This window comes from Salmo trutta, chromosome 28, assembly GCF_901001165.1.
Source record: "Salmo trutta chromosome 28, fSalTru1.1, whole genome shotgun sequence".
Taxonomy (NCBI): Eukaryota; Metazoa; Chordata; class Actinopteri; order Salmoniformes; family Salmonidae; genus Salmo; species Salmo trutta.
In genome coordinates this window covers 19,502,295-19,630,805 of record NC_042984.1, presented here as the reverse complement: position 1 = coordinate 19,630,805, position 128,511 = coordinate 19,502,295, and the positions used below count along the sequence as shown (strand labels likewise).

General features: G+C 42.8%; 5 protein-coding genes, 1 long non-coding RNA gene and 1 pseudogene across 11 annotated transcripts in view; 6 read left to right on the top strand and 1 right to left on the bottom strand.

Annotated features, from left to right (window-relative positions):
* LOC115166484 (voltage-dependent L-type calcium channel subunit alpha-1D-like) overlaps positions 1-5,667 on the top strand; it is a 26,442-nt gene extending 20,775 nt beyond the window's left edge. Inside the window, exons 30-41 of the mRNA XM_029720378.1 lie at positions 72-231; positions 445-572; positions 832-928; positions 1,318-1,420; positions 1,527-1,628; positions 1,848-1,972; positions 2,059-2,169; positions 2,893-3,623; positions 3,736-4,010; positions 4,118-4,230; positions 4,360-4,737; positions 5,102-5,667. Of these exons, the coding sequence (XP_029576238.1) occupies positions 72-231; positions 445-572; positions 832-928; positions 1,318-1,420; positions 1,527-1,628; positions 1,848-1,972; positions 2,059-2,169; positions 2,893-3,623; positions 3,736-4,010; positions 4,118-4,230; positions 4,360-4,737; positions 5,102-5,308 (2,530 nt within the window). The 3' untranslated portion in view covers positions 5,309-5,667. The remainder of the gene's footprint in view (positions 1-71; positions 232-444; positions 573-831; positions 929-1,317; positions 1,421-1,526; positions 1,629-1,847; positions 1,973-2,058; positions 2,170-2,892; positions 3,624-3,735; positions 4,011-4,117; positions 4,231-4,359; positions 4,738-5,101) is intronic.
* A 7,815-nt stretch (positions 5,668-13,482) lies between these two features.
* Positions 13,483-25,261, top strand: LOC115165732 (synaptophysin-like). Of its 2 annotated transcripts, XM_029719049.1 has the most exons (8): positions 13,553-13,576; positions 15,151-15,216; positions 17,969-18,069; positions 21,227-21,351; positions 21,563-21,761; positions 23,572-23,763; positions 23,901-24,233; positions 24,402-25,261. In XM_029719049.1, the coding sequence occupies exons 4-7, from the start codon at positions 21,272-21,274 to the stop codon at positions 24,201-24,203; spliced, it is 774 nt and encodes a 257-aa protein (XP_029574909.1). In that variant the 5' UTR covers positions 13,553-13,576; positions 15,151-15,216; positions 17,969-18,069; positions 21,227-21,271; the 3' UTR covers positions 24,204-24,233; positions 24,402-25,261. The 2 variants fall into 2 exon arrangements, with proteins under 2 accessions (XP_029574908.1, XP_029574909.1); XM_029719048.1 differs by lacking the exon at positions 17,969-18,069 and having other exon boundaries at positions 13,483-13,576.
* A 6,815-nt stretch (positions 25,262-32,076) lies between these two features.
* Positions 32,077-41,311, top strand: plp2b (proteolipid protein 2b). The gene is made up of 5 exons (XM_029719047.1): positions 32,077-32,332; positions 39,602-39,757; positions 39,966-40,064; positions 40,231-40,327; positions 41,234-41,311. Exons 1-5 carry the CDS (start codon positions 32,237-32,239, stop codon positions 41,245-41,247), a joined length of 462 nt encoding a protein of 153 aa, XP_029574907.1. The 5' UTR covers positions 32,077-32,236; the 3' UTR covers positions 41,248-41,311.
* A 5,508-nt stretch (positions 41,312-46,819) lies between these two features.
* Positions 46,820-49,427, bottom strand: LOC115165729 (uncharacterized). The gene is made up of 2 exons (XR_003870231.1): positions 49,260-49,427; positions 46,820-46,840 (listed from the first exon to the last, which is right to left on the bottom strand). It is a non-coding gene; the product is annotated as an uncharacterized LOC115165729 (long non-coding RNA).
* Positions 49,428-49,539: 112 nt separating this feature from the next.
* Positions 49,540-91,169, top strand: LOC115165728 (prickle-like protein 1). 2 transcript variants are annotated; one of them, XM_029719046.1, is made up of 12 exons: positions 49,540-49,615; positions 49,722-49,806; positions 65,104-65,186; positions 81,938-82,121; positions 82,757-82,870; positions 83,126-83,263; positions 83,475-83,678; positions 86,398-86,584; positions 88,699-89,037; positions 89,296-89,604; positions 89,887-90,318; positions 90,409-91,169. In XM_029719046.1, the coding sequence occupies exons 2-12, from the start codon at positions 49,765-49,767 to the stop codon at positions 90,888-90,890; spliced, it is 2,514 nt and encodes an 837-aa protein (XP_029574906.1). In that variant the 5' UTR covers positions 49,540-49,615; positions 49,722-49,764; the 3' UTR covers positions 90,891-91,169. The 2 variants fall into 2 exon arrangements, with proteins under 2 accessions (XP_029574906.1, XP_029574905.1); XM_029719045.1 differs by having other exon boundaries at positions 49,573-49,806.
* Positions 91,170-93,729: 2,560 nt separating this feature from the next.
* Positions 93,730-100,815, top strand: LOC115165727 (protein FAM110B). Of its 4 annotated transcripts, none has more exons than XM_029719042.1 (3): positions 93,730-95,847; positions 96,152-96,205; positions 97,354-100,815. In XM_029719042.1, exon 3 carries the CDS (start codon positions 97,576-97,578, stop codon positions 98,809-98,811), a length of 1,236 nt encoding a protein of 411 aa, XP_029574902.1. In that variant the 5' UTR covers positions 93,730-95,847; positions 96,152-96,205; positions 97,354-97,575; the 3' UTR covers positions 98,812-100,815. The 4 variants fall into 4 exon arrangements, with proteins under 4 accessions (XP_029574902.1, XP_029574901.1, XP_029574903.1 ...); XM_029719041.1 differs by having other exon boundaries at positions 96,149-96,205; XM_029719043.1 differs by lacking the exon at positions 96,152-96,205.
* Positions 100,816-114,222: 13,407 nt separating this feature from the next.
* LOC115166483 (sodium-dependent lysophosphatidylcholine symporter 1-like) lies at positions 114,223-122,172 on the top strand (annotated as a pseudogene).
* Positions 122,173-128,511: the final 6,339 nt, after the last annotated feature.

Here is a 128,511-nt window from a genome sequence, read left to right as displayed (position 1 = left end):
TCCCATTCTCTCCTCTCCCTCCTGTGTCTTCGTTCCTTTCCTCAGTCCTAATGTGTGTGCTGTTCCTGTAGGTGTGCAACCGGAGAGCAGTGGCAGGAGATCATGTTGGCAGCGTTGCCAGGGAGACGCTGTGACCCTGAGTCCGACTTTGAGCCCGGGGAGGAGAGCATGTGCGGCAGCAACCTGGCCTACATCTACTTCATCAGCTTCTTCATGCTCTGCGCTTTCCTGGTGAGACGCCAAGGCAGGGAGAGAGAAAGGGAGGGAGGAGGTGGTGTCAGAGGAAGGAGGGGAAATCTGTATGTGAGAGGTCTCTGTTGCAAAAGAGAAGTTTATCTCAATGAGACCAACCTGTTTAAATAAGGGAAAAATATAGAAATGTTGACTGCAGCCATTCTGAAGCAGACCGGCTGTGATCAATACACTCTGTGTTCCTCTTCTCAGATCATTAACTTGTTCATTGCTGTCATCATGGACAACTTTGAGTACTTGACCAGGGATTGGACCGTACTGGGTACTCATCACCTGGACGAGTTCAAACGAGTCTGGTCGGATTATGACCCAGAGGCCACGTAAGAGACGACTCTGTATCTTTTTTTTATTTATTTAAAATAATGTATTTTAATGTAAATGGTCTTAACAACCCAATTAAAATAAAAAAGATACACATACACATTCTCTTAAAATTGAAAGGAAAGGAATCCCATTCATAATTTCTTATTTTTCTCTTCTCATCTATCCCTTTTCCCCATTTGGTCCTTTATTTTGTCCTCATTTCCAATGGCTCGTAGTGGAGCTGTGTACATTGTGCTTTTTTTTTCTGTGTTGCAGGGGTCGAATCAAACATATCGATGTGGTCACTATGCTGCGCAGGATCCAGCCACCCCTTGGTTTTGGCAAACTGTGCCCCCATCGTGTGGCCTGCAAGGTAGGGCACATCACATTTTAATGGTAAAAGTTGCATAAATGAAAAAGTATAATACACGTATTAGCTTGTATAATTGAATGTTTGATATTTGTCAGATAGTGTGCAGTGATAATGATATCCTAAAAATTATGTTTTTATTCATCAAAGTCAGACTCCCACTTAATATATCAAGACAGGCTACATGTCCTACAGTCTCTCTGTACCCATACAAGCCTGTCTAATCTATCAGATCAGTGGAATTTACTCCCTCAGTCTTGGCTGCCTTTCCTCCTCTTCCCCCTGCCAATCCAATTAAACCCTCCCTCTCTCCTCCTCCTCCACTTCCTCTCCCCTCCTCCCTTTCTACCGCTCTTCCTCTCTTCCTCTCATCTGCTTGCTTGTCCTGTCAGAGGCTGGTTGCTATGAACGTGCCGCTGCATAGCGATGGGACGGTCACCTTCAACGCTACCCTGTTTGCGCTGGTCAGAACCTCACTCAAGATCAAGACTGACGGTCAGTCAGCACACACACAGTGTATCATTCACACATCATGATTTAGTGCAGTGGTGCTTGCAGCCTTTACTCCTGTGTTTTTAAAGGTCTTGTGTCACTCCACTAGGGCCCGTTGACCAGGACAACGAGGAGCTCAGGGCCATCATTAAGAAGATATGGAAGCGCACTAAGCCCAAGCTCCTTGAAGAGGTCATTCCACCCCCTAGAGGTAAACCTCAGGAGGTGCCATTTTAGCCAACGAGACAGAGACGTATTACCGTATACTACCGTATAACCACACAGACCACTCTAATGGTAGTTTTAAAGTTACAGAAATACAGGTTTCTTTCTGTATCTCCCTAGGATATTTGTCTGTGTTTTTTTATCTTAGTCCTTCTCTATCACTTTCCCATTTGCCACTTCCCTTTGACGATTCTTCCTGACTTAGGGGAAGAGGTCACTTGTGGGAAGTTCTATGCCAGCTTCTTGATCCAGGACTATTTTAAGAAGTTCCGCAAGAGGAAGGAGCGGGAGAGGAAGAAGAAGGGAAAGGACAAGAAAGACTCTCTCCAGGTATACCAGTTACCTGTTTACACCTGTTGCTGTTTGGTGACGTGTGTTTGTGTATCACACTTTGTGTGTTTGTGTGTGTGTGGCAGGCAGGGCTACGGTCACTGCAGGCGCTGGCCCCAGAGTTGCATCTGGCCTTGGCAATGGAGGGAGAGGAGGAGGAGGGTATGGAGGGAGAGTTGGACGAAGAGTTTTTCAAAGTAAGTGTATCTCCTATTGACTGTCGTTAGTGTATCAAAACCGTATGTACTGACATTTTTTTATTTCACCTTAATTTAACCAGGTAGGCTAGTTGAGAACAAGTTCTCATTTACAACTGCGACCTGGCCAAGATAAAGCAAAGCAGTGCGACACAAACAACAACACAGAGTTATACATGGAATAAACAAACTTACAGTCAATAACACAATAGAAAAAAGTCTATATACAGTGTGTGCAAATTGCGTGAGGAGGTAAGGCAATAAATAGGCCATAGTAGCGAAGTAATTACAATTTAGCAAATTAACACTGGAGTGATAGATGTGCATATGATGATGTGCAAGTACAAATACTGGTGTGCAAAAGAGCAAAAAAGTTCATAAAAACAATATGGGGATGAGGTAGGTAGATTGGATGGGCTATTTACAGATGGGCTGGGTACAGCTGCAGCGATCGGTATGCTGCTCAGATAGCTGATGTTTAAAGTTAGTGAGGGAGATATAAGTCTCCAACTTCAGCAATTTTTGCAATTCGTTCCAGTCATTGGCAGCAGAGAACTGGAAGGAAAGGCAGCCAAAATGATTTGTCTTTTCTATTTTGACATTGATCAAATAAGCAAATATCACTTACAGTAGGTAAACATAATAAATGTTTCTATAGTATTTACAACAAGCAGCAGTTGACTGTATATTAAAGCTGATCTCTCTGTTTTCCCCTTCCTCCAGAATGAAAATGTTTTTGAAGATCCTGGCACCACTGCCACCAATACTTCATCCACCACTCCCATACCAGCTGACATGGAGGAGTCCACCACCACCGTTTTCATGGAGCCCTTCGTCGAGCCCACTATATTCAGCGACGTGGTCACAGAACAGCCATTAACAGCCAGTGAGAGATCAGAATCAGCTCTGTCATCCTTTGATGTGGTGATTGAACAGCCAACGAGATCTGAGGCCCTCCTTCCACCAGAAGAAGCACCAGCCCCATACCCACCCCACCGAGACCCAGCCGCATCACCACCAAAAGATCCATCCCCTCCCCAACCAGCACCAGCCCCACCTCCACCAAAGGCCCTATCCCCTCCCCAACCAGCACCAGCCCCACCCCCAACAAAGGCCCCATCCCCTCCCCAACCAGCACCAGCCCCACCCCCAACACAGGCCCCATCCCTTCCCCAACCAGCACCAGCCCCACCCCCACTACAGGCCCCATCCCCTCCCCAACCAGCACCAGCCCCACCCCCACCACAGGTTGCTTCTCCTCCACAAATGGTTGCCCAATCCCAACCTCAAATAGTGGTAGCCCCACCAGAACCAGAGGCAGCTCAAATAGTGTTAGAGGCAGCCGCTGCCCCACCTCAACCAGAGCCAGTGATGGAGGGAAGAGGAGGTGAAACTTACGCTGCACAGCAGGTGTACTACCAACAGTACCCAGTGGGCATGCTAACAAACGACAGGTAAGTGGAAAGGGGAGAGAGGCAGATCTAGGATAATGAAGCTTAGTTGAAGAGCGTGCGTGCGTGCGTGCGTGCGTGCGTGCGTGCATAAGTGTTCCCTTTCCCTTCACAGGTATGCGTATCAAGAGCAACCTGCAGCATCCCATATCCCGCCAGAGTACATGCAGAGTCATGCTCCTAACTTCACCAATGGGAGTGTTGCAGGAGTACCCTACGGCAATGGAAACGGCATGAATGGGAATGGCTACAATGGTGTTATGAATGGAGGTAGCATGAGTGGCTACAGCGGCAATGGTTACATAGGAAATGGCTACAATGGAAACGGCTACAATGGCAACGGATTGGAGCCGTATGTCCGGAGACGTGTTCTTCCTCCCACTCCTGCAGGTAATCATCACATGGTCTCAGTCTTTCTCCTCAACACCAGTAGAATCAGTAGAACTAGAAACACCCAGTGACCGTCTTAGTACATTTCCATGTATTTTCCCTTCCAGGTCGTAAGCCGCCCTCCTTTAACATCCAGTGTCTGCGGGCACAGCATAGCGAGGGTGACATCCCCATCCCTGGCACATATGAGAGTAACTCGCCCCCATGCAGATCCAGACTGGTGAGAAACACACACATGCAAAAGAATAGTCAACAAATGCTCACTGAATCAGAGAGACATTTTAATTTAATAATAGAAATCAAGATTTTAGTCATTTTCCTCTTGGCGTTGTCATCCGTCATCCTCCAGACCCTTGACTCCCGCCGCAGCAGTGTCTCCTCCATGTCCTCGGCCTCCTGGGCCAACAATGGAGGAGGACCTGCAGGGTCGATGCCAGGAGCAGGGATGTCAGCAACATCAGCAGCAGCCGCAAAGAGAGGGCGTCTGCTCTACGCCCCTCTGATGCTGGTGGATGAGGCCGGGGGCACCCAGCAGCTGTGGGGAGACAGGACCCAGGCCACTTCCAGCCTCCCTGCTGTTGCAACTAGGCCCAGTGGCTGGTACCCTGGAGCCCCAACACTCCCCATGCACACGCCCCAGAACAGGAGCTACACCAACGGCAGAGTGCCCTCCCAGATCAGCCAAAGACTCATAGAGAAGGGCAGTGCAAACAGCCTGGTGGAGTCGGTAAGTGATGAATAAAACAAAACGTCCAGCTAAAAGTCAGATAAAAATCCCAAGGCTACATATTGTTTACCGGTAGGCTATACCTTATCTGAGTGGAGGAGTCAAGCGCACTCCAAGTGTCAGTCATTTTTTGCTTTCCAAAAAAGTATATTTACCTAAGTCAGTGATTTACACCCCATGAAATGAGTCCCAAGCCTTCCCGAATCAGGATCTGTGGGAGAGTAAGAAGAGTAGAATGTTTAGGAATATTCAATAAACACTTGTATGCTGTAGGTTGTTGGGATATGGAAATATATATGGAGAGAGAGACTGATGGAGAAAGATTTGTGTTCAGTATTTCACTACTCTTCTTACTCTCCCACAGATCCTGATATCGGAAGGCTTGGGCCTCTATGCAAGAGACCCAAAGTTTGTGAACTTCGCCAAGCGGGAGATCGCTGACGCATGTAACATGACCATTGATGAGATGGAGAACGCAGCCACAGATCTGCTGACCCGTTCTACTGGACAGCCAATAGGACGCTTCGAGGAGGAGCTGGCAGACGAGATGAACTGTGTGATTTCCTACTGAGAAAGAGGAAACAGAGAGGGATGGGGAGGGAGGGAGAGTTGGAGGGCAATAAGATAGAGCCTTACCTCTTTGTCTCCATCAACATGGGGGGTAAGAATGCTGTCGCTAGCTATTGATCTTAGAAAACGGTCTACATCTCTTTGATCATGCTATTTTTCTTTTCCAGATCTTCTCAGTTAATTTGGCTTTGTTGAAAGCATCAGTGTGTCTTGAACAAGAGTCTGAAAGAACCATTGTGAATTAGACAGCATATACAGTACAGAGCCCAACTATTGAGGTTTGGCCTCAATACTCTTTACACGTTATTCTAATGTAAGAGTGCACTGTACTATAGCCTGTACTATATATATACAGCACTGTACTATAGCCTGTACTATATATATACAGCACTGTACTACAGCCTGTACTATATATATACAGCACTGTACTATAGCCTGTACTATATATATACAGCACTGTACTATAGCCTGTACTATATATATACAGCACTGTACTATAGCCTGTACTATATATATACAGCACTGTACTATAGCCTGTACTATATATATACAGCACTGTACTATAGCCTGTACTATATATATACAGCACTGTACTATAGCCTGTACTATATATATACAGCACTGTACTATAGCCTGTACTATATATATACAGCACTGTACTACAGCCTGTACTATATATATACAGCACTGTACTATAGCCTGTACTATATATATACAGCACTGTACTATAGCCTGTACTATATATATACAGCACTGTACTACAGCCTGTACTATATATATACAGCACTGTACTATAGCCTGTACTATATATATACAGCACTGTACTATAGCCTGTACTATATATATACAGCACTGTACTATAGCCTGTACTATATATATACAGCACTGTACTATAGCCTGTACTATATATATACAGCACTGTACTATAGCCTGTACTATATATATACAGCACTGTACTATAGCCTGTACTATATATACAGCACTGTACTACAGCCTGTACTATATATATACAGCACTGTACTATAGCCTGTACTATATATATACAGCACTGTACTACAGCCTGTACTATATATATACAGCACTGTACTATAGCCTGTACTATATATATACAGCACTGTACTACAGCCTGTACTATATATATACAGCACTGTACTATAGCCTGTACTATATATATACAGCACTGTACTACAGCCTGTACTATATATATACAGCACTGTACTATAGCCTGTACTATATATATACAGCACTGTACTACAGCCTGTACTATATATATACAGCACTGTACTATAGCCTGTACTATATATATACAGCACTGTACTATAGCCTGTACTATATATATACAGCACTGTACTATAGCCTGTACTATATATATACAGTACTGTACTATAGCCTGTACTATATATATACAGCACTGTACTATAGCCTGTACTATATATATACAGCACTGTACTACAGCCTGTACTATAGCCTGTACTATATATATACAGCACTGTACTATAGCCTGTACTATATATATACAGCACTGTACTATAGCCTGTACTATATATATACAGCACTGTACTATAGCCTGTGCTATATATATAAAGCACTGTACTATAGCCTGTACTATATATATACAGCACTGTACTATAGCCTGTACTATATATATACAGCACTGTACTATAGCCTGTACTATATATATACAGCACTGTACTATAGCCTGTACTATATATACAGCACTGTACTATAGCCTGTACTATATATACAGCACTGTACTATAGCCTGTACTATATATATATACAGCACTGTACTATAGCCTGTACTATATATATACAGCACTGTACTACAGCCTGTACTATATATATACAGCACTGTACTACAGCCTGTACTATATATATACAGCACTGTACTACAGCCTGTACTATATATATACAGCACTGTACTACAGCCTGTACTATATATATACAGCACTGTATTACAGCCTGTACTATATATATACAGCACTGTACTATAGCCTGTACTATATATATACAGCACTGTACTATAGCCTGTACTATATATATACAGCACTGTACTATAGCCTGTACTATATATATACAGCACTGTACTATAGCCTGTACTATATATATACAGCACTGTACTACAGCCTGTACTATATATATACAGCACTGTACTATAGCCTGTACTATATATATACAGCACTGTACTATAGCCTGTACTATAATCTGTACTATATATATACAGCACTGTACTATAGCCTGTACTATATATATACAGCACTGTACTATAGCCTGTACTATATATATACAGCACTGTACTATAGCCTGTACTATAGCCTGTACTATATATATACAGCACTGTACTATAGCCTGTACTATATATATACAGCACTGTACTATAGCCTGCCGAACATGATTGCAATTCGTATTCTACTCTGAAGTAGTTTATCGCTATTTTCAAAAGCAGCATTTTTGGATTGTATTTCCATTTTTGGTACTGTTCTAGAATTGCTGTCACTTATACACCCAAATCATACAATAACCCTGCTAGGGCCATAAAAACTCTTAAAAGCTTAAAAACTCATAAAAACTCTTAAAACATCTTAAAAGCTGGCATACATCAAATAAATAAAAAAGAAATACAGTACCTGTCTATAGTGCAAGTGAGCTCCAGTTGTAACCATAGATAATGACAATGGGTTTATGTGTGTCATGTCAGTTGCCCAGTGAAGCATTACCATAGCATTAACAGTAGACTTTTGAACCATGTCATGTCAAATGAAATCAACAGAAACCCCAAAGAAGATTCTCATTACAGTCATGTTAATAGTTCCTCTCTAGGTTCCTTCCTAGGTTCCTTCCTGGGTTCCTTCCTGGGTTCCTGCCTTTCTAGGGACTTTTTCCAAGCCACTGTCCTTCTACATCTGCATTGCTTGCTGTTTGGGGTTTTAGGCTGGGTTTCTGTATAGCACTTTGTGACAACTACTGATGTAAAAGGGGCTTTATAAAATACATTTGATTGATTGATTGATTTATCTCCCTCAGTGAGAAACTTTGAAATAGTATTTATGTACGTATATGGTTAACAGGAACGCAACTTGTAAATGTAATAATAACAATTGTTAGATTTATTTTGTGACTGCTAACACTTTGAACTGTCAGGTATTTGTGTGTACAGTAATAAAGTGTAATGACTTTTTCTCAAAGTTGTCATGTAGCTAGTTCATTTAGTAGCAGTAACAATAAGTCCAGAATTGAATAATGCAAATACTGGAGACATGGGCTTTTCATAAAGAACTGGCATAACTCTACATAATTATAGAGGGTGTAACATTTCATGATTTTAAGGAACATCATAAAAAATCATAAAAGAAACACATGAATTGCATAATGACTCATTAGTGCCTTAACAGATGGAGAACATCTGTGTTTCCTTGGCCCACTTAGTTCCACATTTAGAAACTCCTCTTTAATTACCATGACAACACTTGGCTTAGTGGCTGATTTTCAGGTGTTTTTGTTTTTCAGCAAAGAAGATAAATAAAGATGTATATGACTGGCCATATTTGACTGCGAAACATGGTAATGGTTAAAAAGGATACAGCTTTTGTCAAATTAACCTCCAAGGGATCGGTGTGTGTCCCCGCGGGATGGTTGAGCTAACGTGCGCTAATGTGATTAGCATGACGAACATTTCCCAGGATATTGACATGTTTTATATGGGCATAAAGATTAAATTATTGTTAATCTAACTGCACTGTTCAATTTACAGTAGCTATTACAGTGACAAAATACAACGTTATTGTTTGAGGAAAGTGCACAACAACAAAAAACGTATCACGGCACTTGGTTTGATAGATTCATCTCTGAAGGTTAATAATGTACTTACATTCAGTAATCTTGCTCTGATTTGTCATCCTGATGGTCCCAGAGATAAAATGTAGCATAGTTTTGTTTGATAAAATCAATTTTTATATTAAAATGTAGGAACTGGGTTCTACAGTTTGAACCCCTGCTTTGTCAGATCTTTTTAACATCAAAAGTTTTTGGGGCATTTTAGCTAACCCTAACCCTTTTCCTAACCTTAACCTAATTATCCTAACTTGCTACACTAAAAATTAGGGCTTCAACAAGGGTTCTTCTAAGATCCTCAAAGTTCCTTGAAGAACCTTAGGGTTTTTGTCACTGAAAAATGCCCCCAAAACATTCTTCCAAGAACCCCATAGGAGATGGGATTCAGTGAGGAACCTCTTTAGTTCTTTGAGGTTCTTGCAGGAACCTAACTGCCCAACTGAAATATTTTTATTTGAATTTGAGAGGACAGCAGGTGCAGACACCTTACTGAAAAATGTAAAGATGTCCTCAATTTAAGGTAAGGTTTCTCCCTTTATGATCTAAATTGATATTGTTTTATGATGATAGGCCTACCATCTATCTTTTCATATTTGTCCAAATGGCTGTGTTTTGACATTTTCTCTCTTTAAATTATTATTTTTTTTTAACAAAAAATGTACTCAATTCAATGGATATGAATCAACAACAGGTAAGAATATGTAAGATGTTAGAGGCTATAGCCGTATTGGCCGCAGATTACTGAACTGCTCACTTCTTTTTTTGTGTCTGCCTGCAGGTATACTGACGAGGAGGCCCACAAAGCTATGTGCAATTTCTATTGGTTTGTCTCATAATGTTTGCAGATCACCTACAATTCATTTGAATGAATGGTGTCTTTAAAACCTTATGACTCAGTCACAGCAGCCATCTTCCTCCTCCCTTACCTGTTCAACGAAGATCCCAGATGGCCTCTACATTATGGACAAGGTATGTGTATGAAAACCACTGTCAAAAGTGAACAGTTTTTTCATTCACATAATTTTTACCACAAAAAATAAGATATGAATACTGTTGTGTGCACGTTTTGTTAATTATATGTGTAATTATATATTTGTTTTATTCACAGACTTCACCCTCCTTCACCTGTTCAATCACCATGCACTGCTAAATCATTTTGGAAACAGGAGACAAAGGGCTGTGAGACATGAGTTTACATCTAGACACATGAAAAGTAAGAAGTATACGGAGGGTACGGGGCAATCGAGGACGGACAGCAGAGGGGCTAATGATTTTGGAGCAGGGGGGGAAAGGGCTCAGATTCTGGGGGTGTAGCCGCGGGGCTATAGCAGCGTGCCAGCGCATTTGGCTTAACATCCTTGGGTATCGGTCGGTGTTGTGGAAGCGAAGTGGCCCGGGCCTTACTGAACCCCTCCCGGATGTCCTGGTACTCCACGGGAATGGTGGAGAGGTCCGGGGCAATTTCCAAGTCCCCAGGAAGATGTCCCGGGGCAGGCAGAGCTGATTTCAGGCAATGAGTGTGGCAGAACAGGCTCCAGCCCACAATGGCACCAGTAGATCAGTCAATCGAGGGATTGTGTTGCTGGAGCCAAGAGAATCCCAATGCCACAGGAACCTACGGTGACTCAAATAGGAGGAATTGGATCGTCTCACTGTGGTTCCCCGACACTCGTAGGTTGATTGGGGTGGTATGGTGGGTGACCCGGCCTATAGAATGCCCGTCCAGCGCTCTAACATTCATAGGAAAGGAGAGGGGTTGAGTGGGGATGCGCAGCTCGAATGCCAGGGTAACGTCCATAAGACTCATATCAGCCCCCGAGTCGATGAGTATCTGGAGAGACTTGGACTGGTCACCCCACAGCAGGGTGGCATGGAGAAGGGGGGCGAGTAGGGGGAGAAGCTAAATTGTCCTTAGGACCCACCAGTGTACTCATTCCTACCAATGAGTTAGGTCTCTTGAAGGGACAGGTAGACACATAATGACCGGCAGTACTGCAATACAGACAACTCTGGGTGGTAAGTCTGCGTACGCATTCAGCTGTAGACAGTCTAGCCCTGCTGAGCTGCATTGGCTCGGGAAGAGGTAAATCGGCAGTCTTCAGAGGATTTTGGAGAAACTCGGGTAAGCTCGGATCCTCTCGGGGACATAGACACCGGGGACTTCCAGAGTCCATCAGATGCAAGATGGGATCCTTGAGTGAGCAATTGGGACCGCAATCAGACCTCTTCTCCCTCCTACGTTCCCGTAGCCATCCATCGATCTGGATGGTCAAAGCGATGAGTAAGTCGAGATCCGTCGGTAGTTCCAGGGCTGCAAGCTCGTCCTTTACTTCCTCCGATACTCTGTGCAGGAATGTGTCGAACAGCGCTTCCGGGTTCCAGGCACTCTCTGCTGCTAGCATGCGGAATTCCACCGCATAGTCTGCTACACCGAGGGAGTCCTGCCGAAGCTGGAGTAACCTCCGGGCAGCCTCTCTCCCAGACACCTCAGCCACAAACTTCTCACCTCTGCCACGAATACCTCCAGACTGATTGTTGCTCCCACACCACCATGGCCCAGGCGAGTGCCCTCACATCAGCGTAATGATATACGCTATCCTCGAGGGGAATGAAGAAGGTTGCAGCTTGAAAATGAGGGAGCACTGAGAAAGAATGGCCCGGCAGGTTCTGGAATCTCCATCGTAGCACTCCATGGGAGGTAAGCGGGGTTCCCGGGAAACCGGGGTGACGGCGCTTCTACCAGTCGGGTTACTGAGGGGCTGGGAGGTTACCGTCGTGGTAGACTGCCTAGTAGCCGACCCACGGATTTGCTCCGGTAATGCGTCCAAAGCTAGGTTGTGACTTTCGGCCACGGCCTAGAACGCTTCCATCAGACGGCAAAGGAACTCCTCGTGCCTTCCAATGGTGGCTCCTTGGGAGGAGATGGCGTTGCGGAGCTGGTCAAAGTCTGCTGATGGTGGGTCAATCATGGTCAGTTCGTACTTTAGCGTTTCAGGTAAGATCCAAGTGCAGACTGTGTTGAAGTAACAATGTTTATTACAGCAACAGAGGCAGGCAAATGACAGGTCAAGGCAGGCAGGGGTCGATAATCCAGAGTGGTGGGGCAAAGGTACAGGATGGCAGGCAGGGTCAGGTCAGGCAGAGGTCGGTAATCCAGAGTAGGGACAACAATACAGGACGGCAAGCAGGGTCAGGCAGAGTGGTCAGGCAGGCGGACTCAGAGTCCGGACAGGCAACGGTCAAAACCAGGAGGGCGAGAAAAAAAGAGACTGGGGAAAAGCACGAGCTGAGAAAACACTGGTTGACTTGACAAACAAGACGAACTTGCAACAGACAAACAGAAAACACAGGTATAAATACACAGGGGATAATGGGGAAGATGGGCGACACCTGGAGGGGGTGGAGACAATCACAAGGACAGATGAAACAGATCAGGGCGTGACAGCCAGAGGATATACTGTACCTATTGTACATGGGGCTGGGAGTGTACCTCATGTTTGGGTTTTATGTCTGCTTTACCACTAAAATCATAACTCACACTGCCAACTAAAATATTGTGTTATTGTTGTTATTTTATGCTGATTAATAATTAACCCCAAAAGGTTATTTGTGGAACCATTAATGGAGGTTCTTTGAAGAACTTATAGGGGTTCCCCCACCGTTTAAATTTGAATAACCCCTAAAGGATCCTCCAGGAACCTTTCCTTTTTACAATAATTATCATAAACCTCTGCATAAGTTTCCTTAAATTTGTACGAAAAGTCAAATCTCACATAAACTGTATCCCAACTAGTCAAAACCATTACCAGTCACCACCATCATGGTCAGCGTCCACTAGGCTACTGAAGCTCTTGTTTGATTTCTCACATCATGGGCCACGAGCAGCCTGAAAGGTGATAAAATATACTATATTATGATCACATATAATATAGTTATATAACAATATCAGGCTATTTTAGACCCGTGTTCTTTAGTAAGCTTAATTGTAATCAAACAGGCTTTACAGGCTTAAGAGCGTCAACCTGAAGCCCTGAAGCTCAGACTAGTCTTGGCAGTGCAACTCGATTGCCTTTCCAATATCATGTAGAAATGCAAAACCTGCCCAGTGCCCGACTCCCAACAAACGTAGTAAAAGACGTATGCCTGCATACAATGGTGTAGCCTCTCCGTTATCCCTTGTGGCAATCGCTGTAGTCTACTAGAATAAAGCAGCCATTTGATTGGCCAAGCCGTTGAAATCGTCATTACTGTATGTCCAATGATTTATCTGACGTCTCTACGCTCCAGATGCCCTAGACGAGTTCGTGACGTAATACAGCTATTCCCATCTCTTTATCCTCGTCCCCCCGTGGGCTGTTCCGGATGTAACGCCTCCCACCCGCCTACCGGCTGATCCTCTTATCGACAAGCAGGCGGCCAAGATGGATGTTGTGAACCAGGTAGGGCTCTGGGATGAAAATCACCAATACCAATGTTTTCATTTGATTTAGTTATCTGAAAATCCATAATTTGGCACGTCTACATAATGCGCACTTTGACGCGGTAGCGTTTTAGGGAAAAAAATAACAGGACATCATTATGGTAGGGGCCGCTGTAATTGTAAATCCGCGGACCGTTAGTTTGAAATATAGTGCTTTCAGTGGTCGACTCATGTGAACGAAAAGCGAGCACTGAGCTCAAAACACCGCAATACAGGCATGATAGATTACATGTGATTTAACCAATTTTACACCAGTAATAATTGATCAAATAATTTATCAAGACACCCTGCGCAACATAATTTCAACAGCATTTCAAATAACTCAGACAAATAGGCTTAACACATCCAGGGTATTAGTTGAGGTGAAAGCTATAGGCTATATGAAGATATATTCCGTTTGAATTGTGGACACAGAAATTGATTGTTGGAAAGCCTATTTATATTTTTGAATAACTGCTATTGAACTAATAGAATCGTTGACCGGATCTATTTAGAGGGGATTCTTTTTTCTCTCTTAGCCTATGTGGTGTGTGCTGAGTATATGCCCGACTAGAGGGTGAAGTATAGCAACAAAACAAGAGAAGATGCTAAACAAATGTCTAACTCGTGAAAGAGAAAAGAAACAGACAGATATGTTTTTTAAAGCTGATCTTGCAACAAATAGAAGAAGCAGAGAGTAAAAATCCAGAGGAAAAGCGACAGACCCTATTTCAGCCATATCGCAATATCAGACGACGTCCATCTCTTAGTCCTGTAGCGAGTTGTATTATAGGCCTATCAATTTACGAGGGGCGACAGACGGACTGGGAGTTAAAAGTGAGATATTGCGAGGTGAATCGATAGGCTAAAGACAGAATCGATAGGCTACAGGACACAGCTTATTTGGGGATGATCACAGACACACACCGCCTTCCTTTGCGACTGGTGTGTCGCTTTCAACCGCACATGAGAAGGCTTTACAAGTTATAGCCTAAACTATAGGGCTAGCTATATCTACTATAGGGCTAGCTATATCTACTATAGGGCTAGCTATATCTACTATAGGGCTAGCTATATCTACTATAGGGCTAGCTATATCTACTATAGGGCCAACTACTATCGAGGTGACTCGAGATTTTATTTCTGTATACATTTCTAGTAGAGTGCTTGCTGTCAAGCTTTGGCGACAGCGAAAACAGTGGGATAAGCAGCTTTGCTTCTATGCTGGCAAAGTCTCTCTCTCGCACCCCCCCCCCCCCCCCGTCTCCACTAACCGATGTCAGTGCTTTGTCACACGGCCTGTCGCGCCCCAAGTCAAATAGTCCAATTACTGTACTAGCGAACAAATGGGAGCATGAACAAATGGATCACCGCCTCCTCCACCGCTCCTGAAAGATACATTTAATTAACTGACAGGTGCGAACTGTGGAGTAACGACAGATAGGCTATGCTGACAATGCATGTAGGCCTACACAGTACACACTACAAACGTTCAAAAGATAATTCGCGACAAATTCATAAAGAAATGTTAATTGTTGATTTCTGTGTTGACAGTTGGTGGCCACCGGGCAGTTCACCATAATCAAACAGCCTTTGGGATTTATGAAAATCCTACAATGGGTAAGTTACTGTTTTCATACAATGTTTCATTATTTGGCTTGTGACTGAGTGTATGAAAGGCCATGGTGAGTGCGCGCCCGTATCCTTTCCGCGCGCATGAGTGGGTGTGGAAGACTCTATAGAATGTACTGGTATTGTATATTGCATGCGTAAAATCTAGATTACACATGAGTGTGATGATATTAACCAATACACTTAAAAGCTATAAATGACAGGACCATATATTATGCTATGGTTGGCCCTGTTTTGAGAATAGATTATGAATTTATAGTGACGTTGGGCCCTTGTACTGTGTCAGAACACGTCCTTCTGTCACACAGAGGTCACAAAGCTAGGTGAAGCTTTGTGCTCGTGACGACAAACAGGCAGCGCGAGGTGGCTGACACTGCCCATTCTCCCACTCGCTGCTTCCTCTCGGTTACCACCGGCAGGCAGGTCTCATGAAAACTCGACGTCGTTTCAGTGATACAATGTTACTGTAAATCGATCATGGTAATTGTGATAAATCTCTGTTCAAACTATCCAGGCCAACGTATTTATGTGTCCTCTCCTGTGAAGTTTGTTGTAGGCCTACCAGATCCACCAGATAATTAACTCACGTCACTTTAACCTTTCGCTCTGTAATCTAATCTGGAGTATTTTGTGAGCACCTCATGCATTTGGGTGGTTACTTCTTTATGTGTTGTGTAGTTGCCCCCTTCTTGGGCTAATAATTCTCGCACTTATTTATGAGTTGTGTAGTTGGTCCCTCCTAGGGCTAATCATTTTCGCTATAATTTCATGTTTTAGAAGTGGCACATAATGATTTAATAGGCCTACACTGAACTTAAACCTTGGTAGTAGTAGTAAGGGCCATTGACGTTGCTGCAACGTCGCCTGAAAAAGGCGCTGTCCACTTTCAAGGGTTCTGAAACGTCAAAATCGCGGGGGTCCAATTGATCGCTGTCCATGGTGCTGAATCTGAATCTCCGCTATTTGCTTGTTTATTTACCTTTAAAATTCTTCATGTCGCCTCAATGCTCTATTTGTTGTATTGTGCTGTAACATGACAATCGTTGATTGGCAATTCATGATGAATCTGTGATAAAGCATTCCACACATTCATGTCACAAAATGTACTTCATACATCCACATCATGGTTTCTGCATGCTTTATGTTTTCTTTTATTCGGTAACACTCGAGGTACAGTGTGACCCCTCTTCCAACTTGTTTTGTGCCAGGGGCAGGTATTCTTCTATGTAGATAGGCTCTCTCAATTGTACAAAGAGGAGTCTACATGGATGCATTTACACAGGAAGCCCAATTCTAATATTTGTTTCACTAAATAGTATTTTGGCCAATCAGATCAGCTATGAAAATAATCTGATGTGAAAAGATCTGATGTGATTGGTCAAAATACCAATTAGTGGCAAACATATCAGGAATCAGCTGCCTGTGTAAATGTAGCCTCTGACTCTCACTGAGTCCAGCATGATGATGTTCAGCAGAAATTATGAGCTGTAATAATTTGGACAAAATATGAATGTACTGTGTACTACGTATGTAACTTGTAATTAGGAACACCTCTCAGCCACATCATTACCACTTCTTTGTCATCTATTTGTCATCACACATTTGTGATCGCATCAGAACTAGCATACACATGCCCACTCATACACACACGATACATAGTCATTCCTCACCACTGACTCACCACTGACTCACCACTCTCACTCAACAGAACAAATCAATGTACAGTATGTGCTCATTGAGGAACTTCAAGTAATGAAATCTCTTCCTCCCATGTTCCATTTGGACTCACTTTGCTAGAATGCCATGATGATTGGCTGATTGAAAGAATAGGGTTCATTTATGAGAAGACACATAGACCTACATAAAAAAACAACATCAGGATTTAAATAAAAGATCCCTAAACAAATGTTCTACTCTAAATCACAGCAGGTAAGAGTAACACATGGTAGCAGAGACTGAGAGGACAGTTCTGACAGCATGACCTTGTCTGTAGTCCTTCCCCGGAGCGCTGCTATTGCTTGAACATCACATCGTTAGTTCTCTGGGTCACATGGTTAACAAACCTCCATGCCTGAAGCAGCACACAGGGAGGAGGCCAGAGCTCAGGAATCATAAGTCATAAAGGCCTGCATCTGCATGTTTCTACATCTGGGTCGAGGTGAGCCTAAAGGAGTTAATCCCCAGGCCTAAACAGATCCATATGTAACTCTAAATCAGCATTCAGCATTTATACATTCACATATCAATGCTCATCTTTTACTCCATTTACACATCCCTACTGACCTCTCATTCAGCATTCCTGCTCTCCCATATACACACATGTTTTTCTGTCAACGTGTGTATGTAGTGTACACACAGGAGGGACGCTGACAAAGACATTTTGGCTAACTATATTTGTTGCGATGTTTTAGAATCCAAGCCTTCTATGTTTTGGTTAACCACTGTGTCTACCATAACATCCTGCCCTGGTTTACGCTTGGGAACTAGGTTATTTTTGTCTTACCTTGGGATTTACAGTTAACTGCTCTGTTACAGTTTACATATTTGCTTTACTGATTCACTCAGTGCACTGTTGTGCTGTAAGAACAGTTTTCATACTGTGTGGTCAATACAGCAGAGATCTGTGATAATCTGGCCCAGAATTCTATAAGTGGTTCCTGGTGTTGTTGATCATCAAAGCTGCTGATTGTAGGATATGGTAAGGAGTTTACATGTTAAACCTTTGCAAACTCATTGCCAGGGCTCTCTGCCCACTCGTCTGCCCCTGGCTTAGAGGAGATGTGATTGGTTGAAGCTGTCACACTTCGGATTCCTGCCAAACTCAGAGACAGAAAGACGCTGGTGAGCATACATACAGTATTTACATTGTGATGGCTAGAATTGTGGTCCTACAACATCCATTTATGCTTGTGTATCAATCAATGTATTAAGTTCAGTTATTCATTTACTTGAGTTCATTTTGGAATAGCTGTGGTTTTCAGTCTTGTGGACTTGGCTATAAAATCGGTGATAAGCAGGTATTTATAAATGCAGCTGCTTCTAACTCAGTGTGTGTGTGTGTGTGTGTGTGTGCGCACTTGTGGGTTTGCTTTTATGTGTGTGTGCACTTGTGGGTTTGCTTTTATGTGTGTGTGTGTGTGTGTGTGTGTGTGTGTGTGTGTGTGTCTGCTTGAACAGGGGTAGTGTGTCAGTGGATTTATGTGAGACTGCAACATTTACCATGTTAGTGGGAACATAGAAATAGAATGAACAGAACGGGCGTCCCCATTCAAGTCAATGATGGCATAATGGGTGGACTGGCGACCATTGCGAGTGTACCTGTCACGTTCGTCGTAGGAAGGAGACCAAGGCGCAGCGTGCGTATCGCTCCACATCTTTTATTTTAATGTGAAACTTAGCAAAACAAACAAACTATAAACAAAACACAAACCGTGACGACAGAGGTGCAAGATGCACTAACCCAAAATAATCTCCCAAACACAGGTGGGAAAAACAACTACTTAAATATGATCCCCAATTAGAGACAACGATGACCAGCTGCCTCTAATTGGGGATCATTCAAAAACCCCAACATAGAAAAACAGAAACTAGAACCAAACAACAGAAATAAATAAACTAGATAAACCCCCCCAGTCACGCCCTGACCTACTCTACCATAGAAATAAGAGCTCTCTATGGTCAGGACGTGGCAGTACCCATAGGCTCAAAGCAGGAAGTAAGTGTACCCATCAATATGTGCTGTGATTTGTTGATTGAACTCAACTCACATGACAAAAAATTAATTACATTGCATGAGCCACATCAGTTACATCCTTTGAAAACATTACCATGGAAATTATTGCATCACAATACCAGGCAGCCATTGCGAGTATACCCATGAGTTTACCAGTCAAATTGGCAGGGTTAGAAGTTCCAAGCCCGTTCTATTCATTTTATTTCTACCCCCACCCACCCCCCTCTATGCTCATTGTATGTTGCCAATAGCATTACCATGGTATCTGACAATGTGTGTGAAGCCATGTATTTTCTCAACTAGCCAGCCTGTCTCCATTTGTCTTTCTTCAACATCTTCCCATACATTCCTTTGCCCTTACTCCAACCTTCCTTTTTTACCTCAACCTCTTGTTAGGGAGACCATGGTCATATACCTCAACCTCTTGTTAGGGAGACCATGGTCATATACCTCAACCTCTTGTTAGGGAGACCATAATCATATACCTCAACCTCTTGTTGAGGTAATCATATACCTCAACCTCTTGTTAGGGAGACCATAATCATATACCTCAACCTCTTGTTAGGGAGACCATAATCATATACCTCAACCTCTTGTTGAGGTAATCATATACCTCAACCTCTTGTTAGGGAGACCATAATCATATACCTCAACCTCTTGTTAGGGAGACCATAATCATATACCTCAACCTCTTGTTAGAGAGACCATAATCATATACCTCAACCTCTTGTTAGAGAGACCATAGTCATATACCTCAACCTCTTGCACTAAGAGCGTGTTAATGAATGTTGCAAATCAGTGAAAACAGACACAGCATCTTTATGAACCAGGAAAAGGATTATACTTTATTTTACTGTGCATGCCAGACTACCTAAGTGAGAGCTAAAATCTTACAAGAGGATCATTTGGCATACGTTGTGGACTATCCACGTTGGAGGGTGTGGGAGAGTTAACTAGCCTGGTGCCAGATCTGTATGTTCTTCAATTCATCTGACTATGACAACGACCGAACACGGCAAAGAGTAGTTAGCTAAAGCACAAACAGATTTGATTCTCCCATGTCAGAGAAGATTCCATGTTCTGTTTTGTTGTCCTCCTCCTTCCATCTTTCATGCATGCTTATATCAAATCTGTTGAGCTTTTCATTATCACCCTCCCCCCTCACATTCCTCCCCAATCATTATTAAAACCTGTTAATAAGGAGATGGGTTGGAGGTGGGCTGTGTTGGCGCGCTAAAGAGTAATGAGACAAGGGAGTAAGTGTGTTTGTGTATGTGTGTGTTTGCGTGTGTGTGTGTGAGTGTACCGTTGCACAAGCGCGAGCGTGCATGTGTGTGTGGGAGTGTGCGTGTGTGTGCGAGTGTGGGTGTGTCTGTCCGTGCGTGGGTGTGTGCGTGTGTGTGTGTCCGTGCGTGCGTGAGGGTGTGTGTATAATAGCCCTGTGCAGCGTCCTTTAGTGACAGATGGTGGAGGACCTCAGTCAGATTAATAGACAGATTTTCCATCCAATGGGATCTGGCCTGCAGGGAAGGGAGGGTGTGGTAAAAATAGGCTGACTGTATAACCTATGTCAGTGTGTGCGAGTGTGCATCTACATTCTTATGTGTACGACAGTAAGTTAGCGTTCAGGTACACAACGCTGGTTTACATTACTGTACACCCCCCTGTAGAACTGTAGTACCGAAGCCTGGGCCGTAGAGAATAATTTATTTAGTACAACAGATATATCAACCAAACATGTTATTTTACATTTCTTGTATTTTCTTTATACAAAAGCGCACAACTTTAGGTGTCGGAGTAACCATGGCAACAGGTGTTGCGCTGTAACCTGGCAATATAGCTGCATTGATTTGCAGTCTGTGTGGCTTTGTCAGCAGCCTGCAGTGGTTGGAGGAACACTGGAGTGCAGGAGACACAGCAGATGGTGAAACCACAGTGTTAGGTCTTTCAGCTACAGTATACCTTTATTGGGGTTTTCCATTACACTGCATGGGCTTTCCTTTGGTTCACATCAACACCTATTTCAGACCAAACTAGAGTTATGCCAATTCCTCGACAGAGCACAATCTTTGGGAAGAAATCATCCCAAAATAAAGGCCATTTAATAGATGTATTCTGCTTCTCCCTACATGTCTCTCTGTCTGGGTCATATTCCTTCCCCATTCCTTTGATCTCACTACTGTATTTTTCCCTCCCCTTCCCTTTCACTTCCCTTTTACTTCCACTTGCTGTCTGTAATTCTCCTCCTCCCTCTGTGTCTTTCAGATCTTTGCCATCTTTGCTTTCTCGACATGTGGCAGCTACTCTGGCATGTTCAAGATGAGTGTGGAGTGTAAAAACCGGTCAGAGAGTGACCTGGACATTGAGGTGGAGTTTGAGTATCCATTCAGGTCAGTATGCCTATTCAGTCACACGTAACCCCCTGAACCCGCACAAATATGGTCCGTCTGTAATTTCTACAGTACCACTGGGCTGTAAACATCAGTGGTGGAACATTAATCTGTAAACTATATTAACCCCGTTTGACATCTCTCTCCTTCTCCCCTTTTATCGCTGTCTCCCATCTTCTCTCTGTCTTTCTATGTCCCTTGTCCTTCCCAGGCTACATCAGGTGTACTTCGATGCCCCAACCTGTAAGGGGGGAAACCCTGAGCGTCTGTTCCTGATCGGAGACTACTCCTCCTCAGCTGGGTTCTTTGTCACCGTCGGTGTCTTCTCTTTCCTCTACTCCATGGCAGCCCTTTCTGTGTATGTTTTCATTCTGGAGAAATACCGTGAAGGCTGCAAGGGAGCCCAGATTGTGAGTTTGTCTTTTGCACTTCTTGTTTCTAGTAGGCTGACACTATTCCATACCATATTCCACTACCTCTACTACGATTACTAATATCATAGTAATGATGATGATGATGAGCATGAGATTGATTATGTTTCTGATGAGGACTTTGAGCTTGATCATGATGATGTTTCTGATAAGAACTTTGAAATTTCTGATGAGCATGTACAGTGCATTCGGAAAGTATTAAGACCCCTTGACTTTTTCCACATTTTGTTACGTAACAGCCTTGTTCTAAAATGTATATAAAAATTTAAAAAACTCAGCAATCTACACATAATACCCCATAATGACAAAGCAAAAACAGGTTAAGACATTTTTGCAAATTTATTACAAATAAAAAACCAAAATACCTTATTTACATAATGTAAGTATTCAGACCCTTTGCTATGAGACTCAAAATTGAGCTCCGGTGCATCCTGTTTCCATTGATCATCCTTGAGATGTTTCTACAACTTGATTGGAGTCCACCTGTGGTAAATTCAATTGATTGGACATGATTTGGAAAGGCACAAACCTGTCTATATAAAAGGTCCCACAGTTGACAATGGATGTCAGAGAAAAATCAAGCCATGAGGTTGAAGGAATTGTCCGTAGAGCTCCAAGACAGGATTGTGTCAAGGCACAGTACTGGCGAAGGGTACCAAAACATTTCTGAAGCATTGAATTTCCCTAAGAACACAGTGGCCTCCATCATTCTTAAATGAAAGAAGTTTGGTACCACCAAGACTTCCTAGAGCTGGCCGCCCGGCCAAACTGAGCAATCGGGGGAGAAGCGCCTTGGTCAGGGAGGTGACCAAGAACCCGATGGTCACTCTGACAGAGCTCTAGAGTTCCTCTGTGGAGATGGGAGAACCTTCCAGAAGGACAATCATCTCTGCAGCACTCCACCAATCAGGCCTTTATGGTGAGTGGCCAGACGGAAGCCACTCCTCAGTTAAAGGCACATGACATCCCGCTTGGAGCCAAAAGGCACCTAAATACTCTGACCATGAGAAACAATATTCTTTGGTCTGATGAAACCAAGATTGAACTCTTTGGCCTGAATGCCAAGTGTCACGTCTGGAGGAAACCTGGTACCATCCCTACGGTGAAGCATGGTGGTGGCAGCATCATGCTGTGGGGATATTTTTCAGCGGCAGGGACTGGGACACTAGTCAGGATCGAGGCAAAGATGAACGGAGCAAAGTACAGAAAGATCCTTGATGAAAACCTGCTCATGACCTTAGACTGGGGCAAAGATTCACCTTCCAACAGGACAATGACCCTAGCCAAGACAACACAGGAGTGGCTTCAGGACAAGTCTTTGAAGGTCCTTGAGTGGCCCAGCCAGACCCCGGACTTGAACCCGATCGACCATCTCTGGAGAGAACTGAAAATAGGTGTGCAGCAACGCGCCCCATCCAACCTGACAGAGCTTGAGAGGATCTGCAGAGAAGAATGGAAGAAACTCCCCAAATACAGGTGTGCCAAGCTTGTAGTGTCATACTCAAGAAGACTCGGGGCTGCAATCGCTGCCAAAGGTGATTCAACAAAGTACTGAATACTTCTGTAAATGTGATATTTTTATTTGTTTATAAATTAACAAAAATGTCTAAAACCCTGTTTTTGCTTTGTCATTATGGGGTATTGTGTGTAGATAGAGGAAGAAAACAACAATTTAATACATTTTAGAATAAGGCTGTAACCTAACAAAATGTGGTTAAAAGTCAAGAGGTTTGAATACTTTCCGAAGGTACTGTAATTTGCTAATGCTTTATAATGTGATTATCCTCAGGACTTCGTTGTGACCTGTGTGTTCACCTTCTTCTGGCTGGTGGCTTCTTCTGCCTGGGCTAAGGGTCTGTCGGATGTGAAGGCATCCACCGACCCAGACAAGGTCCTCTTACTGATCGAGGCCTGCGACGAACCGGAGAACCGCTGCCGTGAAGTCCATGACCCTGTCGTCTCTGGTCTCAACACATCTGTGGTACGGAATTCAATTGTAATGTTGTGATTTTTAAAAGGGCATGGACTGCTGAGGATATGACGGAACAATCCTGTACTACAAGATATGGACCCCCTTATTATTTTTCTTCTTCGTCTTTTTCTTCCATTCACCCCTAGGCATTTGGCTTCCTGAACCTGATCCTGTGGGGAGGGAACCTGTGGTTCGTGTTCAAGGAGACTGGCTGGCTGGCAGCTTTCGGAGGCACATACGCACCTTCCCAGGAGAAAGCGCCTGCCCCAGAGTCCTTCGGCCAGGACGGCTATGGGCAGGAGGGCTATGCACAGCAGGGGGATGCCTATACCGGCACCCAGGGAGGCTACCAGCCCGACTATGGCCAGGGCGGATACACCGAGGGAGGTGGAGACTATCAGCAGGGGGGATACGAACAGCAGCCCACCTCCTACGCCAATCAGATGTGAGCTGGTCCACCCTATGGCATCTGGAAGCTGGTGAGTGAAAGTGCATATGATGGAGCAATCCTGGGAATACTTAGAAATGACTGTGAGAAATACTGCATTACTCTTCCAAAGGGAAATACAGACTGTGGCTTTATGACATCTTCATAATCTTAAGGTATGCATTAGTTGTAATATTTCTCTCTTCTTCTCTCCCCCCAGGGGCCACCATGTGATTTAGGAGTGTGGTGCCTGACCACCACCCACAATTCCACACTCCTCTGTTTGTCTGTTTGTGCATCTGTGAGTTGACAAGAGGAGGGAGGGAGGCAGGGAGCGAGGAAGGTGGGCTCTTGGGAGGGGAAGTTAGCAACACCGTGTCCCTTGGGAGAGGGTTATTTTGTTGAGGGGAAAATGGATCCTTACTGTAACATGCTGTTTATTCTCGTGATGTATTTAACTGTAGAAGACAACAGGGGATTGATTGACAGTTTGATCACACAAGGACAAACTTGAATACAAAACCAAAACATGAACTTCAATCTTCTAAAGGAATAACACTTAAATGAAGGACAATAATGGTAGTAATATTTAACGTGGGAGAATGTATTTGTCTGTGCTATGTAAATATCAACATATTCATATAGAAATATATGTACACAGTTGAATAATTGTGCCCTCCATATTAGTTGTTATACAACAAATGTAGAGAACAGAGTTATTCAGTTGTATTTACCTTAGTTCTGTTTAGGAGCTCACATAGTTCAACCCTCGTCGTTTTTTAATATTTATGTTTTGTGTTTATTTTATTTCTCCATGCGTGTTTCTTTACATTTTCAGGTTATTCAGTTTCAGAATAGAGTTATATATTTTCTCATTGTGCTTTTTTATTTGTTCAACATTACTGAGTGAGTTTAACGGGATAGAGAAGATGTGATGGCAAAGGATGAAGACTGTCAGCGTGTGTAAAAGAGGCGAAGTCAGGTGCAGGAGAGTAGCGTGATGTAAACAGGCGCACTTTATTAAAGTTCCAAAACGAGAGCACAACATAAATCAAATGCGCTCAAAAACACGGAACATGACAAAAGTAAAGCGCATTAAAAAGACACCATTGCAACATGAATCAATTACACACAAAACATGATGGGAAACAGAGGGTTAAATACAAGTAGCTTAATTGGGGAAATGAAAACCAGGTGTGTATGGAAACAAGACAAGACAAATGGATAATAGAAAAATGGAGCCGCGATGGCTAGAAAGCCGGTGACGTCGATCTCTGAACGCCGCCCGAACAAGGAGAGGAGCCGACTTCGGAAGTCGTGACAAAAAAGAAAGCAAAAAGTATGACGAATTCAGAGAGAGAAGAGAAGAATGACAGAGGCGTTAGCAGTGATTTATGTATTCATTGTCTTTTATATTTTTCCACTGAAACATTACTCAAGGATTTAGCTATGTTTGTTCCAGAGAATCTCTTAAAAGCTGAAATGCAAAAAGGAGAAAATGCATCTAGGATAATGAAAAAGTAGTTTGCATGGTAAGAATTGGTATTCTGCTAATACTATGTTGTTCCTAAAAACTGCTGTATGTACTCTGCTATCAACACTTTTTTTAAAGATGATTTGAGGTTGTGAAGTCAACTGATGTTAAAGGGATCATTATTTTTAATGTAGTTTAGAACTTTGTCCAGAACCTTGTCATGTTTCGATAGACTATTTATCTAGTCTAGAGATGAGTCATAACACAGAGTTAGTAATCATGTTTATTCACAATTTATTTTGGTCATCTGATCAAAACGCATCCATATATTTACATAGAACTAAATCAGTATGGCACAATATGTGTCATTTTCAAGACCATATACAAGCCATTGAAAATAAGTATTTTTTACATATTAATATAGCCAACTGAGTTGTCCTGAACTGTATCTTGTTTCCATGTAAATAAAATAACCTGCACCCCCGGGGGGTGCAAGTGGCAAACAAGTGTTACAGTAATAGTATGTTTGGCTCATAAGGTCACAGCACAGTGCAGCTCTGCTATATTTTACACAAAGTACAGGGACTACACATGTTGCAATGGTCACTCTTTTCAAGGTCATGTAGATAGGCTTACCTGCCATACTGCCAATCCTCTCTTTGGATAGAAGAAAAACTGTATTGCCAAATGGAAACAGGACAGGGGTGTCTTGATCGATAGGTTTTGCTTCCACAGTTATCACAATGAAATTGTTTTTCATCCATGTTACTCCATTATGCAGTTTTGGATCCATACATTTTTTATCCGTTTTTTTTTTTACCAGTCGGTGTAGAGGCACCTCACTTTCTCTCCCTTCTCCTGTGTTTTTCTCTATATCGTTCCATCTCTCTCTTTCTTTTTCTCTCTCTCTTGTAGGTCTTATAAATATGCTCAATGAAATATGTATAGTCTGTCGTTAGTGGTGAATGATGTCTTGTGATACACTCTACGCCTTTGGTAGTTGTGTTTATTGTTTATGGTGTATTCTTATTACTATTTATGCTAATGACTATTACAATTCAGAGAAAAATATCCAAGATTCTCCAGAATTCTATTGTATTCTTATTTTATGGAATCCCTGTGAAACAAAATCAAATAAACTTGAAATTATTCTGTTGAAGGTTAAATGTCTTGTCTAATTCTCTAACCTTGTAGATCATATGCATTGTTCATGCTGTACTATTTACTGATTGATGTTCAGTAGCATGGGGAGGTCCCTGGGGGGTTCAATGTCTGAGGGTATAAGGTACGCCTACTACTAGGCTATGTCATGACGTTGGCCTGATGGGGAGGTTTATGACCCCCCATAAATACCTTTCCCCTTTTTCCTCTCTCTACTCTACCGATGTGACTATTGAAAATTCCTTTGTTAACATGGAGAGTCTGGCAACATCAAAAGGTGGGAAACTGAGCCATATTTCGGTAATCCAACCAGTTGAAAATATGCGTTGGTACTTAATGAATATGACGTCAAATCAGCGTGAGCTCTCTTTGAACGACAGGAACCTAACAAAATTAGCATCGAATCTCAACGTGAAGGTGACGACCTACACGCCGGAAGGATGAATTTTGACTATACCGGCCAGAATATAGCATGAGCATATAGCATGGCAACTTGGTATGAACTTTGAACTCTTATTCACTAAAGAAGTGATACCTCCTAGCCGTTGCGTTAGTGCAGCAACTGTAGATGTGGGCTAGGAGAGGACGGACAGAGTATCCGCCCTACCACACAACGACGGTACTACCAAGTACCCGTTCTACCACCAGACATTCTTCAAAGGACAACCCGGCCTTCCATCTACGACCAACCGATCGAAGCCCAGCTCAGAGTAAATATTTATTGCATTTTCCTTTTTCAAATGGGCGGTTATTTAGAATGCATAAGATTATGTATTTACGATAGAGTAGCTGCCTACGGCCCGATAGAGACACAAAATCCTTTTGTTCCTCAGTCTTCCCGCTCTTTCATTCAAAACCCAACTCCCTTTCTTTGTGTAACCAGCCGTCATATCTGTTCCGTCCGCTAGGGACGTTTTCCTTTATGACATAATTTGTAAACAATGTATGATCCATTCTGTGTAGATGTAATTCTGTGTGATTATTTAGGTATTTAGTAAATAAATAATTAAACCAAATGTTGTATTGCTGATTCAACTTGTTAGCCAGGGTTCGTGAAGATAACCAAGAATTCACAACTTTCAGATGAGACTAAATAAGGTGACAATTAAATATTGACTGCTATTGCGGTAAAAAATTACCAGGTCTTTAAGAGTTTATTCGGAAGATAACCTATAGAGGATACAATCCCGCTAAAGGGATTGGTTGGACAACAACCAGTGAGATAGCACGGCGCGAAATTCAAAAAAAGAATAATCTCAAAATTAAAATTCAAGTATTATACGGCATTTTAAAGATACTCTACTCGTTAATCCAATCACATTGTCCGATTTCAAAAAGGCTTTACGGTGAAAGCAAAACATTAGATTATTTTAGCATAGCACATTAGCAAAAAAAAAAGCAATTTTCCAAGCACGGATAGCCGTCACAAAACCAGATATACAGCTAAAATTAAGCACTAACCTTTGACAATCTTCATCAGATGACACTCCTAGGACATCATGTTAGACAATACATGCATTTTTTGTTCGATCAAGTTTATATTTATATCTAAAAACCCAATTTTTACATTGGCGCGTGACGTTCAGAAAATGTTTTCTCCCCATAACTGCGGTGAATAGGCACATACATTTACAGAAGAACTCATAAACGTTGACAAAATTTATAACGATTATTTAAAGAATTAGAGATAATCTACTCCTTTATGCAACCACTTTGTCAGATTTCAAAATAACTTTATGGAAAAAGCACATTGTTCAGTATTCTGAGTACAGAACTTAGCCTTCAATGCTAAGCTATACAGTTAGCCTACAACCACGACGTCGACAAATCTCTAAAAATATGTTCGAAATATTTACTTACCTTTGCTGATCTTCGGCGGAATGCACTCGGATGGGCACCCACTTCCACAAGAAATGTTCATTTGTTCTGCAAAGTCCATCATTTATGTCCAAATACGTCCGTTTTGTTGACCCATCCAGAACACTTTACAATGCCATGTGGCGTGGATGCAAATCCATAGACGAAATGTTAAAAGTTCCATTACCGTTTGTAGAAACACGTCAAACGATGTTTACAATCAATCCTTTAGGGTATTTTTAACGTAAAATTGCGATAATTTTACAACCGGGCAATAGGTATTCATCCCAGAATAAAAAACATTAAAAAAATAAAAAAAATAAATAAAAAACAACGACGTCACGTGCACACGCGTCATAAGACACCTGTCCTCAGACTGGCCAGTGATTGACTCAGCCATAATTTTCTGCCCGGTAACAGGTGACGAATGAAACCAGTTCCTAAAGATTGTTGAGAGCCAATGGAAGAGTTAGGAGGTGCAACGTAAATCCTATGTCACTGTAGTTTTTCAAGCGATTCAAAAGAAAAACTACATTTCTAATTTCCCCCACTTCCTGATTCAATTTTCTCAGGTTTTTTGCCTGCCATATGAGTTCTGTTATACTCACAGACACCCTTCAAACAGTTTTAGAAACTTCAGAGTGTTTTCTATCCAAATCTACTAATAGTATGCATATTCTATTTTCTGGGCCAGAGTAGTAACCTGTTTAAATTGGGTACGTTTTTCATCCGGCCGTGAAAATACTGCCCCCTAGCCCCAACAGGATAACAGCTCTATAAACATTCTTTGTTGTGCCCCGACTTTCTAGTTAATTACATTTACCTGATTAGCTTAATCATGTAATATTAATTACAGAGAAATGATTTTATAGAATAGCATGTCATATCAATTAATCCGGCATAGCCAAAGTCACGACAGCTTCATGGGCTGCGTTCAGACAGGCAGCCCAAATGTGATCTTTTTTCCACTAATTGGTATTTTGACCAATCACATCAGTTCGTTTCACATCAGAACTTTTTCAGAGCTAATCTGATTGGTCAAAAGATCAATTAGTGAAATAAAGATCAGAAGTGGGCTGCCTGTCTAAACGCAGCCATGGAGTGACACAACTTCTATTATTGGCACATGTAGTCCTGCTGCTGTGCCACATGATGGCATGATATCTCTGTTTTCCAGAATGCTACTATTGTAATGCATTGAATGCTTTTTCATTGTCAGGGTTTGTAAAATATTCAAAGCATTTTAATATGATTCAGAAAATCTTCAAATCATTTAAAGTGGCTGTGATTGATACATACATTTTTTTACTTTTAAATTAAAAGCATGGTTAAAACACTAATTTTGATCTCATGGATGGTCAGCCTTTGCCCCATCATTTGAGAGTGGTTACATTTCTCCAGCACCATCCTTTTTGTTTTTTTACCCCTTTTTCTCCCCAATTGGTAGTTACAGTCTTGTCCCATCGCTGCAATTCCCGTACGGACTCGGGAGAGGCAATGGTCGAGAGCCATGCGTCTTCTGAAACACGACCCCACCAAGCCACACTGCTTCTTGACACACTCCTCACTTAACCCGGAAGCCAGCCGCACCAATGTGTCGAAGGACACACCTAACGGCTGGCATCCAAAGTAAGCGTGGATGAGCCCAGCCCACCACAAGGAGTCGCTAGAGCGTGATGGGACAAGGACATCCCGGCCGGCTAAACCCTCCCTTAACCCGGACGACGCTGGACCAATTTTGCACAGCCTCATGGGTCTCCTGGTCGCGGCCGGCTGCAACACAGCCTGGGATCGAACCCGGGTCTGTAGTGACACCTCTAGCAATGCAGTGCCTTAGACCGCTGTGCCACTTGGGAGGTTCTCTCAGCACCATCCTTAAACTGATTGCCCAAAAAAGTGGCTGGGAAGTTGCTTTGTTATTGTTTGAACTCCAGATTACCCAGTGGTGTAATTGTGCCTGGAGAAGTGGGTATACTCTAATTTTGCACACACAAAAAAAATTCCAAGCTGGCGAAGGAAATGTGCCCTGTGTGAAAAATTCTGAGAAACAGTGACATATACTCTGAATGATCAATCCCATATTAGTTGTTCAGTTTAGATTTTTGAAGGTAGTTACCCTTTAATTCAAGTGTGCAGGCACCTACCACTATTATTTCATTAGCATTGTTTCTGTAGCACATGAGATATAGTTTGCAAAATAAATGGCCACTTGATTAATGCAAATAATAATAATGATATAATTCTGACCGGTAGGCATGGGCTACTTTGTAGCTAGTTAAGATTTAATAGAGAAGGTTTTTGGGAAAGCCTTTCCATCTAGCAGAAGACGGTTAGGCCTATCATTAGCATTGCTATATTTTCCCTGTTCCTCAATTGTTTGAAACCTGGACGTTTTACTCCATATTATGAGGCATGTCTTACGTTGCTTCAAAGTAGTCTATAGCCAAAAAAACATAGAAACGTGCAGGCAATTGTTTTTATAAAGACTTTCTCATATGCGTTCTGTACTATTGATTTTCTTTAAACGTCCTTTCCTTGGCTAGCAGCCAAATGCATTATCGTAATCATATTAGCAACCCAAGATAGTTGTTGTATCTTTAAATCCCTCTTTCTCACGGATATTTCCATCTCTGTCCATTAATTCGCCTACTGCCGTGTGCACATTGCTGTGCCTAAAATGTGAAGAAATAGTTTATCAACATTTTAAGAAAAACATTGTTCCATCAGCACTATTAATTGATAGAGCGTATACCTGCACTACACTACTTTGATAAGTATCAGTGAGGATTAAGTGAGTATGCGCAATGCCTATTGAAAAATAAGTGGGTATACCCTCCACTACACCACTGAGATTGCCCCTTTAATGCCCCTCTAATGAACAATAAATTAACAACACAATTCTGTTCTATTCTGCATAGAGCAAAGTAAATGAAACAACACATTTTACAAAAAGTTAACGTGTCATGCATGCATAGCCGTGGGCAGCTGTTCCGAATCGGTTTGCTCTAAAAACAACTGTTCACACCCCTCGGTGAGAATGCTGCGCACTAAGAAGTAGTTTCCCTTATGTCCCCAACAGCACCAAACTACCAGTAGGCAGTTCTAGTTACGTTGTCAAGAACATAGTCGACGGTGTTGCCAAAGCAAAGAGAGGCTTGTCACACAGGAACTGCATAGGATATGTCTAATGCTTTCCATTAGTTTCTGCCCACTGAACTTGAAAAAAAATATTGCTGATGGCTTTAATGTTAATGAACGATAAATAACTTCCATAAATTAATCACAGCAACAGTTATGAATCACAGCAACAGTTGGAGCAAACCCACCTCCGTTCCCCCACCACCACCTAAATCTCTAGAGAAAAGTTCAAGCCAACGCCCCGTTTGCCCGTCTTTACTCCCTCCTTCCAATTTTGTTCTTTAGTCCAGGAAGTTGCCATTACTCACCCATTCGAAGGACTCGCAAGTTGGAGAGAAGAAAAACCCCGAAGTTAGGAGGCAACAGCAGTCCGCTTTTTTCCTACTGAATGTAACTTGTGTCTTCGCTGGTAAATTATATTCGTTATGGCTGATACAGATGCCAGTGTCGCTGCGGGCTGCCTGGAGAAACTGAAGGGCTACGTGAAGACCCGAAAAGGAACTATTCTTGCTGCAGAAATAGTACGTTTGTTTCCATTTACTCTTAAAGCCTCACACAATGAGTAGACTACTGCTGCAACCTAAACTTACTGCTATTTAGGAGTTTCCAAACTATGAATGAAAGCTCTGTTGTAGAAATACAACATACTACTTTAGGTTTGCATTCATAACCTCACGTAGGCCTCTATTAAGCAATAAGTAAACCTACTACTTTACAAAATTGTATCTTACATCATAACTGAATAGGCTATGTGGGTGTAGTTCATTTACCTACAGCCATTTTTGCAATACAGATCTGTGAGTATTTCCATGATGGTATTCCAATGATTTGATCATAGCATGATAATGAATAGGGCCATTTTAAAATCGTTGACACAGTTGTCTGGACTTAGAGGAACTGGACCTAGAAGGAGAACCATGTGCTCTTGGAGGTAGGGGCTGGGTTTGTAGGCCAAGGGTTAAGAGCTTCCACCTGTCACTTCTAATGTGGTGTTGTGCGTGAAGCTCCCCTCATTTGGCACGCAACAGTCAAATGCTGACAGTTTAGGTTGAAAATCAGAGTGTACATAGGGTCACATACTACAGGATATACATAATAGTTATGACTATGTGTGAAAGTTAGTCATGGAAGGATGACAGACCTCTCCCTAAGATTGATAAGGAGTTGGCATGCCGAAGAAATTTTACACATTTACTACCTAGCTGTAAATGTGTAAAACTCCTTCTCTTTGACGTTGTGCCCATTAATGTAGCAAGGTTATTATGGTAAACTGAAATTAAAACGCAAACTAATTAAAAACATTTTTTAACTGAAATAAAAATAATTAACAAACCCATCTAAAACTATACTGAAATTATTATCTTTTATCCCAAAACGAACTAAAATAAAATAACCATCATGAATTATGTTCAGATAAATAAAAAAATCTAAACTGTAAAGGGATTTTCAATGGGAGTTTCAAGCTTTGGGGGGGGGTTTCATGCTACTGAATGTGGCTGTTAAAAAATGTGGTCAGGAGATGACGTTTCAAATAGGCCTACTTTATGCATCACTATCACCAGCTAACAGGGGAAAAAATGTCTAGGTAGCTAACTTGATTCTTACATGTACTACTACATGTAAAAAGCATTGGATTAGTATATGGGCTTTCCTTCCACCATATTTTTGCTCCTGTCTCGACAATATTCCTTTTAAATCCAGGGGGCCCCCTGGATCAATTTAACCGGAGTTGGAGATCCAAAACACGTTCTGCGAGTGTTTTTTCTTTACCTCTACTTTACCAATACATTTTCTGTTGTCTCCCTCCCTTCACATTTCTCACTGTCAATTAATAATAATAATTCTTCAAATTTTACTGGTGAAATGTCCATGCAGCATCTGCATACCAATCATTTAATTTCAATCAATTTCATGGGGCTATTCCAAACTTTAATCCTTCATTTAACCATTCGGAATTAATGTAGGAGGAGCCACATAAAGGAGTGGCAGCTGCAGCAGCAAACCAGGCTTTTGAAAACACCTATGAAATTTGACTTTTGGACCAACTTCGAAATTTGACTTTGGATAAATGTGGATAATCATCAGAATCTTAAGTCAAATTGGGATCTTGTTATTCACGCATGCTTTCTGTCCCTAATACTGAAATTAAAAATAAATAAAATAAACTAGCAAATCAGGTCTAAAACTAACTTAAACTAAACTGAATTTCAAATAAAAATAGAAACTAATAAGAATTGAAAAAAAATATGAAAACCTTGTTATGTAGACTAACAAGCTGACCAAACTGGACATGCACGTGCACCATTGTGCGCACATTGATTTTGTTCACCCACACCAGAAGCGATCAGGACACGCAGGTTGAAATATCAAAACAAACTCTGAACCAATTATATTAATTTGGGGACAGGTCAAAAAGCATTAAACATTTATGTCAATTTAGCTAGCTAGCTTGCAGTTGCTTGTTTATTTGTCCTGGTATATAAACATTGGGTTGTTATTTTACCTGAAATGCACAAGGTCCTCTACTTTGACAATTAATCCACAGATAAAACTGTAAACCGAATTTGTTTCTCGTCGTCTCTCCTCCTTCCTTCAGGCTTCTTTTTCTTCTTTGGACTTTATATGGCTTTTCTTCTTTGGATTTTATATGGCAGTTGGCAACCAACTTTACAGCATTACTACAACTGACCGGAATGGACCTAAGTTCATCTTTCAATCCCCCACGTGGGTATATGCTTCTAAAAACCCGATGGGAGAGGACGGACTTGCAGCACGTTGAGCGTCACAAATAGAACCAATTTCTATTTTAGCGACCTGGCCACGCATGAGCTCGCAATAATTGAATAACATGTATGTGTACATTTATTTTGCAGTGCTCGCACACGCGACTTGTCTGGTCTGGTAAGCATGTAACTGTGGCCAAATTCAAGTAAAGGTTTATTTAATCATCTTTCAGCAAACTGTAGCCTATGTCAGTCATACATGGACATTTGAAATCCAGCCTATATTTTTGTATTTAACCATTATTTAACTAGGCAAGTCAGTTAAGAACAAATTCTTATTTACAATGACAGCCTATCCTGGCCAAACCCTAACCCAGACAACGCTGGGCTAATTGTGAGCTGCCCTATGAGACTCCCAATCACTGCCGGTTGTGATACAGCCTGGAACCGAACCAGTGTCTGTTGCGCCACACAGGAGCCCATCAAATGTAGAACAAACACAACTGTTGAGCACAACCAGAGAGCGACAAAGTGGGTACATGGTTTGATGGAATGCACTGCAGATGACATCCAAAATTATGCACAGGCCAATCAAACTATGTTTTTATTTTCAACATTATGCTAAAGCCATCTGGATTGAGTTAACCAGGATGTATGTAAAGGCACTCCAGGAATAGACATGAATAACTTCAAGCAGGCCAAGTGTTTTTGTACACAGTAGACCCCTTTTAATGTGCTCTACATCCATGAGATGTATTGTAGGGTAGTAAGTATCCTTTGGGGGCTTTGTTACCCATGTCTAAGTGCATTGAAGAGGGCCATCCCACTACTCTGGTGGAGTTGCTGCATGCATACTGATTGCCTATCTTGTTGCTCAGTGTTCTCATTGCCCTAAGAAATCAGCACTGGTGAATCTCTCCATTTGTAAAGATAAGCACTATTGGGTATGGTGGGTGTTCTGTTCTAAAGGGGGTGGTAACTCAGAGCTTTCTCATAAAATGAAACAGAATAGAATAGAATTCTAGCGAGTTCTAGAATTTTAAGTTTCTTTCCAAAACACTATATCCACCAATTTTTCACATTTGTGTTTTTTCATTAGAAATGATTGCTTATGGGTGCATTCATGTGTGTGTAAAATATTACTGTTCTCAGATTTTTAATTCAAGGATTTTAGATATCCATTAAAATGGGTTTTGTTGCAAACACTATATATCCATTGTTTAGCTGGAATTTAATATTTCTATCCTGTATATTTGACTGTTATGTGGTTGTCTCACCTAGCGATCATAAAATGAATGGACTAACTGTCGCTATTTTACATACAGATCTCATATTACTGTATTAATTCATGAAAAAAAAGTGTTTCGTATTGATGTCACAAATGTATCATTTGTACAGTTCTTTACTAAAAAGGTCATTTGTTATTTGACTGTGTAAAACCTAGCAGTGCTACTTATTTCTCTGAGAGTGAGGCAGATATATTGCGCTTTGCAGCAAAACATGATAATTTGTCTCTCTGAAATGAAACCATCAAGTGATAGATTTAAACCAAATACATTTGTCATTGAACAACCCCATTCCATGATTAGGTGGTGAAAAAACACACCAATCTCTTTCATAAGTTATTAAAAAGTAAAAGATAATTTACCATTTCTGAAAATAGATACATTTTATATACAAAAATTTGAACACCCCTTCAAATTAGTGGATTCTGCTATTTCAGCCACACCCGTTGCTGACAGGTGTATAAAATCGAGCACACGGCCATGTAATCTCCATAGACAAACATTGGTGGTAGAATGGCCTTACTGAAGAGCTCAGTGACTTTCAACACGGCGCCGTCATAGGATGCCACCTTTCCAACAAGTCAGTTCGTCAAATTTCTTCCCTGCTAGAGCTGCCCCAGTCAACTGAAAGTGCTGTTATTGTCAAGTGCAAACGTCTAGTGCTGAAGCACGTAGCGCGTACAAATCTTCTGTCCTCGTTTGCAACACTCACTACCGAGTTCCAAACTGACTCTGGAAGCAACGTCAGCACAAGAACTGTTCGTTGGGAGCTTCATGAAATGCGTTTCCATGGCCGATCAGCCACACACAAGCCTAAGATCACCATGCTCAATGCAAAGCGTCGGCTGGAGTGGTGTAAAGCTCGCCGCCATTGGATTCTAGAGCAGTAGAAACTCGTTGTCTGGAGGGATGAATCACGCTTCACCATCTGGTAGTCAGACGGACGAATCTGGGTTTGACAAACATTTTTGGGATGAATTGGAATGCCGACTGCGAGCCAGGCCTAATCGTCCAACATCAGTACCCGACCTCACTACTGCTCTTGTGGCTGAATAAGTCCCCGCAGCAATGTTCCAACATCTAGTGGAAAGCCTTCCCAGAAGAGTGGAGGCTGTTATAGCAGCAAAGGGGGACCAACTCCATATTAATGCCCATGATTTAGGTATGAGATATTCGATGAGCAGGTGTCCATTTACTTTTGGTTGTGTATGTGTAGAGTTTATTCTAGCAAGGGGGTTCCTAGACTCAGATCCCGGAGATCAGTGTTTCACCACACGTTAAGAGTCAGTGCTTTGCAGAGGTAATGGAAATTCCAGAGGATGTGTGAGGTTGCTGCAGCCTGGGATAAAGAACGCAGGAATCGCTTAGCTTGCACAGGTCAGGTGGATGACCCCCCTTGTGGAACATCACAACAGCCCGGGAGAAAGTATGAAAGTCACAGGACGAGAGATGGTAGGTGTCTCAGACAGTTTACATACTATAGTTCATACAGACCAAAGAATACTCCAGCAGGGAGAGGAGGATCATGTGATGTGAGATACACAGGAAGACAACTCTTGCCATCATTAATCAGTCGGGAAATACTCATTTCCTCACCCAATGTTTCATAGTAACCCCATGTACTGTGAAGGATTGACACTATGGGCCTATGGAAGCCATACTCCAAAAGGGTGATTCCATGCCAGTATAGCCCTCAAAATATTTTTGGTTTCTCAGGTTGTTCTGCCAATTCTCACATAGAAACTTAATTGGGACGAAGAATGTTTGATATGCTTTTTACCTTTGTAGCGCAAACAATTAATTGGTTCATTGGTTTTGAACATGCTTCTGTGAAAGCTAGCTAATGTCAAAGTGAAACATAGTCAGTGGGACTCTCCCTGGATGATGAGCAATCGCTTCCATGTAAGCTGAGTGATGTAGGCATTGCAGTAGCTTGTTCTGTTCTTATTACTGTGCTTAGAAATAGTATTTTGCCTCTCATCCCGATACTATTCAGAGAAGCCAGTTCCATTGAAACATCAGTTGAACTTTTCCTGCCATTTCTTTGTGTGTGAGATTGTGTGTGTATAGTTACATCTCTCTGTGTTTTTGGTTGCCACTCTGTTCCTGTTTTTAGTTTGTTAATATATTGACTGTAATCACTGACAAAATGTTGGTCATTTTCCATAGTCAGCGTATGGAGGACTGAACAGATTCCATCTGGGTCTTCAGTCTGGTCAGAAATGGAGCAGTTTTTCCTGTGGTGTAACAGTGAGATGTCAACATCGCAGTCCCTTTTTTGTTGTGAAGGGCTTTTGGATAGTGGGTGTTTCTCTGTGTGACGGCCTCTTCATTAGCCGGTTCCCCTCAGAGCAGCTGGCTGAGGCCAGAATAGAATAGAGCCTCATTGTGTAGGCCCCTCGCCCCAGCCACCCCACAAGTGCACAGAGGCAGCTCGTGCCAGTCTCTGGAACACACGAAGCACTGATGTGTGCCGGGGGGGGGGGGGGGCGCAGGGCAGTTTATTGCATCATCTGTAGGCTACTACCACGCTTTTCACTGGGTTTGCCCTAACTTGGCTTACTGCTCTGTGGCAGTAAGCCAGTTCATATATATAACCAATATAATTATTTTATCCCTCAAATCAAAGAAAAAAAGGGTAGCTTTGCAATTGCAAGCGAAGTTGCAATATCTTCCCTGAACATCTAAGTCAGTAACATCTTTGTCATCCTCACAAAGGCTTTGTGATGTCAAGTGGCACCATGAAATGTGACCATTCTTTCAAAACCTGCCTGTGGTTGTATTTGAATATATCTACCCACCCAGAATCATAGCTCAACAGCAGCAACAATAGAGAGATTCAGTAAGGGCTGGTGTTGCTGCTACACTGTGGGCTGTCCAAGTTTATGTACTCTCCACACTGACCCTATTTCACTGGAATGGACTGAAGGGAATGCCAGCTGATTTTATTATTTTTTTTCTGATGGAAAAATGCATTCTTGACTTGGTACAGACCCCTCTGTAGATAAAATTAAAGCAACATGTTAAAGAAATGCATGCAAATGTTTAGGATAAAAAAGATCACTGGGGATCTTACTCAGTGTGATATAGGCTTCTAACCTGATTGGCTATGTTGGCTACTATGTTTTTTTTGTTGCATGTGTTTTGTGACAGCCTCGGTTGTTTGTGTACTTCATTGCGTCACCACAGGGTCTTTAACCCCGTATAGACTGTGGTTATTGTGTCCTGTTTGATGTGGGAGATGCTTGTGTTTGTTTGTGACATGGCAGTTATGGTGTCTGTCCATTTGACATTGCTGCCTTCTGGTCTCACTCAGCCTGGATCTTGGAGTAGAAGACTATCGTGGATAAAACATGGTCTTAAGTCAACTGTCATACCATGTTCATGTGGTGGAAATGACTCTGAGATGACTGTTCCTATCACTGCTGATCTGCTGTCTAGGATGAGTTTTAATCACATCATTCAACCTGAACTGCTAATTCAAAGGAAAGGGAAGAATCTGGAGCCAAATTGTTAGTTTGTTGTAAACTACAGCAAGACGTTCCCCAAGGATTCTGGGATACGTAGCAGTAATTTCCTAAAAAGGAAATGTTATGAATAACATCCCAAATTCAAGCAATTCGGCTACAGATTAATTGAGCATAAAAGCAATTTTTGCCCTACAGATTTGGCATTTTCTAAGTACCTTTATAAACATATATTACACTGAATATTGTCATGCAGGCTTTTTTTTCCTCTCCTCTTTCTCTCTCTAAATGAATTGTCTGTTCTTTTCTTTCAGCTCATCAGTTTTATCATCCTAATCTGCTATGCTGCATCATTGTATGGAGGTTATTCTGCAGTGGCCATCTGTGAGATGGTGTTCGCCATCATCTTCTTTGTCATCTTCATGATGGAAATGGACAAGTCCATCCAGGTGGTCAACTGGGTCTGGAGTGTGAGTACAGTATATATGTTTACACATACACACACCTAGACACACACACAAACACACACACATACCTAGAGAGACACACACACACACAGAAAGAGAAGCACACAGACACAAATTATAGATACATTCATAAAACCAGACAGTAACACAAGGACTTTCCAAGTGCCATTAGAAGGACAATCATTCACTAATGTTGGTCTCTTCCTCTCAGGATCTTATCCGTGCTGCTATTGGTGCAGCCCTGTACCTTATCACCTCTCTGATCTGTGTGATTGGTGGTGCCGGGGACGGCGCCCGTATTGCAGGAGGGGTGAGTCAAATGTCTAACCACCCTGAGATTTTGTAATAGAAACAATCTAGAGCATCTCAAACTGCCTACTTCTTCAGCTCTCCAATACTTCAGACCAATTAATCACTGAAAAGTAGAACTTGGTGCTTAGAATATGTTTATATTAACAGTTATTCCATTCCCTTAGGTGTTTGGCCTGCTGGCTGGGATCCTGTTTGCCTATGATGCCTACACCATCTTTCTGGTCATCAAGAGCACCAGGCAGCACACAGCAACGCCCACTGGTGGGTGATTTAGATAAGGTTGCAGCTTTGCTATGAACTGGGTCGTTCCACCAATTCGGTGCCTTTTAGAGAATTAATTTGGTAAAAAGAAAATAACATTTGATTTCACCTCATTTTAACATTTTGTCATAAAGAGCACATGTTCAACTTCATAAAAAACACATTTTCCCATCGCAAAAGGTTAAATAAATAAAAATGACTATAGTAAGTGCCAAATAAAGTAACAGGGGAGATTTCATCTTAAATCAGCCATAAATCCCCCTTTGACAGGGGAAATGGAAGCTTTTTGTGTGAAACAGGGATGAGCAATGCAAGCTTTACAAAAAAACAAAATGTTATAACATTTCTATCCTGTCTGTATATGGGTAACAGGGTGTATGTGTTGTGCTTGACCTGCTCAGTTTTCCACCACAAAAATACCAGAAAATTGACAAAAAGTTTAGAGTTAAGTTCACGTAACAGGGTTGACCTTAATATGAGGGACAGATGTAAATGAATCACTAATCACATTAAATAATCATCTTCAGAAATTACTTTGTCAAAGCAACAAAATAACTAGGGCTTTACAATGATGGTGGAAACTTGGAGAAATGTTGGGGTTAATTGGATTAAAATCTTCCTAAAAGTCACAGAGGGTGCCAGTCTGAACCACATTGCTGAATTTTGGCACTTTAGCAAGTCTTTATTCATATTGAAAATCTGATTTATTGAATTCTCCATGTGGTCTATATTAAAGGGCACTTAATTGAATCTAACGGGCATTTAAAATGCAATAATTGGTGCACAATCTTTACTTAAAATATCGAAGGGACTCAAGTCACTCATTTCATAGAACGACCCAACTACAGTTTTGACAGACATTTTCTCACCGAATTTGATTTGTTCTATTCTCTGCTTTGTTTACAGACGACAGAGTTTAAGCACTCAAAGCTATACCCCCCAAAAAAGAAAAAGGAAGTTTGTGCAGGAGGAGTCGACAATGAAGAGAGAAAGAAGTGCAGCAGGTTGGAAGGAAGTTTGATGCTCAAATGAAGAGATTAATAGCAGAAATGAACCAATGTTGGGGTCAGAAGAGATAAACATCTACCGTACATCTATAGCTTACCCAGAGGAGAATGTTACACTGCATTGAGATCTGCATATTCAAAAGAATTATGTCAATTCCAGGAGGGATTCCCTTGACAAGCGTTATTCCAGTCTCGGTGTACAATTCTACCATCTACCGAAAAGGGAAAGATGTAAATATTATGCAGCATAAGGAGGTGAAAAGCTTTGGTCAGTTTTCATACATCATTTGTTTTCTGATCTAATTAATTAATGTGTCAAAAGATGGCTGTTTGTATTACATCCACTACTAAAGGTTTGGTTTGTATTAGTAATGAGATTGTAGTATTACATCCATAGAGGTGCTCAGATTAATATAACATAATGTAACATCAGCTGTTTGCCTTTGCAGTTTTAGTACAAATTACTACAAACGGCATTCTTTCTGCGTCATCAACATTTCACCTCAGCGGCAAAGCCCTTTCAATATTCCCACTTTAATATATTATAATTGTGCTAGTCAAATTTAGCTGCCACTTAGTCAATGTTCTCCTTGTGACCAGTGATATCGATACCTACACTGAGTGTACAAAACATTAGCAACACCATCCTACTATTGAGTTGTACCCCCATTTGCCCTCAGAACAGCCTCAATTTGTCAGGGCATGGACTCTACAAGATGTCGAAAGCGTTCCACAGGGATGCTGGCCCCATGTTGACTCCAATGCTTCCCACAGTTGTGTCAAGTTGGCTGGATGTCCTTTGGGTGGTGGACCGTTCTTGATACACACGGCAAACTGTTGAGCATGAAAAGCCCAGCAGTGTTGCAGTTCTTGACACACTCAAACCAGTGGGCCTGGCATCTACTACCATACTCTGTTCAAAGGCACTTAAATATTTTGTCTTGCCCATTCACCCTCTGAATGGCACACACACAATCCATGTCTCAATTGTCTCCTCCCCTTCATCTATGCTCATTGAAGTGGATTTAACAATATGAATAAGGGATCATAGCTTTCACCTGGATTCACCTGGTCAGTCTGTCATGGAAAGAGGAGGAGTTCGTAATGTTTTGTACACTCAGTGCATAGTGCTATTTGTACAGTAATGCATACTATCAATAGAGCTCTACATCTCTCACACAGTGCCTTTAATACAGCATTTGTTGTAGCTTACCTGGAAACATTTGTAGTGCCTTCATTTTATGGGTTGTTATTTTGCCTCTCTTCTCGACTAGCACTGTTACTGACCACCATTCATTCTGCCCCCATAGTAAGGTTAGATGTTCCTTTGGCACCAAAGAACTTCTCGTTAGTAGGCTACTCTTGCCATAGGAAACACACATGTTTTCATCATCCTGGTTTTCACAAATCTAACTCAGGTTAAGTGTGTTTCTTACCTGTTTTTTTTGTGTATTTTTTTAACCAATGGTAAAGAAGATATTTTAATGACATTTTGTGTTGTACAAGAGAAATGTTACCTCAGTTAGTGCACCATTGTTAAGGGATTTAGACAGTCTGTATGCAGTTATAGAAAACTCTTAAATTGTTTATTTAGAATTAGCAGGTAATTAAATTAATTAGCAGAGAAGGTTATTTTATCAACTGTGTGGTTGACATTTCAGGAACCATATGTTATAATTTTAATATGCTTTAGTAAATGCTACCTTGCCTCCGAAATATAAAATTAATTTTGCAAGGTATAATTTGGCCTCAGTGTTTTATTTCTAACAGGATTTTTAATTTTTTGTTTCATCCTTTTTGTGTGTTTGAAACACTGCATTCACAATGCTTTGCACAATAAAAGCCATTTGTTTTACTCTAAATAATTATGAACCTCTCTAATAACTGTGCTATTACAAATTGTTATATACATAGTAGTTACTAGCCTGACGACTCACACTAAATTATTCTGATTCTCTGTCGTTTGCCACATACCTCCGGTGGTGTGGAGTAGCGTTTGGCCAGAGCAATGATTCTGGTTAGCCAGGCTAACAACTGTGTATACTGGTTTGTGACATGCACAAGTACAAGGACCTGAGGGCTATCTCTCAAGCTACCACAAGATGGAAGCAGCTGCCCTTTCAACATGACCAGGGTTCATTCTGTACTTCATTTTCTTCTTCACAAATGGGCCCAATAATAGCAATAAAATGGAATGCGGCAAAATACTATCCACAATTACTACTCATTGTTTTAATTTTGACTTGACGTAAATAACATATTTAGTATGATTTTCAGGAAACTAGATAAACAAATGCCCTTTCACTATCTTTGGTTGATCCTCCTTAGTAAACCCCATGACCCTTTGTAGGCCTTTTGTTAGACCATAAACAAATATATATCTCCTTTTGCTTTTCCCAAATTCTCCAACAACCCTTCAGCTGATCCAACAAGTACCCACACTGTGCTGGGAGTTCTACTGGCTTAAACCTCTTTGACCATTTGCATGCTGGCCAATATAATCTTTTTTTTTGTGCAATTTATCACCTATTCCTTCCTTAATACAAAAATGTTTGCTCATTGACGTCAAAAATGTACATTCATGTTGGACCATTTTTTGGAAAAAACACTTCAACAGAGATTTTAAATTACATTAGAATAAAGCCCACCACTAATACCTAGTCTCATCATAGTGAGAAAATATGCTAGAAATATGTGTCACAAGCTGGCAAAGTCTTAATCTGGGAAAATTCATGTTGGAATGGGGCCCCTACAGGAACTCCATATGTGTATAGTTGGCTCATGTAAATATATACTGTATATAGGCCTAACATTAACTCCTGTGAATAGTCACTTTTCCATGTAAAGATGCTGTACACTAGGTCAAAGTTGAAACAGAGATTGGATTGGTCAGGGGATGCGAATGGTATGTCTAGGGCCTAGTATCTGTTCCCAGCTAGAAGAAACCCCATGTTTTTAGATGATTCATTCATTTCACAGTATTGTAATCAGGTTACCTTTCTCTGTGGTTCACTCAAGAGGCATCATGCCCCTTAGGGGACACTTCTTTTTCTTTTACTAGCCACTCAGCAGTTTTATGAAGTTGGCTTTAGCTAGCCCAGATAGGTTCCCAATCTCCCAACCTCACAACTAGCTACCAAGAATACATTTCAGGCTATCAATCAAGTTAGAGTAGCTAGCTTCATAAAAACATTCAAATAGAACATTTATAATATACACCGCTCAAAAAAATAAAGGGAACACTTAAACAACACAATGTAACTCCAAGTCAATCACACTTCTGTGAAATCAAACTGTCCACTTAGGAAGCAACACTGATTGACAATACATTTCACATGCTGTTGTGCAAATGGAATAGACAACAGGTGGAAATTATAGGCAATTAGCAAGACACCCCCAATAAAGGAATGGTTCGGTAGGTGGTGACCACAGACCACTTCTCAGTTCTTATGCTTCCTGGCTGATGTTTTGGTCACTTTTGAATGCTGGCGGTGCTTTCACTCTAGTGGTAGCATGAGGCGGAGTCTACAACCCACACAAGTGGCTCAGGTAGTGCAGCTCATCCAGGATGGCACATCAATGCGAGCTGTGGCAAGAAGGTTTGCTGTGTCTGTCAGCATAGTGTCCAGAGCATGGAGGCGTACCAGGAGACAGGCCAGTACATCAGGAGACATGGAGGAGGCCATAGGAGGGCAACAACCCAGCAGCAGGACCGCTACCTCCGCCTTTGTGCAAGGAGGAGCAGGAGGAGCACTGCCAGAGCCCTGCAAAATGACCTCAAGAAGGCCACAAATGTGCATGTGTCTGCTCAAACGGTCAGAATCAAATCAAATTTATTTATATAGCCCTTCGTACATCAGCTGAAATCTCAAAGTGCTGTACAGAAACCCAGCCTAAAACCCCAAACAGCAAGCAATGCATGTGAAAGAAGCACGGTGGCTGGGAAAAACTCCCTAGGAAAAACTCCTGAGAAAGGCCAAAAACCTAGGAAGAAACCTAGAGAGGAACCAGGCTATGAGGGGTGGCCAGTCCTCTTCTGGCTGTGCCGGGTGGATATTATAACAGAACATGGTCAAGATGTTAAAATGTTCGTAAATGACCAGCATGGTCAAATAATAATAATCATAGTAATTGTCGAGGGTGCAACAAGCACGTCCGGTGAACAGGTCAGGGTTCCGTAGCCGCAGGCAGAACAGTTGAAACTGGAGCAGCAGCATGGCCAGGTGGACTGGGGACAGCAAGGAGTCATCATTCCAGGTAGTCCTGAGGCATGGTCCTAGGGCTCAGGTCCTCCGAGAGAAAGAAAGAAAGAAAGAGAGAAAGAGAGAGAGAATTAGAGAGAGCATATTTACATTCACACAGGACACCGGATAAGACAAGAGAATACCCCAGATGTAACAGACTGACCCTAGCCCCCCGACACAAACTACTGCAGCATAAATACTGGAGGCTGAGACAGGAGGGATCAGAAGACACTGTGGCCCCATCCGATGATACCCCCGGACAGGGCCAAACAGGCAGGATATAACCCCACCCACTTTGCCAAAGCACAGCCCCCACACCACTAGAGGGATATCTACAACCACCAACTTACCGTCCGAAGACAAGGCCGAGTATAGCCCACAATCAGACTCCATGAGGGTGGTATGAGGGCCCGACGTCCACAGGTGGGGGTTGTGCTTACAGCCCAACACCGTGCAGGACATTTGTCATTTGCCAGAGAACACCAAGATTGGCAAATTCGCCACTGGCGCCCTGTGCTCTTCACAGATGAAGCAGGTTCACACTGAGCACATGTGACAGACGTGACAGAGTCTGGAGACGCCGTGGAGAACGTTCTGCTGCCTGCAACATCCTCCAGCATGACCGGTTTGGCGGTGGGTCAGTCATGGTGTGGGGTGGCATTTCTTTGGGGGGCCGCACAGCCCTCCATGTGCTCGCCAGAGGTAGCCTGACTGCCATTAGGTACCGAGATGAGATCCTCAGACCCCGTGTGAGACCATTTGCTGGTGCGGTTGGCCCTGGGTTCCTCCTAATGCAAGACAATGCTAGACCTCATGTGGCTGGAGTGTGTCAGCAGTTCCTGCAAGAGGAAGGCATTGATGCTATGGACTGGCCCGCCCGTTCCCCAGACCTGAATCCAATTGAGCACATCTGGGACATCATGTCTCGCTCCATCCACCAACGCCACGTTGCACCACAGACTGTCCAGGAGTTGGCGGATGCTTTAGTCCAGGTCTGGGAGGAGATCCCTCAGGAGACCATCCGCCACCTCATCAGGAGCATGCCCAGGCGTTGTAGGGAGGTCATACAGGCACGTGGAGGCCACACACACTACTGAGCCTCATTTTGACTTGTTTTAAGGACATTACATCAAAGTTGGATCAGCCTGTAGTGTGGTTTTCCACTTTAATTTTGAGTGTGACTCCAAATCCAGACCTCCATGGGTTGATAAATTGGATTTCCATTGATTATTTTTGTGTGATTTTGTTGTCAGCACATTCAACTATGTAAAGAAAAAAGTATTTAATAAGATTATTTCATTCATTCAGATCTAGGATGTGTTATTTTAGTGTTCCCTTTATTTTTTTGAGCAGTATATATTTTCGAAGGCCGGGTTCCCCAGTTGAATACCCATGTTCTAAAGTCTTCCAACCTTGCCAGCAGGCATACCAGCTAAGACCAGCTATCTTAGCTGGTATGCCTTTAGAACATGGGTATTCAACCGGGGAACCCAGTCTTCGAAAATATATGATAAATGTTTTATTTTAATGTTTTTATGAATATCGCTAGCAACAACAGACTAAACAAATGTTTTATTATGAAGAGGGAAAAATCGATTTTCTAACGATGTGAACTTTAGTTCTCAACTCCTAATATGTAGCTAATTACACTCACTGGAGTATCTGACAAGGCTTTGAAAGAGTACCAACTAGTAACGGCAAGTGATGCTGGCTGCTGGTAAGCTTTCTTGACTTGGACATTAACTTTTAAAATTCCCTGTCTTAGGTCAGTTAGGATCTCCACTTTATTTTAAGAATGTGAAATGTCAATAATAGTAGAGAGAATGATTTATTTCAGCTTTGATTTCTTTCATCACATTCCCAGTGGGTCACAAGTTTACATACACTCAATTAGTATTTGGTAGCATTTAAATTGTTTAACTTGGGTCAAATGTTTCGGTTAGCCTTCCACAAGCTTCCCACAATAAGTTGGGTGAATTTTGGCCCATTCCTCCTGACAGAGCTGGTGTAACTGAGTCAGGTTTGTAGGCCTCCTTTTTCGCACACACTTTTTCAGTTCTTCCCACACATTTTCTATAGGATTGAGGTCACGGCTTTGTGATGGCCACTCCAATACCTTGACTTTGTTGTCCTTAAGCCATTTTGCCACAACTTTGGAAGTATGCTTGGGGTCATTGTCCATTTGGAAGACCCATTTGCGACCAAGCTTGAACTTCCTGACTGATGTCTTGAGATGTTGCTTCAATATATCCACATAATTTTCCTCCCTCATGATGCCATTTATTTTGTGAAGTGCACCTGTCCCTCCTGCAGCAAAGCACCCCCACAACATGATGTTGCCACCCCCGTGCTTCACGGTTGGGATGGTGTTCTTTGGCTTGCAAGCCTCCCCCTTTTTCCTCCAAACATAACGATGGTCATTATGGCCAAACAGGTCTATTTTTGTTTCATCAGACCATAGGACATTTAATCAAAAAGTACGATCTTTGTCCCTATATGCAGTTACAAACCGTAGTCTGGCTTTTTTTATGGTGGTTTTTGAGCAGTGGCTTCTTCCTTGCCGAGCGGCCTTTCAGGTTATGTTGATATAGGACTCGTTTTACTGTGGATATAGATACTTTTGTACCCGTTTCCTCCAGCATCTTCACAACGTCCTTTGCTGTTGTTCTGGGATTGATTTGCACTTTTCACACCAAAGTACGTTCATCTCTAGGAGACAGAACACTTCTCCTTCCTGAGCGGTATGATGGCTTTTGTTCATTGATTTCACCTGTGTCTGTTTCTCACCTGGTCTCATCCAGCTCTCCCTGAGACACTCTCCCTGTGTCTCCCTATTTAGTTCTTTCTGTTTGTATGGTTGTGAGGTATTGTTTGCTTAATAAATGAAAAAAACTGTTTACCTACCAGACCTATTCATTTTAAAATGTTGATTACTTGTCCTTGCCATTATCATTCATCGGATGGTAAGCCAAGACATGTGGAAAGAAACATGTTTTGCAAACATATTATGGGGGTCACTGGTATGCCTGGGTGGGGTTCCCTGGACAAGAAAAGGTTGAAGACCCCTGCTTTAGAAAAGCAAGCAATAACTAAATGTACTGAATAAGACTCACATTCCTTTCAATCTTTTACCCAGATTTTAGCAGAGAAGCATATTGTAAGGTTCTGCTTTTCTTTTCTTAGTCAACCTTGTGTTATTTTTCATTGTGTTCTTGAACGTAGCCCTGTTTCTTTGTGTTCTGGAACGTAGCCCTGTCTTTCATTTTTGTTCATTGATTTCATCTGTGTTCATTTCTCACCGGGTCTCAACAGCTCCCTATTTAGTTCAGTTCTTTCTGTTTGTATGGTTGTGAGGTATTGTTTGTTTTTGACTACCTACCTGTGTTTGACCATTGCCTGCGACCATGATTCCTGCCTTCTGCGAAGGCCTAATAAACATCTGCCGCGCTCTAAGCGTGAATCTACACCTTTTTCTCCCTGAGTATACATTACAGAATACCTCACCTAAAAACGCAATGGACTCAGCGGAGCTACAGTGGCGCCTAACCCAGCAAGAGGAGCTTATGGAGTATTCATAACACATATTTAGTTTCTTTACAAAAAATTGCCACCAGTCAGGAGGCTACAGACAGCTCAAGAGGTATGCTTAGATATGCAGGAAAATATACATATTTTACATACCCATAATCCTTATGCTTAAGTCTATTTGGAAAAAAAAGCGAAATTCTTCAAATTACGGGTGAGGGCCTAGCCCCCCTCAGGACCACCCCGCAGCCATCCTCATGTACTTTGTTCCCCTTCAGATGTTTTGGGGTGCATGATGCCCCTGGTTCACTCCACCTTTAAAAAGTTGACTCCTCATGGCCCGAGTGTTTTCTTAATGCAACAGATGGGCAATATTGAAGACCCTCAACGCCAGTACAGTGTTCTTCCGTGCTCAATAAGTGCAGTCATCTCGGTGTAGCGTGCTTACGTATGCGTCAGGAATTTTCAGACGACTCCAGCAAATTGACTGCGTAAAACTTCAAGAAGAGGGGGTTTGTACAATTTGGTGCTGTATTTGGGACACAGTTTATCGGAACATATTTTACGTTCTGTGAATTTAGATGCTTCATGTATCTACCTATTTAAATACTCTCCCAGACTATTTGGAAACAACGAAGCCACTTGTTCTTTAACCATCGACATGTTCAAGCGCGGATCTAAAAAACGACGGTCGAATCGCTCGGTAAGTAGAATGGCCAGAACTACAGGTTTAAACATTGTACTTAGTTTTTTTGTTTTTCAGTCCGTGGTATTGGCCTACTGTTATCTGGAACGTACTTAAGACATTATTGACATATAATAGCTTTTCGAAGTGTATCTAGTTAACTTACAAATAAAGATGATCAAAGTTGGCAGAACAAAATAGGCTATGTGGTTGTTTTTTGCTAACGTTGTGTTATTCGGATTAGTTATAGACCTGCCTATGCGTTATGATATAATTGGACAAGTTGCTTTACTTCTCTTGATTTAGTTTACAGATATTCCGTTCTTTGTTTTCTGAGTTGAGATGAATCATGGTTGCGTGGGAGGGGCGTACGGTCACCTACGTCATTGGCATTTACCTGCACAGGTTAGGTTGGCAACTTATAGCCCAAAGTATAGCCTACCACTCACCGACCCCAGCCCGCACACTCTTAGGGAGCTCTGTGTGACACACACTCATATCGTTTTAAAAATGTACGCACACTTGTTGCTCAAAGGCAAGGTAGTCTTTAAAAAATGTTTTTATTTAAGAACATTGACTCACCGATGCATTTGAGTTTACACCTACGACTAGTGCCAGGAAGGACATAGTTTTTTGTCAGTAAGGGAGTTGAACCATTCAGTCATGGAGGACTAGTAAGCTGTTGTTATACTAAACATCTGGCTTCTAGCAGACTTGGAACATTTCCAATGCCCTTAAAAGTGAATCCCACTATAATTATACTGGGCTGTTGGCATGTGGAACTCGCCACACACAACAGATCCACACTATGGTCCCATTTAGGGTCTGCTGTATTCATGACTGCTCTGTATCTACATTATCGATTCTATAAAAACTTCAGTAGAAGTTGAAATGTTATGTGGGCATTGTATAAGACATTCATACATACACATTTTAAAGAGTTATTATTGCAATTTCAAGAAGGCACATAAGGCATATCCAGGGAGTACGTGTCTCCTTTCCTCTGCAGGAGCTTCCAAAATGTGAATAAAGCTTTTAGTCAGCGGCATTTTAGTAGCCTGAAGCAATCCTCCCATTGGAAACTAAAAACACAGGTAGTTAAGACATGCAAAAGCTGCAGAATTATGCCTACTCAGTTTTGTTATGAATCACTTGAAAGGGTGGTTTTGAGGTCAAGACACAACACAGTAAGCCAGCTGGTGAGTTTAGTTGGTGTCAGCCTCTCTTAGTCAAAGAGAGGATACATTTTCAGGTAGCAATAAAAGCATTCTTTACAGAAAATATATCCCTGACCGAAGTGCTTGTATTAAATCCCTATTGACGACAACAAATATTATCCCAGGTGTACAGTAGATGCAATTGAGGTAAAAACCTGATCACCTAATCAACGTGCATCACAAAAGGTACAGAACCTGTGAATTGCAAAGATAAACAAAAGGCTGTATGACGTTAACATGCAGTATGGCATTGTCAGCGCTCAAAAGGAATGGGGATGTGTTCCTGACCATTCCCGAGAGAAGAGAAAGATGTGTGTGGTGTTGATGGTTAGGTGAAGCGTTCCCTGCAGGCTGTGTGTTTGATGTATCCAGCCCAGTGAGGAGTGTAACAACTCAACCCAGCATGCCTTTAGTGATTTAGGCTGCACAGGCCTGTGACCCCTGACCTCTCCACTGTTAACATTGAACTCCTCAAACACAGCGGGAAAACTATACGTAAAACATTCTGTTTTATGACTAAGCTAAACACCCTGCTGGCTCCATTTCAGCATCTGTTCTTATATGCATTGTAACATTGTTGTTACTATATAGTTACATTGTTATAACATGAGTATAAGGAGGGGTAAAAGTAGAATACATTAGTTCCCGGTAAGGGACCTCCTATGCGTGCACGCGCTATTCAAATAATCACTTCAGGGCTCCTTTACTAAGCTACCCGCGCATGTTTATTAGTGATAGAAAGTTCGGCTCTTTTTACGGACTCTGATCTTTTCGACTCGTTCAGTCAAAATAACAAATCTTTAAACCCATTTAGTTCATTTGAGTCAGTAAGGCCTAATGCCCGGAGCATGTAGTAGTGGCCGCAACCGGACTAGATTGTGAACGACTCTTGGCGGAATGCATTGCTTGACTGCCGTGAGGGTGATAAGCACAATGTTGTTCGTGAACTGCAGCCCCCCAAATGAATCCTCTCGAGTTCGAGTTTGTTGAGCAGAGGCTGTGTATGTTTTGGTTCTGCAAAGCTGTGTCCATCGTAACATTCAACAATCAATTCATTGCATTCATTCTTGCAGCATGTGATCAATTATGAGTTCTAAACATGTATTTTTCTTCTCTACACTCATTATCCATTTATTCCCTGCATGCATAATGACAGACAGTTGGTGGTCGGAGCACGTGTCTGGAGCCATTGAGCTAGAGGAGGGTGTATTAATCCTGCTGTAGGGCTCATAGCGGCCAGCACTAGCAGGTCTAACGAACAAGTCACTCAGAAAAACCATTCATGACTCTCGAGTCAGTAAAAAGAGTTGTTAAAAAAACAAAACAATAGTTTGCGAACTGCACATCACTAACGTACATCCACTGGGTGGACAAAACATTAAGAACACCTCCTCTTTCCATGACATAGACTTACCAGGTGAAAGATATGATCCCTTAATGATGTCACTTGTTAAATCCACTTCAATCAGTATAGATGAAGGGGAGGAGACAGGCTAAATAAGGATTTTTAAGCCTTGAGACAATTGCGACATTGCTTCTGTATGTGTGCCATTCAGAGGGTGAATGGGCAAGACAAAAGATTTAAGTGCCTTTGAACGGAGTATGGTAGTAGGTGCCAGGCCCACCGGTTTGTGTCAAGAACTGTAACGCTGCTGGGTTTTTCACTCTCAACAGTTTCCCGTGTGTATCAAGAATGGTCCACCATCCAAAGGACATCCAGCCAACTTGACATAACTGTGGAACATGGGTCAGCATCCCTGTGGAACGCTTTCGACACCTTGGAGAGTCCATGCCCTGACGAATTGAGGCTGTTCTGAGGGCAAAAGGGGGGGGTGCAACTCGATATTATGAAGGTGTTTCTAATGTTTTGTACACTCATTGTATTTTCAGCCTCCAAACAGTGGTGAATGGAAAGAAACATCTGGTACACAACATTTTGGCAATTGTCATTACGCTCTTAAAAAGAAAGGTGTTATCCAGAACCTATAATGGTTCTTTGGCTGTCCAAATAGAAAAACCTTTTGAAGAACCATTTTTGGATCCATGTAGAACCATTTTGGGTTCCATGACGAACCCTTTCCACAGAGGGCTCTACATGGAACCCAAAAGGGTTCTGACTGAAACCAAAAACGTTTCTGTTATGGGGACAGCAAAATAACCATTTTGGAACCCTTTTTTCTATGAGTGTAGGCTAGAATTTATGCATCCACTGCTGTCCGCGTGTCTCGGCCACTCGTCTCTGCCTTGTCAAAATGTCAGTGTTCTCGTTGAACCACGTCACATTTTGGCGTGTAGGCTATACCACCCGTTTTCAAAACCATTCGCAAATTTTAACGAGGATTTGATAAATAGTTGTCTAATAACTGTAGACTTTCTTGACTTTTTGTTTTTAATTATTGTGATAGGCTAATGTTTTTACCCGCACGGCGTACCCCCAATATTTATTTTGCCAGGACATAGTACCCCAAAGTGTTACCTAAAATTGCCATTATATGACTATGATGGCACTGGTCAGCTTTTAGGTTCAACCCTTTACCTAACTATCTGTGGCCCTCACAATCTATCTGACTGCTGTGTCCACATAGCCATAACATGCATGAGCCTGAGAACAAACACAATATCTGATCCCCACCTTGTAATAACAAGAAAAATCTTTCTAGATAAAGCTGATATCAAGGTCATAGGCAGTAACTAAAGTAGGATGTGTGTAGAAAGTTGGGGTCAGAAGTTTACATACGCCTTAGTCAAATACATTTAAACTCAGTTTTTCACAATTCCTGACATTTAATCCTAGTAAAAATTCCCTGTCTTAGGTCAGTTAGGATCACCACTTTATTTTAAGAATGTGAAATGTCAGAATAATTTTGAGAGAATGATTTATTTTGGCTTTTATTTCTTTCATCACATTCCCAGTGGGTCAGAAGTTTACATATACTCAATTAGTATTTGGTAGCATTGCCTTTAAATTGTTTAACTTGGGTCAAACGTTTCGGGTAGGCTTCCACAAGCTTCCCACAATAAGTTGGGTGAATTTTGACCCATTCCTCCTGACAGAGCTGGTGTAACTGAGTCAGGTTTGTAGGCCTCCTTGCTCGCACATGCTTTTTCAGTTCAGTTTTTCAGCCATTTTGCCACAACTTTGGAAGTATGCTTGGGGTCATTGTCCATTTGGAAGACCCATTTGCGACCAAGCTTGAACTTCCTGACTGATGTATTGAGATGTTGCTTCAATATATCCACATAATTTTCCTACCTCATGATGCCATCTATTTTGTGAAGTGCACCAGTCCCTCCTGCAGCAAAGCACCCCCCACAACATGATGCTGCCACCCCCATGCTTCACGGTTGGGATAGTGTTCTTCGGCTTGCAAGCCTCCCCCTTTTACCTCCAAACATAACGATGGTCAATATGGCCAAATAGTTATATTTTTGTTTCATCAGACCAGAGGACATTTCTCCAAAAGGTACGATCTTTGTCCCCATGTGCAGTTGTAAACCGCAGTCTGGCTTTTTTATGGCGGTTTTGGAGCAGTGGCTTCTTCCTTGCTGAGCGGCCTTTCAGGTTATGTTGATATAGGACTCGTTTTACTGTGTATATAGATACTTTTATACCTGTTTCCTCCAGCATCTTCACAAGGTCCTTTGCTGTTGTTCTGGGATTGATTTGCACTTTTGTCACCAAAATACATTCATCTCTAGGAGACAGAATGCTTCTTCTTCCTGAGCGGTATGGTGGCTGCGTGGTCCCATGGTGTTTATACTTGCGTATAAACCTTTTTCTGAGGTATTGGCTGATTTCTTTTGATTTTCCCATGATGTCAAGCAAAGAGGCACTGAGTTTGAAGGTAGGCCTTGAAATACATCCACAGGTACACTTCCAATTGACTCAAATGATGTCAATTAGCCTATCAGAAGCTTCTAAAGCCATGACATAATTTTCTGGACTTTTCCAAGCTGTTTAAAGGCACAGTCAACTTAATGTATGTAAACTTCTGACCCACTGGAATTGTGATACAGTGAATTATAAGTGAAATAATCTGTCTGTAAACAATTGTTGGAAAAATTACTTGTGTCATGCACAAAGTAGATGTCCTAACCAACTTGCCAAACCTATAGTTTGTTAACAAGAAATTTGTGGAGGGGTTGAAAAACGAGTTTTAATGACTCCAACCTAAGTGTATGTAAACTTCCCACTTCAACTGTACGTCACACATGCAGTTTATTACCTCACTTCCTTCGTCAGCAGTCCCCACCCATCACATCCCCTACGTCAGAAAGCAAAATAGGCTAACCCACTGCAGGGCCATAAACCTGATGTATATTATCTCTTTCTAAGAGATGTGAAGGAAACACATGAAACCCACAATAACCCACATTACTTTGACTTAGTATGTGAGAGTTTTCTTGACATCATCTCCTTCACATGTTCTCTAGCACATGATGCATTTCTCCTCGCTGCTCTTGTCTTCATTCAAGGAAAACAAAGCTAAAGGAGTCAAAGTTGTATGATGGATCTGAAGTTTCCATTACAAACTTTATTCGTCATGGTAATGATATGCAGATAACATCCCCTCTCTCTCTCTGTTTGCGCCAAGGAGTTAATTAGAACCAGCTTGGCAGGTTTGGATGCATTTCTGTCTGGATCAGTTTACAGATGGGACTGTTCTAATACCGGCTTTTAGTCCATGAGCAGAATGCATCAGCTTTATGAGGATGGAGTTTGACCTTGTGTTTCTTGTTTATGCACTATTATAAAGGCATTCATATGCAGTACAATAACTCAAGGCCTACAACCATTATCTGAACATATGACTCCTGGCATTGATCAACTCACATAAATGTTTACATTGACTTTAAGGTCAGAGAGCAGTGTGCTTTTATCGTCAATATGTTTGGGATTTCACTGCTGAGAACAGTGTATTCGGAAAGTATCCAGACCCTTAGAACTTTTCCACATTTTGTTACGTTACAGCCTCATTCTAAAAATGATTATATTGTTTTTTTCCCCTCATCAATCTACACACAATAGCCCATAATGAAAACGCAAAAACCGGAAATATCACATTTACGTAAGTATTCAGTTTCTTCACTCAGTACTTTGTTGAAGCACCTTTGGTAGTGATTACAGCCTTGAGTCTTCTTCGGTATGACACTAAAAGCTTAGCACACCTGTATTTGGGGAGTTTCTCCCATTCTTCTCTGCAGATTCTTCATGTGCCTTTTACTGAGGAGTGGCTTCTGTCTGGCCACTCTACCATAAAGGCCTGATTGGTGGAGTGCTGCAGAGATGGTTGTCCTACTGGAATTTTTCCCCATCCCCACAGAGGAACTCTGATGCTTTGTCAAAGTGACCATCGTGTTCTTGGTCACCTCCCCGACCAAGGCCCTTCTCCCCTGATTGCTCAGTTTGTCCGGGCGGCCAGCTCTAGGAAGAGTCTTGGTGGTTCCAAACTTCTTCCATTTAAGAATGATGGAGGCCACTGTGTTCTTGGGGACCTAAAATTCTGCAGACATGTTTTGGTACCCTTCCTCAGATCTGTGCCTCGACACAATCCTGTGTCGGAGCTCTACGGACAATTCCTTCGACCTCATGGCTTGGTTTTGCTCTTACATGCACTGTCAACTGTGGGACCTGATATAGACAGGTGTGCCTTTTTTTTTTTTTTTTTTTAATCCATTTTAGAATAAGGCTGTAATGTAACAACATTTGCAAAAAGGGAAGGGGTCTGAATACTTTCCGAATGCACTGTATACTGATTTAACCACACTTGTACTGAACCGAACAGTACTGTACTGGCCTAACAGTTGTTAGCTAACATTTTTTGCGTCTTTATTGCATTTACTTATGCTCCTTCTCTGCAGGCTTTGTACAGTATGTAGTACTTCTGTTATTTGCTCTACCCACAATGCATGATTTGCATGCCCTCTCTCTCCATTCCTCTCTTCTCTCCTGTCACGTTCTGACCTGTAAAGGTGTGATTTGTTAGTGTTTAGTTTGGTCAGGACGTGGCAGGGGGTATTTGTTTTATGTGGTTCAGGGTGGTCGTGTGTATGTGTCCATGTAGAGAGGAGTATTTGATTTATTAGTCCAGGGTTTTGGTTATTGTTCTATGTTAGTTTATTTCTATGTTCTGTCTAGTCATTTGTATTTCTATGTTTAGTTTATTGGTGTTGGGGCCTTCAGTTGGAGGCAGCTGTCTATCGTTGCCTCTGATTGAGGGTCCTATAATTAGGGGTGTGTTTGTATTGGGGATTGTGCTTGTTTTGTGCTTGTCACCTGACAGAACTGTTAGTGTCGTTTCTGTTAATTGTATACGTGTTTATTTTGTTTCTGCTTCTTATATATTAAAAAGAGATGAGTATACACTTCCCTGTTGCGTCTTGGTCCTCCACACACGACACTCGTTACATCTCCCCAGTATTCTAATCCTCCATTTGTCAATGAAACATGATTGGTCTTTTCCTCCCCTGTTTTTCTCTCTGTATTTATTACACACTTTGCTGGACTTTCCCAGGAAGTCCCATGCTCTGGTGGAGAGTTGCACATGTCAAGGATCAGTGGGTATGGCAGAGGGCAATGAGGCTTCACTAACTGTTTGTTTTAGCACACGTGTTAACATGGGTCACCGCATTCCCCAGACAAGGGTCTACTCTCTGACTGTGAGAGACTATGTGTAGTTATGTGTGAGCGTGTGTGTTCAGTACAAGGTATGAAGTACAAAATAGATATTTTCATGTTTGTATTCGTATTTTATTAATAGCAACTTGGAGGGGAACGTTTGACGAGGACTTACTTTCTCAGTACTCCGTACCGTTGGGCTTGTGTGATTAGAGTTGGGGGTTTCCCCCTCTCTGTCCCCCTGAGATCAGTCACCATGTTTGAAAGTTTTATTAGGAAATGAGAACAGAAAGGTCCAGTCACCCAGAAGTCGTTTGTACAGTACAGTCCCTTTATCCCCACCTTCTTGCCATTTTACATTTGGGTGTATACACAAGACGTTCAAACAGGCCTATGTTTAACTTTTTAATTTATGTTTCTACCTTGTAATGATTGATTTAGAAAGCTTTGAGTACTTATGTCTGTGTGTGAGCATGCATGTACATGTCTATGTGTAGATATTAAATCACACACCAGATGCAATAAAACGCTATGTGAACCATTCAATGGTCTTTCTGTAGCTTGTGACCGTTTCTTGTGGGCTAACCTGTTGATGCTGTTCATAGATTGGGCATCTGAGCTCAGTGCAGGGGGATGGCGCCATTGGTAGGTTGGTGTTGAAGTGTATCAGTTGTGTAGTTTCTCAATGACACACAAACATCACAACATCTGGACTCAGTGAAGGAATAGGCTTATTGATAAAAAGAGTGAAATACAGACAACATCCAACAGATTGGTCTATTGTAGCATTGTTAGCACTGCAGCCACATCATAATAACCCAGATTCACAAGCAATAAAAACCCAAATGGTATAACTGGCTTGACGTGAATACTAACATTACGTTTACCCTATGTACTGATATGTGGTTTGAGAACAAAGTTGAGCAGGTATTCACAGGTGCCTTCCCAATTCCCGTATCACATGGGTTTGGTTGATTTGGGTGTGTGTATGTGAGAGAGAAGGAGAAGTGGTGTGTCTGCGTGTCTGTCTAGTTTGTGAGATTGCTCGAGGGAGTCTCCAGTTTTTTTTTGGCAACGTTCTTTCTGTGTTCTTGTTTCGTGGCAGTGATTATCTCTCCCTGTCTCTCTCACTTATCTAAGAAATGTTGTTTTGTTAACCACCCCATCCTTCCCTTTCTATTGATTGCACAATGAAACAGGGGTAGACTGACAAATTGTCATGTACACCACACAAACCAAGACAGGGGGTATCAGGTTATGGTGTATGGCAGGGGTTCCAAATTACATTCAGCCCTGGGTCGATATTATTCTTTTTCTTTTTAATTGTTTTCTGGAGCAGATGGTCGGGGGCCGGAACATAGTAATACATAATTGTACACCGCAAGAAGCCCAAACAGATATAGAATTTGACAAAAACGGAATCATTTCAAACCTTTGATTAAATTGGGGTGCGTGGGAATACTTGGGAATAGGGTTGGGCCATATCCAGTGGAGGCTCCTCAGAGGAGGAAGGGGAGGACCATCCTCAGTGAATTTCATAAAAATAGTGAAACATTAAAGTTTTCCTTTTTATATTAAACTATACTAAATATATTAATGTCACGAAATAATTGATTTAAACACACTGTTTTGCAATGAAGGTCTACAGTAGCCTCAACAGCACTCAGTAGGGTAATACCATGGTGTAGCCGGAGGACAGCTAGCTCCTCTGGGTACATTGACTTCAATACAAAACCTAGGAGGCTCATGGTTCTCACCACCTTCCATAGACTTACACAGTAATTATGACAACTTCCAGAGGACGTCCTCCAACCTATCAGAGCTCTTGCAGCATGAACTGACATGTCCACCCAATCAAAGGATCAGAGAATCTAGTGCTAAAAGCACAAGCTAGAACTGCAGTACATAAAATGTGGTGAGTAGTTGTCTCAAAGAGAGAGAAAGACAATAGTTGAACAGTTTTGAACAAATACATTTCTTCTAAAATGGAGGAGATCAAGACAGAGAGAGAGCTAATATGGTGACAACAATGTAGGCTGTATGTAGCGGTTAGCGATTTATTAGTGATGCACCAATATTACATTTTTGGCCAATATTTATTTTCCTTGCTAAAAAAAATGACACCAATACCTGATATTTAACATTTTAGCTGCCTTTTAAGCATTCTAGTACAGTTAAATAGTTAACACACACACATGGACACAGCGGTCTAAAGCACTGCATCTCGGTACAAGAGGCATCACTACAGTCCCTGGTTCGAATCCAGGCTGTATCACATCCGGTTGTGATTGGGAGTCCCATAGGGAAGCGCACAATTGGTCTAGCATCGTCCAGGTTTGGCCGGGGTAAGTCGTCATTGTAAATAAGAATTTGTTCTTAACTGACTTGCCTAGTTAAATAAAGGTTACACACACACACACTGACCAAAAAGTTATTTTGTTGACATTTACGTATGTCCCCATTACCAGTATAACATAATCAAAACTTATGTCTTTCACTTACTTGCTGTGCTGTTTCGTTGTTCATTTGTTCAGTCGTTTTATTCTCAACCAGGATTGCATCAAACATGTCAAGCAGTGAAGTTTCAGCTCTGTCTGTCCATAGCCTCTCTTCCTCTGGGCGCACTGTCACTGTGTCTGTTTCCATCTTGTCCAGCTGTGTATGTAACATTTCACGTAAACCCTGTTTCTTTTCTGCATCGAAGTAGCGGTCCTTGTACATAGCATCGAGCATGGTGGCGACACAGTAAAGAGAGACTGCCACCGAATCGCTTGTTCACAGCCAGTGTGGGCAGTTTTGTTGCTGGGGCAAACTGTTGTCAAGAGCAACTGTTTCATTCACCAATGTTGGCCAGTAAAAACATCCACCTCGTCGGGAAAAGGGGCCATCTTCACTCCATAGAAACTAGTCAGCACTATCGTCACACGCTAGCTGCTAGCTAACTGGTTAGCTTAGCATTGACGAAGTCAGAATGGGCATGGGCACTCCACTGTCATGTGACAGAATCGGTGGCGTTAGAATTAGGAATTAGAATACGAATACTATACTGAACAAAAATATGTGCGCAACATGTAGTGTTTGTCCCATGTTTCATGAGCTAAAAAAAAAATAATATCCCTGAAATTTTCCATACGCACATGAAGCTTATCTCAAATTTTGTGCACATTTGTTCATATTCCTGTCAGTTTTGTTGAACAGGTGTTTCAATGCCATGACATTTGCGTCATTTAGCAGACGCTCTTATCCAGAGCAACTTACAGTAGTGAATGCATACATTTCATACATTTTTTTTTCATACTGGCCCCCCTTGGGAATCGAACCCACAACCTTGGCATTGCAAACACCATGCTCTACCAACTGAGCTACACGGGGGGCTGACAGAGGATATCACATCTGCTGCAAGTGCAGTTGATGGAGCTTATTCCTCGAGTCAGTTTTTCGAATGGCGCCGACTAGTGTGTTCATGTTTCCAAGTTTTAAACATGTTCTCAAATGCCATTGAAATGGCAGCAGCGGTATGACAACCAGCATATTCATGAGCATGCAATACGACTTTCCTCAGTACGAAATTCTCGACGACCCACTGTGCTGTCAGACTCGGCATGCTTATGGGGCTGATATTGCTGGTCCAAATGTCAGTCATGAAGCTAATAGCAATGACGCTATTGCTGTGTAACTCCGGTAGGGCAACATCTGAAAAATAGTACAAAATAGTCCCCCCCTCTGCTCCGTGTACACATGCTGCTCTTCCATCAGACAAGCATACATCACAACTTTGTTCATTTGCACAATTTCTCTCGTTCCCTTTCACTTGTAAATGTCCACACTCACTGAAAATGGCTACTCACTATACTTGTATAACTTTATGAGCTGGAAAACATGGGGGGCAAATAAAATCACCCACGGGACAAATTTGGCCCGCGGGGTGTCTATTGGGGAAACCTAGTGTATGGTGTGAACCAACTGTTTATCATCTGTTTATCATCTAAAGGTGTCTCTCAACACCTTTAGATGAATGTAAGAAAAGAGCACATTATTGTGAGAAAATGATTCATCAGAATGTGGGAGAGGAGAGGCAGGATGCCAGCATCAGAGGAAAGGAAAGTGGAGACAGTGACTACATAGAGAGGGAAAGGAAAGGGTGCAGCACACTTCCTGTATCTGTTTCCTTCCTCTCATCTCTAAAAAGAGACACCACAATAGAGCTGTAGTGTGACATACACACTCTCAAAGACTACTTACATGAATAGACACCAATACTAATGTGCAAAGAAATAGTTTTTTTTAATGGTTTGTTGAATGTACTGTGAGATATTCTGAATTCACAAAATGACTTGTATATAGTTTGGGTCGTGTGTGGCTGTAGTCCCACTCCCAGCAGGAGCTGTAGTTCTGCTGTATAGGGATTGGACTCAGGGCCTGGGCTGTTATTTCTGGACTGGAGGAGAACCTGTTCCCCTTCCTCTAACTAGGGCTGTGTCAGCCAGTGATTGTCAAGCAAATAACTGCCGGTCACACGGTATTTGACTGTTCGTTTACATAAACACGTTTAGCATCTCCTGGCTTCCACACATAGCCTACAAGCCACTGATGCAGACCTTTGGAACATCTACATTAAAAAAGTGAGATCAATGGCATCCCACAACTGTCCCAGAGTTTACATACTCTATACATACTCTATAGTCTGGGACAGTTGTGGGATGCGATAGATCTGAAATTAATACAACCGCTCACATCAAAAAAACTTTTTAAAAGCAATGAGGCTGACGCAACAGATCAGAATGTTTAGCTTAAAATGTTGGTCAACTATTAGGCTATAATTGCGCACACGGCAGTAGGCTATAAGGGCAAATGTTTCAAAGTGCAATCACTTAGCGGGAAAACAAAGTTCTCAAAAGTGACCGCAAATGCGGGTTATGCATGTAGTGCGTTATTAGACAGGTGCATTTTTATGGTGAAAATTATCTTCCCCAAACTTAAATCCTTATCGTCGAAGGAATGAGCGTTACACCGAGGCCTGTATTGGAGCAGGATCGATTTGGAGGTGGAGGGTCTGTCATGGTCTGGGACCATGTTATGCTCTACACCGGTTGCAAAGCGGATTAATGTGCTTAATTTGAAGAAGTTATTTGGACACTTTATCACAACTAAACCTTATCAAAACATATAGGCCTATGGGCTAGGCTACATGAGGTGTGCGACTATGATTTGAAAAAGTTAAAAAAAAAAGGCATGCGCTGTTTATTGCCTTAACGCACACGCTGGGCATCCTTCACAAGTGTTAATAAACTCAGCAAAAAAAGAAGCATTCTCTCACTGTCAACTGCATTTATTTTCAGCAAACTTAACATGTGTAGATATTTGAATGAACATAACAAGAATCAACAATTGAGACATAAATTGAACAAGTTCCACAGACATGTGGCTAACAGAAATTGATGAATGTGTCCCTGATCAAAGGGGGGGGGTGAAAATCAAAAGTCACAGTCAGTATCTGGTGTGGCCACCAGCTGCATTAAGTACTGCAGTGCATCTCCTCCTCATGGACTGCACCAGATTTGCCAGTTCTTGCTGTGAGATGTTCCCCCACTCTTCCACCAAGGCACTTGCAAGTTCCTGAACATTTCTGGGGGCAATGGCCCTAGCTCTCACCCTCCGATCCAACAGGTCCCAGACGTGCTCAATGGGAATGAGATCCGGGCTCTTTGCTGGCCATGGCAGAACATTGACATTCCTGTCTTGCAGGAAATCACGTACAGAACGAGCAGTATGGCTGGTGGCATTGTCATGCTGGAGGGTCATGTCAGGATGAGCCTGCAGGAAGGGTACCACACGAGGGAGGAGGATGTCTTCCTTGTAACGCACAGCGCTGAGATTGCCTGCAATGACAACAAGCTCAGTCCGATGATGCTGTGACACACCGCCCCAGACCATGACGGACCCTCCACCTCCAAATCGATCCCGCTCCAGTACAGGCCTCGGTGTAACGCTCATTCCTTCGACGATAAACGCGAATCCAACCATCACCCCTGGTGAGACAAAACCGCGAGTCGTCAGTGAAGAGCACTTTTTGCCAGTCCTGTCTGGTCCAGTGACGGTGGGTTTGTGCACATAGGCGACATTGTTGCCGGTGATGTCTGGTGAGGACCTGCCTTACAACAGGCCTACAAGCCCTCAGTCCAGCCTCTCTCAGCCTATTGCGGACAGTCTGAGCACTGATGGAGGGATTGTGGGTTCCTGGTGTAACGCGGGCAGTTGTTGTTGCCATCCTGTACCTGTCCCGCAGGTGTGATGTTTGGATGTACCGATCCTGTGCAAGTGTTGTTACACGTGGTCTGCCACTGCGAGGACGATCAGCTGTCCGTCCTGTCTCCCTGTAGTGCTGTCTTAGGCGTCTCACAGTATGGACATTGCAATTTATTGCCCTGGCCACGTCTGCAGTCCTCATGCCTCCTTGCAGCATGCCTAAGGCACGTTCACACAGATGAGCAGGGACCCTGGGCATCTTTCTTTTGGCATTTTTCAGAGTCAGTAGAAATGCCTCTTTAGTGTCCTAAGTTTTCATAACTGTGAACTTAATTGCCTACCACCTGTAAGCTGTTAGTGTCTTAACGACCGTTCCACAGGTGCATGTTCATTAATTGATTAATTGTTTATTGTTCAATTAAGCATGAGAAACAGTGTTTAAACCCTTTACAATGAAGATCTGTGAAGTTATTTGGATTTTTACAAATGATCTTTGAAGGACAGGGTCCAGAAAAAGGAACATTCCCCCCCCCCCCCTTTTTGTTCATGGACACATTCATCCATTTCTGTTAGTCCCATGTCTGTGGAACTTGTTCAGTTTACGTCTCAGTTGTTGAATCTTTTGTTCATACAAATATTTGCACATGTTATGTTTGCTGAAAATAAACGCAGTTGACAGTGAGAGGCCGTTTCTTTTTTTGCTGAGTTTGTGTGTACACATAAACATACACAACCCTATTAACACACCCTGTTACACAGTCATGCACATTGTTTACACGCTGGTACTCACAGATGACATCACACCCATGGATTATGAGCAAGACCAATATTACATACAGTACCCTGATATGTATTTGAACCAATACAATCCTACTTCTCTGTCAATCATGGAATCAAACTGCAGATGTGCAAATTGAGAGGGGGAAGGGAGGGGATATTTCCATGTTTTTCACTGGATCTCTGAATTTATTTTGCTTCCCAGAGAATAATCTTTTGGGAAAGATCACTCGACTTAAATCCTATGCAATACATGACCTCCTCAGGGATGACCCTCTCAGCATCCATACTGCTTTTGATTAAAGTGGAATTGACACGTGACCATTTCTCCTCCCACTCACTTACGGTCATGTGAAATAAATAAATGCTGTATTTGTTGATCATTTTATTGTAATTGTTTGTGATGCATGAATGGTATCATACTGGGTGTCTAATGTCGTGTTGTGGTGATTTCAGCAGGAGGAGGAAGACCCAGACCGGGGACAACCATGTATAAGATGTGGAGACCAGTGTCCTGGCTTTCGCATGCATGGCTGGAGGTAGGCCTCGCATACTCCCGTCACATGCTCCTCACAGGAACATAGACACTGTTTTCAAGATGTTTCATGTGATTATATTTCATGCCATAGGTTTCCTTCCTTTTCATTTTGGAGTCATAACTCATAAGTAGGATAGGTGTGATCACAGTCTAGTGCAGGCAGTGCTCTCTTGTGTGTCGCATGGCTGTCACTATTTGGTTGTAACTTACTTATTGAAAGAAGAGTCATATGGCTAACTTCCATTCTTTATTGGGTGATTTGAGGTGATTTCTGACAACAATATGGTTTCTCTGTGTGTTTGTATGTTAGAGTGAATTGGAGAGCTGATTAACCAAACTGTGTCCATGTTGAGAGTAGGTCTAGATATTGACTCAAACAAACATTATCCACACACAACACATTTACCACATCCAGAACAGATAAAACATCCAGTAATGTGAAAGAAAAGGTCATAGAGAATCTAGGCAGAAAAACCTGAGAGCAGCTGCACTTTGTGTGAGTGGACGTTATCCACACACAACACAAACAACTTCTGAGTGCAAGGGTTTACCGTTAGAAATGCTGGCTGCATGTGGTTGAGTACCTTTGAAAGGGTTCATAGCAGAGACCTATGACATGCTGTGGATGGAGGGAGCTCTCTGATTATACATGTAGCCTATACACTGTAATCTAACAATTCCACAACAACTACCTAATACACACAAATCTAAGTAAAGGAATGGAATAATAATATATATACTACCGTTCAAAAGTTTGGAGTCACATAGAAATGTCCTTATTTTTGAAAGAAAAGCAAAAAAGTGTTGTCCATCAAAATAACATCAAATTGATCAGAAATACAGCGTAGACATTGTTAATGTCTATTGTAGCTATTGTAGCTGGATTTTTAATGGAATATCTACATAGGTGTACAGAGGCCCATTATCAGCAACCATCACTCATTTGTTCCAATGGCACGTTGTTAGCTAATCCAAGTTTATCATTTTAAAAGGCTAATTGATCATTACAAAACCCTTTTGCAATTGTTAGCACAGCTGAAAACTGTTGCTCTGATTTAAAGAAGCAATAAAACTGGCCTTCTTTAGACTAGTTGAGTATCTGGAGCAACAGCATTTGTGGGCCAAAAGGCATGTGGGAGACTCCCCAAACATATAGAAGAAGGTACTCTGGTCAGATGAGACTAATTTGAGCTTTTAGGCCATCAAGGAAAAGCTATGTCTGACCCAGCACCTCTCAACCCAACACCTCTCATCCCCCCCAAGAACACATCCCCACAGTGAAGCGTGGTGGTGGCAGCATCATGCTGTGGGGATGTTTTTCATCGGCAGGGACTGAGAAACTGGTCAGACTTGAAGGAATGATGGATTGCGCTAAATACAGGGAAATTCTTGAGGGAAACCTGTTTCAGTCTTCCAAAAATTTGAGACTGGGACGGAGGTTCACCTTCCAGCAGGACAATGACCCTAAGCATACTGCTAAAGCAACACTCGAGTGGTTTAAGGGGAAACATTTAAATGTCTTGGAATGGCCTAGTCAAAGCCCAGACTTCAATCCAATTGAGAATCTGTGGTATGACTTAAAGATTGCTGTACACCAGTGGAACCCATCCAACTTGAAGGAGCTGGAACAGTTTTGCCTTGAAGAATGGGCAAAAATCCCAGTGGCTAGATGTGCCAAGCTTATAAAGACATACCCCAAGAGACTTGGAGCTGTAATTGTTGCAAAAGGTGGCTCGACAAAGTATTGAATTTGGGGGGGGTGAATAGTTATGCACGCTCAAATGTTCATTTTTTTGCCTTATTTCTTGTTTGTTTCACAATAAAAAATATTTTGCATCTTCAAGGTGGTAGGCATGTTGTGTAAATCAAATTATACAAACCCACCAAAAATCAATTTTAATTCCAGGTTGTAAGGCAACAAAATAGGAAAATTGCCAAGGAGGGTGAATACTTTCGCAAGCCATTGTAGATATTGCATAAAAATCTGCCGTTTCCAGCTACACTAGTCATTTACAACATTAACAATGTCTACACTGTATTTCTGATTGATTTGGTCTTATTTTAATGGACAAAAAAATGGCTTTTCTTTCAAAAACAAGGACATTTCTAAGTGACCCCAAACTTTTGAACGGTAGTGTACATATAGGTGTGAGCCTCTGTCGGTGTGTCACACTTTTTAAAATAATATACACTCCCGTACATCAGTCGTGAGTCTTGCGACCGAAGAAAGACTATTTCTACGCGTTTCAGCACTCGGCGGTCCCGTTCTGTGAGCTTGTGTGGCCTACCACTTCGAGGTTGAGCTGTTGTTGCTCCTAGGCGGTTCCACTTCACAATAACAGCACTTACAATTGACCCGGGGCAGGTCTGGCGGGGCGGAAATTTGACGAAGTGACTTGTTGGAATGGTGGCATCCTATGACGATGCCACGTTGAAAGTCACTGAGCTCTTAAGTACGGGACATTCTACTGCAAATCTTTGTCTATGGAGATTGCATGGCTCTATGCTCGATTTTATACACCTGTCGGCAACGGGTTTTGCTGAAATAGCTGAAATCCACACATTTTGGCCATGTAGTGTATGTATAAAAACACTCAAATAAAAAGTGACATTCTGTACTATTGCCTCAAATAAAGCATTTGATCTCAAAGAGCCAAAATGAAAGTTGTAGCTTCACTGACCAAATAAATATGGAGAGAGTGTAAACAGCTCACTGTGCCCCTGAAAATGAGTGTCTGTCTGTTGAAGTGTTTATCAACCACCTATGGTCATTTAGGTGTCCAGTCAATGTCCTCGTGTCTTTCTGAAGAACAACTACTTTTCCTCTCCCCTTCTGTGTTTTTGCATTCTCCCTGTATGAATCCTCTTCACTCCTCCCATCCCCCTCTCCTCCTCAGTATGTCCAGCCCATTGGGTCTCTTAGTTCGTCCTAATCCTGTCCGTCACCCTAATAAGATTAGCCCTTTCAGATCCGGCTACTGCCACCACCGCTGTGATGAAGCCCTAAACTTCTCTCCCCCTCCCTGAATATCTCCCTCCCTCCTTCTCTGGCTACTGCAACCACCGCTGTGATGAAGCCCTAAACTTCTGTCCCCCCACCATGAATCTCTCCCTCCCTCCTTCTCCCCATCCCTTTCTTTCAGCTCCGGCTACTGCAACCACCGCTGTGATGAAGCCCTAAACTTCTCTCCCCCCTCCTGAATCTCTCTCTCCCTCCTTCTCCCCATCTCTTTCTTTCAGATCCTGCTACTGCCACCACTGCTGTGATAGAGCACCACTGCTGTGATACCCCTCCTTCATCCCATCCCTCTCTGACTTTTCACTGTCTTCATACAGTTAATAAGCACTTTGAGGAAGGGCAGTTTAGAAGGTTTTGAGTTTGGACTAGAGGTCGACCGATTAATCAGAATGGCCGATTAATTAGGGCTGATTTCAAGTTTTCATAACAATCGATAATCGGTATTTTTGGACACCGATTTGCCGATTTTTATACTTTTTTTATACACCTTTATTTAACTAGGCAAGTCAGTTAAGAACACATTCTTATTTTCAATGACGACCTAGGAATGGTGGGTTAACTGCCTTGTTGGGCAGAACGACAGATTTTTACCTTGTTAGCTCGGGATTCGTTTTTGCAACCTTCCGGTTACTAGTCCAACGCTCTAACCACCTGCCTTACATTGCACTCCACGAGGAGCCTGCGTGGCAGGCTGACTACCTGTTACGCGAGGGCAGCAAGAAGCCAAGGTAAGTTGCTAGCTAGCATTAAACTTATCTTTATAAAAAACAATCAATCTTAACATAATCACTAGTTAACTACACATGGTTGATGATATTACTAGTTTATCTAGCGTGTCCTGCGTTGCATATAATCAATGCGGTGCCTGTTAATTTCTCATTGAATCACAGCCTACTTCGACAAACAGGTGATGATTTAACAATTGCATTTGCGAAAAAGCACTGTCGTTGCACCAATGTACCTAACCATAAAAATCAATACACAAGTATATATTTTTAAACCTGCATATTTAGTTAATATTGCCCGCTAACATGAATTTCTTATAACTAGGGAAATTGTGTCACTTCTCTTGCGTTCCGTGCAAGCGGTCAGAGTATATGCAGCAGTTTGGGCCGCCAGGCTCATTGCAAACTGTGTGAAGTCCATTTATTCCTAACAAAGGCCGTAATTAATTATGACATAACATTGAAGGTTGTACTATGTAACAGCAATATTTAGACTTAGGGATGCCATCCGTTAGATAAAATACGGAACGGTTCCGTATTTCACTGAAAGAATAAACGTTTTGTTTTTTAAATGATAGTTTCCGGATTCTACCATTTTTAATGACCAAAGGCTCGTATTTCTGTGTGTTATGTTATAATTAAGTCTATGATTTGATAGAGCAGTCTGACTGAGCGATGGTAGGCACCAGCAGGCTCGTAAGCATTCATTCAAACAGCACTTTCGTGCGTTTGCCAGCAGCTCTTCGCAATGTTTCAAGCATTGTGCTGTTTATGACTTCAAGCCTATCAACTCCCGAGATTAGGCTGGTGTAACCGATATGAAATGGCTAGCTAGTTAGCGGGGTGCGCGCTAATAGCGTTTCAAACGTTACTCGCTCTGAGACTTGGAGTAGCTGTTTCCCTTGCTCTGCATGGGTAACGCTGCTTCGAGGGTGGCTGTTGTCAATGTGTTCCTGGTTCGAGCCCAGGTAGGAGTGAGAGGGGGACGGAAGCTATACTGTTACACTGGCAATACTAAAATTTCAATAAGAACATCCAATAGTCAAAGGTATATGAAATACAAATCGTATAGAGAGAAATAGTCCTAAAATAGCTACAACCTAAAACTTCTTACCTGGGAATATTGAAGACTCATGTTAAAAGGAACCACCAGCTTTCATATGTTCTCATGTTCTGAGCAAGGAACTTAAACGTTAGCTTTTCTACATGGCACATATTGCACTTTTACTTTGTTCTCCAACACTTTGTTTTTGCATTATTTAAACCAAATTGAACATGTTTCATTATTTATTTGAGGCTAAATTGATTTTATTGATGTATTATATTAAGTTAAAATAAGTGTTCATTCAGTATTGTTGTAATTGTCATTATTACAAATAAATAAATAAATAAAATCGGCCGATTACTCAGTATCGGCCTTTTTGGTCCTCCAATAATCGGTGTCGGCGTTGAAAAATCATAATCGGTCGACCTCTAGTTTGGACCGGTACATTTTAAAATATTTTTGTAGACACACTGTACATTCGCACAAGGCTTGAAGTTAACACAGCTTGCACTTCTGACTATTTTCTGAAGTGCTCCCTTTATTAGTTGTTTTAGTGAATGGAGAAAATAGCCACATTTCATGGTAGTTTTGACAGAGAGAAAGAGAGTTCTGGGTTAAACAATGCAGCATATGCAAACACACATTGGGCCTTCAGAAGACAAGCCAACCCTGGCTGGCAGATTGAACTAATAAAGAGTCAGATAGAAGAAACACAGACTAGGTTCTACTTAAGCAGTAAGGCACGAGGGGGCGTGGTATATGGCCAATATACCATGGCTAAGATATGTTCTTAAGCACAACGCAACGCGGATACAGTCCTTAACCGTGGCATATTACCCATATACCGCAAACCCCCGAGGTGCCTTATTGCGATTATAAACTGGTTACCAACGTAATTAGAGCAGTAAAAATACATTTTTGTCAGAGATACCACAGCTGAGATACCACAGCTGTCTGCCAATCAGCATTCAGGGCTCAAACCACCCAGTTTATAAAATGGAATAAAGGCTGCAAGGAGGGCATTCATTTCTATCAAATTATTCGAATTGAGTGCTTGCGTCCTTGGTTATTATGTCCCTGTGTTAAGGTCAAGTCAACAGGCTTTGAAGACAAACAGTCCTTAATCTAAAGCACATGGTGACTCTACTGTACTTTATACTGTCGTGCTAAAAACACAGACAAACCAGATAAAAGAACCAGATAAAAAACTGCGACTGTCATCATATCATTGATGTGTTTACCATACATATTTGGTATGGTTATATTCATCTTTGTTATGGTGAATTTAGTTATTGAAAGACATTTGGGCAGAATAGAGAGGGTACTTGGTTTGAGGTCTGGTGACAGGGAGTTTTTGTTTAATGTTCCAGTCTGATATCAGGGCAAGAATAATCAGAGATGTTTAATCCTTTTAAGCAGGAGGTGTCAGAACCACAGTTACTTCCCAGTTACCACAGAGCAGAATGATTAAGTGATTGAGATGTATGGGGGTCACTGTTTAACATCTTAAAGACTCCAGAGTCCAGGACAAATGGCATCTCCTTTATTAACCCATTCACAGTAACACTTACCCCCATGGAAGACAAACAGGCAAGTGACCAAAGAGCTCAGCTGTTTAACCACACTGTCAGGGCAGTGATCCATCATCAACCTGCTCTCTCCCAGGCAGGGCCGGGGCAGAGGCCTCATAGGCAGGGTGCAGATGGCTCCACTACCCCATCCACCAGAGGAGGAATTAAGTTACTTGTGACCCCATAGGTCCCAGTCAGTGACACTGAGACACAGAGTGCTCAAAGCCAGCCTCCTCTATTAGTTGGTAAGAGCAGGCAGGTGGCGTGGCGATTACTCAGGCACTAATTAGTGACCACAGAGCAAGCATTCTGGGACAGTGTCCATCTGTTTCTCAGAGGGATGGATGGATCTATCTAATCTGGACTCCGAGCACTATCAGGCCACAGAGAGAGAAACTGTAGCTACTCAGTTTAAATCACAGCTAATCACACCAAGAGCAGAGCAGACACATTCATCCCAAGAGGGTTATTGATCACTGTACTGTACAAACTGGTTGGTACATTACCCATTTGACACATGTATGGCCAAAACAAATGGGGATGGATTGAATGGCTAATGATACATCTAAACAGTGACTTTTGAATTTGTTAGAAGTTGTGATTGTATGGAAGAGTGAGTATCTTATTACTTATCTTGTCAGGGTTGATGGCACACTTGTTGATGTTTGAACAGTTAAATAGTTATTCCAGGCGAGCGTGAGAGATACCGGAAAAGGGTCATGAACAGAGAAAGATAAAAGAGAGATTGACAAGCGAGGCAATTTAACATAGATCTAAGGACAAAGGGCCTTTTTGGTTGGATCTGTTGATTGACAGGTCATCCTGGAGTGATTGACAGCGAGGTCAGATGAGCTGTTATGATTTTGGACTTCTTAGAGGCCTGTAGCCAGGCCAAGATGTTCTCTGAAATGCCATCCTTTAATTGGTCAAAAGGGCTTGATGTCCAAACATATTCAATTTTTATCTGTGCTGCATTGCTTATCTTGATTAGACTTGTCAGAACATGGGAATGATTCATTGCCAAATGAAGTTGAGTTATAGAATCTGCTCCAATTATTTCAAACATTAAAGCTGACGGCATTGGTGTGTGTGTGTGTGTGTGTGTGTGTGTGTGTGTGTGTGTGTGTGTGTGTGTGTGTGTGTGTGTGTGTGTGTGTGTGTGTGTGTTCTAAAAATGTGAGCGGTCAAATTGAACTATTGCACACTTTTTTAGAAGTGTGGAGAAACCATGCAGTGAATGGAAAGAATGTAGTGTGTGTCCAGAGACTTATTGTTTGGTCAACTCTATCAGATGGGGGTAGAGGGATGGTGTGGGGGAGGGATACATTGAAAAGAGACATGTAGAGAGAGAACACATTTCCACTGGTATGGAGCTACCTCATCTTGAACTCAGCTCTGACAAGGCAGACAGACAGGCAGACAGGCGGACAGACAGACAGACAGACAGACAGGCAGACAGACAGACAGGCAGACGGACAGACAGGCAGTAGCATGATGTGACTAAATCTGAGATCAGATTCTGAGAAGCTTCACTATAGCACCGGTCTGGATAGGAGGATGTTACAGAGTCAGCATGGATTTCTTTGTGACGTTGATGACGAAAGGTAAAGGTCTTGGCTAATTCCTGCTTTACTTTTTTGTTTTGTTGTATGTAGCCACTAATTGGAAGGCTTAACACTCATCGAACAGAAAGTAAAAGTCCTTGTGTGTACTTGAATGTGTTAGCTCACAGCGGATAGTAGGAAGTGGATAGTGGGGTCCCTACTCACCAGAGGGAGAGGGTTTAGAATTTAGATTGAGCCTGTTAACACTGCTAGCAGATTTGAAAACAGTGATTGTAATGATTGTAATTTGTGTTGTGGCATTCCAAAAGTGAAAATAAGCACAGAGAGAGTTATTTCTGCTCCCCTCCAAGAGGGCTAGTAGGGAATATGGAAGTTATTGAGGATTATGTGTCAGGATTATGTGGTCCTGCTGTGCAGTATGTACTGTGCACTAATGGAAGTTACAGAGTCTCCATGCTGGCCCAGTTCACACTGTTTTACTCTGTTTAGTGGTTAAAACCAGATTAGAGTACCACAAGCTAATAGGTATTTTATTATAATAATTTTTTAGACATGTGCTTCGTAAAAAAAAATGTAGAGGATAAAAGAAGGATATACTGTATATGTTTCTAATATATAGTACTAGTGAACTACGCTAAAGCCATCAGTGCAGCGTGAAAAGACCAGAGAGGTCATAGTAAACATTTAGGCCATGTGGCAGAGCAACGATTTCTGACCTCAGTAGCATCACAGAGAAGCAGCCTACACTACTTTACTGTATCCGTCTACCCAGCAGTCAGTCATGTACTGGATTATCCACAACCAGAGTCACTGTTTACATATCAACACAAAGAAAGATGCCTCAACAACAACAACCGTTACAGCCACAGTGCGCTGACGCCCAGCAGGTTGTGACGTAACCTGAGAATTGGAGGCGTTACATGGATTACAGGCCAAACATATGACATCAGCATCTGCTCTGTGACAACAGTAGCACCGCTGGTCATTTCTGAGGGTCTCGTGGCAGTAGCTGGGTGTGGCTGTGGCGGCTGAGTGTGCCATCCTGGCATTCAAGCTAAATATACTATAAATGGCAAGCTAGATGTCTTACCAGGCTGGCAAAGAGATACAAGTGGGTTAATAACAATCAAGCCCATTTGCAAGCACAGTCCTACACATCATTTAAAATTAATTGCTCTGGTGCAATAGCGTTTCATGTTGGGCTTGGAAACTATACTCTGGACAACTCTTTGCTGATTACCTTCCTGATAAATCTCCCTGTTATTTTGAGGAGCTGGTGAGTGGCTGGATAACATTCCCTGGTACATGTAGTGGTTTTCCAGCTGCCTGCAGGCTGCGGGGCATCTGTACCACACACGCACCCATGCGCGCGCACACACACACGTGACTCTGTGTTGTACGGTGGCTCTTACATCCACACACGTACAGTGTACACACGCTCTGAGGACAAACAGCTGGGGCTCGATTGTGGCTTGTGAGTTTTGCCAGCATGGCTTACCCTGAGGTGACCTGCTATGTTTACCATGATTTATACTGAACCCCCTGCACTACAACCTGGCCTTATAAGGAGCTACGGCAGCCAGGGTTGGAAACGATCCGCAGGGGAGCTGTTCAGTTGAATATTTTATTGGGAAGGGAATAGTAGTAAGAATGGGATGGGAGACTTTGGAACAGGGGTTTGAAAGTGAATGCTGTTTATCCACATGAAAGGATTGGTGTTTGTGTGTGTGTTTTAAGGGGGATGTCTACGTAAAGCGGCTTTGTCCTCCATCTGTGCCTGAAGAGCTGGCCTTGAGCTGCAAATACCAGCTGAGGGCCTGTTATGCAATCACACAAGAACCAGAGAGATACTGTTTATACAGGAGCCCACACACTGATGCATCCACACACTGATGGATGCATCCACACACTGATGGATGCATCCACACACTGATGGATGCATCCACACACGTAATGCCTACACAGACATGAACGCATACTGTACAAACCCTTTCTCACACTGCCACAGTCAGTCCCACATACAGACAGGAAAGATATGACAGCCCAGAGGGGATGACAAGGGGGAGGATTACTCCCTCCATCTCCGTCTTCTCTTCCTCCAACAGTTATTAACCACTGTGGGACAGGGGAGAACGACTGCCCCCTCTCATTGTAGCCACGGAAGTTTAAGGACGGCCGCCGTACTGCTTGCATTGTTAGCAGAAAACAGGATCCACCATTATTTTCAATGGAAAAATTGCAATATTCATGGTCAGTCTTCGTGTAAATACATTTTACAAATTCAAAGACAATCATGGTACCAAGAATTGCTTCTAATACACCAGATGTATGTCCTTGAACCCATTATTTAAAAATTGCACACAGAAGTTATAAGAATAATTAAGTTACTAATGGCAACCAGCAGGACAACGGATCAACCTTCAACTTGAGTTATTCAATGAGAGGGGGCAACCCTTAGACTGCCTGGTACTCAGCACTCTATTGTCCCTCTAATCATTCTAACATCAATGCAAATCTAATCGAAAATCTAGTCAAACACTTCATGAGAGCCCATGAGCTCATGTTGCGCAACATTTCTATAGGCTATGCAATTGCGTGAGAAAACAGATTGATGGCTTCTATTAAAAAGAGGAGTATCCCATCAGCTTTCTATAGGCTAGGCCTACTATATTTATATTCCAACTTACCTAATATTAAGCACATTGCTTCTCCTTACAGCAGGAGTATAGCCTACCAGGCTGGCACGAGAATTAACCACGGGAAAAGGGTACTCCATTCTCTATATAAGTGCATAGATGACATGTATTTTTTCCCCCTGCCCCTTTTTCGAGACAAATTTCACACATACAGTGCATTCAGAAAGTATTCAGACCCCTTTTCCACATTTTGTTACATTACAGCCTTATTCTTAAATTAATTAAATGAATTGTTTTCCTCATCAATCTACACACAATACACACAATGTAGATTGATGAGAGGGGAAAAAACTATTTAATCTATTTTAGAATAAGGCTGTAACGTAGCAAAATGTGGAAAAAGGCAAGGGGTCTGAATACTTTCCGAATCACTGTATATTATTTCGTATATGTAAAGACAAGATTAAATAAAGAATAGTCTGATGGGTGACAATATTAGCCTTTCACTTGTGAATTATATATTATCACTTGTGAATGATGCCCAGCTTGTGTACAGTGAGGCAAGAAACAGCAGATGCCTGTTTTTCTCTGAACTTTTTCAAATCATAGTCGCAAAATAAGCCTAGCCCATAGGCCTATATGTTTTAATAAGGTTTGTATCACAACTAAAGTGGGCAAATAATTTCATAAATTAAGCACATTAAACCACTTTACAAGGGGTGTATTGCCTAACTGGTTACATAAGCAGTGTGTGAGTTTCAAGTTTGGGGAAGATCATTTTCACCATACAAATTCACCTTTATAATAAAAGCAATACATGCATAATTACATTTTCGGTCACTTTTGAGAATGGTGTTGGCTGACGAAATATAAATGTGGGCAGTTCTTCCAATATCTTCAATATGCACCCCGGAATTGGATATGGACGTGCGCAGTTGCGTCCCCGATGTGTCTGTCTTCAGCCGGTGAGGAAGACCTGATCATGTGACTGCATTGGCTATTAAAAATGTAGCTATCTGAGAGAGCCGTGTGAGTGAGAGGTGCTTCGGAGCACGCAGCCAGGAGAAGGGAATTATAATTATTATATTTAGCCCAAGGGCACAACGGCCGCAAAAAGCATGGATTTTTTTAGGGGGCATTACATCCACACAGTGGGGATGCTACCGGGAAATTCGAGGCATTATCAAAATAATAGCCACGTGCGCACTCCCTCAAATTGTTTGTAGAAAATATATTTTCTGTTTTATTCAGCTATGTTCAATTGTATTCTTTATACAATAAAACGTTCTTGTCTGCTAAATGAACTAGTGTAGCCCACAGCCATATGACATAGCCAGATCAGGATAGCAGCCTACACAAGAAATAACTAATATTAATAACCATCTAGATGTCACCTTGATATATATATACATACAGTCTACTACTCAATGGGGTGGGCATGAACGGTAACAACACTGGGACACAGTGCCCTTTGCTCCCGCTTGCCAAGGACTACTGTCCGGCAACTGCGTGGGAAGTAGCTACCTAGTAGCCAATTTCATGGTCACAGTCACAGTAAGAACACACATAAACTCGGCAAAAAAAGAAACGTCCCTTTTTCAGGACCCTGTCTTTCAAAGATAATTCGTAAAAATCCAAATAACTTCACAGATCTTCATTGTAAAGGGTTTAACCTCTCTTGGGTAGTATTTTGACGTCCGGATGAAAAGCGTGCCCAAAGTAAACTGCCTGTTACTCAGGCCCAGAAGCTAGGATATGCATATAATTGTTAGATTTGGATAGAAAACACTCATATGGCAGGCGAAACCCCGAGGACAAACCATCCCCCCAAAAATAAAATCAGCCTACCCCTATTTTCAATGGCTATCACTTTTGTTATAAGGCCAAGTCCTCCCAGATTGCAGATCCCAGGGCTTCCACTAGATGTCAACAGTCTTTAGAAAGAGTTTCAGGCTGGTTTTTGGAAAAATTAGCCAGAAATTGTAGTTTTTCTAAGTGGCTCCCATTTTGGCTGTAGTGTTTCCAAGCATGTGGAAGAGAGCGCGTTCTTTGGTATTTTTCTCCGGTAAAGACAATAACGATTCTCCGTCTTCAATTGTATCGTTTATTTACGTATTAGGGTACCTAAGGTTTGATTATAAACGTTGTTTGACTTGTTTGGAAAAGTTGATTAGTAACGTTTGGGATTCACTTTCCATGCATTTTGATGGAGGGAAACTGGATGGATTATTACATTTACATTTAAGTCATTTAGCAGACGCTCTTATCCAGAGCGACTTACAAATTGGTGCATTCACCTTATGATATCCAGTGGAAAAACCACTTTACAATAGTGCATCTAAATCTTTTAGGGGGGGGGGGGTTAGAAGGATTACTTTATCCTATCCCAGGTATTCCTTAAAGAGGTAGGGTTTCAGGTGTCTCCGGAAGGTGGTGATTGACTCCGCTGTCCTGGCGTCGTGAGGGAGCTTGTTCCACCATTGGGGTGCCAGAGCAGCGAACAGTTTTGACTGGGCTGAGCGGGAACTGTGCTTCCTCAGAGGTAGGGAGGCGAGCAGGCCAGAGGTGGATGAACGCATTGCCCTTGTTTGGGTGTAGGGCCTGATCAGAGCCTGAAGGTACGGAGGTGCCGTTCCCCTGACAGCTCCGTAGGCAAGCACCATGGTCTTGTAGCGGATGCGAGCTTCAACTGGAAGCCAGTGGAGAGAGCGGAGGAGCGGGGTGATGTGAGAGAACTTGGGAAGGTTGAACACCAGACGGGCTGCGGCGTTCTGGATGAGTTGTAGGGGTTTAATGGCACAGGCAGGGAGCCTAGCCAACAGCGAGTTGCAGTAATCCAGACGGGAGATGACAAGTGCCTGGATTAGGACCTGCGCCGCTTCCTGTGTGAGGCAGGGTCGTACTCTGCGAATGTTGTAGAGCATGAACCTACAGGATCGGGTCACCGCCTTGATGTTAGTGGAGAACGACAGGGTGTTGTCCAGAGTCACACCAGTCAATAATAATAATAAAGAAAGACATTATCGAACAAAACAAAAATTTGTGATGTAACTGGGACCTTTTGGAGTGCCAACAGAAGAAGATCATCAAAGGTAAGGCATTTTTTATATCGCTATTTCTGACTTACGTGTCGCACCTGCCTGGTTGAAATATGTTTTTCATGTGTTTGTATGCGGGGCGCTCTCCTCAGATAATTGCATGGTTTGCTTTCGCCGTAAAACCTTTTTGAAATCTGACACAGCGGCTGGATTAACAAGAAGTGAAGCTTTATTTTGATGTATTACACTTGTGATTTTATGAAAGTTAAATATTTATAATACTGTCGTTTGAATTTCACGCTCTGTAATTTCACCGGATGTTGGCCAGATGGGACGCTACCGTCTGTTTCCCATGCTTGTTCAATGAACCATAAACAATTAATGAACATGCACCTGTGGAACGGTCGTTAAGACACTAACAGCTTACAGACTGTAGGCAATTAAGGTCACAGTTATGAAAACTTAGGACACTAAAGAGGCATTTCTACTGACTCTGAAAAACACCAAAAGAAAGATACCCATGTTCCCTGCTCATCTACATGAACGTGCCTTAGGCATGCTGCAAGGAGGCATGAGGATTGCAGATGTGGCCAGGGCAATAAATTGCAATGTCCGTACTGTGAGATGCCTAAGACAGCGCTACAGGGAGACAGAACGGACAGCTGATCGTTCTCGCAGTGGCAGACCACGTGTAACAACACCTGCACGGGATCGGTACATCCGAACATCACACCTGCGGGAAAGGTACAAGATTGCAACAAACAAATGCCGAGTTACACCAGGAACGCACAATCCCTCCATCAGTGCTCAGACTGTCCGCAATAGGCTGAGAGAGGCTGGACTGAGGGCTTGTAGGCCTGTTGTAAGGCAGGTCCTCACCAGACATCACCGGCAACAATGTCGCCTATGTGCACAAACCCACCGTCACTGGACCAGACAGGACTGGCAAAAAGTGCTCTTCACTGACGAGTCGCGGTTTTGTCTCACCAGGGGTGATGGTTGGATTCGCGTTTATCGTCGAAGAAATGAGTGTTACACAGAGCCCTGTACTGGAGCGGGATCGATTTGGAGGTGGAGGGTCCGTCATGGTCTGGGGCGGTGTGTCACAGCATCATCGGACTGAGCTTGTTGTCATTGCAGGCAATCTCAACGCTGTGCGTTACAGGGAAGACATCCTCCTCCCTCATTTGGTACCCTTCCTGCAGGCTCATCCTGACATGACCCTCCAGCATGACAATGCCACCAGCCATACTGCTCGTTCTGTGCGTGATTTCCTGCAAGGCAGGAATGTCCGTGTTCTGCCATGGCCAGCGAAGAGCCCAGATCTCAATCACATTTAGCACGTCTGGGACCTGTTGGATCGGAGGGTGAGGGCTAGTGCCATTCCCCCCAGAAATGTCTGGGAACTTGCAAGTGCCTTGGTGGAAGAGTGGGGGAACATCTCACAGCAAGAACTGGCAAATCTGGTACAGTCCATGAGGAGGAGATGCACTGCAGTACTTAATGCAGCTGGTCGCCACATCAGATACTGACTGTGACTTTTGATTTTGAACCCCCCTTTGTTCAGGGACACGTTATTCCATTTCTGTTTGTCGCATGTCTGTGGAACTTGTTCAGTTTATGTCTCAGTTGTTGAATCTTTTGTTCATACAAATATTTACAAGTTAAGTTTGCTGAAAATAAACGCAGTTGACAGTGAAAGGACGTTTCTTTTTTCACAGAGTTTACAACGCATGAAGCAAAAGGTACACCCATCATCAATACCTTTAATCAAAAATAAACAATCATCAGTTTTATAACTGAAAATGTAGAGTTATTTTTATAAAACTAACAGTGAAATATGACTCACTCATGCTCTGGCTTCAAAACAGAAGTCCAAACATTCAATGTACGGTAGCTCAATGTACGGTAGCTGCATGGTAAAAAACAGAAGAAAAAAACACTCTCCAATCAAAACTGTCTAACCTACTATGAGTGTACAAAACATTAAGAACACCGTCCAATATTGAGTTGCACCCCCCCATACTCCAATACTTCCCACAGTTGTGTTAAATTGGCTGGATGTTCCTTAAGTGGTAAGCCGTTCTTGATACACACAGGAAACTGTTTAACTTGAAAAACCTAGCAGTGTTGCAGTTGTTGACACAGATCAGTGCACCTGGCACCTACTACCATACCCTGTTCAAAGGCATTTAAGTATTTTGTCTTGCCCCATTCACCCTCTGAATGACATACATACACAATCCATGTCTCAATTGTCTCAAGGCTTAAAACTCCTTCTTTAACTCATCTCCTCCCCTTCATCTACACTGATTGAAGTGGATTTAACAAGTGACATCAATAAGGGACCATAGACTGACCAGGTGAATCCAGGTGGAAGCTATGTCATGGAAAGAGCAGGTTTTCTTAATGTTTTTTACACTCACACCCACTCCTTTCCACACACCCACTACTTTCCTTTCAACACACACACTTGCCCATAGTCCTATCGTCATATTGGGATGGAGATACCGCCTTCTCAGCAACGGTGGGAATCTTAATGTGCAGGGCAAAGAGGAGGCTTACCGGTATGTTTACCATAGGTGACAAGGTGTTAAACATGTCCGTTCAATGGGCTGGGGTCTCCTTCAGCAGGTATTCAGAGAATGGTCAGCTTCCTCATCCAGTTGTGTGTGTGTGTGTGTGTGTGTGTGTATCCAACCGTGTGTGTCACTGTTAGACTGAATGCGTGTGTCAGTTTCCAGTTTTACTCCATGCTTGTTTTAGCCTCTGATTTTTCAGTGTATATTTGACTGTATCGGAGTTGGTGACATGCCTCTCCTTGGATGAACACCTGTTTGTTGTGTTAGTAACTGTAATGTAGGGAGTCATATTGAGTCACGCTCAAGAATGTTTGTGGGCTGGCTAATTACTTCATGTCTCCAACGCAAATTATGTTCCTGCCATGCAATACTTGACTACAGACAGTATGGGTTTTGAGTTGGCAATCAATGGCGTGTTTTTATGATTGGATTATTAGTTGTGTAAAAAAACAGACTTTGTCACACTGTTGCCAACTGTTCAGTCCTAGCCTTCTGTTTGGTGGGTGTTGCATCTGTGCAATACTCTGAGTTGCCATGTATTGAACCCACTGGCCTCTTTTCCTCTCCACAGAAAGATCTGTGTGCACTGTAAGTGTGTGCGTGAGGAGCATGCGGTGCGGGCGGTGCCGGGCCAGCTGGAGAGGATGATGATGAAGCTGGTTTCAGACTTCCAAAGACACTCCATCTCTGACGACGACTCGGGCTGTGCCTCTGAGGAGTACGCCTGGGTCCCACCTGGACTCAAGCCTGAACAGGTCAGAACCAGTACAGAGACTGCTTCATATACATACATTAATGCACGCACACACAAACACATGCACGCACTCTCTCACATGCATGCATACATTAACACTCACCTAATATTGAGTTCCACCCCCCCTTTTGCCTTCAGAACAGCCTCAATTCATTGGGGCATGGACTCTACAAGGTGTCGAAAGCGTTCTACAGGGATGCTGGCCCATGTTGACTCCAATGCTTCCCACAGTTGTGTCAAGTTGGCTGGATGTCCTTTGGGTGGAGGACCATTCTTGATACACATGGGAAACTGTTGAGCTTGACAACCCGGCATCGTTGTAGTTCTTGACACAAACTGGTGCACCTGGCACCTACTTCCATACCCCTTTCAAAGGCAATTAAATATAATTTTTTTGTCTCAAGCGTTCTTTAACCTGTCTCCTCCCCTTCATCTACACTGATTTGAAGTGGTTTTAACAAGTGACATCATTAAGGGATCATAGACTGACCAGGTGAATCCAGGTGAAAACTATGTCATGGAAAAGCAGGGGTCATTAATGTTTTGTATACACATTCTTATTTACATACACACAGGGTCAAAAACATCCTTGAAGTGTGAGTGTGTGTGTCTGAACATTCTTGTTTTTTAATCCAGGTGTATCAGTATTTCAGCTGTATCCCGGAGGACAGAGTGCCCTATGCTAACAGCTCAGGAGAGCGGTACCGCATCAAACAGCTCCTCCACCAGCTACCAGCCCACGACAGTGAGGTAACGGTCACTAATACTGTAACTCTGTGTGACGTTTTGGTGTCCTAACGCCGCTGGGCTGTTATATAATTGTTTTCTGCTGGGATGCTTGTCTGACTCAGCATTGTAACTGTTCTCTAATACTAGACTGGAACTCTGTGTGAAATGTTGGTTTTCCTAGCCTCTGGGCTGTAATTTAGTTGGTTTGTGTTGTTCCTCACTAGACTGTTCTGCTTGTCTGAGTCAGCATTATAACTATGTGTTTTGTGTTTCCAGCATCAGTACTGTAACCATCTGGATGAGGAGGAGAAGAAGGAGCTTTGTCTGTTCAGTCAGCAGAGGAAGAGGGAGAACCTGGGCAGAGGCATGGTCAGACTGTTCCCTGTCACCATGACCGGAGCCATCTGCCAACAGGTAGACACTGCTGAGGGAGGGGGGTGGGGGATCAGGGGGGAGACTAGGGTGGGACGGAAACATTGAGAGTGAGGGATTAGGGAGATGGAGACAAGGAATTAGAGAATTTCGGTTTTAGTGTATGTATTCTCTGTACTCCCTCAAGCTCATTTGCATTTTGTTTACCTGTTGTTTTGTCTCCCCCCTTTCTTTCTTTCTCTCTGTGTTTCAGTGTGGCAGACAGATCTATGGTGGGGACATAGCAGTGTTTGCCAGCCGAGCGGGGCATGGTAGCTGCTGGCACCCTCAGTGTTTCCAGTGTGCCTCGTGCACTGAGCTGCTGGTAGACCTCATCTACTTCTACCAGGACGGACAGATCTACTGCGGCCGGCACCACGCTGAGAGAATGAAACCACGCTGCCAGGCCTGTGATGAGGTGACTGTGTCTACAATGCAAATCTCTCCACACTGGCTCATACACTCTGACCTGCCCTGTCCAGTCCACAAAGCTCTCCATACTGTTACTGTTTAACTGCTGTCTGTCCTGTCCACAAAGCTCTCCATACTGTTACTGTTTAACCACTATCTGTCCTGTCCACAAAACTCTCCATACTGTTACTGTTTAACCACTGTCTGTCCTGTCCACAAAACTCTCCATACTGTTACTGTTTAACCACTGTCTGTCCAGTCCACAAAGCTCTCCATACTGTTACTGTTTAACCACTGTCTGTCCAGTCCACAAAGCTCTCCATACTGTTACTGTTTAACCACTGTCTGTCCAGTCCACAAAGCTCTCCATACTGTTACTGTTTAACCACTGTCTGTCCAGTCCACATAACTCTCTAAACTGTGGATCCACTGTCTGTTTATACATTCTGTCTGGCCTGTCCAGTTCTAACACTGACTCTTATGAGGATATGTGTACTCTTACTCTGGGCTGGGAGAGTGTGTCTTCTTTCTTTGATTTATGTGCCCGTAGATCAGGATTGTCAAACATTATTTTATAGTATGAAGAATACAATTGAACAAATCTGAATAAAATATAAATATTTTCTCCAAACGATTTGAGGGAGTGCGGCTATTCTGTGTTGAGCGGTTAACAAAGAAATTGTTATTACTATATGCTTAATTTACAGTTATTAATGTAACTTTAGTTGTTCTACAAACGTTGGGCTATATGTTTTCATTTTCAATATATTGTAAGGCTGCATGATGCGACTCGAATGATGATTTGAAAAAAGTACCATGAAAGGCATGAGCTCTGCTTAGTTTTTTGCGCAGGCTGTACACAACATCAATCAAACATTCACAATTTGATAAGCACTTGATAAAAGCACTTGATAATGCCTAGAATTTCACAGCGGCATCCCGTTTGTCTGGCCGTAATGCACCCTAAAAAAATCCATGCCTTTTGTGTCGTGCCCTCTCTGAGTGGCGCGCGCTCCATCAAGTGATCGGGTTTTTCTCACAGGCTACAAGTGAAGACAGATGCATCGGGGATGCAACCGTGCGCGTCCTTCCGAGGTGCATATGGAAGAGTTTGGAAGAACTGTCCATATTTACTTTTTGTCAGCCAACAAGATGCGTAGGCCTAACGAACAGCAAAAGCACTAGCCTACATCATCATAGTACAAAGGTCAACCTATTCTGTGCGAGAAATAAATATTCCAAACATAGTCTGGGACAGTTGTGGGATGCGGTAGATCCCAAGTTAATACAACCACTAGATTCCCCAAAACTTTTTTTACGCAATGTGGCTGAAGCAACAGATTAGAATGTTTAGCTTAAAATGTTGATAAACTATTATTCTATTTCTTCACATTATAGGCACAGCAATGCGCACAAGGTAGTAGGCTATAAGCGCAAATGTTCCATTAGCAGAAAACACCATTATCAAAAGTGACTGCAAATGCAATTATGAATGTAATGCTTTTATTATAAAGGTGCATTTTTATGGTGAAAATTTACTTCCCCAAACTTGAAACTCACGTGCTGCTTATGTAACCAGTTAGGCAATACACCTCTTGTAAAGCTGATTAATGTGCTTAAGTTATTCGGCCACTTTAGTTCTGATACCAACCTTATCAAAACATATAGGCCTATGAGCTAGGCTACATGAGGTGGGCGACTATGATTTGAAAAAGTTGCAAAAAAAGGCATTGTTTGTTATGCTGGGCAGCATCCACTTGTGATAATATATAATTCACAAGTGATAGGCTAATATTGTCCCCCATCAGACTATTCTTCATTTAATCTTGTCTTTACATATACTAAATAATATATGTGTGAAATTTGTTTTGATTTAGAATGGACCATTATCATGCACCTGTATCGAAACAAGGGCAGCGGAAAAAAATAAATTTAATCTATGCACTTAAATAGCGAATGGAGGACACTTTTCCCCGTGGTTTAATGTCATGCCAGCCAGGTAGACTATACTTCTGTTGTAAATATAAGCAATGTGCTTAATTTTAGAAAAGTTGAGAAATAAATATAGTAGGCCTAGCCTATAGAAAGCTGAGCCTCCTCTTTTTAATAGAGGCCATCACTCTGTTTTGTCACGCAATTGCATGGCCTATTGAAATGTTGCACAACATGAGCTCACGGGCTGTCATGAAGTGTTTGATTTGATTTTCGAATACATTTGCATTGATGTCAGAATAATTAGAGGGACTATAGAGTGCTGAGTACCAGGCAGTTAGCAAGTTTGGTAGGCTACTAATGACCATCAGTAGCATCAGAGCTTGGAAAAGCATAATTACCGTGACTAAACGGTCACGTGGAATTTGACTACCTTCATGACTCGTGACCACCGGTGTGTCGGTAATACGGTCACCGCAACAGCCCTAGTCATGACTGATCTTCACAACCCACTGGGCACAGACGTCAATTCAACATCTATTCCATGTTGGTTTCAACGTCATTTCATTGAAATGACGTAGAAACAATGAAGATTCAACCAGTGTGTGCCCAGTGGGAAGTCCTTAGAGGACACAACATTGGCTCTGTCACACGGACACCCTGGGAAAACCTGTTTGTCAGAGGAATGACAGTCTTTCAACAACCAGAAAAATTAAATAGTTAAGTATTTTCTTGAGATATGATTTGTTGACCCACATTCTTTCTTCTTCACTCCGTCTCTCCCTGAAGTACAGATCATTCTAGCAGATGAGTGTACGGAGGCAGAGGGCCGACACTGGCACATGAAGCACTTCTGTTGTTTTGAGTGTGAGGCAGCGTTGGGGGGACAGCGGTACATCATGAGAGAGAGCCGGCCGTACTGCTGCTCCTGCTATGAGTCATTCTATGCAGAGTACTGTGACACCTGTGGGGAACACATAGGTACTGCAATTACACAGGTCCATGTTTCCACAAAGGGAAGTGTACACTGAGTATACAAAACATTAAGAACACCTGCTCTTTTCATGACGTAGACTGACCAGAGGGTGAATGGGCGAGACAAAATTGAGGCTGTTCGGAAACTCAATATTAAGAATGTTTGGTATACTCAGTGTTTACACACATACAGATGTAGGATCTTAATATGAGTCAGTTTACTACAGCAGGAAAATAATCCTGCAGGAAATGTTAATTGTTTTGTGGATTATACATTTTGTAGGGGTTGACACATTTTTTTTGTCTGACATTTTAAAAAGGAAATGACAACCTTTAGAAGCCTTTTTAAACTTTGAATACACTACAAGTTAGCATTTCCTGTGCAGGAAACATCATGCAACAACAGGATGATCAAATTTAAGATATGCCATCTGTACACATAAAAAACAATATACACGTGTGCACAGACAGAAACATATGCTCACTCACACAGAGAAATACACTGCTCAAAAAAATAAAGGGAACACTTAAACAACACAATGTAACTCCAAGTCAATCACACTTCTGTGAAATCAAACTGTCCACTTAGGAAGCAACACTGATTGACAATACATTTCACATGCTGTTGTGCAAATGGAATAGACAACAGGTGGAAATTATAGGCAATTAGCAAGACACCCCCAATAAAGGAGTGGTTCTGCAGGTGGGGACCACAGACCACTTCTCAGTTCCTATGCTTCCTGGCTGATGTTTTGGTCACTTTTGAATGCTGGCGGTGCTTTCACTCTAGTGGTAGCATTAGACGGAGTCTACAACCCACACAAGTGGCTCAGGTAGTGCAGCTCATCCAGGATGGCACATCAATGCAAGCTGTGGCAAGAAGGTTTGCTGTGTCTGTCAGCGTAGTGTCCATAGCATGGAGGCACTACCAGGAGACAGGCCAGTACATCAGGAGACGTGGATGAGGCCGTAGGAGGGCAACAACCCAGCAGCAGGACCGCTACCTCCGCCTTTGTGCAAGGAGGAGCAGGAGAAGCAATGCCAGAGCCCTGCAAAATGACCTCCAGGAGGCCACAAATGTGCATGTGTCTGCTCAAATGGTCAGAAACAGACTCCATGAGGGTGGTATGAGGGCCCGACGTCCACAGGTGGGGGTTGTGCTTACAGCCCAACACCGTGCAGGACGTTTGGCATTTGCCAGAGAACACCAAGATTGGCAAATTCTCCACTTCACAGATGAAAGCAGGTTCACACTGAGCACATGTGACAGACGTGACAGAGTCTGGAGACGCCGTGGAGAACGTTCTGCTGCCTGCAACATCCTCCAGCATGACCGGTTTGGTGGTGGGTCAGTCATGGTGTGGGGTGGCATTTCTTTGGGGGGCCGCACAGCCCTCCATGTGCTCGCCAGAGGTAGCCTGACTGCCATTAGGTACCGAGATGAGATCCTCAGACCCCTTGTGAGACCATATGCTGGTGCGGTTGGCTCTGGGTTCCTCCTAATGCAAGACAATGCTAGACCTCATGTGGCTGGAGTGTGTCAGCAGTTCCTGCAAGAGGAAGGCATTGATGCTATGGACTGGCCCGCCCGTTCCCCAGACCTGAATCCAATTGAGCACATCTGGGACATCATGTCTCGCTCTATCCACCAATGCCACGTTGCACCACAAACTGTCCAGGAGTTGGCGGATGCTTTAGTCCAGGTCTGGGAGGAGATCCCTCAGGAGACCATCCGCCACCTCATCAGGAGCATGCCCAGGCGTTGTAGGGAGGTCATACAGGCACGTGGAGGCCACACACACTACTGAGCGTCATTTTGACTTGTTTTAAGGACATTACATCAAAGTTGGATCAGCCTGTAGTGTGGTTTTCCACTTTAATTTTGAGTGTGACTCCAAATCCAGACCTCCATGGGTTGATAAATTGGATTCCCATTGATTCTTTTTGTGTGATTTTGTTGTCAGCACATTCAACTATGTAAAGAAAAAAGTATTTAATAAGATTATTTAATTCATTCAGATCTAGGATGTGTTATTTTTGTGTTCCCTTAATTTTTTTGAGCAGTGTATATACACTTGCATAGAGACAACTTTCTTAGAGCCTCTCTCTTTGTCTTCCAGGTATAGACCAGGGTCAGATGACCTATGAGGGCCAGCACTGGCATGCAGCCGAGTCGTGTTTCTGCTGTGCCCGCTGTCGGCTCCCCCTGCTGGGGCGGCCCTTCCTCCCGCGTGGGGGCCTTATCTTCTGCTCCAGGCCCTGCTCCCTGGGAGAGGACCCAGATAACTCAGACTCGTGTGACTCAGCCCTCCAGAGCCGGCCTCCGCAGCACAGACACTGTGAGACTGCAGAGAAGATCCAACAGTCGCAGCGCTGCTCCCCACAGCAACCACCAGAGGGAGCCAACATCCTTGTTGTCCCAGGAAAAGACTGTGTTCATGCTGCACAGGAAAATAAAGGTAGCGGCCTACTGCAGATGGTATTTACATGTTATGTAGGTCATGCCTGAGCCTTGTAATACACATACAAACATAACATAGCCTGCAGGGAATGAAATTGAAATGAAGTAATAATTTGAGTAATTTAGCAGGTTATTTTATCCAAAGCAACTTTGATCAAATTATCAAAACAATACCATTTAGACATTGTCAAAGATTACATAGCCTTTTCTATTCAAGCAAGGTGTGTTTTATCTTCATCTCATTTCTGTTTCCCAGGTGTTCACATCTCTACTAATGTTCCAAATGGAGTCTCCCCACCACCCAACGGTCATCGTAACCTTAGAAGGTCCTACTCTCCACTTCCCCACTGTCGCTTAGCCAATGGCTGGGCACCATCTTGGCCTGTCGACCAATCTCTCAACAGTTTGCACACTGGAGACTGTGGCAAGCATCCAGTCAGTAGTCTGGAGTTTTTAGGAGAGCCCAACGGCTACGCTGGACACCCCCTCACCAGTTTCAGTAGAGGAACTTCTACTGCAAAGGACAGTGGGAACTGGGTGGAGAAGAGTACTCAAGTTACGAAAGGTATTACACATTGGTGAATTGTTCTACAAAGTGCTACTTCAAGGCAATTACATATATATTAAATGTGGGTCTTCAGCTAAAGCATTGTGTTCAGAATGAAACAGTTAACTGTAGAGCTCTGTTAGATACAATTGGCCATAAGCAAGAGTTGGGGTAGTATTCTATAAATCCGTTTCCAAATCTTTCTCATCTCCTGTTATTGTGAGTTGATTGAACAGTAATTGAATCCTTTGCCTTTTTATAGATTGAGGTCTTTTATTTGTTATCTCTCCTTCTTCCCAGTGTTTCCTCCCCCGAGGAATTCCTCCTTACCTGCATCACTAAACCACCCCAGTCCTGCTGACCCACCGCCCCTCCCAGCCCCTCTACCCACCAAGTCATCACTACACCACCCCAGTCCTGCTGACCCACCGCCCCTCCCAGCCCCTCTACCCACCAAGTCTCATGATTTGATGACCAAGCCAAATCTGCACCAACCAGAACCAAGCCCCCCTGACCATAGTCCCCAATCATTTCGCAGTGGGACAGCCAGGGTCAGCTTCCGAGAGCCAATCAGCTGCAGCTACTCTGTGAATGAGGAGGAGGAAGAAGAAGAAGAAGATGAGGAGAAAGGAGAAAAGGAAGAAGAACAGGCGGAGAGGGAGGAAGAGGATGGAGGTTTTGGGCGCAGGTTACATATGGAGAAGGGCATTCCACCTCAGATGGACCTACTGGGTAAGACCACTTTTTTTCCCCCATTCTCCTGTTCTTTTTTCTTTTCATCACAACTGCCAACTGTCTCTCTTTTTTTGTGTCCCCTCACAGATGGTTCATACCAACATCGTAGTTTACGGCGGGGGTGGAACCGCGGCCGTGTGGCCTCCGACTCCATTCTCCACCTAGGCACAGAGACACGCTTCCGTCACTCTCTGCCTGATCGGCCCCGTCTGGACGCTCTAGAATGGAGAGGACAGCGGGAGAGTGCTTCCCTCTCTTCCCCTGGCACCACAGAGCCCCTGTCACTCACCCTCCAGCCAGCCCAGTACAACAAACACGAGGACTCCTGCTCAACCTGCTCCTCCTCCTCAGAATCAGAGGAAGAGGGTTACTTCTTGGGGCAGCCCATCCCCTTGCCCCCCCAGCTAACCCGAAGGCCCCCGTCCGTGGACGGAGAGAGGGAGGGAGAGGGGGATGGAGAGAGGAAAGGAGTGAAGGACAGGGGTTTGAGGAACAGCCTGAGAAGGAGGAAGAGGAGGGCAAATAGCCTTGGCGCAAAGGACAAAGACAAGAACTGTGCAATCTCCTAACTTTGACCCTCACAGACCCAGTGAAAGTTATTCTTATTCAACAAGCAAGCCAATGTTCAATATCACAAAAATAAATCTGCAATATGTTGGTATTCCTTTGGGATACTTTAAACACAATACTCCTACGCAGCAGACTTATTCAAAGATGGAGTAAACTACTGTACTATGACGTATCACATATTAGTGTTCAGAATATGATTTAAAATATTTTTTTATGCGTTTTATATTTGTATATTGTTTCGGGCACGTTTTTGCACAGTAAAATGGAACTTGCATCCATCTGGGAAGTTCTGTATGCTTCTGTAAGGAAACATCACTGTGGGCCTGTAGTGTATGTTACAGCATTAGAACAAGCAAAGTATTTACTCCGAAAAGACAGGAAATTCACTTTGCATGATATTACTCAAGTGAATTTGTGGAGAGAGAACTCTCATTCCTGTATAAACATGTGAGCATTTATTGTGGGAAGTTATTCTTACTGACCTTACAGTAAGGATTTGAGGATTCCTTCTCAGTCTACCTTTCTTTGTAGTTTAAACATAACCTTTATTTAACTAGGAAAGTCAGTTAAGAACAAATTCTTATTTACAATGACGGCCTACCCTGGCAACACTGGGCCAATTGTGCGCCGCCCTATGGGACTCCCAATCACGGCCGGATGTTGTACAGCCTGGATTTGAACCAGGGACTGTAGTGGCGCCTCTTGCACTGAGATGCAGTGCCTTAGACCACTGCGCCACTCGGGAGCCCAGTAACTGAGTCTTCATGGGCATTTGGCCCTCTCTCACAGCTTCCACACAGAGAGTTCTTCAGCAAAGAATGTGGGGACAGTTGTTCTCAACCACATTCTTCCACCAAGCCAATCCGATATAAACTAAGATTGACTTTTTTCAAATGTTTTTGTAGCCTACTGGTTTTGTCTTTGGTGTTATATGCAATGTTACACAGTTATGAATCACCAAATAGTTGGTTAAATACTCTGGGAGAGCAGTGAGTACCAAAATTAAGAATGTTAAGGCCCACACAGTGAGATTCAAAGGCTATCTGTACACAATAACCTGGGCTGTGAATGGTGTGTATGTTCATGTGTGTCTGCGTAAAGTAAACTTTGTTGTTTCCATTTTGACGTAAAGCTTCCCTATGTAAGTGTATGATATGTTCAAAAGAGGAAATAGTGCAACATGCACAGTACCAGTCAAAAGTTTGGACACACCTACTCATTCCAGGGTTTTTCTTTATTTGTACTATTTCCTACATTGTAAATAATAGTGAATACATCAAAACTATGAAATAACACATTTGGAATCATGTAGTAACCAAAAAAGGGTTTTGGAAAAGCATTATCGCAACCAGCTTCATGAGGCAGTCACCTGGAGTGCATTTCAATTAACAGGTGTGCCTTGTTAAAAGTACATTTGTGGAATATCTTTCCTTCTTAATGTGTTTGAGCCAATCAGTTGCGTTGTGACAAGGTAGGGGTGGTATACAGAAGACAGCCCTATTTGGTTAAAGACCAAGTCCATATTATGGAAAGAACAGCTCAAATAAGCAAAGAGAAACAACAGTCTCCTTACTTTAAGACATGAAGGTCAGTCAATCCGAAAAACTTCAAGAACTTTGAAAGTTTATTCATGTGCAGTTGCAAAAACCATCAAGCGCTATGATGAAACTGTCTCTCATGAGGACCGCCACAGGAAAGGAAGACCCAGAGATACTGCTGCTGTAGAGGATAAGTTCATTAGAGTTAACAGCACCTCAGATTGCAGCCCAAATAAATGCTTCACAGAGTTCAAGTAACAGACACATCTCAACATCAACTGTTCAGAGGAGACTGCGTGAATCAGACCTTCATGGTCGAATTGCTGCAAAGAAACCACTACTAAAGGACACCAATAAGAAAAAGAGACTTGCTTGAGCCAAGAAACACGAGAAATGGACATTAGACCAGTGGAAATCTGTCCTTTGGTCTGATGAGTCCAAATTTGAGTTTTTGGTTCCAACCGTCGTGTCTTTGTGAGAAGCAGAGTAGGTGAACGGATGATCTCCGCGTGTGTGGTTCCAACCTTGAAGCATGGAGGAGGAGGTGTGATGGTGTGGGGGTGCTTTGCTGGTGACACTGTCAGTGATTTATTTAGAATTCAAGGCACACTTAACCAGCATGGCTACCACATCATTCTGCAGCAATACGCCATCCCATTTGTTTTGTGCTTAGAGGGACTATCATTTGTTTTTCAACAGGACAATGACCCAAAACACACCACCAGGCTGTGTAAGGGCTATTTGACCAAGGAGTGTGCTGCATCAGATGACCTGGCCTCCACAATCACCCGACCTCAACCCAATTGAGATGGTTTGGGATGAGTTGGACCGCAGAGTGAAGGAAAAGCAGCTAACAGGTGCTCAGCATATGTTGGAACTTTCAAGACTGTTGGAAAAGCATTCCAGGTGAAGCTGGTTGAAAGAATTCCAAGATTGTGCAAAGCTGTCATTAAGGGTGGCTACTTTGAAGAATCTCAATTATAAAATATATTTTTATTTATTTAACACTTTTTTTGGTTACTACTTGATTTCATGTGTGTTATTTCATAGTTTTGATGTCTTCACTATTCTTCAATGTAGAACATTGAGTCAATCACCACCTTCCGGAGACACCTGAAACCCCACCTCTTTAAGGAATACCTAGGATAAGATAAAGTAATCCTTCTAACCCCCCCCACCCTAAAATATTTAGATGCACTATTGTAAAGTGGTTGTTCCACTGGATATCATAAGGTGAATGCACCAATTTGTAAGTCGCTCTGAATAAGAGCATCTACTAAATGACTTAAATGTAAAATGTAAATGTAGAACATTTTACAAATGAAGAAAAACCCTGGAATGAGTAGGCATGTCCAAACTTTTGACTGGTACTTTATGAACATTACTAGATATTTTTTTTGTCCAGTTATTATTTTTATACTCTTTGGTGCTGGTTCCTGTTTTTCTATGTTTAAAAAATATATATAAAATACTTAAATCAAACTGTCACTTTTCAGAAATTATGAGGAAATTACAGTTTCTGTAAATTCTGTAAAAGGGAAATACATCTATTTTTTTTTAAACTTTCTGATTACTGAAATCATTAGAGAATAGGAAACTGCTATTATCACATGACAGAAGAAGCAAGTCTACTGATGATGAGTGATTTGGTCAGAGTAGCCAGGTGGGACGACGCAGACCCGGTGGAGAGCGTGGTGAAACAAAAGACACTGGCCGTGTTAGAGAGGATCAAAACCCCAATGTATCATGGGTAAATTGTGACTGACTGACCTACAAATGATAAGTTATTTATGATGCAAGGTGATCTGTAGATCAGTCAGTTGGCAGTCGCCTGCAGTCGTCTTGATGCTTTCGAAACACGGCCACTGAGCGCGTTCAAGCAAATTACTATCGTTGGTCATCGCCTTTCAAAGTGTGTTGCATTATTGTTATAAACATTGTCTGACTTGTAACTACATGACGACTGCATGAACTTTACAGAAATCATGTGATCAAAAGGTCAAGCAGTTTTTAAGAAGTCACCAAGTCACTGCAGTTGCTTCTCACCAACTGCACCAATCAGCCATCACTTGCATTGTGGGAGGCACTATATGTCAACTTTTTTTCAAATACATGACTGAAACAGGAACCAACTTTGCTTTGATTCAGGGGATACAAATGAAAAATGATATTTGAGATCTCTCTAACCAATGAATTGTACATGTTATGTGTCCAGTTTGTGAGTGTGTGATATGGGGGTACAGAAAGGTTTATTTCGCCATTTATACAGACAAACTTTTAGAAACAATAGCAGCTATGTTAACACTACCATGTTGATCTGAGCCTTGCTGTTGGAAAACCACTACAGTGTCCAACTTTCGGCTGTCGCAGATTAACCTCCCCCGACTTCACTCGCCGACTTTCGTCTACAGTAGGCTTTGTTAGGCTTACCGCTCGAACACACCCACTGTCTGTCCTGCTGAGTTTTGATGCAGTCTTTTCCCGACTATGTCAAGTTAGTTCTCGTGTGAGCTTTTGTTCCAACCCCATTACTGTGTTTTAGGGGCCAAGCTTATGGTAATGTTGCAGCAGTGTGGAGATTCCTAGATGTGAAAAGTGTGCAGGAGGGCATGAGACAAAGGAATGTGTGGTATCGGTGGGAAATGTTGTGTGTTAACTGTAGGGGTACCCATGGTCCTGGAGATCAGAAGTGTCCGGTGAGAGAAAGGCAGGTTGAGGTTGTCAGGGTGAGAGTAGTACAGAAAGTGTCATATGCTGAGGCAGTGAAGAGAGTAGTAGAGGAAGATGGGTCCAGGGCGAGGGATCCTAAGACTATCCCAGTAAGTAGCCCGAGGCCAATAGAGAGTGATGGGAATTAGCATTAATAGCCATGGTTATCAACTGTACCGCAGAAATGGAATGTAAATCACAGAAAATATATGTTGTGGTGGCAGCTGCAGAGAAGTACTTGGGTGTACAAGATTTTACAGCAGAAGAGTTACAAGGTGTGTTGAGCGATAGTGTCCCATCCTGCCAGCCTGGTGAAGGATCAGATAGAGCCAAAGTAGTGGAATAGTGGTGAGGTTTTAATGGGTGTAGAGTTAGTTAGTTGGCAGGGCACATTGTTTTCTTCCAGAACAGTAGGCAGACACACAGCCCATACAGAAGGTGGCGGCATGCACCACTAACGTATGTTTTCAGACCGCCATAATACCATAGAAGAAGAAGTAGTATTCAGGTAGGAGAAGGAGGAGCATGTGAGCAGTCTGACAGGTTTGGCTGGTCTGTTGCTCCCTTCCATTCTGTCTCTGCAGTAGAATTCTGCAGTTTGTATCCTCTGTGGCGTGCTGAGCTGTGGAGAGGCCTAGAGTTCTGTTGGGGACCTGTAAGATTTTACTTCCATTCTAAAGGGGAGATTTCATTGGAGAGTAAAGCCTGAGTAAGTATGTGTGTGTCCAAGTAACCAACGCCTTACTTGGAATTAAGGACGATCAATCTATAAGCCTTGGGTGCGTGTATGTGAGAGATCCTTTCAGTGTTAGGTGTATTTTTATTTCTTCCTAAATAGAAGAAGCCGACACTTGACACTGGGTTGAAGGAGAAGGATCCGTTTTTGTTTTGTTTTACATACCACTTTACATACCACTGTGTGTTCAGTATTACTGTGTTCTGAGAACTTAGCCTAATAAAACAGAATGTCCTCTGCCCTCATTGACTGATAAATTGTGCTGTGTGTACAGTAGGCGTGTGTGAGGGAGAGGAGGAGCGACATAGATGAAGAGATAAAGGACATGCAGGTAAGAAAGTGTAGTGAGACCGCTCTAACCTCAGTAGGGGATTGGCATGGCTCTAGGTGGAATGAGAAACCTGTTGTTCAGAATGTCTGTCAGATACAGACTATTAGATCAGTGTCTTAAACACTTTCATAAAGCACAGATTACTGGTTTGACATTCATATCTTTGCACTTTATCTACCAACAGCACATGACACCACACAATAGGAACATCTTTAGAAGTTAATAGTAGGCCTACAATCTTAACTTCTTGTTCCCCAGAAGTGCCACATTAATGGAATCCTTTGTCTGACCCAAGTTAATGTTTATGTTGTTGTGGTCACCTGATCTTCAATACATTTACTGGTGCAGACAAAAATAATACATGATTTGTGTTCTTCTAATCAAAACAAATGTTCAGAAATTAATTGTTGATAACTACAGCCAACTTCTAGATGGGTGGATCAAGTGGTATGGTTTCAGAGATACTGAAGACTTCTATTGCGGGGTCTGTGGTCTAGAGCGGTGTTTCCCAACTCCAGTCCTCCAGTACCCCCAACAGCACACATTTTTGTTGTAGCCCCACAGAAACACCTGATTCAACTCACTGAGGACTTGATGATTAGTTGACAAGTTGAATCAGGTGTGCTTGTCCGGGGCTACAACAAAAATGTGTGTTGTAGGGTACACTCAAGGACTGGAGTTGGGGGAACACTGGTCTAGAGGAAGCCCAGCACAACGCCCTAGCAACTGGGAATCTTTATTTAAAGATGACATGCATTGTTCCCCTCTACCAGCTGTTGTGAGTATTCCTCCAAACAATAGTTTGTTGACAGCTGTGGCGATGTATAACATTCTGTGTTGTCATTGACTGCATCCTGGGGTTTTGTGAGTGCAGCGATTGGGGCCATTACTGTTGACTTACAATATCCCTGAGTCAACCACAGCACTTTAAAGTGATTTGTGTGAGTTGAAGTATCAATGCCATAGGGGTAGTATCTCTGTAGAAGGTAAATGATCTGGCAGAGAGCGGTTCCCTCTGTCTTTGAGGTAACTGGGTATTTATATTGATTGCTTGCCTGTATGCTGTCTCTCTCCTCTGATGACACAGTTATCTGTGTAAGTTGCTATCTGATGTGATGCTGTTTCTCCTTTTTCTGCTGGACATCCAGGACTTTAGGGCACCAGGGTTCAAGTGACACCCTTATGGGAACTGGAAGAAGACGGAATCATATCAGCCACAAGCAAAATCCTGTCAGCTTTTGGGGACAGTATGATCCTGGAGTGAAGACATCTGAATAATTTTGACTTTGGGTGGCTAAAAAAAGCAGGATAAAGACAGGAGTCAAGGATAAACAAGCCCACCAGTGCTACCTCCCAACCCCACCTCCAGCATGCCTGTGGAGACCCTCCAGCCTGGCCTGAGACAGCCGGTGGCAGTGAGGGCTGCTGCTGCTGGAACGCCCAACCGCCGCCTCCTCCAACCAAGAACATTGGAAGCAGCTGAGCCCAGGCAGAGTGCAGTGGAGAGGCTGGCAGCAGACAAGGCTAAATATGTCAAGAACCAGGTGGCCCTCTTTAAGCAACAGCCAATCAAAGTGCCTCCACCTATCATGCGCAAGCCTCTGATGTCCCCTGCCCCCGCCCTGCGGCCCACTCGTAAGGCCCAACTGCCTCGCCCTGACTACACCCAGCAAGGGAGTTCCCCACTGGACCTGGAGCACCTGAGTAACCTGATCAACGGGGTGGGTGAGGCTGAAACTCCCCCTACCTCCCCCACCATGGACCCAGTGGAGAGTTGTCAGGCCCCTGACTGCCCCACTACAAACTCTCCCTGTCCCTCTCCAATCTCTGCTGGGGCTGGGTCAGGGGCTGCTGAGAGTATCCAGACCCTCTGTCCTGAGTGGTCCACCCCAGTCAAAGTAAGGGTAAATGCCTCTGGCCCACTAAGTCCTACAGGGTCTGCAGTGACCATACGTAGAGTGGACATCATACCCCACCACACCACACCAGTGAGGACGCCCATTAGAGCACAGCAGCAGATGCGCGTCCCATTGCAGCCCATGGCTCTGCATCCACACACCCAGATCCACAACGCTATGTCACCTCTTCGTCTCTTCCACCCCCGAACTACCTATGTACCAGGCCCTGCATCTCCTAAACCTGTCCCAGCCCCTCCACCACAAAACCACACCCCAACCCCCACCTCCCCGTCTAGCCCCGTCCAGCTCCCAGCCAACCCCCCCGTACTCCCGCCCTCCCCGTCGGTCACCTGCCTATCGTCCGGTAGCTCCAGGAAACGTCCCTCTCTGAACCGCTCCAAATCCGACATGAGTGACCGTTACTCCCGGGCCAGTACTGAGCTGGAGCGCTTCTTCAACCTGTGTGGTTTGGACACTTCGGAGATGCAGGTGCTGAAGGGGCCGGGCTCAGACATCGCCTCCCTTGCACAGTTCCGCAGTGCCAGCGCTCCTGGGTCAGAGTGTGCAGGCCAGGAGGGTGAAGAGGAAGGTGGGGCTGCAGAGCCGGCACCCTATGGCGTCTCAGTAATTGAGAGGAACGCCAGAGTTATCAAGTGGCTTTATGGTATCCGCACATCCAAGGATAGTGCCAGGAGCACCAACATGTAGGGCCATGAGAGACTGATCTAAATAGAGGCAGGGGAGAAAAACATGGAGGTGCACTTTAAACACAATTCCTGTACAGAGAAAAAAGCAGGAGAAGTGTGACCGCCGGTATAAACCAACTAATGAAAATGAAAGGAAGGGACTGATCTGGACTAATAGTGAAGGAAACTGTCTGTCAGTGCAGTTTGATACAGTGTTAGACATCATTTGTGCAAATTATTTATTGCATGGTACTTTGTACAAACACCTGTTTCATCCAGCGCAAAGCAGCAGTGTTTGGTGAATGATGCTTTTATTGATGATGTGGATCCTCTGTACCTCATCTCCCATCGGTCCTCAAGGAGGCTCAGAAAAGGCCTGACGTTCAAGGCTACTCACCTTCCTCCAGCCATTATCATTGGTAGTTCCATGGTGAAACGCATCTTAGTTCCTGGAGCTAAAACCCTGTGCTACCTGGGGGCTACGGTGAAGGATATCACAGACAAAATTAATCCTATCAGCCAAGAGCTGCTACTGTTGTAGTGTATGTGGGATCAAATTATATCAAAAATGGTAAATCAGAGATAATGAAACAGGATTTTATTGAGCTGATCAACACCCTAAAAGGCTCTGAAAAGCAGCCGATTATATCTGGCCCCGTGCCATCGCTGAGTTGCGACTGCGAAAGGTTCAGCAGGCTTTTAGCACTTCATATCTGGCTTAAAGTCTACTGCCATTCTGTTGGCATAACTTTTATAGACAATTTTGGAAACTTTTTGGAAACAAAAGATGCTATACAGGGATGATGGACTCCACCCAAACCATCTACGGTAGGAGCCCGGACTCTCTTGTCACATTTTAAAGCTGTGTTAAGATATTGACTCAGAGACAGACCAAGTCCCACTCAGGTAATACCGCCCATCCTCTCTAAGCATTATCTTCGTACTGTTGTCTATACTGCCAGGGATGTTGTCAGTTGTAATTTTGTACCCATTCGATTGAATTCCACTCTTAGATCTGCTGTTGTAAGCTCAAAAGGGGAGCCCACTGTGGTCTGCTCACCCAGTGCTTAAAGTTCAAATGTGAATTCCATAAACTTGAATACCCCCTCGGGTTTCAAATCACGTAGAGGGCTTGGGCTCAACCATCAGACAGGGTCTGACAGGGTCTGCAACAGCCTATTGAACATACAGTAGCTTGTTTGAGTTGGAATTTCCATGTGACTTCAGAAATCGTAAAGGACTTGTGTTGATGCATCTGAACATTAGGAGCTTACTTCCTGAACTGGGTTACATTAAGATCTGGGCTATGCAAATGAATTCGGACATTCTGGTATTGACTGAAACTTTCTGGACATTCTCGACTCTGATATTAATATTGAGGGTTATCATGAGTTCAGAGCTGACAGACAGGGTAGAGGTGAAATCCATTTCCCTTGCCAAAATGTTTTAGATACTATCTTTAAGTCATTCACAAAAGAGATGATGCTTGGGTCAAGGCCAGGAAGACAGGTGTAGACCCGGCCTGGCAAGCTTTTAAGCAACTGAGGAACCATTGTGTAAAAACAAATGGATTATTATGTAAGAACCCTGCCAAATTCTGGAAAACTGCAGCGCCCATCATAGCTGGCTCAATAACCCACATTTTTATTTTAACATTGTTATTGGGAAATATTCAAAAATTATAGAAATCAGCTCTTGTGCTGCCACTCCTTAATGGTGGGGATAGTAACATTAGTGATCTTAATCATTATCAGCCCATTTCAAGGCTTCCTTGTCTCTTTAAGATTCTTGAATCCTTGGTAAATGTACAACTTTGCTCTTTTATCTGAGAAATGTATTTTGAATGTAAACCAGTCAGGGTTTAGACCTGGTCATGACACTATTACTCCAACCACTTTAGTTGTTAATGATCTTGTCAATACTTTAGACACTAAAATGAAATGTGCTGCTTTGTTTGTGAACCTGTCCAATGCTTTTGATACTGTTGATCATGTTATTTTATTGAATAAGTTGTCCTCGATAGGCCTGAGCTCTGACGCCTGTTTATGGTTTCATGATTATTTTAGTGAAAGAACTCAGAACTCAGACTAAGTCGGAAATTTCTTGACGTGCATAAATGTGTGCCACGGTTCGATTTTGGGACCTGTTCTCTTCACTATTTATATAAACACCATTGGTCAATCTGTTTAAAAATGGTAAACTTCATCTATATGCAGATGATACTAAACTCGGCAAAAAAAGAAACGTCCCTTTTTCAGGACCCTGTCTTTCAAAGATAATTCGTAAAAATCCAAATAACTTAACAGATCTTCATTGTAAAGGGTTTAAACACTGTTTCCAATGTGTTTCCACTGTTTCCAATGCTTGAACCATAAACAATTAATGAACATGCACCTGTGGAACGGTCATTCAGACACTAACAGCTTACAGACGTTAGGCAATTAAGGTCACAGTTATGAAAACTTAGGACACTAAAGAGGCCTTTCTACTGACTCTGAAAAACACAGGTCCTTACCAGACATCACTGGCAAAAACATCGCCTATGGGCACAAACCCACCGTCGCTGGACCAGACAGGACTGGCAAAAAGTGCTCTTCACTGACGAGTCGCGGTTTTGTCTCAACAGGGGTGATGGTTGGATTCGCGTTTATCGATGAAGGAATGAGTGTTACACCAAGGCCTGTACTCTGGAGTGGGATCGATTTGGAGGTGGAGGGTCCGTCATGGTCTGGGGCGGTGTGTCACAGCATCATCGGACTGAGCTTGTTGTCATTGCAGGGAATCTCAACGCTGTGCGTTACAGGGAAGGCATCCTCCTCCCTCATTTGGTACCCTTCCTGCAGGCTCATCCTGACATGACCCTCCAGCATGACAATGCCACCAACCATACTGCTTGTTCTGTGCGTGAATTCCTGCAAGACAGGAATGTCAGTGTTCTGCCATAGCCAGCGAAGAACCCGGATCTCAATCCCATTGAGCACGTATGGGGCTTGTTGGATCGGAGGGTGAGGACTAGGGCCATTCCCCCCAGAAATGTCTGGGAACTTGCAGGTGCTTTGGTGGAAGAGTGGGGTAACATCTCACAGCAAGAACTGGCAAATCTGGTACAGTCCATGAGGAGGAGATGCACTGCAGTACTTAATGCAGCTGGTGGCCACACCAGATACTGACTGTTATTTTTGATTTTGACCCCCCCCTTTATCAGGGACACATTATTCTATTTCTGTTTGTCACATGTCTGTGGAACTTGTTCAGTTTATGTCTGTTGTTGAATCTTATGTTCATACAAATATTTACACATGTTAAGTTTGCTGAAAATCAACGCAGTTGACAGTGAGAGGACATTTCTTTTTTTGCTGAGTTTTGATGAGCTGGTTAAGAAGCAAACATTTTAAAGTGGTTTTTCTCTACAGAAACAGATCATGCTTTTCTTTTAACAGTAGGACGCAGATTAGTCAGTCAACCTTTTTATCTGTTCTTGATTATGGTGATATTTATCAAAGTGCAGCTGCTACTACTCTTAAACCTTTGGATGCCATCTATCATAGTGCCCTTCGTTTTGTTACAGGCGACAGTTGATACTCGTCACTGTATCCTGTATCAAAAGGTTGGCTGGACTTCACAAAAGACCCGTAGATCTCTACATTACTCCCTTTTTGTTTGAAAGGTCCTACTTTATAAACTTCCGTCTTATCTAATTTTTCTGTTTTAGTATAGCCACCGGAGTTGCCAAATAGTTCACAGGATTGGTTTACACTGAAGGTTCCTAGGGTTTCCACCGAGCTAGGTAAATCTGCTTTGTTTTAATAAACCGTACTGCTGGAACAAAATTCTGAATACATTTAATCTTGATGTTCTGGTGCCGTTCAGTCAATTTAAAGTATTGATTGGGGATTATTTGAGGAGCAATGTAACTTTTGCTGCGTGATTTGTGATGTTTTATGTGCTTACCATGACTGTTTGTGTATAAAAAAAAGAGAACATGCATAAATACTATGATAATAAAAATTTTAAGTTTACACACATCCAGGAATGTCAAACATGATGGATAATTACCTTCACTACAGGAAAAACACTAACCTTCACACATCTACAGTTGAAGTGGGAAGTTTACAAACACTTAGGTTGGAGTCATTAAAACTAGTTTTTCAACCACTCCACAAATTTCTTGATAACAAACTATAGTTTTGGCAAGTCGGTTAGGACATCTACTTTGTGCCTGACACAAGTAATTTTTCCAACAATTGTTTACAGACAGATTATTTCACTTATAATTCACTGTATCACAATTCCAGCGGGTCAGAAGTTTACATACACTTAGTTGACTGTGCCTTTAAACTGCTTGGAAAATTCCAGAAAATTATTTCATGGCTTTTTAATTGACATCATTTGAGTCAAATGGAGGTGTACCTGGGGATGTACACTGCTCAAAAAAATAAAGGGAACACTTAAACAACACAATGTAACTCCAAGTCAATCACACTTCTGTGAAATCAAACTGTCCACTTAGGAAGCAACACTGATTGACAATTAATTTCACATGCTGTTGTGCAAGTGGAATAGACAACAGGTGGAAATTATAGGAAATTAGCAAGACACCCCCAATAAAGGAGTGGTTCTGCAGGTGGGGACCACAGACCACTTCTCAGTTCCTATGCTTCCTGGCCGATGTTTTGGTCACTTTTGAATGCTGGCGGTGCTTTCACTCTAGTAGTAACATGAGACGGAGTCTACAACCCACACAAGTGGCTCAGGTAGTGCAGCTCATCCAGGATGGCATATCAATGCGAGCTGTGGCAAGAAGGTTTGCTGTGTCTGTCAGTGTAGTGTCCAGAGCATGGAGGTGCTACCAGGAGACAGGCCATTACATCAGGAGACGTGGAGGAGGCCGTAGGAGGGCAACAACCCAGCAGCAGGACCGCTACCTCCGCCTTTGTGCAAGGAGGAGCAGGAGGAGCACTGCCAGAGCCCTGCAAAATGACCTCCAGCAGGCCACAAATGTGCATGTGTCTGCTCAAACGGTCAGAAACAGACTCTATGAGGGTGGGGGTTGCACAGGTGGGGGTTGTGCTTACAGCCCAACACTGTGCAGGACGTTTGGCATTGGCCAGAGAACACCAAGATTGGCAAATTCGCCGCTGGCGCCAAGTGCTCTTCACAGATGAAAGCAGGTTCACACTGAGCACGTGACAGACGTGACAGAGTCTGGAGACGCCGTGGAGAACGTTCTGCTGCCTACAACATCCTCCAGCATGACCGGTTTGGCGGTGGGTCAGTCATGGTGTGGGGTGGCATTTCTTTGGGGGGCCGCACAGCCCTCCATGTGCTCGCCAGAGGTAGCCTGACTGCCATTAGGTACTGAGATGAGATCCTCAGACCCCTTGTGAGACCATATGCTGGTGCGGTTGGCCCTGGGTTTCTCCTCATGCAAGACAATGATAGACCTCATGTGGCTAGAGTGTGTCAGCAGTTCCTGCAAGAGGAAGGCATTGATGCTATGGACTGGCCCGTCCGTTCCCCAGACCTGAATCCAATTGAGCACATCTGGGACATCATGTCTCGCTGCACCACAGACTGTCCAGGAGTTGGCGGATGCTTTAGTCCAGGTCTGGGAGGAAATCCCTCAGGAGACCATCCGCCACCTCATCAGGAGCATGCCCAGGCGTTGTAGGGAGGTCATAAAGGCACGTGGAGGCCACACACACACTACTGAGCCTCATTTTGACTTGTTTTATGGGCATTACATCAAAGTTGGATCAGCCTGTAGTGTGGTTTTCCACTTTAATTTTGAATGTGACTCCAAATCCAGACCTCCATGGGTTGATAAATTGGATTTCCATTGATTATTTTTGTGTGATTTTTTTGTCAGCACATTCAACTATGTAAAGAAAAAAGTATTTAATAAGATTATTTCATTCATTCAGATCTAGGATATGTTATTTTAGTGTTCCCTTTATTTTTTGAGCAGTATATTTCAAGGCCTACTTTCAAACTCAGTGCCTCTTTGCTTGACATCATGGGAAAATCAAAAGAAATCAGCCAAGACCTCAGAAAAACAATTGTGGACCTCCACAAGTCTGGTTCATCCTTGGGAGCAAGTTCCAAACACCTGAAGGTGCCACGTTCATCTTTACAAACAATAGTATGCAAGTATAAACACCATGGGACCACGCAGCCTTCATACCGCTCAGGAAGGAGACGCGTTCTGTCTCCTAGAGATGAACGTACTTTGGTGACAAAAGTGCAAATCAATCCCAGAACAACAGCAAAGGACCTTGTGAAGATGCTGGAGGAAACGGGTACAAAAGTATCTATATCCACAGTAAAACGAGTCCTATATCGACATAACCTGAAAGGTCGCTCAGCAAGGAAGAAGCCACTGCTCCAAAACCGCCATAAAAAAGCCAGAATACGGTTTGCAACTGCACATGGGGACAAAGATCGGACTTTTGGGAGAAATATCCTCTGGTCTGATGAAACAAAAATAGAACTGTTTGGCCATAATGACCATCGTTATGTTTGGAGGTAGAAGGGGGAGGCTTGCAAGCCGAAGAACACCATCCCAAACTGGGAAGCACGGGGTGGCAGCATCATGTTGTGGGGGTGCTTTGCTGCAGGAGGGACTGGTGCACTTCACAAAATAGATGACATCATGAGGGAGGAAAGGTATGTGGATATATTGAAGAAACATCTCAAGACATCAGTCAGGAAGTTAAGGCTTGGTCGCAAATAGGTCTTCCAAATGGACAATGACCCCAAGCATACTTCCAAAGTTGTGGTAAAATGGCTTAAGGACAACAAAGTCAAGGTATTGGAGTGGACATCACAAAGCCCTGACCTCAATCCGATAGAAAGTTTGCGGGCAGAACTGAAAAAGTGTGTGCGAGCTAGGAGGCCTACAAACCTGACTCAGTTACACCAGCTCTGTCAGGAGGAATGGGCCAAAATTCACCCCAACTTACTGTGGGAAGCTTTTGGAAGGCTACCCGAAACATTTGACCCAAGTTAAACTATTTAAAGGCAATGCTACCAAATACTAATTGAGTGTATGTAAACTTCTGACCCACTGGGAATGTGATGAAATAAATCAAAGCTGAAATAAATCATTCTCTCTACTATTATTCTGACATTTCACATTGTTAAAATAAAGTGATGATCCTAACTGGCCTACGACAGGGACGTTTTACTAGGATTAAATGTCAGGAATTGTGAAAAACTGAGTTTAAATGTATTTGGCTAAGGTGTATGTAAACTTCCGACTTCAACTGTATACAATCTCATTTGGAAAGTATTCAGACCTTTGACTTTTTCCACATTTTGTTATGTTACAGCCTTATTTTAAAATGAATTAAACAAAACATTCCTCAATCTACACACAATGACCCATAATGACAAAGCAAAAACAGGTTAATGTTACATTTACAAAAGTATTCAGACTCTTTACTCAGTACTTTGTTGAAGCACCTTTTGCAGCGATTACAGCTTTGAGTCTTCTTGGGTATGACGCTACAATCTTGGCCCACCTGTATTTGGGGAGTATCTTCCATTCTTCTCTGAAAATCCTCAAGTTCTGTCAGGTTGGATGGGGAGCATCGCTGCACAGCTAATATCAGGTCTCTCCAGAGATGTTCGATCGGGTTCAAGTCTGGCCTTTTGCTGGACCACTCAAGGACATTCAGAGACATGTCCCGAAGCCACTCCTGCATTGTCTTGGCTGTGCTCTTAGGGTCATTGTCCTGTTGGAAGGTGAACCGTCGCCCCAATCTGAGGTCCTGAGTGCTCTGGAGTAGGTTTTCGTCAAGGATCTCTCTGTACTTTGCTCTGTTCGTCTTTCTTTCTCTCGATCTTGACTAGTCTCCCATTCCCTGTCACTGAAAAACATCCCCACAGCATGATGCTGCCACCACCATGCTTCACCGTAGGGATGCTGCCAGGTTTCCTCCAGATGTGACACTTGGCATTCAGGCCAAAGAGTTCAATTTTGGTTTCATCAGAGCAGAGAATCTTGTTTCTCATGGTCTGAGAGTCCTTTAGGTGCCTTTTTGGCAAACTCCAAGTGGGCTGTCATGGGCTTTTACTGAGTGGCTTCCGTCTGGCCACTATACCATGAAGGCCTGATTGGTGGAGTGCTGCAGAGATGGTTGTCCTTCTGGAAGGTTCTCCGTTTCCACAGAGGAACTCTGGAGCTCTGTCAAAGTGACCATCGGGTTCTTGGTCACCTCCCTGATTGCTCAGTTTGTCTGGGTGGCCAACTCTAGGAAGAGTCTTTGTGGTTCCAAACTTCTTCCATTTAAGAATGATGAAGGCCACTGATCTTGGGGACCTTCAATGCTGCAGAAATGTTTTGTTTCCCTTCCCCAGATCTGTGCCTCGACACAATCCTGTCTCAAAGCTCTATGGACAATTCCTTCGACCTCATCGCTTGGGTTTTGCTCTGACATGCACTGTCAACTGTGGGACCTTATATAGACAGGTGTGTGCCTTTCCAAGTCATGTCCAATCAATTGAATTTACCACAGGTGGACTCGAATCAAGTTGGAGAAACATCTCAAACAGGATGCACCTCTTTGGCCTGAATGCCAAGCTCCATTTCGAGTCTCTTAGCAAAGGGTCTGTATACTTATGTAAATAAGGTATTGGTGTTTTTTTGTTTTTTGATACATTTGCAAAAAATTCTAAAAACCTGTTTTCGCTTTGTCATTATTACATTTACATTTTAGTCATTTAGCAGACGCTCTCATCCAGAGCGACTGCTAAATGCATACATTTCTTTATTTCCGTACTGGTCCCCCATGGGAATCGAACCCACAACCCTGGCTTTGCAAACACCATGCTCTACCAACTGAGCCACACGGGGTATTGTGTGTAGATTATTTAATCAATTTTAGAATAAGGTTGTAACAAAGTGTGGAAAAGGGAAGGGGTCTGAATACTTTCCGAATGCACTGTAGGTTCAGAACTTTTGTGAAACATCACAACACAGTCAACTGGATGGTCATCAGAGATAGTTGGGGGTAGCTGAAGGATGGGACTAAAACAAACAAAAGATAACTAATGTATAATATACTGTGTCCGTAAAATGTGTATATAGTATGTAGAAGCTGGAAGTAGAAGCCTAAATCTTGTTGTCCCCATTAGTTTACTAAAATTAGGGAAGGGTTAGGGGAAATGGTAATGGAAAATATATATTTTTTAAACCAAAAATGTTTTATCTTCATAATTAGATTTTTTAACTAAACCTTAAACCTAACCTTAAATTAAGACCAAAAGGTGATTTTTGTAAGCAATTTTGACTTTGGCCGTGTTATCTTGTGGAAACTGGCGTAGCTGGGAAAGGATTGGGACTGATGGTTGAAGTTACGGTAAAGATGGTCATGGGAGCCCAGTACCATATGAAGTTTCACCGGCATGTTCAATAGCAAGCGGTGAATTGCGCGTGCCGCTTAGGCTGCCGACTCGCTTGTGGGTGTGCTGGCAGCAGGTTCGATTGTGCATCAAGAATTCAGCATAGCAAGTTTGTATGAAGGTCTGGTTATTAAAGGGTAAATAGTTCAATAGTAATATGCTCTAAAACGCTCTGGTGACAAACAAACTTTGCTTCCCAGTTTCCAATTGTCCACATGGCTGGGAGGACCTATTCAAGTAAGTAAATACATTTCAAAAATGTAAAAAAAAAAAAACCGATGTATTATTAGCTAACTATAGTAGCTACAGTGCATGCTAACTCAAATGAGTTGCTAAATGAGCTAGCTGGCTATCTAGCCAACGTCACATACTATATAGATTGCTGGCGAAGTGAATTAAATACCAGCTACCTAACTTCAAATTAGCTAGCTATCTTGATGTATTTATTACTGTAAAAAACAAACTCCAAATGCATTTGTAGGTAGCTACATAACAGCCATGGAGGAGGGTGAAAGGATAGCAGCCCCAACTGTCAAAGTGAGAGGGTAGGCTATTCTGGATAGGGCAGGTACTTTTGTGTAGTTCCTGTCCCTAGAAGTGAGGACGGAGATAATGATAACATAATATTCAGTGCGGTGTAATTTGACTATAATGAAGTCTGTCCTCAGATAAAGAGAGCTATGAAAGCCTGTCTGCATATGAAGAGGTCCCAATGAAGAGCAGTGGTTCTCAGTCCTGGGGACTCAAAGGGGTGCACATTTTTGTTTTTGCCTTAGCACTGCACAGCTGATTTCAAATTATCAACTCATCATCAAGCGGTACGTATGTATTAATTTGTGATGCCGTCCTTGATATGATCCTGTTAATGTCACACGCATGCATATGTAACAGTGTAGGTTCCGTCCCTCTCTTCGCCCCAACCTGGGCTCCTTGCACACATCAACAACTGACACCCACAAAGCATCGTTACCCATCGCGCCCCTTGCAACGCAAGGGGAAACCCTACTTCAAGTCTCAGAGCAAGTGACGTCACTGATTGAAACACTATTAGCGCGCACCACCGCTAACTAACTAGCCATTTCACATCGGTTACACTCACCCCCCTTTTGACCTCCTCCTTTTCCGCAGCAACCAATGATCCGGGTCAACAGCATCAATGTAACAGTGTAGGTTCCGTCCCTCTCTTCGCCCCAACCTGGGCTCGAACCAGGGACCCTTGCACACATCAACAACTGACACCCACGAAGCATCGTTACCCATCGCGCCACAAAAGCCGCGGCCCTTGCAACGCAAGGGGAAACCCTACTTCAAGTCTCAGAGCGAGTGACGTCACTGATTGAAATGCTATTAGCGCGCACCACCGCTAACTAACTAGCCATTTCACATCGGTTACACATATATGTGTGCCCGTGCAGCTATCAATCCAATGTTATCATGATTTGTTACCTGGGACGGCAGGTAGCCTAGTGGTTAGAGCATTAAACTAGTAACCGAAATGTTGCAAGATCGAATCCCCGAGCTGACAAGGTAAAAATCTGTCGTTCTGCCCCTGAACAAGGCAGTTTTAAATTAACCCACTGTTCCTAGGCCTTCATTGAAAATAAGAATTTGTTCATAACTGACTTTATTTTTTAAATCAGTGATATTGTAATCCACAATGACCAGGTGATGTAAAAGTCTAATAATTACATTGTCTTCCATATTCCTACAGATACCTTGTAACTGGAGATTCCTTCAAAACGATTGCCTACAGTTAACGTGTAGGGCACTGCAAGGTTGGGTGACCAGGGCCATCTGGGACTGCATCCTGGAGGAATTCAGGTGTGTGAAGGCTACCTGTGTCCTACATAACTTCATGAGGATGGACACGAGGACCAGGAGTGGATCTGCAGCTCGCGCAGCAAGATTGGCAATCCGTGTGCGGGAGATCCTCACCTCCTACTTCTTCGAAGAGGGTGCTGTTCCCTGGCAACACCGTAGACTACACTATGCACAACCAAAGGCTCTTTTAAGAGCCATTCACTTTGCAATAAGAGTATTCTTCCATTTACTTAACTATGTCAACTGCAGTTATTCAATTTCCATTTTCTCTCCCTTTGATTTCTACTTCTCAGGTGAGGGTGCTGTTTAGGTAAGGGTGTGATGTCTGTACAAAAACAGGCTATTTTAAATTACCCATATTGAAAAAATGTAGAACAATTAGACGCCCTATAAACCACACACTCATGTATCAATCTGATTGATGGATTGTTGTGCAGTAAGCAGGCTCAGGTGTATAACTGTGGCTCCTTCCTCCTTCAAAGAATAGGCAAGATGGCCAACCATAGAGAATAGTAAGACACTTCATTATTTCTATAACTACGCTATATTCTTTGTCCCTGTGTCCATTCATGTTTTTCAGCATAAAGTACTCTGCAGCCACTTAGTGTGGCCACACACACAGATTCCTGTTGAACGCTGTCTCTTTAACTACCTTATTTTCTCAATAACAGTCTCTCTCCTTCACTTCATCCCTCTCTCCTCTTCTCCCTAAATCCTCTAGGTTATATCAGCTGTGTCGGTGAACCCCTCCGGCATCTGAACTGGCTACATAGAGGGCACAGCATGATCAGAGGTGAGAGGTCACTTGGTCAGGTCAACAGGAAGTATTATTAAAGAGATGCTTTACATTGAAATACAGATAGAGACGCTGTAGTCCCAGAGACGCTGTAGTCCCAGAGTTAATGATCCAAGGTCAGTTTTGCATTTCACCTCCTGATTATTATGATGACTAACAATGTTAGCATGTTTAAGCCATGTTTTTATTCTATCTCTCTTTCCATCCCTCTCGTCTGCAGATATGTTTTGATGTGAGAGAGGATGCCAACCCCCAGTCCCATCATCGCCACCTCACCCGCTTTTAAAATGACCTTCGGGCCGACTAGAGACACTATGTAATTGTGATGAACTGAGAGAATATTTGGGTAGCACTGTGATTCATTAATCATTTGCTGCCTTCCCTGCTCCTAAGTTCTTACCTCTTTCCCTGTCTTTTACACCTCTCTCGCCATCTCTTTCTTCCTCAGTTTTTATAATGCACAACAGATGTGCATTGAAGTACAGATTGAACTTGTATTTATAATATTACAATTATAATATTTATAATGCATGTACTTATAACACTTGGATAATGAACTTCTTTCAATAAAGCGTTTCACATTCTCTACTGGTTGAAATTAAGTCTCTCATCAACTGTATTTATTAATACATTTTGCTCCTTTGCACCCCATTATTTCTATTTCTACTTTGCACTTTCTTCCACTGCAAATCTACCATTCCAGGGTTTTACTTGCTATATTGTATTTACTTCGCCACCATGGCCTTTTTTTGCCATCTTTCTGATTGAGAGGGGGTCAAATACTTATTTCCCTCATTAAAATGCAAATAATTTTAACATTTTTGACATACGTTTTTCTGGATTTCTTGGTTGTTAATCTGTCTCTCACTGTTCAAATAAACCTACCATTAAAATTATAGACTGATCATTTATTTGTCAGTGGGCAAACGTACAAAATCAGCAGGGGATCAAATACTTTTTTCCCTCACTGTATCTCACCTCATTTGCTCACATTGTATAAAGACTTTTCTACTGTATTATTGACTGTATGTTTGTTTTACTCCATGTGTAACTCTGTGTTGTTGTATGTGTCGAACTGCTTTGCTTTATCTTGGCCAGGTCGCAATTGTAAATGAGAACTTGTTCTCAACTTGCCTACCTGGTTAAATAAAGGTGAAATAAATTTAAAAAATAAAAATTGATGAAATACTACACCTATCCTGTGTTTATCAGATCAATGCAGATGAAGAGCATTGGATATTGAGATGAACTGTTTTTATAGTTTTTACATGATGCATAGGAAGTGTAGTGTACTGTTTAAAAATCTATTTCTGTATATATGAATTACAAATCAGCCTTTAACTAGTTAAATCCTGTTTCTAGTCTATTAGTTACAATGTGTAACCATTGATGTCCCAGGACCAAGATTGGTAAACACTGTTGAAGTGTATAATTGTAATACATGCAGACAAAGCATCATTCAAAGACTGGAATTTGATACTCCTGGTATTGGATATGACTGAAAAAGAATCTAAGACATTCATACCTGAACTGCACCTTTATTTGCCAAGGTAGAGTAAATGATCCTTGAATATATTAAATATACAGGCTACAATGTGGGGATCTCATGCATGGTAATAACTACATGTATATACGACTTGCATCCTTGGTACATAGTTCTATTATATTCTACTCAACCCATAGGCTTCATTAATGTCATTCAGACTGTTTTGAAGTTGATACAACTGGCTATGATAGCTGAGGTTCATAGCTAGGTTCTGAACTAATATGTATACCAAACTTTTGGGTTCATACACAGATCGGCTCGATACACATCCATAGGCCTACAGGTATTTTTATCCTCCACTGCGCAATAAGCAAGAACATAGCTACGTTATTTAATCTATCTGCATTGCATGGCATATATCAGCAAGGCAAGCTTACAAAATTGTACATTAAATTTTCAGTAAATGCTTTAGCTAGCTAGATTCTTTACATTCACTGTTTCACAAGATGACAGACTGGTTTCCTGGTTGTTTCAGGAGTCTCTAAAACATTAAACAACCAGAATTACAATTTCATACTCATGTCCCAATGCCCATAAGATAGCCTGCTAATGTTAGCTAGTCAGCTAGCTTGCTAAATCGCGATTTTCATAAATTAACTTTATGATAAAAAATATGCATAATAGTTTCTCTATTTTAACTAACATATTCCTGTCAAGTATACATTTTTTTGCATGATTCGTTATGACGTTATAATCACTTACATTTGCTTCCATTATAGTAATTTTGTCAGCCATCTTTGTTAAAGAAAGTTTCCAGCCAAGGGTTGCATAGCGTCAAATTTGTCATGGTATGATTATGCAATCGATATGATTGGTCATTGCCTAGCGGTCGCCGCTGGTGATTTGCATGAAGTTGGGAAAAGCTTATCTTTCTCATCGCCTCTCACACCACCTTCTGCCCATTTTGAGCCTGTAATCGAACCCACAAATGCTGATGCTCCAGAGACTCAACTAGTCTAAAGAAGGCCAGTTTTATTGCTTCTTTAATCAGATCAACAGTTTTCAGCTGTGCTAACATAATTGCAAAAGTGTTTTCTAATGATCAATTAGCCTTTTAAAATGATAAACTTGGATTAGCTAACACAATGTGCCATTTGGAACACAGGAGTGATGGTTGCTGATAATGGGCCTCTGTACACCTATGTAGATATTCCATAAAAAATCAGCCGTTTCCAGCTACAATAGTCATTTACAACATTTACAATGTCTACACTGTATTTCTGATACATTTTATGTTATTCAATGGACAAAAAACTTGGTTTTCTTTCAAAAACACAGACATTTCTAAGTGACCCCAAACTTTTGAATGGTACTGTATATATTTTTTTAGACCTACAGAGGGCCTAAAATTCAAAATCGAATGGCTAAATGATACATTTTATGACCATCTTAAAACAATACCATGTGGTAACTAGTAGATATTGTGATCTAAAGTCTTCAATTTACAGGGGTTTTAACACCTGTTTGTGTTAAAACAATGTAGTACTTTAATAGGTGGGTTCACAGGATTGAAATAGACTACGACAGGAGTTTCTCACTTTCAAAGGGCCAGGGTTGTTCGGTTGGAGTCCAATGTCACAAGGGATTAAGACGTGTGCACACACAGCACAAATGTGTGTGCATGTGTTCATTGTTACCAGATACTCGTAGTTTGTTTGTTCTCATGTCAGAAGTAGAGAAAGATGTTGAAGTTGTAGGACAGAGTTTTACCCTGTCGAGGAGCAAATGGTGATCTGGAGTGGACTGTAACCATGGGAGAGTCCTAATTCCAAAGGATGAGCTGCTTCCAAACTTTGACAGATCAACTACAGACCTTGAGGAGTCATTTACCCCCCCCCCCCCCCCCCACATCATTAAACGGCAAGATGGAAACACATGCAAGGACAGTCATCAATGCAAGACCACTGTAAGCTTTAAACGTTTGAATTTCTTAAATATAACACACATTAACAACCTTTTATTGTGCTTAGTAAACCAAAGCAGGGTATGTTTTCCACTGTGGAATAGGACAGAGAAACATGAGATCCTGTAAGCTTCAAAAGTTTGAATTAATTAAATATAACACTGTTAACAACCTAACAATCTCTCACGCTCTCTCTCGCTCTCTCTCAAGCATGTCTGACCAATTTGTGCGTGTCTTTGTAATATATCCGATCACTGTAGTGTCCAGCGGGGATTCCTCTGTCCAGGAAGCTGTGCTATGCAGTGGGAGGTGTGCCATATCAGATTACTACTGCTGCCATTGGCTTCTCCTTACAGATTTTCCTGCTAAATGTCGTACAGGTCAGTAATGTTACTCATTGTCTGTCTGTCTGTCTGTACAGTCCACTGTCTCATGTCGGTCTGTGTAACCTCTCTAGGCTGGTCTCTGTCTCAGTCAAATCAATCACATTTATTTATAAAGCCCTTTTAACATCTGCAGATGTCACAAAGTGCTTATACAGAAAACCAGCCTAAAAGCCCAAACGACAAGCAATGCAGATGTAGAAACACGGTGGCTAGGAAAAACTCCCTAGAAAGGCAGGAACATAGGAAGAAACCTAGAGAGGAACCAGGCTCTGAGGGGTGTCAGTCCAGTCTGTCCCTTGCTCTTTTGCAGATCGATGCCTTCTATGTTTCTCTGATCCTGTTTGTGAGTCGGGCCTGGGATGCTGTAACAGACCCACTCGTGGGGTACTTGGTGAGCCACAGTGGCTTGACACCCATTGGCAAACTCATGCCATGGTCAGTGGATCTCAATAATACCTCTTCCATTTTGATATTGATTTTGGCCAATGCAATCTATTCTTGCTGTCCTTGTCAGAGCATCCCTTTCTGTATTTTTGTGTTTTTCAGAGTGGTTCTCGCTATGCCTTTTGGGGTCCTCTCCTATGTCCTGCTGTGGTTCATGCCCCAAGGCTCCATGTCTCAAACCTTCAGTGTTCCCTGGTACCTCACAGCAAGCTGCCTGTTTGAGACCCTCATGACTGTAAGATCTACAATTTAATCCGCTGGATGAGACATTTCAGCCTGTTAACATCAAGGCTGTTCTTCTCTTTCTTCACATACAGTATGACCACTCAGCCCCATCTCCAAGTCTTACTCCTCTAGTCTACATCCTCAACCCTTGCTTGCCTTGCTCCATTTCTGTAAAATAATTTTTTATTTATTTAACCTTTATTTAACTAGGCAAGTCAGTTAAGAACAAATTCTTATTTACAATGACGGCCTACCCAGGTCAAACCCGCAGACACTTTTACCCAAAGCGACTTAGTCATGTGTGCATACATTTTTCACGCATGGGCCTGGGAATCGAGCCGATTATTCTGGCGTTGCAAAAGCCATGCTCTACCAACTGAGCTACAGAGGACCACTTATCCTATCATTACTACTGTATGTATCCCAAACAAATCACTTAGCTGCTTGCTGTAGCCTGATCTCTGCAGGGTTATCATCGCTGCCTCTTGATAATGACCACTTTCCTTTAGGATTACTGTGTGCTATACTCTTCCTGTGTCAGCGTGTCCATGGTTACAAGGTGCAATTATTTACTCACAGTACAGTATCACATATCTCTTTTTTTGCACCATCACCATGGTTTCCATGTCTTTCTCCTGACAGTGTTTTAATGTGCCTTATCTTTCGCTGAGCATGTTTTTGGGTTGAGACCAGAGAGACAGAGACTCTACCACAGCCTACAGTAAGAGCTTGACATCCACTCTCTCTCGTTTTCCATCTTGTAATGATAAATGGCATACAGTAAAAATGTATAAAATCATACATTTCTTAGTTGTTTTTTTACAGCTTCACCAGTCCCTTGGTCTGTCTATTTATATCCCTCTCTATGTGATAGGGATGAGTGTGGAAATGCTGGCGATGCTGGTGGCCTCAGCAATTCAGGGTCAGGTTGTGGCTGTATACAACACAGAGATGGCTGCAGCCTGTCAACAGCTTGACACCCCTGCACCACAGGCAGTTACACTATGGGCCACGGTACTACCACTATGAGTCACACCACAGGCCACAGTACTACCATAATGAGTTACACAGCAGGGCATGGTACGAGTAACTGCTCTCCAGTTACAAACACTAACCTAACCCAGCACTGACACACACACACTGAAGGACATAACACTCCTCTACTATGTTGGTTTAGCAGCATTTCTTGTCAGTGGAAGTGAACTTACCTAGTCCTAGGGATATCACATTACACAGTAACTAACTGTTCTTAGCGTGTGTGTGTGTGTGTGCGCATTTGTGTGCAAGTGTGTGTGCATGTGTGTATGTGCGTGCATGTACTTGCATCCATGTGTATTTTTGCATTTCAAGTATGTGCGTTTGTCTTGTTTGTTTACCCATAGGCCTAGGTGTTTTTTGTGCATAATGCATACATGTGAATCATTTGAGCTTGTGTAGCTTTGCTTACCTGTGAGGTTTCTTTCCCTAGCGTAAGGCTTTCCTGACCTCAGCGCTGGTCATAGGCGGGCTGTTCTTCCTCTGCTGCCTGGTCCTCTTCCTGGGGGTGAAGGAGCAGCAGGGTGAGTCAAGGGTCAGAACACTAGAATTAGGGTTAGAGAAGGGTCTGTTTCGAACTGCCAGAGTAAAGCATAGGTTGAGGTCAAGGTTCAGTAGAATGTGTTCAAGACAGGGGCGGAAATCCCGGGGGGGACGGGGGGGACACGACCCCCCCATCCTGGGAAAAATATGATTTGTCCCCCCCAATATATCACTGAAACATAACTATGTAATTTAAATAATATTAATAATACGCAATGAAAGCAATTGTGCTGATTATAGACACTTAATAGCGCGTTTTTAAGTTTCAAAAGATTGCGACCCGCCCTTTGCCTCACAATGGTTTGATCCACCACCAGTTCCTTAGTTTGCACGTAACTGCCGTGAGGTTCATCCAGTCAATCGCGCACACACACACTAGCTAAATATGCAGAGCTAGCGCGCAAATATTAACTATTAAGCTAGCTAGTACCTATTCCATTTATGTGGCGTCGTCAAAGATGGAATCAGCATGCAGATGATGTAAGTTAGTGCTTCAAAGTCCCTGTGATAAGGTTAGCGATAAACTGAAATCCAAACTGAACAGAACTACACTCTCTTCTACCATTGTCTTAAATATATTTAATGGTCTCGTTGCAAAAGCTAAATTGTCGCAAGGGAACTTTTATTTATTTATTTTATTTCACCTTTATTTAACCCGGGTAGCAAAGATTATAGCAAACACCACTGAAACTGAATTGGTGCTCGCTAGCTTTGCAAATTCAGCTATTGTTGGAAGCCAGCCCATATGAAACAAACGATTAAAATGACAAAAGGTTGCAGCATATGTTGTGTAAATGGTGAACTCCTACAGCTGTCAACTCTTGTCATTTTAATCCGTTTCACATTTGCTAGCTACCTTTTAGATCGAAGCCCAAATAGAATGATAGAAGATGATAGAAGCCCATCTCCTACTGTAAATAACCTACACACTGTGTGTGTGTGTAGCCAGCCAGGTAGAAAAATGGCAGAAAAATAAAAGACGGACAGAGTATTTTTCAATACACCAAAACGCATAGTAAGAACCCTAGTAGCCTAATATCTCAAAGACTAGTTGATAAAATGTTCATAAGAAAGAAATGAAATTCTAATGGAAATGTTTCACAATGATGTCATTAGGCAGAGCAGGCAACAGATGGCACACAGACAGCAGAGTTGGGGACAGATATGCAGGGACAGACTGGCAGAGACAGGGAGTCTCAGGTAAGTTTGTTGAGTCTTTGTTTGGCAACATTATGAAAGGTTCTCAATTTTTTTGACTTGTAAAATAGGAACATAATTGGAAAATGCCATGGATACCCCCACTCTCAACTTAAACTGGTGACTGAACTAAGATTTGTTAAAGGCAATGGTATTGCTGTTGTGATTAGTTGTGTAGTTTTGGGTACCGGTAGTTAGGAGTATGGCAAACACCTTATTTCTTTGGTTCCTCAATATACATTTACCATATTACAATGTAGGCTATGTGTTACAGCACTACTTTTGGTGTCCCCCTCAGGAATTGGTCTTGAGAAAATTTCATGTAATTGTCCCCTCCAAAGTGGATATCAGATTTTCGCCCGTGGTTCAAGAGTCTAGTTCTGGAAGTGGGCTAAATGATGGATTTGGAACGAAAGTTTTGGTAAGTCTTTTGACTTCTCTGATTTTGTCTCCAGCTCCCTTCTATAGTCTGGCTAGAGTGCGTCTGTCCTATCTCACCACTCTAAAGATGCTAGTGTGCCACATTCCTTACCAACAACTGGTCCTTGGCCTCCTCTTTGCTGCACTTGCCTTTCAGGTAAATCCCTTTTAGATGTCTTTGGGGAATTTTGCACAGTTCTGTACCCATGTAGCTGGGCTTGGGGCCCAGTTCCAACACCATCTCCTGGCTCTGCTGGTAAGACAGTTCTGTTCAGTTCCGTCGACCTCACACATACTCATATCACACACCCCACACCCTCTTGACTGCAAAAAGGACTGTCTGATTGGCCCAATACACAGGTGACAGAACACAATTGTTATCTACTCCGGCATCTCATACTCTTTATGATGTGATATATTTATGTGTAGCTGGTATTCGTCTCTGGAAGCTAACCACTTGTCATTTCCTTATTAAAGGGAAAACTACAGCCACAAGACATCCTCTTGTTGTTTGATATTGTTTGTTTCTTCGTCCTAACAGATAACAGCCACTATAGCTGTTCCACTGTGGCAGGCAATCCTGGTACGAGTTGGGAAAAAATACCACACTCTTCATCGGCCTATCTGTGAGCATAACATTGTTTCTCCCTTTGACAATGTTTATGCTGAAATACTGACTATGTGAGACTTATAATGTTTTTGTCTTTTTTTATAGCTCTTCATCCCAGCTGTAACAATCATAGCTTGTGTACCCAGTAACCTGCCTGTCTTTGTGACCATGTGTGGGATGTTAGGATTCAGCTTGGCGACCATGTTCCTGCTGCCTTGGTGAGTCAGCACACTGCAGTTAGAAGGCCAAGACTCTGGCTCAGGGCCATGTCTCTGCTCTGTACTTCGCTCTGCTCCAGTTCTCTCTGCCTCTGTCACTTTGAATGACTCTAAACACACACGCAATGCTGACTTGTGCGATGAGGGGCATACTTCATTCATAACTCCCCATGACAGCCTGTCAAGAGTTGAATATGCTGATTTGACACTTGGCCAGTTGGCTAATATAAACTGTTTTACACTACAATTGATTCACCCAGACAGTGTTTGGTGCATAATCTGCGTGTGGTCTGATTTGCGAGCCAGTCTCTTACTATTCATGTAGTTCCATGCTCCCGGACATGGTAGATGACTTTGCCTTGAGAAACCCCTGCAGCAAGGACCTGGAGCCCCTGTTTTTCTCCTGCTATGCCTTCTGCAGTAAGCTGGGGGGAGGTCTGTCTGTTGGAAACTCAACCATGACATTACAGTGAGTCATTCATCCACCTACTCCTGCTCTCCCACTCCCTTTTTCTCCCCCTCATTATGTAAAATATAATTTCATTATTACAGTGCATTCGGAAAGTATTCAGACTCCTTCCCTTTCTCCACATTTTGTTACGTTACAGCCTAATTCTAAAATGTATTTTTTTATATTTAATCCATCTACACACAATACCACATAATGACAAAGTGAAAACAGGTTTTTAGAAATTGTAGCACATTTATTAAAAATAAAAACAGAAATACCTTATTTACATAAGTATTCAGACCCTTCGCTATAAGACTCGAAATTGAGCTCAGGTGCATCCTGTTTCCACTGATCATCTTTGAGATGTTTCTACAACTAGATTTGGAGTCCATTTGGTCAATTCAATTGATTGGACATGATTTGGAAAGGCAGACACCTGTCTATATAAGGTCCCACAGTTGACAGTGCATGTCAGAGCAAAAACCACACCATGAGGTCGAAGGAATTGTCTGTAGAGCTCCGAAACAGGATTGTGTTGAGGCACAGATCTGAGGAAGGGTACCAAAACATTTCTGCAGCATTGAAGGTCCCCAAGATCACAGTGGCCTCCATCATTCTTAAATGGAAGAAGTTTGTAACCACCATGCCTCTTCCTAGATCTGGCCGCCCGGCCAAACTGAGCAATTGGGGAAGAAGGGCCTTGGTCGGGGAGGTGACCAAGAACCCGATGGTCACTTTGACAGAGCTCCAGAGTTCCTCTGTGGAGATGGGAGAATGTTCCAGAAGGACAACCCTCTCTGCAGCACTCCACCAATCAGACCTTTATGGTAGAGTGGCCAGACAGAAGCCACTCCTCAATAAAAGGCACATGACAGTCCGCTTGGAGTTTGCCAAAAAGGCACCTAAAGGACTCTCTAACCATGAGAAACAAGATTATCTGGTCTGATGAAACCAAGATTGAACACTTTCACCTGAATGCCAAGTGTCACGTCTGGAGGAAACCTGGAACCATCCCTACGGTGAAGCATGGTGGTGGCAGCATCATGCTGTGGGGATGTTTTTCAGTGACAGGGACTGGGAGACTAGTCAAGATCTAGAGAAAGATGAACGGAGCAAAGTACAGAGAGATCCTTGACGAAAACCTGCTCCAGAGCGCTCAGGACCTCAGACTGGGGCGAAGGTTCACCTTCCAACAGGACAACGACCCTAAGCACACAACCAAGACAACACAGGAGTGGCTTCTGGACAAGTCGCTGAATGTCCTTGAATGGCCCAGCCAGAGCCCGGACTTGAACACAATCTACCATCTGAAAATAGCTGTGCAGTGACACTCTCCATCCAACCTGACAGAGCTTGAGAGGATCTGCAGAGGAGAATGGGAGAAACTCCCCAAATACAGGTGTGCCAAGCTTGTAGTGTCATACCCAAGAAGACTCAAGGCTTGAATTGCTCCCAAAGGTGCTTCAACAAAGTACTGAGTAAAGAGTCTGTATACTTATGTAAATGGAATATTTCATTTTTTGTGATATTCCGTTGTTTTTTATAAAACAGTTTTTGCTTTGTCATTATGGGGTATTGTGTGTAGATTTATGAGGGGAGAAAACAATTTCATCAATTTTAGAATAAGGCTGTAACGTAGCAAAATGTGGAAAAAGTCAAGGGGTCTGAATACTTTCCGAATACACTGTATATGTTTCTTTCACCCTATTATTTCAATGTATGTATTTATGTTATGCGTGTGTATAATGTGTGTTTGTATGTATGCTTGTTTGTACTGCAGTATTGTGGGGTATTGTGCAGGTGCTTGTAGACATAGTGAGGATGTGGTGACTGCTCTTATTGTGCTGTTTGCCCCTGTGCCCATCACCATACCTCTGGTATTCTTCCATCTGTACCCCATCAACGAGGATCGACGCTTCCAGCTCCAGAGAGCTAGGAAGAGAGTGAGTCATTCACACTCCTTCTAATAGGCTGCCTTGGTGCTCCTACTATGACAATAGCTTCCTCTCTAAATCCAACATACTGCATTACAACTTCCTTTACACATTCCTGAGTTTATGATTCTCAAACATCCTGCCCCACACTTCCTCTTTTATTGATGTTTGTATGTGCATGATGATGAATATGAATGTGTAGCCCTAGGCCACTAACTGTTTTCTTGTTTTCCCTCTATTCAGTGTTGAAGCCATACATTCAACTGATATAGAAGATAGGATCATACATTCATCAGTCAAGACACCAAACACATGAGTCCAGTCTGAAGTCATGTGGCGAGTCACAGCCAACTAAGTCCAGTTGTATTTTAAACAGGTCTACCTTGAAAAGTCACAACCTCAGAGGCTCCAAAAAGTTAAATAACCAATCACACACATCTGCTCATCAAAATCCACTGGGGTTCAGGCCTGATTTTAATTCCCATTCACAAGTATCTAAGCCCAACTCAGATCACCTTCTATGGAATTCATACTGTAAATCTGATCATAGGATGTCTAACAAGTCTGAAGGAAAATGTAAAATTACATATGTCTAAAAAATCATATATATAAACAATTGTGCCAATGTCACGGGCGGGATCTTCTACATCAGCCATCAGCTAATTACATTCAGACATTTTTACTTGAGCGGATGGTCAGGGGGTCGGAACATGGTTATAAATCCTTTGTACACTGCAAATTGACCATAAGAATCCTAAACAGATATAGTATTATTAGACAAAAACTAAATCATTTCAAACCTTGATTACATTGGGATATAATCCCATATGCCTATACTTGTGTGGGAATACCTGGGAACAGATTTACTAAATTAAAATCACTTTGAACTGATTTCCTGATGATTGTACAGTCTTTTATGTCTAACAATGATTAATGCAACCAAAACCAAAGACCTGGTCATTGACTTCAGAAGAGACCAACCTAGCATCCAAGCGCTGGACATTAACGGACAGATCATTGAGCGAGTGGAGGACTACATATACCTAGGAACCAGCATTGACAACAAGCTCTCCTTCAAAAGAAACATTGAACACATTCATTCAAAATGTCAACAACGCTTGTTCTTTCTACAGAAACTGAGGAAGTTTGAATGTACACCAATCAATCCTACAAGCATTTTATATATGCTTTATAGAATCCATCTTAGGCTTTAATATTGTGAGGTGGTTTGCTCTAGGGAACACATGTCAGAACCCATTGAACAGGGTAATAAAAATCAGTAGGAAGGTAATCGGAACAAGTCAGGAACCCCTCAGTGACATTTACAAAAAATAAGTGAGGAAGAAGTGGGAACAAATAGCATTTGACATAACACACACACTGAATGACCAGTATAGCCCCTTAGCCTCCAGGCGCAGGTTTAGAGCTCTCCCATTCAAATCTAAGAATTTGTGCAAACATCCATAAAACTCCTTAGCTCTAAGTTTTTGTTTGCATATTCCCTGGGATTGAATAGAATGCTTCTAATCCTTTATACTGTACCCGACAGTACATGTGTTCTATGTTGATACAGTATGTGTCTTGTATGTACCATTTGTCACCACACATGAAGTTCCCTCCCACTAAATAAAAGTTACATGAATTTAATTTAAATTGCCTTTTTTGCAGATAAAAATCAGTGTGTGATGACACAATACACAAAAAATGTTTCATGTACCGAATAAAAATCAAAAGTTTAGTATGTTTCCATCGCATTTAACTCTACTGATAGTTTTGTCACAAAAACTGTAGTGTTAAATAGAAAATGTGCTTACTCTGGACTTGGCACTTGCACTCTAGCCAAAAGACTACAGATACAGTGGGGGTAGGATCTGCATGTAGGCTGGTCTATAGGATGAGATTATTATGGATAAGAGTGAGAATATTTGTATTTGTCTAACGGCAGTCCAGCATCAATCATCATGTCACCAGTATGAGACCCTCAATATTTATTGGAAAGGCACATCAAGATCACAGTGCACTTTCACCACTCTGTGAAGTTCATCATAACTTATTTAAACTGTAGCCTAATAAACTGCATGGTTGGTCTCCGTTGGCAATTATTATTTTTTGCTTAAATCTAAACAGGGTAATAAACAGGGACAATTAATGGAAATTGTGAAATCAAGGAATGGAACGAAGCAAGCAAAAGTAGTAGAAGACAAGGATCGGTCCAATAATGCATTTCTTGTTGAACTGCGTTTCTTGGACAATGAGCTTCATTTTGGAGATTTTGGTAATATTGAGGACTGTGAAGAGAGCAGTGGGAAAGGTGGATTTAATCAAGGTGACTAGAAGCGGCCTTGTTTTGGTTAATTGTGTCGATGAAGAACAAAGGTTACTCACGTAACCACAGTTCTATGAGCTAGGGACTATGCTAGTTATCCTTGCGGCTGGATGAGTCAAGATATTAATATCAGAGTAATTCCATGCCATGGGTGTGATGCGCGTGCCCCCACCCCTATAAATACCTTGGCGCGTACCTTCACTTCCTCAAGACTCTTCCCGAGGCTACAACGGATCCAACAGCTAGACTAGCGTTGTCCATAGCTCATAGAACTGTGGTTACGTGAGTGAGTAACCTTCATTCTATTTTGCTTGAGGGACTATGCTAGTCACTCAATAGGATGACAATACCAGAGTAAGTCGGTTCCCGTAGGGCACAGCCTAGAGCAACACATCACCATAGGTGCTTGAGGCAGTACCCGGACCAACCACAGGTTACTGTTGGGAGGTAAGGGTAGCACCAAGCACAGCTGAGCTCACACTGTGAGGGTTAGCAACATTCACCCAGTAAAACCTTGCAAAGGACTGGGGGTTGCCCAGCTGGCAGCCATAGATCTGTCAGAGAGGGGGATTCCCTTAAGCAGTGCCCAGGAAGTGGCAATTCCCCCGGTGGAGTGCGCTACCACAAAGGATGGGGCTGGGTGAGCAGCTAGGCTATATGCTTGCAGACTGGTGTCTACAATCCAACGTGACAACCGTTGTTTTCTCCAAAGCACACAAACTGCTTATCAGAGCGACATATCGCCTCTCCAAGTACTCATTTAGGGATCTCACAGGACACAGAGCGCATACATCAAAATCATGAGCCCCAGTGGGCATGGAGGTGGATAAGGCTGTTAGCACCATTTCCCTGTTCATGTGACCTGAGGGCAGGACCTTTGGTAGGAAGGCTGAATTAGGCCACAGAGTAACGCTCGCTTTACCCGGGCCAAGACAATATTTTATTTAACCTTTATTTAACTAGGCAAATCAGTTAAGATCACATTCTTATTTACAATGACAGCCTACCAAAAGGCAAAAGGCCTCCTGCCAGGACAGGAGATTAAAAATAAAAATATAGGATAAAACACACATCATTTACATTTACATCATTTAGCAGACGCTCTTATCCAGAGCGACTTACAAATTGGTACATTCACCTTATGATATCCAGTGGATCAACCACTTTACAATAGTACATCTATCTTTTTTTGGGGAGGGGGTTAGAAGGATTACTATATCCTATCCCAGGTATTCCTTAAAGAGGTGGGGTTTCAGGTGTCTACGGAAGGTGGTGATTGACTCCGCTGTCCTAGCGTCATGAGGGAGCTTGTTCCACCATTGGGGTGCCAGAGCAGCGAACAGTTTTGACTGGGCTGAGCAGGAACTGTGCTTCCGCAGAGGTAGGGGGGCCAGCAGGCCAGAGGTGGATGAACGCAGTGCCCTTGTTTGGGTGTAGGGCCTGATCAGAGCCTGAAGGTACGGAGGTGCCGTTCCCCTCACAGCTCCGTAGGCAAGCACCATGGTCTTGTAGCAGATGCGAGCTTCAACTGGAAGCCAGTGGAGTGTGCGGAGGAGCGGGGTGATGTGAGAGAACTTGGGAAGGTTGAACACCAGACGGGCTGCGGCGTTCTGGATGAGCTGTAGGGGTTTAATGGCACAGGCAGGGAGCCCCGCCAACAGGGAGTTGCAGTAATCCAGACGGGAGATGACAAGTGCCTGGATTAGGACCTGCGCCGCTTCCTGTGTAAGGCAGGGTCGTACTCTGTGAATGTTGTATAGCATGAACCTACAGGATCGGGTCACCGCCTTGATGTTAGCGGAGAACGACAGGGTGTTGTCCAGGGTCACGCCGAGGCTCTTAGCACTCTGGGAGGAGGACACAATGGAGTTGTCCACCGTGATGGCGAGATCATGGAAAGGGCAGTCCTTCCCCGGGAGGAAGAGCAGCTCCATCTTGCCGAGGTTCAGCTTGAGGTGGTGATCCGTCATCCACACTGATATGTCTGCCAGACATGCAGAGATGCGATTCGCCACCTGGTTATCAGAAGGGGGAAAGGAGAAGATTAATTGTGTGTCGTCTGCGTAGCAATGATAGGAGAGACCATGTGAGGATATGACAGAGCCAAGTGACTTGGTGTATAGCGAGAATAGGAGAAGGCCTAGAACTGAGCCCTGGGGGACACCAGTGGTGAGAGCACGTGGTGCGGAGACGGATACCAACTCGGAGAGGTTGGAGAGGAGGATCTGATGGTTCACAGTATCAAAGGCAGCAGATAGGTCTAGAAGGATGAGAGCAGAGGAGAGAGAGTTAGCTTTAGCAGTGCGGAGAGCCTCCGTGACACAGAGAAGAGCAGTCTCAGTTGAATGACCAGCCTTGAAACCTGACTGATTTGGATCGAGAAGGTCATTCTGAGAGAGATAGCAGGAGAGCTGGCCAAGGACGGCACGTTCAAGAGTTTTGGAGAGAAAAGAAAGAAGGGATACTGGTCTGTAGTTGTTGACATCGGAGGGATCGAGTGTAGGTTTTTTGAGAAGGGGTGCAACATCATGACAAGAGAGACACCACAACACTACGTAAAGACAGACCTAAGACAACAACATAGCATGGCAGCAACACATGAAAACACAGCATGGTAGCAACACAACATGACAACAATAACACTCATCACTAACAGAAAAAGCATGGAGCTCGACAACCCTTTTGGTAGAGGCGATGGCCACCAGACACGCTGTCTTAAGAGAGAAATGTTTCATGTCTATAGCGTCTAACGGTTCGAAGGGAGGTCTAGATAGTACTCCAAGAACCAGATCCAAATCCCATTTTGTCACGTCCTGACCAGCAGAGGGAGTAATTGTGTTAGTTTTGGTCAGGACGTGGCAGAGGGTTTGTGTTTTGTATGTATTTCTACATTCTGTCTAGTTTAGTTTTTCTATGTTTAGGTTTGGGTGTTGGACTCTCAATTGGAGGCAGGTGTTTCTAGTTGCCTCTGATTGAGAGTCCTATATATAGGTGTGTGTTTGGTTTGGGTTTTTGTGGGTAGTTGATTTTGCACTGCTGTATGTAAGTACTTAGCCTGTAAAACTGTCGGTCTGTCGTTCTCTTTTGCTTATTGTTTTTCCGTGTTCACCTTTATTTAATAAATTATCATGATGAACACGCAACCCGCTGCGTATTGGTCCACCTTTTCTGACAGTGATTTTAACATATCGTCAGATGAAGGAGAAGACTGTTACACATTTGGGAACTGAGGGAGCTCTCGAGGGTCGTAATCGTTGTACTCCCTTAAGAAACCTTGCCATGGCCGAGTGGCTGCCTAGCGGACTATCCTGCTGTTCATCATGACATGCTGGAATGGCTGCTGCGTATACCTTAAGTGTGGATGCAGCCCTGCCAGCATCGAACGAAGACCTCAAGAACTGGAGCCCAGTTCTTATGCTGCAAAATTCTGGAGCAACCCCCTGCTCCCCACACCACTGGCAGAACACATGCTACCTTGTGTCATTGTCACGCCCTGATCTGTTTCACCTGTCCTTGTGCTTGTCTCCACCCCCTGCAGGTGTCGCCCATCTTCCCCATTATCCTCTGTGTATTTATATCTGTGTTTTCTGTCTGTCTGTTGTGGGTTTGTCTTGTTTGTTCAAGCCTACCAGCTGTTTTCTCAGCTCCTGTTTTTCCCTAGTCGCACTTGTCCTCCTGGTTTTTGACCTTTGCCTGTCCTGACACTGTACCCGCTCGCCTGACCACTGCCTGTCTCTGACCGTGAGCCTGCCTGCCATCCTGTACCTTTGCTCCACCTCTGGATTACCGACCTCTGCCTGACCTGACCCTGAACCTGTCTGCCGTCCTGTACCTTGGCCTCTGCTCTGGACTATCGACACCTGCCTGCCTTGACCTGTCGTTTGCCTGCCCCTGTGGTTACAATAAACATTGTTACTTCACACAGTCTGCACTTAGGTCTTACCTTGATTCCTGATAGTCATAGGTTGACTTGGTGGAGGGGGCCCTGGCACTCTGTAAGATGTTAACAACCAGACCAACAACCAGACTGAACAGCTTTTCGCTGTTCAGCGACCAGGCCCACAGCTGCTCTCCGCCTGTGACAATGGGTCCAGCCTCCGAGGTAGTTCCCATGCTGTACCCACTAGGAGTGACAGTATTGTGCTGAACCAGTGGCATCTTTATTTAATATCGATTTATTATTGCAATAATGAGGCTGGTTGATTCCCCCCCCCGCCCTTGAGTTTTGGACCGAGTAACCTAACCTTTAAACAAATGCAGAGTCCTATATATAGCTGACACTAGCAATGCTCAGTCATTGTTGGTTCAACCTCCCCCCCCCCCCCCCTCATTCAAACCAAGGAGCATAATAAGGCACTCCTGTCGTTATCTGCATGTGGGTTGTTGTCTTAACCCCACCCTGGCTTAGTTTCCCAGATGCAAGGATGATTTTGAGACACTGAAGAATTGTTCTAAACTCCTC

Bases quoted from the DNA above. Each gene is read 5' to 3' on its own strand.
- plp2b (XM_029719047.1), top strand. From the start codon at position 32,237: ATGGCTGATACAGATGCCAGTGTCGCTGCGGGCTGCCTGGAGAAACTG. The intron at 39,758-39,965 runs GTGAGTACAGTA...TCTTCCTCTCAG, and splicing joins TGGTCAACTGGGTCTGGAGT to GATCTTATCCGTGCTGCTAT. The intron at 40,065-40,230 runs GTGAGTCAAATG...CCATTCCCTTAG, and splicing joins GCGCCCGTATTGCAGGAGGG to GTGTTTGGCCTGCTGGCTGG.
- LOC115165732 (XM_029719048.1), top strand. The intron at 21,762-23,571 runs GTGAGTTTGTCT...GATTATCCTCAG, and splicing joins GCTGCAAGGGAGCCCAGATT to GACTTCGTTGTGACCTGTGT. The intron at 23,764-23,900 runs GTACGGAATTCA...ATTCACCCCTAG, and splicing joins CTGGTCTCAACACATCTGTG to GCATTTGGCTTCCTGAACCT.
- LOC115165727 (XM_029719043.1), top strand. From the start codon at position 97,576: ATGCCTGTGGAGACCCTCCAGCCTGGCCTGAGACAGCCGGTGGCAGTG.
- LOC115165728 (XM_029719046.1), top strand. From the start codon at position 49,765: ATGTTCAAGCGCGGATCTAAAAAACGACGGTCGAATCGCTCG. The intron at 82,871-83,125 runs GTAACGGTCACT...TTGTGTTTCCAG, and splicing joins TACCAGCCCACGACAGTGAG to CATCAGTACTGTAACCATCT. The intron at 86,585-88,698 runs GTACTGCAATTA...TTTGTCTTCCAG, and splicing joins CACCTGTGGGGAACACATAG to GTATAGACCAGGGTCAGATG.